The sequence below is a fragment of the Ctenopharyngodon idella genome, chromosome 22 (assembly GCF_019924925.1).
Source record: "Ctenopharyngodon idella isolate HZGC_01 chromosome 22, HZGC01, whole genome shotgun sequence".
NCBI lineage: Eukaryota > Metazoa > Chordata > Actinopteri > Cypriniformes > Xenocyprididae > Ctenopharyngodon > Ctenopharyngodon idella.
Window position 1 is genome coordinate 26,153,243 of NC_067241.1, and position 127,233 is coordinate 26,280,475.

Sequence of the window (127,233 nt, forward strand, 5' to 3'; positions counted from 1 at the left end):
ACAGAAAATAATGTTGACTTCCCCACAAGCTTGGCTTATAACACTTAAACATGTGTTTGAGTGAGACTAGACTAGACCAACCTTGTCTTTGCAAAAACTCATTTAAAGAAAGTTGATTAGTTGTATGTTGTATGATGCAGGTTAAGATCACATGACCAACGCAATACTACTCACTTGCCCCTGTTATTAGACATTTTCTCTTTATGAAAAATGTCTGCTTTCAAAAGGCGTCTATCAGTCAGGCAGGGTGCACATTCACAATGTATTTTAACCTGAATATTCCTATAAGCACCAATTATTGAATTGCTGTTAACTAGTGAGACTATAATGCCAGAAAAGATAGCTCTTAAGTAGGCTTAATTTGTTTGCTTGCTTCCAGCTTAGCTGTCGGTAACCTTCAGCTTAATGTTGTTGCGTTATGCAAGTTTAAAAAGGTCTAATTTATCGTAAATTAAAACAAGTGTCTTTGAAAGCACAATTTCTGTTTGAGTCATAATGCACCTGCGCGCGCCCTACTGGTCACAAGCCCGCGAATCGGAAGCGGGAAAAGGCAACCACTCTGCCAGCATATTGTTAATAATTTTTCAGTGGGATAATTGCACAAAATAACTATGGGGAGAAAAAAAAAAGTTGACAAATGAACCTTAAAGTCAAGCTGGACAGCCCCTTCCCTCAGAAAAACTCTCATCGAATCTGCATCAATCATGTAAGTAGAACGGCGAATTTATCTGTTTTGAATTTACCGTCCCTTAAAACGTATTTTTAAGTTTAACCGGGTCAATATCAGCATAAGCATCACTTTTTAACCATAATGACGTTGATACACGATAAAACTATAAAGTGCTTTAATTTTTCTGGGAACAATTATACGCTCCCGTGCCTAAAATCAGCAATGTTATTGTGTATGTAATTAGTGAGGCGTGATACAGGTCATATTTCCGGTTTGGAGCACGTTCTTCAGTAGACCACAAGAGGGCAGTGGAATAGAGGTAATGCAACATTTCTTGAACAAAATTAGAAATGTTTGTACCTAAAACGTTGCAGGGTAATACAGAATTCACAGTGTATCCGCTTTTTATTTAACTCAGAAGCACAAAATAGCAAACTTGACCACATGGATGGTTCTTATTTATTTCGAACACTGTACAGCAAACACACAAAACCAAGCAGTAGAAAGTAGAGAGGATAGCCATGTAAACAGAAGTCTGCAGGTGGAATCTCAGGGGAATCAATTCTTAAAGTAGTTTTCTAAGCTTCACTCGTTTTCCTCAAAGTTCAGATCTTCAGTGCAACATGTACAGCATAAACAAGGACATAGGCTTAGCAGATGGGCTGGCGAAAGAACGCTGTGGTTGATTTGGAATCCATCTATCAACCTTTGCATGGCACCTCTTTTCTTTATATTCAAGAACAGCTCTTGTGTCCTCAAAAATCTGTAACTGTACAAGTTGGAAGTATACAAATTTCCCTTCTGATATCTGCAGGTTGTGTGAAGTGTTATAATTTTCACATAGTGCACAGTCCTGAACAAATGCGTTAGTTACACAACAACTAGCCTTGACCATGTTAGCAAAGGTTATTAAGACTCTATCCTGGCATTCTTTCATCCTAATATAAAGTATGCTATGTTTTTCATTTGGCAATACACACAATTCAAAGCTCATTCATCCATTCAATACTAGAACACATACACGTCCTGTCCAGGATTTCTACTGCTTTCACAGAGGAAACGTTTGTAAAGGGAATCATGGCTCAAGGGTCACGCTTCACTGAAAACCACAGGCTCATGACATTTACACATAAAAGTTCTCATATCTAACAAATCTGAATCATTTCGACAGTGATTAAAAATCATTAGTTCATTGGCACAGCATTGTGTGAGAAGGAACAGTTTAAAAAATAAAATCACACAAGTTTCATAAACGTATAGAGCAGTAGGGAGTTTGTTAAATATCAGCTTGTTGGAAAATAATACTAAATTGTTTTCTGCAATCTTAATAAACTGATTTTTCTTCAAATGCTTCAAGTCTAAACGCACATGCACATAACACATTAAATAATTATGTAACTGTGTCAGCATGTACTGAACTCAAATTAGGTTTGGCTTCTTTGGACTTCAAATCATTTTTCACAGTTTAACAACACGTGTAGGAAAATGAAATAGAGCATTCAACAAGCAAACGTGTTACTGTTTGTATTGTGCATTTCAAAACTGTCATATGGGGATATTTTGAATCTAAAATCTAAAGTTTGACTACTACTGGTACCTTGAAAAAGTCTGTACTTAAAATTTGCATGTTTCATTTTTCTCTGTTCATGATATCTATAGCATATGTAATGACTACCGAGAGGGAAAAAACTATAAAACAATACAGCAGTAATTAACAAGAAATTTCCAGGGGGGGAATGTGTAAGTCCACTATCTTCATATTATGTCTAATATGGAAATAAATACTTTTCAGAGGACCGTCGAAAGGTTTGGCAATCATACATTAATACAGTCTGTCTCGTTTTCCTCTCTGGTTTGTAAGGACACTGAACCAGAGTTTTTAGTTAGTTGGATGTATATTAAAACATTTTAAACCCTGCTTTGCCACATGCAGATGAGGTTCAGAATAGCAACATAATGTTTGTTGATCAGAGAAGCACGACATACTGTATGTACGCTATCTAGGCTTTTCCCTACAGTTCAGTGTTTGCAAAAAGTGTTATATCTCAATGAGCCCTAGAAAAACTACTCAATAGACACTACTGTCAATCCACTAAGCTAAATCTTCTGCAATGTTCATCAAAAAGCCCTGTGCCTCATGCTTGATGTTAGCATCGGGCTGTCGATAGTACGCTTGGTTAGTTTTCACATTCGTGAAGAAAAAGCAAGAGACTACAATGGCAGCTAAATCGTCTGATCGATGTGATGCTGAGTCTGTTCTTCCCAGACGGTCCTCAGCTGAGAAGACCGCGCGCCTCTTGAACGAGCATGTCCATATTACCACAGCGAATGTAGACACAAAATAGAAATTACATGAGAAGGAATCGGTTCTGATGTCTGGGAGGCAGCATGTGTTTGTGTGCATGTGTAAATGTTAGTGTTGTTTATGTAAGTGGAAGCAAGAAGCTTAGTATAAGAGGTCTGTCGATGTTGGTGACCCACTGGCAGTCATTGAGGAACAGTTGCTTCTCGTTGAAGTCCTGAGAACTGAGGAGATCAGGACTAATGGAGAAACAAAACAAACAAATAAACAGATCATGTAATACAACTATTTATTAAAGTAGATCTACTTCTATGGCAATAAGTGATTGCTGTTTTAAGATGGAAAACCAGACTTGCAATAGATTTTTGATAACTACACGGTTTGTTTGTCAGCGCCGTCCACCTAGAGTTAACATGCGGCGCTGACTGAACTGGTTTTGACATGTCATTACACCCTTGTCAAACTGCTATACACTAGCAGGCTCAATATGACAGATAAACACTGAAGTGAAACCATAATATGCATTTTTGAAATGGATGGATTAATTGTGCATGCAGGAGCTAGCGGTGACAAATACCTTCAATTCCCCATGTGGATCTTGAGTGGAAGATTCTGTTTCCCTGACAACTACAGCCTTGGTTACCAACATGTCAGGGTGCTGTTGCTTGGCTTCTTTTATTGCCATGGCGAGCGCCTTGTGAAAAAGTAATTTATTTTTCAGGTCAAATGAAAAGAAGAGGAAACAAGCAGCCAATGTAATAGTAATATGCTTTCTGACTAATTCATCTGCACTTTAAAGTTGGTATGAAACAGAAATTGCCATTGTCCTTTCTTTTTGCTATTGTGAAATATATATGAGTGAAACGGTTTCACAAATAAGAAAAATTTAGGAGGATGCTTATTTTGTCCATCAGGAATCGATTGTTGTTTGCTAATAGCTGCGATCTCATTTGATTGACAGATTGTTTGAGGGGAAGGATCATCAGGATCATCGCCGGTGCACGTCATCAGAAGTTAATGTTTCTGATGAATGATTATGAGGGCACATTAATTTAAAAAAAAAAAGCAATGTGCACAGATAAATCATTTATAATAAAAACTGCAATACTACATAAAAAAATTATTAATTTTTCTTTTTCATGGTGACTTTAAAGGGTTAGTTCACTACAAATGAAATATGTCTTCATTTACTCACTATCATGATGTTTCAAACTAAGCTTGCTGTGGTAGTTGGTTTTACAAGTGTTACACAGTGTTCAGCCATTCACTGATTCCATTACTTGCCCACCGCTCCCACTGTCATTTTGCACTTTTATAGAAATAAAAACCATTTAGTTCAGTTGGACATAAGACACTATACTTATAAACTGAAAGCGTCTGCTCTGCTTCATACAACAAAAGCTGCAGAGTCGCAGTCAGATTTATCACGTGACAAGTAAGGAGAGATGACTGACAAGACGATGGCGGAGGATTTTGTGAGCAACAGATCCCGAAAGATCTCATATCTTGTAAAATGTGCAGTCAGTACCGACGCTCCCTATACATAGAGTACGCATGATCGCGAAAGAGAAAAAGAAAGTGAAAAGCGAGCACATATTCAAAATCGATTAAAATAAACCTTATTCAGAGCAGCACCATGACTGGTATGAAAGTGAGGCTGTGAGGGATAGACTTGCCGTGTTTTCAATGGCATTATCTGCTCGAAAAAGCTGTATAAAACTCTTAGACCCTAGATCACAGCTCATGTTGTCTGGAAATTTTTGTCTACTGAAATTTCTTTGAACCATATTTTTGCAGTGTTTCATCAGCAGAACAATCCAAAAACATATGAAATAACACTACAACCCACTGAAGAGATGCATGTCTATCCCTCACAGCCTCGCTTTCATTCCTGTTACAAAGATGGTGCTGCTGTGAATAGGGTCTATACCCCTCATATACTGTAGATAGCGGCTCTCTGATGCCCGGAAATGATAGACCTATACACACACAGCGAATTCAAAAGCGAAAGTGGAAAGCGAGCACGCACCCCCGGTGTTATTGGTAATACTGGTGTTGTCACAAGTTTATGTACCTGAGTGAAAAGTTCCTCACCGTGACACCCCTATTTCAAAAGCATGTCTTGATTTTGCAGAGTTAGACGTGTTCCTGGGTCAACATATTTTGTTGATCCTGGAACAATATTACTGTCTGAAAATTTAATCCTAACCATATGCCTACCGCTAAAAACTTACCCTACCCATAATTTTTCCCTAAAATTAGAGTCAAATGATAGGTGAATAACACTGATGTAGAAGCACCTAACCCTGATTTTAAGCCTAAACTTGACATAAACCTGTCCCTCAAATCCAATTGGTTGATTGAAATGTTGTTCCAGGATCAACAAAGATGCTGATCCAGGAACATGTTGCACTTGGTGACTTGGTGAAATCAGGTTCTGCATTTCGAACACATAAGAATTTTTTAATTCATCTTCAGAACACAGATGAAGATATTTTAATGAAACCTTAAAGAGAATTTTGGCCATCCATTGATAGATAATGTGTAACTGACAGATAAGTCAGTTTATATTTCATGCTTATTTAATTATTTTAAAATGTTTTGTTAAAGATCTTCAATTTGAAACTGCTTAGTAAAGAGCTGTTTGAATGGAGACTTTTATTATGAAAAGCTCAGAGTGACTCAGGAAGAAAGATGTCTACACCACATTGCAAGTTGAAGAGTTTTCCCACATTTCTAACTGTTTATATTCTACTCATCTGGAGTTAAAAGGACATCAGATGCAAGATTAAGTTCTCCTTTGGTAATAAACAGCCAATGAAGTAAGTTTTTCATTTATATTGTATGTGAGCAATGTGGATTGTGTTGTTGTGTGGAAAAGAACAATATCTGTACAAAGACTATAATTATTAGGGCTGGGACAATAAATTGTTGAATCGTGAATCAAGAAATGATTCTGTATCGATTCTGAGATTTTCCGAATGCATTCTGATACTGAGCTTAGTTTTTAACAGCTGATGACACTGCGTGCTTTACAAACACCCGTACTCTGCTTGCTTCCAATTCTTTACACACACCACTTGAACCTTCTATAAAATAATCATTCATGAAATTCGAAAAGGTTGAAGCGAATTGCAAGGGTGTTCGCAGTGGGCTGTTTATGTTAATCTCTGTCATGAAAGCATTCTGAGGTGCCCACATATAGCCACACTCTTCTTCGTGAGCATTTGAGCGTGTAGTTAAAAAATAGCCTGGAGCGCCATCTGCTGTTAAAAACTAAGCTCAGAATCGATTCAAGAGAGAATTGAGATGCATTCGGAAAATCTCAGAGTCGATCCACGAAATGAGATGAATCGATTTATTGTCCTAGCCCTAATACTTATGCTGTTAAAGTGAACTTAACTCTGTTTGAAAAGTTTACAAAGACAATGTTTATTTGTTTTATTTATTTATGTCCTTTATATTATTTATTTTAACTTTATTTTTTGTGTATTTAGCTCTCACGGCATCTTAAAATTGGATGGTTATCCTCATGGTGAACCAGTCAATAAATCGCCAGTCATCAGAGAGTATCACAATATCTTCCGTGCTTCTACAAAGCTCTCCAATGTCCGTTCACAGGAGAATCTCTTTGGCTGTTCACGTGAGAGCAGCTGGTCCTGGAAGTGCTGCACTGTTAATAGCAGAAAAAGAGGCTCTTCCTCTTCCCTAGACTTTCAATGGATGCACAGTATTATCTCAAGTATTATTATTAGTAAAAAAAATAACTTCACTTGTGTTAAATAAAATTCTTATAGGTTTGGTTATTCTGAGTGTGAGTAAATTACAACATTTTTGAGTGAACCCAACCCTTCTAGAGTTGATATAATCCTAAATCGATACATATATATATCTCAATAAAATGCACTGAAAAATACCCAGCCCTAGTTCCTTCTGCACCTACCTGATCTTGATCGACGTCATCATCACCGGTAATGATAATCCTCTTTTCAATTCTTGTCTCTGAGTAGCCTCCTTTCACCGTCTACAAAACAAAAAAACATTTATACGTTTTCAATCCTCCAAGAAGACCTATTCTAAACAAGAGGCTAACAGCATATTTCAGATACCTTTGTAACATGCGTTGTAGTGGCTGATGTTACATTCTCAGTTACCATTAGAGGAGAACCATCTCTACCTAATGATCCCAGGTTCACCTGTACAAGAATATAATCACATAAACACTTGTCAAAGCACGAAAACTATAATAAGGTACTGCACTGTAGGTAGTACTTTCATACATCACAAATAAGGTAGGACATCTGAAGCAAACTCTGGAACTAAAGTTGGAAATAAAAGCAACAGAGTAAAAGCAGAAACAGAAGAGGGTTTGGAAACTCAAGTTCACCAGATGAAAGAATGGACATGCTTACAGGAGAGACTCTCTCTGTCATAGAGTATGCAGCCTCTCGCATACCACTAATACCGTGGTCCTATGAGAGCAAACAGAGAAGTTACAATCCAGATGAGATCTACCACAGAGCAGGTAAGTAATAATAGAAAGTAATTACACTTACTTATGCAATTGATGATAATTGACATAATCACAGTCTCCACAGCATGTTCCTCTAACCTATCATACAGTGACATTTCTCCAGTAAAGTATGTATGATGAGCTAAAAGGTCTTTACCGGGTCTGCAATCTCCATTATGGTTGTGGTGACCTCAGAGCCATTGGGCTGCGTCTCGATCTTGACCTCGGTCTTCCTTAGAGCTTGGGAGGCAATGATTTCACTGCTCTCTCTGCTTAGAGGATGGATTGGGGGCGATTCAGAGCTCTCCCTTCTCATCGACTGGGCATTAGCTTGTTCTGTAGAGTCTTTCCTCAGGGCTTGGGCAGCTTTCACTGACCGTGGAGCTTTCTTAGGTACAAAAGGCTTGGGAAAGAAATGAAACAGATCAAGTCAAAACCTGGGAGTGATCATGAGGTTTAAGAAACACAGTGCCAGTCAAATGAATTTAGCAGCATATGGTGAGTCATGGTTCAAAAGAAAAGAATAAGAAGCAATGAAAAATATAACACAATTCTGAAATCAAAGAAACCAAACCTGAACTGACTGACTGAACTATGGAGGGCAGCATCAAATGGAATGGAATTAGCATCAATCATGAACTCAAATTCCAATGTAATTTCATGCTTTGCTTTGATGCCCTGTAAAACGCGAGAAAGAAAAAAATGGGACGTGATTGCATTCATCAGCACATTTACACATTTACTCTGACCAGTGATTGGGTGAGCCAGCCACGTTGCTAAAAGAGTAAGGATGCTTGTCTACCTCCGGTTTACGTTCCTCTGGTGGCTTCTGTTCTACAACGGGCTTTGGTTTCTCTACGGGCCTCTGAACTTCTACATGTCTCTCTTCTGGAAGGTAGATAGGATCTGCTCCCAGTATAAAGGCTGGATGGGTGGGACGGTCAGAGAAGCCAAACTCAGGTGAGAAGTCTTTCTCCCCCAGCTCAGTCATGCCTCTAGAAAATTCCTCAATACCCGATTGGAAGTCCATGAGCACAGTGAAGTCCACCTCAGCCTCCAGGCTAGATGTTGAGCTAACAGTGATACTCGAGCATTTGCGCTCAATGCCCAGGTGAGTCTCCTTCAGGTACAGAGTGTCTGGGTCAGGGTCATCTTCTGATACTGATCCCAAGCGTCTCTCCCAGGGCTCTCTCTGAAGAAGCACAAAAAGAGATCTTGGTGCAAGGAACCAGCTGTGCTACAAGAGCTAATGTTGACTGACAGGTAAAACAAGGCAACATAATGGATGTTACATCTTCTTCACATGACAAGAATGAGACAACATTGTGGTGACTGATGGTTAAAGAGTCTAGTAGGGATGCAGGGGTTAGTTCAACTCAAAAGACTAACTGAAATGTCAGAAGTGTTACATGTCTCTGAGGAAAAACTGAGACAATATGCTGATAGAAAATGTTCACCCTAGGGTAGAATACTGCACATCTGTATTTGTATTTCATATATTACTCCTCTGTAGGACATTTTTATAGACATTTTTTATGACTTCATGTTAAATTCATGCTAAGTGTGCAAGCCTAGGACTTGCTAAACAGTGCCAATGAATCAATGCATGTGGTGGGATGCATTAAATGACATTTCTGTGTAGAACTGTTGTGTAGGATGGTTTGGATCATGCAATCATGCTGTGATGATGAAAGCAAAGACAGAAGATTGTAGTGCTTATGTATACAAAAATGTGAAAGCCAAAGATTTTGCAAGATTTTTAGCAAGGAGGTAGCAGTGGATGAGTGGAAAAATGAGGCACCTGCGCTTCCTCCTGAGGCTCCGCATGAATTGCTGGAGTGGGAAGGGGCTCCTGGAATGTGAGATGAAATAATAGGAAGAGCAATGCAAAGTTAGTGCACTGAAATTTGAGATAACAGGGATGGAGCCCAGACTAGGCCCTGAACCAACAACCAGACATTTATAGAACTGATCAGATACACTGACTGACACAGATAAAAATGAGAAGTCTTAACAGTGTGAACTAGAGCGTACAGCACATTGCACCACAACAATTGAAAGTTTAAATATATTATGGCAGCTGGGTGCAATTTTGCACTAAGTGCCACTAAAGAGCCTTTTAATCAATCGGAACATTTTATCTATATTAGACATCATGATACTCAAAGAGCAGTTTTTCCTCAGGCTCTTCTAGTCCAAAGTCTTTCTACTGCCAGAACACCATTTCATCAGCACTTTTTCTTGATTTAATTTCTTTCCGTTTTAATGTTGAGTGAAATAAGGTAGCATCTGCTTTGACAACAACAGTTGTCTATGGAAACTGCAGTGTGGGCTTTTGCATAAAAAAAGAAAGAGCCCTCAAGGTTCCCTGCAGTTTGTTGCAAAATATATTGACCAATTTTTTCCCCAGCCAACTCAAAGAACAAATTCAAAATCCCTAAGAATGAAGTTGGGTATATTATCTTTTAAACAACAGCTAAAACCATTCCTTGTTAAATCAACTTTCAGAGCCCTTCTCATGAACAGTACCATGGCCATTTTTGAAAGTCTTGCAGAAGCCCTTTTGTTTGCAAAAATGGCACTTTAGCATAACAGTATGGTGCACAGGCCTTTGATTCCTTGCAACAACCATTCCCTACATGCCTGGTAAGAGGGAACCAGAGAAAGAATGTTGGAAGGAAAGACCGCACATCAGGTGGAAAGTTAGTGGAACGGAAGCCTGAAGCTTAAGCAATGGAGATTATGTGGAGGATCCTAAGTGTTTCTCAAATGCGCAAGCAGATGTTGAGCTGTGCAGAGGAAGGAGAGGAAAAGAAAGTGGCACATCCTCATCCAATCAGACAGCGGATATAGTATCTCATACTTCTATCAGCCAATAGTAAGATTAGACAAAAAAACTGACTATTCTACTCATCTCTCCTCAGAAACAGGTTTCTTATGTTTTACCTGCATGTGCGTAATGTAAAACTATAGATATGGATGTGCCGTTTCATGCGATGCTTTAGTTCCTGTGAGTGACAAGCAGATTATCAAGCAGTTGTTACCACTGGTTTCCTCTTGGAAGATTCCATGGTGGAGCTCTTGTGAAGACTGTTGCCAGAATCACTTTTGGTGATTGGTTTGGTACGTGTATCTCTTGCCCTCTGGGATTTTACAGGTGGGTATAAAGGGGGAATCTGGTCAAAGGCTGGAAATGCTGAATTGGTGGGAAAGTCAAACATAAACAATGGATCTTCAAAAAGAAACTGATCTTGTTCGATACTAAGTCTGTGGTCTGCACTGTTCTTGAGATCTCTTAATTGGGGCCTGTCTTGGACAGACTGTCGGCTATATTCTCTGACTTCCCTATTGTGACAATTACTCATCCAGTCTTGCTTGGAAAAAGTTCCAGTGCTTTCTAAAGCAGCAGAATTTCCGTGCTGAAAAAAGCCATCCAGGGCATTATCGAACCCAACTTGCTCTTCTTTAGACTTGGTCCCTTCCCATTCATCAAATGATCCTGAAATGCTCTTCTCACTTGGTTGTCCTTGCAGCTTGGCTCCTTTACTGCCTTTCAACTTCTTCGACCGCTCAGGCTTCAGTGGAACAATTCGTTTCACCTCGGACTGTGATGTGTCGCTTGCAGTAGAATCATGTCTCTGGATTGTTGAGCCTTTACCTTTAGGATCTTGTTTAGATGTTTGCTTCTGTAAAGTAGCTCTGGTGTTCTCGGATTCTTTTTCACAGGATTGTCTCTCCCATCGGCTTTCATTATATCGATCTCTCATATATTTGTCTATGGCTGCATTGGGAGAAGCCTCTCCGAAGCTTCTTTCTACATGCCTTGCTAAGTCTTGATTCATGGTCTCGTCTTCTCTATTGGTTATGTACTTTTTATCGCCCCAGAGTCTCTCTGTTGCATATTCATCGCATCCATTTGTATGAATGACATTCTCTGACAAAGATCTGTCCTGCGGGTGCCCATTATCATATGCTTTCTCCTCCAAAGAACCAGCTCCCTGGAAATGGTTGTACCTTAAAGCAGGGCTCTTAGCACGATTTCTCAGGGGCTTCTCTGGTGATAGGATGGTTTCTGTTAAGGTCCTTTTTACTACATTTTGTTTTTCTCTCGTTTCACTGTGTGTGGTGATGGATTTTTCTCTTATTCTGTCTTCTGTCTCTCTGTTGAATCCAGTGGCTAATGAAGCTACTCTAGGACTCCTGCTCTTTTCGTCTTTTTTACTGAGGGGCAGGTCTCTTTGACAACCATCTTGCTTCTCAATCAATAGGGACTCCTCTGAGGCCTATATATCAATAGAGTGAACAGTTTCAATTGCCTGTCAGTGCCAACACTCCCTCTACTGTTACTTGTATAGCGCATTACTTGTATCTTTGCAATATGAATCTGACAAAAACTTATGACGGAAGATAAGACAAGACAACAATTTTTGATCTGAGGAGGTAAAATTCATGTTATCAAACTTAATGTAAAATGTTGGATGGATGTTTTGAAGTTAAACAAAAGGGAGACATTTATGTACATAAGTACTTAAAATGCCATTTGCTTTTATTATCAAGCAATATCATTGTCTTTATAACACTAATTAAAGAAAATGGATTCATGCTGTGTTCAAATAAAACCACTCCAGCCAGATTCTATTAAAGTTCACAATTGCTGCTAGCACTTGACCAGAGGCATGACATGAAATGGTTCAACAGCATCCACTTAAAGAGAGATTAGTCACATAAAAAAGAGTGCATGAATAACAAATCAAGCATTTGGCACTAAATCTAAGACCGGTACTGACATAAATCTGAATAATCCTCATCAGGAATGTTACAGCAGTATTAGACCAAAATAACACTATTTTTTTTAGCATCTTGCTTTTTAAAAAGTCGCCCCACAATACAATCCCTTTGCAGGTTCCAATTACTCACAGATTTTTTCTCCGGAGTGCTACCGGATGAAGCTCCAGAGAGACGTTTCTCTCTGTGGACCAGTTTGCTGTTGGGCTCTCTCAGCGCTCTTTTCAGCTCATTGATGCTGGCTTGATGTTTTTGCAACACATCCTCTGGTTTATCCAGGAACTGCTATAAAACAAACAGGTCAATCGGTTGAACCACTTACCTCTAGCAATTACTTAAGTGAAGGCTTTCTGGAGACCTGCACAGCTGTTTAAAAAATGTTTATCTAACAGAGGTAAGTACATACAGTAAAAACGCAAATGCAAACATCAGGCATATGCCCATGAGAATCTTAAGTGTAGTTATGTTCTTAAAACAAATGAATTAGCTTCCCACTTTGAAATGCATGTTGAAATAATATAAAACTCTAATAAACCTATATGAAATGCCACTGAAGTGCATGAATAAAGATATCCATTTGATCACTTTAGATTTTCCTATTTTCAAGGCAACTCAAAACATTTTACTCTAACACTCTAAAACAGGGGTCTCCAACCCTGCTCCTGGAGAGCTGCCATTCTGCAGAGTTCAGCTCCAACCCTAATCACGCCTCAACCAGTTAATCATGGTGTTCAGGTTCAAGTGTGTTGGAGCAGGGTTGGAACTGAAGTCTGCAGGAAAGTAGCTCTCCAGGAGTAGGGTTGGAGACACCTGCCCTAAAATTCTGTGCATAGTAAATATTGTGATGCCAACAGATTGACAAATTGAAAGCCTGTCGTAATAGTTTGGCCCTCTTCTTTATGCCAAAAAAATAATCACTACATCTTTTCTTCAACATTTAAGACAACAAAGCAGCACATAAAACATGAAACATGCTGGTGTCGATAACAGATGTCAGATGAAGTGCCATCATGGCTCAGTTTTCTGTCATTTCCACTAGAAGACAATTACAGAAAGAAAAACTACAACACAGAGAGTGAATGCTCAGGCAGTTGATCGATGAGAAACAGTACCTCCTGTTTAGGACGTGGGGCCAAGTCCTGGTCCGACTGGGATAAAGGGGTGGTTGGGGAAGGGGTATGGTGGTGCAAGCCAAGGAACGGAGGCAGAGGCAAAGTGAGGTAGTGGAGACAGAGAGGCAGAGCATGGTTGAATTCATAAAGCAGGCAGCCAAACAGAGAGAGGAACTCTCATAAAGACGTTGATGTTAGCCATGGAAGTACAGAGAGTGAAGAGGTTGTGCCACTGCCTCAGATACAGTGTTAGAGAATCATCTCAGTCACATATCTATTGAGCAACAATGGCATCCAGTTCAGTGACACAAATCTCCTGATCTTTCTTTTCATTATTCATACATGTCTTATGAGGTACAGACTGGTATTGGAAATTATCTGTGAGCATGGATAAGCGATACACCAATGACATCCCTAATCTCTACAAAACCTCCAGCACAAATCAATACATGAACTGTTCTGCAAGTAGTCTAAGTCAACTTGCTAAGACTAGACTAATCTGGCAGTATGGCAAAACGTAAGCTCTGTTTCTGGAGAACGTCCCTGAGCTCCTCCCTACTTAAAAAAAGAGAGTGTACTGTGATACTCCGATTAATGAAAACAGATGGGGAAAATGGGACTCATTCACTAATAATTTTGTACAATTTGCACATATGTGCACAGAAAATCTTTCATGCAAAATGAAAAGCGGGCCATTCTAAAACACAGTTTTATATACACAACACTATATGTGGTTGTGTTTTGGACCTCTCATTTGTCATTATATTAATGTTAACTGGCATTAAATTGTTGCATTAACTATTGGCAAGATTTTAGAAAGGCTGCATTCTGTACAACAGTAGCCTAAAACAATGCCTAAATTGCTATTTGGTGATCAGTTACCATTGTTTTCTCTGCTAGAACTGGTGACAACAGGAAAGTAATTTCAGAGGCAGGTGATGTTATTAAAATTTGGCATAAGATTACAAAGATTTTTTTTGGAATAATGTGCTTTGTTGAATCGCACGCAATAAGACCAGGAATGTGTATTAAGAAAATACATAATCAGCAGTGATTTCAAACTTACTTTAAGCAGGGAAAACAGAACAACGACAATCAAAGTGCATTATCCATCTCAGTTCTCAGTTGACAAATAACCATTAAACCAAGATGGTCCAGCTATGAACAATGGTCTCATCTGGTTCTCAAGAAAAGCCATGAAGGCTGGAAAACTACATGGTCTGCCTTGTGGCTAACAACATAGCAATCATGTTGCTATTTTTTCGAGGCACTCTAAAGCCATGCTAGCAGTGTGTATGCAGATTTAGAGTGCAATTGAGACAATGACAGACAGACAATTAGACACACAGATAGATAAATCACGCTAAAAATACCTCTGTCTTAGAGTCTACAGGAGAGCCTGCCTCCTCCCTCTGTCCGCGAGAAGATGAAGAGAGAAGCGATAGTTAGAGGACAGCAGTGAAGGGTTAGAAGCAGGGAGAACAGTGCAGAATCTGAATTAGACTGAGGAAATTAGCAAATAGGGAGAAGAAGGTGAGTGTACAGGCAGATTTGTAGAGAGGTTGATTAAATTCAAAAGAATTGTTAACAAAATAGGCAGGCATAGAAATATGTTTAAGATTAAGTCGGGGCAGAGAAGAAAGCCATAGGTAGAAAAAGGTTTTGGGCCCTGTTTCCACCTGGTATTAAGATGCGTTTTGGTCGGTTGAATCACAAATGGACAAGGGAGATACCCGTTTACACCTGGTATTTTGATCTGTCTCTTTTGTCCACTTTCAACCACTTCTGTCCTGATTTCTTTGAGGGGAGGGTCTATGGGCAGGTAAATGTATGTTGTTTTTTTTTTTTTTCAGATCTTTCGATCTAATTGACAAAATATTGCCAATTTACAAATGAACGTGCCCAGAGATGAGGGAAAAAACATACAGAGAGCATCAGCTTTCATTTCTGCTCTGAAAGCCACAAGACCAAGCCGAACGCTGTGAGTGTGTGTTAGAAATCAGGAATGATGAGAGAACATTGTGCTTGGTAACAAACTTGGGTCTTCAGCTGACAAAGTTTAAATCCTGTCTGGCTAGCGCGCTTCCCATAATGTTTGCGTTAGGTCAGTAGGCGGAGAGTAGGCGGTCTTTAGTGCCTGTTCGAACGCATTCGACCACATGAGCGTTTCCACTACGAAAGCAATCCGGTCTAATGCGTTTTCGGCTACCTCTGGAAGTGGTCGAAAGTAGACAAGCTCAAAATGTTTTACACCCCATTTACACCTGTATTTAGCACCATCCACTTGTGATCCAATCGACCAAAACACATCTTAATACCAGATGGAAACAGGGCCTTGGAGTGGAAGGCTTTTAGTTAGAAGGGACAGCAAAGGAGAGTGTTAGTTAAAAATAATGTGATTGGAATTCTTGAAACTAGTTGTTTGAATCTGCTAGGAAGAATATTTGCATATTGCCACCCATAACGCAAAGACAGTATGAACTTAAAACCGCTTCTTTCTCAAAGAAAACTTGTATAACTTATTAGAAAAGAGAAAAACACAACTAAATGAAGAAGCTGACACTAAATACGGTTGTGTGCACAGAACCTTGAGCTCCATAGTCTTAGAGGGAGTGGAGTCGCTCTCTAGTCGCTGATCTACATCTTGTTCATGATCTTGGTCCAGGTCCTGATCCAGACTGGGCTCCAGGTAGTCCTGGTCCAGCTCATCTCTGGGAAGACTATGCACAGGCTCGCAAGAGGTGTGCTGGGAGAGTCGGTCCATAGTGTCCCCTAAAGCAGACTCTGAAAGAGATGCAAAGAAACAAAGCATGTAGGGTAAGAAACCCAAGTAGAGGTAGACATCTCACTTGTAGAAGCCTATTCCTCCATCACCCCCGTCAAATCAAGTCTCAAGTAGATAATCTGACAAATATACAGTGTGATCACAACAAAGTCACACAGAAGATCACACAGAAGTTAGTTTCAAACCAGGCAGCTTTCTGTTGATCAACGGGGTCAATTTGTGTGACGAACTTGAGCATGAGCAATATCTGCATGGGGATTGTCAGATCGTGCCATTTCCTAGTGATATAACTGGAAATTCTGCAGGGCAACGGTAAATGTGACCTCATGTTAAAGGGTTAGTTCACCCAAAAATGAAAATTCTGTCATTAATTACTCACCCTCATGTCGTTCCACAGCCGTAAGACATTCATCTTCAGAACACAAATTAAGATATTTTTCATAAAATCCGATGGCTCAGTGAGGCCTGCACTGCCAGCAAGATAATTAACACTTTCAATGCCCAGAAAGGTACTAAAGACGTATTAAAACCGTTCCTGTGACTACAGTGGTTCAACCTTAATGTTATGAAGCGACGAGAATACTTTTTGTGCATCAAAACAACAAAATAATGACTTTATTCAACAATACCTAGTGATGGGCGGTTTCAAAACACTGCTTCATGAAGCTTCACGAATCTTTTGTTTCGAATCAGTGGTTCGGAGCATGTTTCAAACTCCCCCAAACTGCTTGATCCCATGTTTCACACCCCCCAGTGGTGAACCATTGAAATTTCGATACACTTATGACGTAGCGAAGCCTCGTTTAATGAAATCACGTGACTTTGGCAGTTTGATACACGCTCTGAACCACTGATTCGAAACAAAAGATTTGTAAAGCTTCGAAGCTTCATGAAGCAGTGTTTTGAAATCGCCCATCACTAGATATTGTTGAATAACGTCATTATTTTGTTTTTTTGGCACACAAAAAGTATTCTCGTCGCCTCATAACATTAAGGTTGAACCACTGTAGTCACATGAACTGTTTTAAATATGTTTTTAGTACCTTTCTGGGCATTGAAAGTGTTAATTGTCTTACTGGCGATGCAGGCCTCACTAAGCCATCGGATTTTATGAAAAATATCTTAATTTGTGTTCTGAAGATGAATGAAGGTCTTACGGGTGTGGAACAACATGAGGGTGAGTAATTAATGACAGAATTTTCATTTTTGGGTGAACTAACCCTTTAAGATTTTAGGACAAATCTACATTAAAACTAGAAATAAAGTTTTCTCATCCTTTTTCTTTTACATGTTCATCCTTCCATTGAAGCACTAGATGTGGAGGCACTACTAGATCATCTATCTCTCAGAAAATGACTCATTTCAGATTTTGTCACATTATTACATCATAGTTATTACATCATTATGTCATAGTGCGCCTACTTCTACATCATTGCCTCTTTAGCCCCTCCCACCGATTCACGCATGTCATGAAGTAGTTAATATGAGACAGGCGCAAACACAGGATTATTCCAGTCACAAAACAATAGAGATTACAAGACATTTTGAGGTGGCAAGTTGTTAAAAAACACACTCTTTGTATTGCCATCCTTGTGATCCTAACATTAAGAAAGCATGGATGAAGTCCCAGTCAGACCGCATCAGTAAGACACTGTTTGTTTGTTCGCTTCATTTTACTGCGTACTCGTTTTTAAAGACAATTCGTTTGAAAATAAAAGATTATGCCAACTGCGTTGGATTCAACAGTAATGTCGCAACACACAAGTGTGAGTAACAGTGTTTTTACCATGTGTCACTATTGCTTTGTCATTTACAGATTGTTACCAAGTACTTAAACTTTATTTGCCACAGCCAAGACTTATAAAGTATATGTTATAAAGCAAATATTTCAACAATGCAACAAGATATTTTTCAACATCAGAAGTTTTCAAAACAATTTCACACATGTAATGGCAGGGACATTCAAAATTATGTTAATATGCAAAGCTGTTACTCAATCATAGCAATGGGCGTTTATTTCTAAGTTTTGAATGTGACATGCCCATCAAACGAGTGTTCGAAAGAGAGGGTCAAAAATTAACATGCTTTTTGATGTAAAAATCTTTAATTATAAGTGACCTAAGAGAACATTTAATTTAAAAGAAATTTAAAAAATGCAGTTCATGACCCCTTTAAGATGTTTTCTGCAATTAATGTTTGTTTTTCAATTGAGTGCTTCACTCCAACTGTTATTTTTATAATTTGTAATGAAAAGTCTGTATCAAATCTTAAAACTGCAATTAAAGATGTTTTTTTTTACTAATGGTGTCAAACTTTCAGACCCCACAGTAGTCCTTTCTAAAAACAGATTCACTTCACAAGCATTAATGTTTTTAGCAGGAGAATGTGAATGGTGGGTAAAACATTTGTAGGTTAAATGAAAGGTCAATACTAGTAGAGAGGTGCAAATTCAAGTACGATTTAGGCAATTCATGCATTTTGTAATGATCATGGTATCAGAGAAATACTTACCTCCATCTATGCTGCGGGACAGCAGGTACCTCCTACTAATTGATCGTTCAAACTGAGGAGCTGGCCTGTCAATCAAAGCACTGGCCTGGCGAGTCTGGGCTTGGGTCCGCCCACTGTAGCGGAACTTCGAGCCAATCACAAGAAAACCTTTAGGGGGAGGCTCAGGAGAGACCAACCTATAAGAGAAATACCAGAAACAATGTCAGAAGAAAACAGATGTAACATGACAGAATGAGAGTGGATTAAACATTGTGTGTCTATTAAGCCCAATGCCATCAATGAACAGAGTTGGAGTCAAGACCAAACACTACAAGGCCAATACATCCCTAGATCCAAACTTGGTCTAAGAATTTCTTAATTAAAAACTTATTTTCTTTATTTAGTGTTAACCATTTTCCATTTAAAAAAAGAAAGAAAAAAAGTCCACATTAAAAATAAAACGGAAATTAACTAAAAATTATAATTAAACAAGAAAATTCATTAAAAAGGGGAAAAGACTGTGGTCTTGTCTGAGACCATAAACCAAGCCCTAGATCCAGAACAAAAGCTTAGGTTTCAAACCTAGACCAGGGAGTTAGGTAATGAGACTTTTTGTGCTCCACAACATCGGCACAAGTCGAACCCCATCTGTGGCTTTTAGGCCGATTAAACATGTTGAATCAGACGGCATCTGCACTGTCAGTGAAGAAGAAGGAACTCTGATTTGCTGCTCAACTTTATAGTTAACCACTGCATGAGAAGAAGAATGATAGTGATAATCTTTCCTTTTTACATCATTTTCTCTGAGCATTCTGATACACAAAGAAAATAATAATGACATGGCTGTCTGGAATCAAGTGATCAACATGATTCATATTCAGAATGGTAAGTAAGAGCTTATGTATATCTACAGTCCTAGTTTCAGTTTCTCTTTTTGAATGATGAATAAAGACTACAGACCCCTGCTGGTATAGGCAATTATTTCTCTCACTGCAGGTGCACAACGTTCGTATGGAAGCTTGTTTCCACCACTGAATAAAAAAAAAAAAAAAAGGTAATTGCGACTTTTTATCTCACGATGCTGACTTTTTTTTCTCTATAAACGCAATTGTGAGTTATAAAGTACGAACTGCGAGATAAAGTCGCAATTGCGAATTATAAAGTCGCAATTGCGTGTTATTTTTTATTTTTATTTTTGCGTTACTTTTTTCTCACAATTGCGCATTTATATCTCACAATCTGACTTTATAACATGCAAAAAGTCAATCTTTTTTTCGTCAGAATTGGACTTTATATCTCGCAATTACGAGTTTCACAGTTCTGTGAAAAGAAATCAGAATTGCGAGATGTAAAAAAGAATTGTGAGATAAAAAGTCGCAATTATCTTTTAAATTGTTCTATTCTTTGCCGGAAACAAGCGTCCATATGTACATGCTAGTTGGCCGTTGACTGTAGTTTTTGCGGTATTTTTAACCCCAACATTTTTGACCCAGATGAATGCGTCGTGAGGTGACAACACAGTCGGCTTTCGTCACCACGAGTTCTTTGATGTCAGTTTGTTGTGTCATGCCCTATAGGCCAAGGTCATGTTTAAATCCATTGGTTTCTTGCCTAGTTTCCCTGGTTACCCAGTTCTTGTCACCTCGGCAGAGTGACCACCCTCCTCCTTGCTCAGGGCATAACATACCCGAGCCCCCGGGCTTGGGACCAGCATGGCGGACTTCAGCGGTCGAGGCGATCCTCTTTTCTTGGACCAATGATCCTAGATACTTGAAGAACAAGTACAAGACTTCAAGTATCTAGGATCACAGGTCCAAGAAAAGAAGATCGCCTCGACCGCTGAAGTTCTTAGCCGAATTGGCCAGTCAACAGTGGCGTTTGCCTCACTGAAGTGGTGTTTGTGGAAGAAGGCCAACATCACTACTGCGACTAAGATACGACTCTACCGAACTCTGATCATTCCTATCGTTTTATATGGATCAGAAACCTGGACTGTTCTTAAGTCGGAACTTAACAAGCTCGAGGTCTTTCAAATTAAAATGCCTCCGACAAATCCTCGGCGTCTCCCGATGCGACCGACTTCGGAACGAATGGATCCGAAAAGAGTGTGGCGACCAGTCTACAATCGAAGAGGCCACCCAGAAGCGACGTCTGCAGTGGTTTGAACATGTCTGAGTGACGACCAACTGTTGTTCCAACTTTTCTGGCGCCACCAACCTGGAAATCTCATCGCGCAGCTTCGAAGAAGACCTGGCTGAAGCTAATCGGCGACAACCTAAGAAACCAATGCATCACCCTCATGGATGCCAAGGCCTTGGCCACTGATCAATATACTTGGAGGCGTGTAGTGAACAGGGTCCGAAATCCTGCGGCACCCACAGCAGCGTACGCGCTTCGGAGGCGGCTCCGGCCTGACGCCAGCTAGGGAATTAAGTCAAGTCAGGCAAGTCATGTTTAAGTGGAGACTCCAACTCTGTCAATGATGGAACAAAGAAACAAAATAAGACCCAACACCTGATTCTCACATTAAAAAAAAAAAAAAAAAGACTGTGCCCAGTGTTGTGGCAATGGTTATAGGACAGTGAGCGCCTACCTGAAAAATGTGTGATGTTCAATGCAGACCTTCCACAAGCGCTTAGAGGCACGGTGGTTGGGCAGCTTGAAGCCAATGGTGCTCTCAAACTGCTCGTACTGGGGGTGCAGGGGAGTGTGGGCATGTGATGGGGAGGAAGTGGGGGGTGTGAAGGGAAAGCAGAGTGGTAACGTGTTACTTGACAGAAGATTTGACGAGGTGTAAAATCTGTGTGCCGCTAAAGCTCAAATCAACTGACAGGGCACAATCCTGCATGCCTTTATTTATCAAAACAGTACGTAACCAGAATTTCTAAAGAATGCTGCAGAGAAACTGCATAGGAATGAGAGTAAATATTAATATCTTAAAGCTCAAAGTCCACAGAATGGAGCCTGTTATGCTGATAAGATGCTGAACGGTGAAGCATCTTGAATAAAGGCATTGAAATATTGTCGAGCATTCATATCTGACCCTCGCACATAATGGGCAGAGCCAAAGAAATGCCATGCTTTTATGCTAGACAGATCCGAGAATCCCATTGTGAGAGGAAAATCAAAGAAAATAACCCTGTAAATGCACACTGCCGAATCCTTAACAGTTAATAAAGGCCTCTGCAACTTATTTTGCCTTCTTTCTTCCCTCTCTCCGGATTGAATTCTCTCCTAACCCCATCTCTACTCATTTTCTGCTTCTCTCTCTGTCTCTGTGCCCACTAGGCAAAAATTTTTCACAGCTCAGCCTAATGTTTTAAAACCCTCATCCTTTCCACACTCAGCAAGCTAGCAAACACTAAAGAGCAGAATCTCAAACAATGTAAGTAGTGTTTGTTGAGACATAATTAAAGGCATTTTTTAAGTGCCGTAATTAGAAATGTGCCTAAGAAATATTTTATTTCTTTTGTGCGCAGCGGTGGAAGAACACCCACATCAGTCTTCAGAGCACTGGGTAATTTGAAAGCCTGAATAGTGATTTCAAATACTCGAAAAACGTCCTATTCTTTTCTAATAAAACCACATCATGCAAATTATCCACCCATTTTCTCGCCCACAGCATTAGTCTCAGTACGGCATCCTTATCTAGCTAACGTCTGAACATGCATCTACAAGCGAAATCTAACAAGAAAAACCTGGAAAATCTCAAAAGACCTTTTTCTCTACCTCTCCAGGTCGGATTTTGATGTAGAAGTTGCTTCTCTTGTAGGATATTTTGAGGATCTTGGGCCAGGCGAATCGGTTGATACGCAGCCGGTCTCTATAGATCAAGAGGCCACTGGCACACACTCCTAGCATGATGTCAATGCCTTCAGAGTCCTTTAAAACACACGAACACACAAAAACAAATCTAGATGCTTAGGTTTTCTGTCACATTTCAGTTTCAGACTGTCAATAGGATTTCATCCTATGAGGTCTGAGCCTGTAAAATTACAAAATTGGATCACAGGTCCATTCTAATAGGGTCGTGGACCGCAGGGGAAAACATTGTTAAATCCAAATAATAAAATCCGAATAACCATATAATCATCATGCAGAGTTGGGATGCCAAAATAAATAGGATATAAAACACTAACCAAACCACTTTTTGACATCAATTTCTTCCAACTTGCAAAGGGCGTGTGTCCAATCAAAATTCAAAGTATTTTGATGCAAATTCATTTGTCACTTGGTAATAGAACCAATACTATTGCAATTTCTGGCCCAGTGTGTGTTTAATATGTTAGGCTGGTAAATCACTTTCTTTTCTCATTGTTCTTTTCAGCCCCCCTGAACGGGAACTAGAATCACTTATGCACCAAATATACAGTTATAATGTACCATGTACAACATGGACACTTCTATTCAAGTAGTACCTTTTCATAAATCACAGCATCATACCTTAGCATGATGGAGATCAACGCCATACATGGAGAGTTTCTTGGCGTTCTCCAGGAAGTTGATCTCGGCCTCTGCAGGACTCATGCCCCTGGGCACAGGTCATCATTTTGAGAGTATCATCATTAAAAAAACAGTATAAAAACATATGTTATTTAATTGCTTATGCTACTTGCTATCAGTATCTGTAATTACTAGAGCTGTAAATTTAATCTGTTAATTTAGTGTAATTTATTATTTAGTGTGTATTTTTAGTGCTGTCAAATCGATTTAATCCTGATAAATCACATCTAATATAAAAGTTTGTTTACATATATATATATATATATATGTATATATGTATATATGTGTATATGTGTGTGTGTGTGTGTGTGTGTGTGTGAGAGAATGTGTGTGAGAACATATACACACATATACTGTATATATGTATAAATGTGAGTATACACACACAGATATATATATATATATATATATATATATATTATGTATACACAAACTTTTATGTTAGATGCGATTAATTGTGATTAATCGATTTGACAGCACTAGTATATTTATTATTATCAAGTGAAAAAAATGTGGGCAATTATTCATGCCTCCTGAACCGTACAGAAATTAGTAATAGGGAGTTTGGTTACACTTTATTTTAATGTGTCTGTGTTACATATATACATTTAAGTACTGAGTAATAATAATGAAGTACATGTACTTACTATAGGGTTAGGGTTTTGTTTAGGTTAGTTGCATGTAATTATGCATAATTTATAGTTATTACTACAGCAACTACATTTAACATGTAAACAAATTTTCTAACCATCAGAGCAACTTAAATTTGGTATTTTATATTTTGTAAGCCCAGAGCTATCTTGGACAAACTGACAAAAATGACTTTCTTTGGATTGGGTCAGGATATAAAACAAAGTCTAAAGTCTATTCAATGCTTTAATCGTTTATCATAATAACGTAATGTCTTTAGGTTATCTTAATTTGGGGGACTTGCTCAGCAAACACTGATTAATGTAATTAATTGGGATTAATCCAATTAATTAATCAGCATATCATGTAATTAATATGACTTAAATTCTTAATTAATTGACAGCCCTGGTAATTACAGCTCTCTTCTCACCTGTAGGTGCGGTGCAGCTCCATCACCCTCTCCTCCAGCTCACGGGTCTGATTGGGGGCGAAGCGGAACTCGCTGATGTAGTCTGGCCCGTGTTCCTCTGGGTCATAGTCTCCCAGCTCAGCCTGAACGGCGTATGAGCCCAGTAGAGCATGAGTGACAAACGAGCAGGGCAAACGACCTGACAGTATGTCCTCCCTCAGCTGCAGACACAGGTAATACCTGTCCATACAAACACACACACAAAGATCAGATCACAAACAAAGTCATTAAATCGATTTAAATCACATTACATTTTTGTTACATAAAATAAACTTTAAAGGCACAATATGTAATTTTCACCGCTAGAGGTCGCTTATTCAAAACAAAGGCGTAGCTTGATGACGCCTTAATTTTGCGTAATCATAGGAGGTGTTATCTTCACATCTACAGCCAGGTGGAAAAGAATCCGACGGGACTTGAGCATAAATCATATTCATGGATGAGCTAATGTATTAAAGAGTTATTAACATTACTGTTGTATGAAGAAGGGTGTGGCTGAAAGTCGTTGGAGCGGAACGAGGCCGCTGGAACAATTGCTAATGAGAGACGAGCGCAACAGACGGCTCGAGAGCAGCGGGATTTTTATTATGCCACAGACGAGTGCTTCCACTTCTTCCGGTCATGTGGGGTAACGCAGCACTGTTTTATCATATTAGATACATTTGTGTGTTGAAAGTTGTTATAATGCTACTCTGAGCATTCGTTCGGCGGCTACTATGAGACACTTGTTGCACACTGCAGTCATTGTAAAACATGGTACTCGCTGTAAATCGAGAAAACGAGATTTAAACAATAAGACTAAACATGTTTAGCTATATAACATGATTAGTTTTCTGTCGATGAATGTATCCAAACAGTTGCTCACCTGTCTAATAATACACATAATATATTAAAACATCTTTGCTGTTTCCAAGTTTTCTACAAAATAAAACCAGAAATCCCAGGATAACACGGGTATGATGTCATTGATAGGCGACGCACGAATACGGTCCATGTCCTGGTTAATGTTCTCTGGATTTAGACATTCTTAGAAACATTTGGAGTCAACAAAATATATAACATTGTTCTAGTGGTTTTTGGATATTTTAATCCAAAAATCTTACATATTGTGCCTTTTCTTAATTTATTGAACTTAATACATTTATTTGGTCTAGTTGCCAAGGAAACATTTCTCATTTTCATTTAGTTTAACTTGATGTACTAAAAGAACTAAAACTAGAAATGAAATTAAAAAAAAAAATAGTAAAAACTGCATAGACAAAAAAACAACAACAACAAAACACTGTCAAAATCACACAACTAAATTACTAAAATTTTAACTAAAATGAAAATGAAAGTGGAAAAGATAATAATAATTCAAAATATTAATAGTATATTTGTTTCCTATTTGTTATATTTGGTTTTAAATGTTTCCTTGGCGCTACAGAATAACTCTTGTGAATAAAAATGTGTTTAAGTGATCATTTATTCCAAATGCTATCAAAATTTTCAATTCCGCAAGTGTTTGATAAATTAAACGACAGCGGCATGAATTGTAATCTTTATGAAATGTGAATTTTGTTTTTTGTTCTGTTTTTGTTGTTTTTAACACTACTTGTATAGTTATTTTATGTGCTGTTGAGCCAAAGACAATTTTCCACCTTGGTGGACAATAAAGATATACAATACAATACAATACATATATTATAGTATATTAGTATCTCACTGATAGGTATAAATAATTAACCATGGAAATTAAATATTAAAGAAATATTTTTAAATTTCACTGAGGACAACTTAAATTATTCTATAATATGATTATATTTATAATGATATATATTTTATATATCATTCAACATTATTATTTGTATTCAATTTTAATTTATTTTAATTTAATATTTTCTCCAGTCTCAAGTTAATGTGGGTCCATTTCCTCGAATACTATCAAAACATCACAACCAGCACAGCAACACTGGCTTAACCAATAACATAAATTTGGGGTGGGATTATCTGTTTTTGCTTACCAATACCAGACAGTGGCAGTGTTCGGCAAACCTATTTAAAGACAGTCTTTATTTTTGCACTTACGTTTGGTGTTGCTAGTGCCACAAAAATGACACATTTCAGCTTTAGCATGTTAACACTCACCGTGTGATGTCTTCAATCAGCTGAGACGGATCGGGAGGATAGAATTTGACAGCAAAGGAGAAATGCCAGGGACCCACTAAAAACAATCAGACACAAACTCACATTCATCAGACTCAGCCAACCAAGGTTACAAAGCCAATGTGTCTTGTCTTCCTACACTTACCACGGATTTGTTTCTTGATTTCTTTTGAAGGATCTAGCCAATTCTGAAAGAGAGAACAAAATTTCCTCTATCAAGCAGGGCACACTGATAAGCAAATGCCGCAGTTTCAGCATAGTCTCCTCCACGGCAGGAGCAATCACCTCATACATATTCTGTAAAACGGTCAGTGCATTAATATTCTGCAGCCACAGGAGCTCTAAAAGAGTAGATAAATGTCATCTCCGGCACACCGCACTCCAGTAAGGTCACCCAAAGCCTGGTGACACACGAAAACATTTAATGCCTACTCATCTCGGTCCAGAGGAGATGAAAAGAACTGCCTTATTCACATCTCACAGTACCAACCTTCATAAATGACCACTGATACATGTAAAATATAAAAGCAGAAGAGAAATTGTCTCAAAGTTCAACCCAAGATATTTCCACTAAAAGCCTGGTTGTTTTTATCTGCCCACCCCGCCTGCAACTGTCTTCATACTTTAACATTAATCTTCTCTATTACATTTGAAAAATGGCCACTATCTGTTCCTGGATCTGTTTCTGCCTTTACAAGTGTCTCTGACATATCATGAACTCTCTGCAGGTCTCGCTTCCCATGCTTGATACATGTGGTTTTCAAACGGAAATCATTCAAACTGCAGTGTGATCAGATTTGTTGGCCTGGGAACAATCCCTGCTGATCACAGCAGCAGGCACAAGAGCCTCAGCTGGGAAAAAGAGCTAAGTGGAACTAGACTGGGATAGCCGTAGCAGTTCAGGAATGGTCCTTATGGATAAACTAGGACTGGGGAGTTCCTCAGAGCATTTCAATCAATCTGCTCTGCTGATCCGCCACGCATGATGCAATCGCGTTACAAAGGTCACGCATGACGTACGTGAAAGTACAGATCCAGTGTCTACAAAGCGAACGTGCAAAGACTAAGTCAAACGCCCTTTACAAAAAAAGGTAAAACAACGATGTTGATGATTTTGAAGTTGGAGGAGAAAATGAGATGGAGTTTTTCGCCCTACCGCGGTACTTCAACCTATGTCAGGCGTGACCTTTCTAACGTGATTATGTAATGTGTGGCGGATCGCAGAACAGTGCAAAATGAGCATTTGTAGTTAAAAAGTATATACATTTTTATTTTTTTTTAGAAAATGACTGATCATTTCCTTAGATAAGACCCTTATTCATCGTCTGGGATCGTGTAGAGCCCTTTGAAGCTGCACTGAAACTGCAATTTGGACCTTCAACCCGTTGGTCCCCACTAAAGTCCACTATATGGAGAAAAATCCTGGAATGTTTTCCTCAGAAACCTTCATTTCTTTTCGACTGAAGAAAGAAAGACATGAACATCTTGGATGACATGGGGGTGAGTAAATTTTCAGGAAATTTTAATTCTGAAGTTAACTATTCCTGTAAGTTAAAGCAATTATATAAGAGAAATTCTGTCATGTTTGGCATAGTAATGGATATGACAGTGTTGATATGTTTGGTCTTGGCAGAATAGATCTGCTACACTGCTGCTGCTTTTGGTTATTTCTGCAGCTGCAGAGCAAGTACGGGACTTGCTACTGCCAATACATACACGACACGCTGCTGTGAGCAAGACAGACATGCTGCTGCTGCTGCTGTACAATATAGCGTACATGAATTACCCATAGCAGATCTATACAGGTGGAGCTTGGGAAGGTGGAGGGTACCTGAAAGCATGCTGCAACTGTTACAGCAAATGCTGACCAAGTATTTGAAGGTTAGCTGCTCATTGGCTACAGAGCTGGAACCAATCAACTGTCTATAGAGAATGATGTGATTGCAAGCAAAACTGAGTTAAAGACCTATCAGCCTGCGCCATCTAGAGTTTCATGACAGAACTTTGTATAAGTACAATGGGAGGATGTAACGCTGACCTTTTGGCTCTCTGTGTCACTGAAGGTTAAGCCGAAGTAGTCCTTCTCCAAGAGGTTGAGATGTTCACATACCGCATCCAGTAACACTTGTCCTTTGCAGAGCTTCTATACACAGAGGATGAAGAAGAACAGAGAAAGAGCACAAAAGAAAAGAGATTGATTTAGTGTTTGTCATTGTGGAAAATGCCCCCTTACGATTTTAATCAAAGTCGGGAACATTGCTAGTCTCTTTACTGGGGCACAATAACCTTTCCTGAGTAAATGATGATACTTGGGTTTCTGTCATGCAATGTGAAGGTTTTAAGGACACAAGTCAACATCATATTATTTAGTCAGGCTCATATTAACCAGTAAAATGCTGGTCAACCACGATGTTTGTAATAAGAGGCCAAAAGTCACCAAATATGCTGTGAATAAGAGATTTATGCTAATCATAGAATTCAAAAGGGTCCGATACGTTTTCTGGTCTGCGGCGACTCGCGCATTTGATCCGCTTTGTGCTATCGTGTCAATGGGCCAGAGCAGACTGTGCGGTTTGCGTGACACTAACGTGAAACCAGACTACATTCACCCCAATGGAAAGCATGTTTAGGGCTCGTTTACATACAACACGTTTTTGCTTTGAAAAACGTGAGATGCAGGCAGTGGAATGGGGAAAAAAAAGGTCTCGACACAGTTAACTTGGGCGGCGCATTTTTAGAACGCCGTGTCATGCGCGTGACGCTGCAAAAGACGCAAGAGGTGAGCGCAACGGTCATACACATCCGTCTAGCACATGCTTACATAGAAAAACAATGGAAAAATAGTGCACTAGAATGGACAAATGCGTTCTGTGTGAACGGCCCCTTGCACTGTCTGAATCATTCCCTATCCCCTATATAGTGCACTACGTGCCATTCACCATGTAGAAAATAGTAAATGTGTGAATAAGTGACCGATTTCAACATATTAATATACTTTAGGCTAACATATTCATACTAAAAGCCAAAAAAAACGTACATTTTGATTTCATGGGGACTTTAAAGCGTGCAGCTAAGTGTGCATTACAATTATAATTCACTACCTTACATACTGTATCTAACTGAATATAAAGAGCCAGGCAATAATATATGTGAATATACTATAAATATATTTTGAACTAATGAAATCATGAATGAATGCTTGAAAGAACATTTAAGATAGAAGACTTATGTGCTGTTTCTGCAAAATAAATAAATAAATAAACCTCAAAATTTCTCTTCAGTCATAGCTAAGCATCTGTGTGCCTTTCTGACCGCACCCAGTCATTCTGCACAAAAGAGTGGCATATGCAACACGCTTGAGACACCAGCTCTGGCTTTGCCTTTCTAAAGAAACACTGAGCACTCGCCGCCCAGGGAGGCCGTTTCCCGCGGCGACAGAGATACAGCGCAGCTGTTTCCATGGCAACAGAAATGGTGAGGTTTTATGTGTGTGAGTCTGTGCATGTGTGTGTGTGTCGCCTCCCTGGCCTCTCATGGCTGAAGCACAAGGTTTTTTTTAAGAGGGAGAGAGAAAGAGAGAGTGGGTGTGCTACCATAAAAGGCTTCTTAAGTTATCCAGGGAGCCCCACAATTACAACAGCACATTATTTTGATATGTAAAGGTAATTTCATAGTTTTTACTCTAACATAATGCAGTTGAAAGACTCAGTTTGGAGGATCCCTGGGTGCGGAAATGTACTTGGAGTTCTGAATAACATCGGTACTGTATTTGTTGCCATTGGTGATTTCAGGCAGTACTGTACTTTCACAGCTTGCTTCCAACAGCAAGGCTTGTAATGAGACATGCTCTATTGTTTTTATCTACAGTTTTCTGAGTGCAAAGATTTTTATTATTGATGATGTGACAATGAAATGTTCATTAACATGCTTTATTACTTAAGATATATTAGACTCTTGATATTATGCTTCTCTCTGTGATCAACTCAAGAATAAGCCATTGTTTCAGTGGAGACATCAGATATTTAAAGGGACAGTTCACCCATTCTCACTCATTCCTTCATCTGTGGAACAGAAAACGAGATGTCTAGCTATATTCTCAGGCTGCTTTTTTCCATACAATGCAAGTGAACGGGGGGGAAATGAAAATTCTGTCATCATTTACTCACCCTTGTGTCATTCCAAACCTGTATGACTCACTTTCTTCTGTGGCACATAAAAGGTATTTTGTATTTTGACCATTGTATGCACACACACAAAAAACATTGAGGCATTGCTTAAAACATTTTATTTTATGTTCCACAGAAGAAAAGGCATATAGGTTTGTGAGAGAATGAATTTTCATTTTTTGGTGAACTAACCTTTTAACCACAGAAATAGCATGTAGATCGATTAATTACAATCAATGGCATCTAACGTGTGTGTGTGTGTGTGTGTGTGTGTGTGTGTGTGTGTGTGTGTGTTTTGTACATATTATATATTTACAAACTTATGTTAGATGCGATTAATCGCAATTAATCGACACTATTTATTATTTTTTTTATGAAAACATGATATTTGGTTGTAAACTGTTGTAAAATTAGGCTTGATTTGTGTTGATAATATGGTTTATTAAAGTAAATGTATCCATCCAAATCACCCAAATTCTTATTTTAACTTTTATTATTATTATATTATATTATATTATATTATATATTATAGTATATTATTATTATAGTTAACTAAAACCATAGTTGAAAAATTATATATATATATATATATATATATATATATATATATATATATATATATATATATAAAGCTAGATGCCAGGGCAGCATTTCTCATTTTCTCAGCATGATGTACTAAAATGACTAAAACAAAATAAAATAAAAATTAATTAATAAAAATGTAGGTATATTAAAAAAAAATGAATAACTAAAAACACAAAATTACTAAAAGTTTAATTAAAATTAAAGTGGAAATTATAACACAAATTCATAATATTCATAATATATTGCATAATTCAAAATATGAATAATAGTAATTAATAAAATGTGACCCTGGACCGCAAAACCAGTCATAAGTCGCACGGATATATATTTGTAGCAATAGCCCATTGTATGGGTCAAAATTATTGATTTTTCTTTTATGCCAAAAATCATTAGGATATTAAGTAAAGATCATGTTCCATGAAGATATTTTGTACATTTCCTACCGTAAATATATAAAAAATTTATTTTTGGTATTGTTTTTGAGTGGATATGCATTTCTAAGGACTTCATGTGGACAACTTTAAAGGTGATTTTCTCAATATTTTGATTTTTTTGCACCCTCAGATTCCAGATTTTCAAATCTCAGGCAAATATTGTTCTATCATCAATGGAAAGCTTATTTATTCAGCTTTCATATAATGTGTAAATCTCAATTTCAAAAAATTGACCCTTATGACTGGTTTTGTGGTCCAGGGTCACATATAATAATAAAATAATAATAAATAATAATTTAATATTAATTTTAATTAAACTAATAGTATCCTCAATGATACTAAATAGATAGTGGCATAATAATAAACAGGCTTGTGAGAGTTTGAAAGCAGCCACTTGTCATAACTGACACTTGTCCTTTTGGAGTTTAGATGGGAATCAACATCCTTTTTTATTATTATTATGGAAAAGAGCAATTTGGACATTGTATTATTTTGTGTCCTATGGAAGAAAAACAGTCAAACAGGTTTGGAAAAACCTGAGGGTGAGTAAATGATAAGTTTTTAAAATCGGGGTGAACTTTAGCCAAGGGTGACAAATACCCAAGCCTAGTATACCCTCCTCTGAAATGCTGGAGTATTATTTACTCCATGGGGCCACTAACATGTCACAGTTACAGATTTCCCATCCTCCTCCCCTTCAGTGAAGCGTAGAACACTGGAAGTATAGGCAGCCTTTGACCTTTAGATTGGACAGTCTGTCTCTCTCAGCAGGTGTTGCTGCATCAGTAATGGCAAACGGATGGGACACACTACCAGAGAGCTACGAATAAGACCCCAGAGAAGAGCCATGTCTAAATACACCCTGGAAATCCATCAGCCAGCAGACCCCCGGGGCACACAGGCAGACATGGCACTGATCTCAGAGCAGTATGTGGCACTCCCTGGAGAGCTATAGTGTGGGTGGGCTTTTTACCTATCAATGAACACCCCCACCCCCATCAGCCCACACTAGCATTCATATCTCATGTGCTGTAACTCCCAGGAGCGCTGCAGTAGGGAACATGAAGCTGCAGTGAAATTCAGATGAAGGGATTGAAATCATGTGAGGTCCAGGGATAATCATTTTTTTTAAATTATAATTATAATAATTATTTTATTATAACTATTGTCAATACAGCTGGTGGTTGGTATGGGTCAAATAGTGTAGTTTCAGTTAAGTTTTTTTATGTGTATAAAATACATGAAATATTTATATATAATTAATAGTGCAGTGATTCTAATTTGCTTTTGTTTTGCTGTTAAGTTTTCAAAAGACAGGTGACTAGTTTCACACATGCTCTCTTGAGTATGAGAGTGCTAAAACTGATATACTTTCATAGCACCTCTAAATTAAAGGTAGGGTAGGCAATTTCGGATAAAAAAAAAAAAAAAAAAACAATAAATAGCAAGCTAGCTTTAAAATCATTAGATCCCACCCTCCTTTTAGAGCGCTCTCCAAAGCCACGCCTCCTTCAAAACACATGAGCGCACACAGCCACTGCTGCAGATTCATTTCAGCGTTGATAGTGTTATATTAATGTCCAAGTCTGAGGACGTGAACAGCTCTGGGTAGAACATCATGGGTTGCCATCTCTTAATTACAGTAATTAGGGATTGCATCTAATGGCGTAATAATGTAACTTCTGTTGTTGTTCACGGTCAGGGATTATTTTTTCCGGCGGAAGGAAGGCTTTTAGTTAAAGTTTACTTCATGAAAGTTGCATTGATATATATTTTTGGCTTTAATAGTTGTACTGTGTGGTAACCGTTTTATAAAAGCAATAAGGTACTCGAGGCTAGTCCTGTATCGTGAATAAGTCACGGCTGAAGGGGTTGCAGGCACGACACGAAACACCCTTCAGCCGTGACTTATTCACGATACAGCACAGCTTCTCGTACCCTATTGCTTACACATTATACATTACATTATACATTGCTTATACATTACACCACTTCTGTTATTGATTGGTATCAGGATGTGAAGAAAGTTTCAACCAGTATAACAAAAAGCGTTTATGAAAAACATTGCCTACCCTACCTTTACGTAGCAAAAATGCAGATAGATTTGGGAAATTTTATTCATTTCATTGAATCAGTTACTTCAAACTTTTTTAGAATCAGTTCAAAACACTGATCGAAAAATTTGTTTGTATATATTTAAGTAAATATAAACATCTAAAACCAAACAGTGAGATGAATGAAATGAAATGAGTTTGTTTCACTCGAATAATAATGAAAGTTCATTGTACTTAATAGAAAAAGTTGTGTGAACTCAAAATTTCATTGTAGTAAGCTGAACTTAACATGATTGAGTTGCAGCCGAATTTCTAATTCCCAACATGCTTTGCGTCAGACTGTATAAATAAATGTTGAAATTAAGTGTTATTTTGTGTGTTTTTGCACAAGATTAACATATAGGGAGACATAAGTTAGTGTTTAATGTTGTGTTATGTTTGGATTTACAGGGGGTTCTGTTTTGTAGGGTTACCATTCTGGTGAAGAGTAGAGCCTGTGGTTAGGTTGAGGATAGGTTGCAAAACTTTTAAGACTTTAATTTAAGACTCTGTTTGATTATATACATGCAAGTATATAATGACAGTCTCTTTGATAGTTATAATAACATGTGTTATTTGCTATCTAACATTTAACCAAGACCTGAATGTGATGTCTATGTAAATGAACTGTAATTAACATTATGATGAGTGGGGCGAGGCTGAGAACGATGCCGGAGACGTGATTGTTAATGAGAGACACCTGTGCGCCACACTGGCCTTGCTCCGTTTCCACTGCTCTCGGCCCCGCCCAACTTGTCACAAAAATTTTAAGTTCTACTACCTTAAAAAAAAATATAGTTTCCTCAAATGTTTTGAGTATTCTGAATTTATTGAGTTTTACAGTGTATTATTATTTTAATGCAAATGAATACTAATGATTAAATATGTTAAACTAGATTTTTACTAAATGTTGAATCTTGTCAAGTAGACTACTTCTAAATTATGATTATTGTTTCTTTTGACTGAAAATAATAATACATAATATAGATAATTGAGATGAAAGCCTGAAGAAATGTCAGAATAATTACGTATATAATATTAATAACCATACCTTTCAAAAGTAGTCAATAAGATCACACGATCCTTTATAAATCATTCTAATATGATGATTTGATGCTCAAGAACATTTCTTGTTATGATCAATGTTGAAAACAGTTGTGCTGCTTAATATTTTTGTGGAAACCGTGATACTTTTTTTCAGATTTTTTTGATCAATAGGACAGCATTTATTTGAAATTGAAATCTTTTGTAATATAAATCTCTTTACTTTCACTTTTGATCACTTTAATGCATCCTTGCTGAATAAAAGTACTACTTTCTTTCAAAAACACATATATATAACATTTTAAAACATGTAAGAATTACACAGGGAATAAACTAACTATTGTAATATTGGTACATATGAATACTAATGTATATAATATTAAACAAGGTATTTTACTATTTTGATTTGTCAAGTAGATTACTTCTAAATTCTGATTATAATTTCTTGTGATTGAAAATAATCATACTTCAAAAGAATACTTCTTAGCTAATCTATAAATTTTGACAATCATCTAAACAATCAGATGAGATATCAAATCAGGATATAGTTTCTCAGCTACACTGCCCAGCTCTACTGGAAAAATCACAAATAATCTAGCTGGTTAAGCAGTCGGCAGGGGTGTGGTTGACCTAAAGGAATACAGCACAACAGTATATGAAAAAGCTGAGAGCCCTAGAGGTCTAGCACCATGTTTCTTCAGAACAACACAAATTAGTTTTAGCGCACGCAAGCAACTGCTGTACCTCCACCCCGGTCTCATAGGCAGATCCATCTAGCAGTGTGACTTTCACAGGTACTGTCTTTGGTCTTTTGGAGGATTTCTGCGGGGATCTGGACATCCTACTTGGCGTTTTCTCCGACGAATCATCCGTATCTCTGTGCTCATCCGACATCTTTGAATCGTGATCCTGAATTCAAGTGATCAAAAAGTATAGCTTTAAAAAAAAAACAGCTTTCCTGGCTAGAAACAAAAATAGTCTGAAATGGTGTATCGTTCAAAAGCAATGCATGAAAGGATGTTTTATGAATGAATTTCAATTGATAGAAAGTTGCATGGCATTTTCAAATGTATTATAAGGCATGATATTTTAATAAATTATATATCTTAAGCTTACCATATAACCTCCGTCTGCTGTATTCTTTGTGGTTGAACTTCTCTCTGACATAGCAATCACTTGCAGTCCTAAAGTATTAAAAAAAAAAAAAAAACTCATTAAACAGACTTTCCTCACACTCAACATATTAACTTCTTTATAGGCCTGAACATACTTTAATGAACATATACATACTATATATTTGACCGTTGACAACATAGTGGTGCTACTTTCATGTTTCTCGTATCACTTTCAGTATATTGAAGAGGTTTTTATTCTTAAAGCAAGAATCTTCTGCATTCCACAAAAAGAACAAAGCCCTATGGGTTTGGAACAACATGAGATTACTGAATAATTGTCTGAATTTTCATTTTTAGGTGAACTATCCCTTTAATATGATTTGATAGAAGAAGAACAAACACATCTGTTGGTTTATCTAATGAGCCATGCTGCGGCATGTTCATGTGTGCTGCAGAGCGAATGTTTCACAGTTAGTCACCAAATGACCAGTACAGAGTCTCTTTACTGAATCAATGCCTGTAAGAGAGGACATCTGGTGACTTATAGCGCAGGAAATGTGTTCATTGACACATATTGATGAGAAACAACTAAAACATTATGTGTCTTTGCCATAAATATAATTAGCTAGCGATGATCTCATATTAATAAATTAACAAGCTGTGATACACAGTTTGAGTACGCAGATTTACTATGTTGAAATGAAGCACTTAATGAAATGAGTAAACATAAGCATTTTATTTATTGGCTATGTTATTTTTCTTTCTCTAGAATAGAAATCTTGGTAAAATAAGACAGATGGACATAGAAGCTTAAAATGTACAATCCTTTTTTAGCAAATAAACTTCTCAGTGTTTAATGGTGTTGAGGTGTCGCAGCTTGACAGTTTGATACCACTGTGAATATGCTAATCGCCTTCATTTCCATCTCATTCACTTGCACCACGCTGTGCTACTAAAAGCCCCAAACATCTCCCCCATAGAAAATCTCCAAATATCACTCAATAAAAGCATTGCAGTTGCAACAAACAAAGCTCCTCATATGGCCATGCTAATTTTCATCGTTCACTCTTTAAGTACTATCCACTAAATGTAGCCGTGATTCAGTCAGAAGACAAACAGCCAGTCCATTAAATGGCTAATCTATACATTTAACTCTGGTCGCTGACTTATGTCTTTTACCAATTAACCGATTTTAACTGAAACTCTGCAGTTTGCCTTAATGGAGGACTTAATGCTTTAATTATTTTAGCTGAACTCTTACGGCCTTGAGTGTTTAAGCTTGATGTTTTTATTCATAGAACAGAGGACAAGAAATTATAGTGAGAAGATCAGGATCAGGAAACATCATGAGTCAGATTTAAACAAACTGCCCATGTGAGCTTATTTCTATGTCCATGACAGTTCTATAGATGCTGACAAAAGAGAATATAGACTGATAAAATATGATAAAGTATCAAGAAATGTGAAGAAATCGTAAAAATGACCCTAAGTTTTGTGACTCTTGGTCCATCTCTGTTAGCTTTAAAGCCTATCTATAACAGTAGTTCCCAAACTGGGGTAGGCGTATGACTGGGGATACGTGAGGTGACAGAGGGGGTACATGAACAAAATGCAGAGTTTTGCCATTAATTTAATTCTGCACCTACTTTAAAATAACATTACCGAGCATGTACAGTATTTCTAACAGGAAAAATGCCACCTCTACTGTAAAAACAGGAAAATGGTAGTGTTGTAAAAGGTCAAATACATGACACCCAATCAAATTAAATCATCTTTTGTGGTCTAAACTGACTGCATCCACACAAGCAGCGTGCATATGATAGGTTGCGTGCAGAGTATGCTGCCTTACACTACATTACTGCTGTTCTCAACAATGTACCTTTGTAAAAGTGGGGTTTTAGCACTTACTAGCATGACGAACAAATATGTAAAACATTTTCAGCTGGTTAAACTTAGAAATTAAAGTTCACCTGCTGCCTTAAAAATGTGAGTTAACTCAACTAAACATAAGTTAACTCACCTTGAAGATAATCTTTGTTTCAACTCACAAATAGTCAAGACAATGCATTACTTTAAGTTTAAATTTTAACTTAAAGTAATGCGTTGTCTTGACTATTTTTGAGTTGAAACAAAGCTTATCTTCAAGTTGAGTTAACTCACATTTTTAAGGCAGCAGGTGAACTTACATTTCTAAGTTTAACCAGCTGAAAATGTTTTACGACACAGACTGTGTGCATAGAGATCAATAAGACTCAAACTCCCTTCGATAGAAAAACATACCCTGTGTGGGTTCTTGTTTTTAATGTTGATAATATATTAACAGTTCAACAAACAAAAAGGTAATATTAAGTGATGTACATAGATAACACAGTATTGTCAGTATTGTTTGCTCTATTTTGAAAAGAAATAATAGTTCCAATGAAAGCAGCAGCAGAGTGGTGTTTCGTTATTGAACTAATATGTGGCTTTGAACAAATCGGGAGAGTCAATGATTCAATGACCCATTCATAAATACAGCCACTTCCTTCGTTACTGAATGAATGAATAACTCGATGACTCTCTCATTAAAGGGTTCACCCCAAAATTTTTGTCATTAATTACTCACCCTCATGTTGTTCCACACACATAAGACCTTCATTCATTTTCAGAACACAAATTACGATATTTTGATGAAATCCGAGAGGTTTTTTTTTTATCCTCCATTGAAACTCAAAAAATTAGTCTCTCCCCTGTCATTCTGCTATGCTAATTTCGATGCAGCGCTTCCAGGTTCTATGTCCGAACGGCGGCTCAGTATTGGCCGACGTCTGTTCATGTGAGCAGCACAAGGCATGCGTGTGATGCTGACGCAGGAGCCGGCCAATAATGAGCCGGCATTTGGATGTAAACACGGAAAAGTAGCACTGTGCCAACTGAGTAACAGACTGACAAGGAAGAGGAAAAATTGTTGAATAAAGTCGTTATTTTTGCACACAAAAAGTATTCTCATCACTTCATAACATTAAGGCTGAACCACTGCAGTCACATTGACTATTTTAACAATGTTTTTACTACTTTTCTGGACATTGAATGCCGTTGTTTTCAATGGAGAATAAAAAAAAACTCAGATTTCATCAAAAACATCTTAATTTGTGTTCTAAAATTGAACGAAGGTCTTACGGGTGTGGAACAACATGAGGGTGAATAATAACGACAGAAATTTCATTTTTGGGTTAACTAACTCTTTAAGACAGTGATTTGCCCCCACCTACTGGCAGTTTTAGTTTAATATTTAAAAGTATCACTTCATGTGTACCATTATTTCATATTTCTCTATAGAACATTTTTATTTAAAACATTATTTCATAATATTAGCCTATTTGTGCCATTGTAATTGTATTCATGCCACCTCTGAGCAGCATTAAACTGTGTAAATGCATCTAGATGCAGCTTGTGCCACTGCAGTGCCAAGATAGCTTTTGTTTATGATTTCATTTGATTGAAATGATTGATTTAGTTTAACTTATTGCTTTTTTTATTATATCAATAATTAAATTAATGGAATTTTAAGAATTTGACATGAAACATGACATACATTTAATAGGGTTAGAAAATCTTTGCCTTTATAAAGGTAAATATTTTACCTAAAAATCAATTTAACTCCTAAAAGTTGACAAGGTTCACTTTTAGCACATTACACATTTAAAGTCTGCATGAAACGGAAGTTGCAATAGTCTTTTCTTCCCTATTATGACATATATCAGAGTGAAACGGCTTCACAAATGAGACAAAAATGTAGGACAGGAATGGATTTTGTGGGGAATTGCTTGGATGGTTGTGGTCAGGTTGTCCCGCCCTCGCGCCAGTAAACACATCATCAGAGAAGAGAAGAGATGTTGTTGCGAGAGGGAGGGAAAGTTATTTGGATTAAAGATTACAAGGGCATATGAATTTAAAACAAAAAAAATGATGTGCACGGATAAATCATTTATAATAATTACTGCAATATTTCATTTAAAAAATCATGGTGATTTCATGGTGACTTTCTCTTCTGGAAAAAGGGTCCAAACATATTGATGACTCATCCTGCACAACACAGAATTTTGTCCAATCAAATGCTCTCTAGAACATGTATGCCCCTCCCCCTAAAACCATTTGCTACCAACTATTAAAATATCAAATCATGGTTCGTTTTATATGCCCCGCACACACTTCCTGTTTCAACAGCGAATGCATTAATACAAAAGACAAAACTGCACTCATCAAGCCATTTCAAATGGGCCCTTAACACTAATGTGATGAAAAGAGCTTTTCAAAATCAGTGTTAAAAAACTTCTAGTGTTAAAACACATCATTTACTCATCATGAGATGACCCAGCTACAGAAATGTATGAAGAACCAGAATAGTCACATTTGCTCTCCCAGCTCCTTCTCTTTCAGTTAATGTGTCTTCGGATCAATATATTGATGAGGCCTGTTACTGGGCTAAGAAGGTCAGTTTATAGTCTAGAAATTAATTTATGTGCCTCCATCAATGGATAGTCGTCAATGTTACCACAAATCAATGTTTGTACAAAAATGTTTTAATGTTTGACTAAAATTATAATTATACTAAAAGTTAAAATAAAAATATGACATAATAACAAAAGAAATATAATAATTTTGACAACTATTTTAAAAAACGTGTGTATGTGTGTGTATACTTCCACAAGGCTCAACACAAACTAAAGAGTTTGAACCTTAGACATACACTGAAGGCTCATAAGCTAACAGCTTAACAAAACAAGCCTGCCTCTGCAGAGGTCTCAGTCAGCCCTGCTTGAGCTCAGAAAACAGCATACGCTTTAAAGTGACCACAGCACAACAGCCTGAAGAAAACGACTAGGAATAAATAAAATAACGTAACACACTAACACAAGAATGCAACTAAATGAAGAGGAGACACACATAATTAAATAGCACAATTCACCTAGAGCTAATGTAATCCAATGTGAGCCTTTTTTATTATAGCTATATAGTCTAAATGTTACAAGGCATTTTTTTTTTTCATTTTCAGTGCAGAAATACTAGAACAAAACATTCAGCGGAGTTCTTGACTCAGTTTTAAAGAACCTTTTATGCCAAAAAGGTTCTATATATTCATAAAATTTAATCAAAATAAAAAATTAATTAAAAATACATCCATAAATTGATCTCATGACGGGAACCCCTAAAAGGTTCTATATATGAAGCGTCAGACAGAATCCTTTAAAGGGTTAGTTCACCCCAAAAAAAATTAAATTCTGTCATTAATTACTCACTCTCGTGTCGTTCTACACCCGTAAGACCTTTGTTCATCTTCAGGACACAAATTAAGACATTTTTGATGAAATCAATGATCCGGCCTCCGCTAGACTGCACCATAATTACCACATTCAAGGCCCAGAAAGGTAGTAAAGACATTGTTAAAATAGTCAACATGACTACAGTGGTTCAACCTTATTGTTATGAAGCAACGGGAATATTATTGTGTGCAAAAACAAAAATAACGACTTTATTCAACAATCTCTTCTCTTCCATGTCGACGCATGCATTTTTTTTTTTTTTTTTTGTGCGCAAAAAGTATTCTCATCGCTTCATAACATTAAGGTTGAACCACTGTAGTCACGTGGACTATTTTAACCATGTTTTTACTACTTTTCTGGACCTTGAATGTGGTAATTTCATTGCTTTCAATGGAGGATAAAAAAACCTCTCGGATTTCCTCAAAAATATCTTAATTTGAACGAAGGTGTGAGTAATTAATGACAGAATTCATTTTCGGTGAACCAACCCTTTAATGTTCACTATAGAAGCTTTTCTTCTAAGAGTGTTAAAGAAATCATCAATTCAACTTATGAATACTTTTAAACCTTATTTATGGTTAAATAACTCCTGTAAATCATTTTCAAATCTTGGATAGATCAGCAGGCTTGATGATCTGGCTGGCATGTTATTGAAATATTATTTTTCACAAAAGTAAAAAAAAATAAAAAATAAAAAAAAAAATATGCCAATTCTAATAATAACAGTCTCAGTTCTGTTTAACTCTTTTAATCATGTTTCAATTCTTTCCACATATTTTAACTCAAAATTGTCCAAAAATGAAAATCCATATTTTATTTTTTTATTATTAATATTACAGTTACTTTTGGCACATACAAATACTACTTTTACTAAATGATGGCAGGTAGATTTGTTACAATTGCCTGGGGTTCCATCTCATAAAATGACTCTGATTCTGATTATGCATTCATTAATAAGACAAAGATAATGTATTCTTCTTCAAACATATGGGAAGCTTCTGAAGAAATACTAAGACAGGTGGATGGGAGACAGAGGTGCATTCAGAAAGACAAAGAGAGAACACTTCCTTAGAAATGCCAACCAAATTACTGCTACCTAATAAGTGAGACTTTAATTCCTCTGTATAATTACATCTTCCTTGTAAACAGATGATGGATAATGTGGCATTAGGAACCGTAGTGTTGAAAAGCTGAGATTAACATTCTACATCCAGATGCTTATATTGGGATTTAATGCTGTCGAGTTTTGAACCACACACATGGCAATTTCCACAACAAGAAACTGGGGAGATTAAAAAGACCAATAACCAAGCACTTCAGAAGACGACAGCGTGTGGATGTATATGAGTGCTAAAAACTCCCAGAGAGAAATATTCAGGAAACTGCAGCTCTTGGAAAGAGCACAAGATAAATTGCAGAACATCTGGCCCACAGTCCCTTGTTCCTAACATTCAGAAATCTACAGAACCACCTCGGCTCAAATGCTACACAAACGCCGACACATCTTGACTGTAATAGGTCTCTTTTGAGTTCATACACCTGGGACAGATCCAGGAAAAATCGACTCCCTGTAAAGCACAGCTTTAAATACTTCAGTTCAAAGAATGTAATACAATTGTGATATGCAGCCTTTTTGATGACAGGGGGTTAGCACTGATTGGACTACCATTATTCTGAGATGAATAAATGAGATGTACTTTAGCATGATTGCTAAGGAAAAGTCAATTTTTGATTGCAAAGGCAAAGGTGCAACACTCAGCCAGTGAGATCATAAGTGAGGTTCAACAAAAAAAAAAAAAAAAAAATGGTGACCATGCTTTTGCCAAGGAGGATGTGTTCCTTTCCCTAAAAATAACTAACCCCTAACAATTAAAAGAAATAACTGATGATGGTTAACAAGAGAGTTATCCAAGTCTTAAAGGGATAGTTGTATGAATTGTAAATTCTGCCAAAACAATGAAAGTCAATGAGGTCGAATGTTGTTCTAGACCCCACTGACTGATTGTATAGACAAAAACAATTGCAGCATTCTTCAAAAGTGCAGAAGAAAGAAAGTTATAAGCATTTAGGACAACATGAGGGTGAGTAAATGATGAGAAAATGTTCAATTTGGAGTGAACTTAAGCTAGTTTTGTGTAGGCAGACGACTATCGTCTGTTTCAGGTGCAGATTATTTTGGGCCAAGAACTGCCCACTTAGACAAGAATAGACTGTCTGACTGAGATGAGAAACAAAAAGTTTCGTTTTGGATTTATTGTGCTGTTTAGGAATTGGAGATCTTCTAAAATATTGCATTGCCACATTAATAGACCAGTGTGGAAGAATAATTGTGCAGCACTGTACATATATACACAGCTGTACACAGATTAAATTAGCAGAAATGTGTTAAATTTGTAATCAGATTGTACAGACTATTTCTCAGAGATTAATCAAAATATGCAATTATACTTAGTTTGCTTGTTACCTAAGTGCATCAAACGAAACTCTGAACATCTTTCAGTGATTTGATGCCACTAACCTGGCAAACTTCAGCATTTTGAGGAAGAACTATTGACTGGATTTGCTAATTGACACGTAGCACTACCTTAAATGCAATGGGGATGAAATGATACCAACCATAAAGACCCATAAAAACAGGCCAAAGTCATCACAGGTTTATGGAAAACCCTTCACTCATAATCTTGTAAACATGGGTAAACAAATACAATGTTGAAATACAATAGCTTTTCATTGAAGAATAATGGGTAAAGGATTACAAGGCAAGATAAAATGTATTGCATTGTCAGAGACGGGGCCTCTCGTTTAATGAAATAACATGCATGAGATTCGCTTCTCTAATGTCATCTGTTTCACCCCCTGATCGTTATACATGAATGACTGCTCTGGTCAATACACACCTAATCAGCAGGCTCTGGGAGATAATAAGGAATCCGACATGGGGCGGTTCTGCTTTTTTTTCTTTTCTTTTCTTTTTGTCTAGATGTTTCACCTGCAAGTTTTTTCTTGCAGATGTCAGTGTTAAAATTTACACGTAAAATTATGGATAATAAGATCAATGGCATATTATATTTGTGTTGACTTGAAAAACACAGTTTTTGACAAGCATTTCAAGATTGTACATTAAATTATTCAGCCAATACTACATGGACCATTAGTGAATCACTTTGAAACTAATGTTAGTGGAGATTTGTTTACACTTAAAGGATACTTACATAACTTACATCTCATCTTTTGAATCATATGATCAGACTTTTTTCATCCAATTTACAAAATGTCATAGCCAATCATAGGATATACAATAACTTTACAAAATAGTACGCTGAGACATGTTATAAGAATGCGGAGCAACATTCACGTCTAATATAAAATTAAAGGGATAATTCACCCCAAAAAATAAAACTTCTGTCTTTCTTTACTCAACCTCATGTTGTCCAAAATCTGTCTGACTTTCCTTCTTTTACAAAAGATGAACTAGTCATGCTGCAATCCATGGCAATCAAACACATGACCATTGCTTGTGCCATGCTCGACTGTTTGAGCTATGAAAAATCTCATTTGGACTTCCATATTTTCAAATGGGCCACTGCGATCAGTACAAACCTACTGCGACGTGTCTTCACTTGCTATTATTTTAAAGGGGACATATCATGAAAATCTGACTTTTTGCATGTTTAAGTGCTATAAACAGATACCGGGTGCATCTACCAGACCAGAAAACATGAAAAAGGACAACCCAATAACTTTGTTTTGGTAAGCCTTTCTCTGCAAGCATGTGAAAAAAACAAGCCGTTCAGATTTCACTCACCCTTGTGACGTAGGAATTGGATCTTATTATAATATTTCCACCCCCTGAATCTGTATGTTTCTACCCACAGCGCTGCCATTTTGTTTTGTAACACTGGTCCTGGAGTGCAGCTGTCCTGCACAGTTTAGCTACAATCCTGATCAAACACACTTAAATGTCGTCAGGATTACTATAAGTCTCTATTAACGAATACAAGTCTCCATAAACTCCTGGCATCTGAGCCACTAAGGACGCAGTGGTGTAATTATATTTATGAAGGGAATGTGTCCACATAAATTCAAATACCAGTATTTTACACCAGCTTTGCACACGAGAGATTTGCACAGAAGATGATTCTCAAAGATGGATCGATACCAACTGTTCATGATCCAATTTCATATATATTTCGTGATGTTTGCAAATTGTCTTTCGGAATGTGTTTCATTAGCATGTTGCTAATGTACTGTTAAATGTGGCTAAAGTTGCCATCGTTTCTTACTGTATTCACGGAGACCAGAGCCATGTCATTATTTTAATTTTTAACCCGAAAACACAGTGTGTAGCAGTGTTCAACAGTGTGTAGCTTTAGCCATATTAGCCGTGCAGCATGCTATCAAACTCATTCAGAATCGAATGTTAGCAAACATCCAGAAAAAAAAAACATGCCATACCAAAGGCATTATATATATAGAAAGACGGTGCACTTGTATTATTATGAATGAGAGAAAGTGCAACGTGCAATATGGTGGAATAAGTCATTTCAAAGATGGCCGCTGAGAGAAATTACTTGTCTTAAAGGGACTTTGGCTACACCTACGTGATCTGATATGCTGCATCACGAACAGTTTGTTATTATCCATTTTGAGACTTATATTTGCTGTGTGAGCTTCTCCTGTATTATTTATGCCTCAGTGTATTGGAATCGTGAGCTTGGGGGCAGGGAGCACGAGCTCATTTGCATTCAAATGAACACACACCAAATCAGCACATTTTTTCTCCCACGCAAAAAAAAAAAATAGTTAGTTAAAACATGGTATAATAAAAAAAATCCATGGGGTATTTTGAGCTGAAACTTTACAGACATATTCTGGGGACACCTGAGACTTATACTACATCTTGTAAAAAGCATAATAGGTCACCTTTAATCTACACATATAGTGGAGCGGAAGACTGACTTAAAAAATTACCTAAATTTCAGTCTGTTCTTCACACACACCTATTGCATGCCCTTGAGGAAAGCATGAGTCATATAGACTACATGGAAAAGAGCAGCGTGAACATTCTTCTAAACATCTCCTTTTATGTTCCACAGAAGAAAGTAGGTCAAACAGGTTTGGAACGACATGAGGGAGATGTTTTTCATTGTTCAGCCCTTCAGAAGGTATTGTGAAAATAGCAATTCTGACATTAAAAGTTAAATAATTAATTCTGTTAAGCTCTTAATGAACAGTGGTGATTAGATGCACACTTTGACCTTTGTGTAGTAGCTTTCATGGTGGGTCTGCTCTTTCATCTGAAGTGTTTCCTCCAACTAAAGCACTCACCATGATCAAAACTGCATTTAACACAGATGATGATGGATAATTAAAATGCCCAAACAGAGATCAAGCAGCCTTATCCTGTTGCACTGAGAATTAAATCTGATCAGCAACTCTAATGTTGTTCCATGTACATGTACCCATGCCTTTGTTTATCATCAAGTCAGAGGCCAGGTTTGATCGCGGATAATCCAAATGGATCACTGATGCAGTAGAAGATGACTGAGACCTCTACAATAGTAGTTAATTAAGAGTGTTTGTTTGTAAATGTGTTTGCTCATGTAGACTAACAAATGCTGCAAAATATCTCTGCAGTGTTTATGAGATTATCAAGCACAGACATTAGGCAACAAGACTGCTGCCTCTGATTTGCTAAAGTTCCCAGTTCTGCCATAATGCACATTGGGAGCGCAGTAGTGAGCTGGCACTGCCCCAGGGCCATATGGACATATGGAGAACTGAACCTGATGTAACCAGTGACAAGCCGAACACTTTTTTTTTTTTTTTTCAGTAGCATGATGCTATCAGAGCCTAACCTTCATCTGCTGAATAATAACAAACAACTCAGAAAGAAAAAGGAATACGTTGAATAGTACATATATATTGGGAAGACTTTTGTTGCATTTTCTGTGCTGATTTTGGGAAAATATGCAGAATTTTGTGGAATGAATTTTCTCTATAAAGCCTACAGTTTCATATTTGATACACAAATATCTAAGGCCTCTAAATTCGATCAAAACGTTGCTGAAAAAACTGTTATTCACAATCTACTACATGCATTCTGTCATCTGATTAATAGTTTATACATTTTTTAAAAGTTTATACATTTTTTAAAAACAAGTAAAAGCCCTTTTAGTATAATTTAAAAAAATGTCCCTCTACAGGTTGTGGTACGCATGTCTTTTTCTATGAAATCTTCAATGATTTTTATTAAGTAAACTTAAGAATAGCTTTTACATTGTTAGTAATATTTCAAAATGAACACTTACTGGACTGAAGCAACTTAGGTTTACTTGATTATCCATACATCCTTTTTTTTTTTTTTGAGAAAAATTTGAATATCAAATACGACACATACGGCTTTTGAGGAACGTTTATTTCTCAATCATTATTGTTTTGCATTATATGCAATTATAGAAGTATATGTTTTGTCCCCCAGCGTTCTGATCATAAAACTAGGCATTTAAATATCATCCTAATAAGACATATTATTGGAAGATATAGAGTGACAACTGATATTTATATGCATTTTATGTACATAGCTCTGCTATACTGTGATATTCATTGATTTATTGATTTACATTACAAGCTATCAGTATTTCATCGAACTTTTTGGCCATATAAATAACAGCAACTGCAACAAATTGCATATTTTTGCTTTTTGGGTCATTGAATTAAACTGAGGTAAGTATGAGATCCATATTCTCACCATAAGAGCCATAAAAACCTGATTTTTAGATTGTTTTAATATTTTGTCTAAAAGTTCAATAAACTGTTACATTTTTTAATTACTTTTCTGACTATAATTTAATGTGTCAGGCTTTGCAGGGTTAATATGGAAATGTGAACTGAACTACACTCATATTACTAGCTGAAAGCAAAATCAAATTAGCTAAAATATTTAATAAACATGCCTTAGTAATAACTTTTATAAAGGATGGGATTCTATGGAAATCTGTAGGGTTTTCTGATGGGTAAAGCAAAAAGATGAACTTCATAACAAAAGCAGCTGCTTTAATTACTCTCAAGGACAAGCATATACAGTACAGTATATGAATATATCAATAGACTTGATTCAGATGTCTTCAATTTATATGTCCTGATCTTCAGTCCCACATTCTAACATGATTTATTGTGCTTGCATTATTTTCATCCCATTACTTGCCATTTCATAAGCAGTCTGTCTGTCTCTCTCTATCTTAATTAAAACTAAAATTGAAAATTCTTATTTTTAAGACACTATTCAAGTACAGGACACTCGCTAAACCAAATGCTTTTATAGCAGCCGTTTTGGAGTGTAGCTCTGGATGCCGGCCTGCTTAGATAAATGCCCCCAAAGCCAGCAAAATGATGGGGAATAATTTCCTGCAAAATGACGGCTGTACTACGCCATTTGTCATCGAGTATCTTCCCCTTCATTCTCTCCCTGCAGCCTTGCTGTTGGAAAATAGATCTACACTTGGCGACCAGTTCTCCGTAGCTCCTAGCACAATCACTCATCTGTAGTGCAATCTGCTATAGGAATCCATCATTTATGGCATAACGCATGCTAGTAGAAGAAAGGCACAAGGCACAGGCTAGTAACTCAAGACAAACATGTCAACAGTACGCACAAAACGATTTTATGGAAGTGACAAAATGTGCATGAGGAAGAAGTAATGAGGGAAAGCCTCTCCATATTTTCTCATGCATGAAGGCAGGAGCTAAGGTCTAAATCTTTGCTTGCTGCCTACTGCCTAAATAGTTTGCATCCTAACAACAACGGAAATTCATTTAAAGACTACTTTTGAATGCTCTACTGTACATATGCAGGAACTTGCCATAATTGATTTTAATAAAGGAGACACAAAAAGGAATGACAGAATACTTTAAAGCATCATTTCTCTATTTTTGATTCCAAGGCTTCCCATTGTCCAACACAAATAATCGAAGGCCAACACAAAGCCATGCCTTCTTCAAAACACATGAACACACACACATTGTATCATTGCATTCAGACTGCAAACAATGTTTGGACGAACATGGTCTTGAGACTTCCACAGAAGATATATGTACATGTATATGTAATATTGATTGCTATCAGGATGTGAAGAGAGTTTCAACCGGTGTAACAAAAAGTGTTAATAAAACAAATTGCCTACCCTACCTTTAATGTAGTTTTTAAAATATAATTAGATAATAAATTAGATAATATAGAAAATATAGCAGATTGTACTACAGATTTACAAGATGATACAGTAGGCTTTATAGAGTTAAATGGATAGTCCACCCAAAAATGAACATTTACTCATCCAAAATTGTATGACTTTCTTGCATAGATAGGACATATATGCAGAAGTTTAGCAGAATGTCCAAGCTGCTTTAAGAATGTGAATGGTGAACAAAACTGTCCCTATTTTCCATATACTTTCATTTATAGATATCTCCTTTTGCAACAAAAAAAAAAGAAGAAAAGAAAAGAAAAGAAAAGAAAAGAAAAGAAAAGAAAAGAAAAGAAAAGAAAAGAAAAGAAAAGAAAGCCATACAATTTTGAAAGATCATTCGGGCGAATAAATGATGACTTATTTTCATTTTTGGGTGAATTACTCCTTTATTAAGGATAAATATCCATAGCATATTGATTGTTACTTATAATTTTCAGTATTGAGTTACATTTATAATCAACATTTCTCTCAAATCATCCACCATCTTGGATTTATTTTTTCTCTGAGCTCATTGCATTACATTTCATTATCTCCACAAAGGACAATGACACTGCCTTTGAATTTGTCTAAGAGAAGGCAACATAATTAAAGTCCCCCTGTGGTGAAAATCAAGTTTTTAATGTTGTTTATATGTATGTCTATGTGGTGTTTTTAATATGCTTTAAGACAAACTATATGCAAATTCTTAAAGTCCCCCTGTAGTCAATAATTTTATTCCTTAAAACTCATCTTTGATCACCAAAATTACATATTTAAAATTTTTATACACAGATCTATGAATAATGCTAATTAGCCCCACCTCCACTCGCTCGCACAAGCTCAGTCGAAATCCACTCGGTCAACTTACTGAGGTAAACGCTGCACAAATGTATCGACAAATGTAATGTCGGACACATAATGGTAATTAATATGATTAGCGTTTTGCTTGACTATGTTATCAAACAGCTAATAATGTGTTGCTAATGTTAACACATTCACATTCACGAGTCAGCTGCCTTCGAACAATCATCCTTAGAAATACTTTGAACAACTCAGAACAGCAGTGGAGAAAGGCATATAGTTCATCAATCATCACTTAAAGTAGGCATAACATCGTAATATGTAACACCCGCCATATTGCTAAATCTACTCGATTTTTCATATCAACAGAAAAATATACCGGGATAACCTGGTTTCTTTTGAGACTCCCTTGCACGGTCAGTTAATGATATGCTAAAGCCCATCTGCACTTTGACGCGATTGGTTACAAGGTAGTTTGTGACGTCAGAAACACCAGCGATTTCAAACCGCGGGTTTGAGACTGTCTTAGATTTACTGCAGTTTTAAAGAGAAAATACTCAGCAATGGTGTTGACTTATGAATTTGCACACGGTTTGTCTTAAAACATATATACCAGACAGACATATGAACAACATTAAAAACTTGATTTTCACCATTGCTGAGTATTTTCTCTTTAAAACTGCAGTGATCTAAAGACAGTTTCAAAAACGCGGTTTGAAATCGCTGATGTTTCTTACGTCACAAACTACCTTGTAACCAATCATGTCAACGAGCCGACAGTCTTTAGCATATAATTAACTATGACCGCTCTGAAGCAAGGGAGTCATGTAACATTAGCAACACATTATTAGCTGTTTGATAACGTAGTCAAGCAAAAGGCTAATCATATTAATTACCGTTATGTGTCCGACTTTGTAAAGAGCGATTTGCAGCGTTTACCTTAGTAAGTTGACCGAGTGGATCTCTGAGCTTGTTCGAGTGAGTGGAGGCGGGGCTAATAAGCATATTTATAAGTCCACGTATACTAAATGAACCAAGGGTGTAGAGTTACATTCAAGCTATTTTAAGGCATGAAGAAATTTTTCACAGGAAAAAAAAACATTTAAATATGTCATTTTGGTGATCAAAGATGAGTTTTAAGCGATAAAATGATTGACTACAGGGGGACTACATTTTGGAACAGCCTTTGCATCAGGAGCATATATAATGCTTTAAAATGTAGCCTACAGAGGCAGCTCACTACATTTTGAAACGGTGATGGCTGGAGTTCTTTTTGAGGGAGCTGTGTTGCCCTTTCAGAAGGCACAAAACCCTCCTTGTTCAATACAAGAAAGCGCTCCACTGTAAAAAAGAAAACACAACCAAACGTCAGCCAGGTCTTATATCAACTGAGTGAGTTTAAGAATCTGACAGCTCAGTTTTGCAAAATCTACTTACCATCTCAGAAAAATCCATTCAAACAGCAGTGCCATAATGTCATAATGCAGAACAACCTTCAAATAAACAAATACAACAACATAGGCGCTCATGTGCAAAAAAAACAAACAAAAAAAACATATCAACCTCAGATACATTTGTAGCCCCAAACCCTTGAGTCTTCAAATGGTGGCATACAGAAGAAAGTGATGACGTCACCGGTGCAATCAGTCTCTGAGAGCGGCGTACAGACAGAGAGGAGGAGCACGAAGAAAGAAAGGAAAGCAGGTTTTCTTCAGGGCCCCTAGTTAGCATGCACATCATACACGGCCCCTCTCAAATTAATTGGAGCATTCATATTAATGCTGTTTACCTCCAATCCATCAATCTGTCCTGACCGAAATTTGGCTGATGCAATGGAGCGGCGTGCAGTCCAGCACGGAAACGTCCTTGTCCTAAGAATGAGACTTTTCTGGCCATGGTTTAAAGCTAAAACCCATTCAAATTGACTGGGGGGGATGTTGCCCAAATTTCTGAAAGGCATCCTATGAAGCAACAGGAGTTAAATTGAAAGGCGGCCAAGCATGTAGGGTTCTCAGTGAGAGTGTAAAACCTCATACCAGAGAGGCCTTTTATTGCTTGGTTGCGATAAAAACGCAGTTCGGTGAAAGTGTGAACAAACATCTCTAGCCAAAGGAACATCACACCAATTTGGGGAAAGACCATCCCTGAAAAATCCTGTCAAACAGCCTTTGTTGTGTTACAACATCTGCCTTTATCCATACCGTAGATAAATACATTAACGGAAGGAGGACTGTGGACATTTCCTATTGGAGAATTCCGCAGGGAAAAAGTGAGCATCCACAGATGCAGACATCATCCTTTAAGAACGTGCCATCTCGCATCACTGAGCAGTTCAAGGGCATGCAGATAACTGCATATTGAATTAGACATAGATTCTCTTTCAATGACACGCCATAAATTCCTAATGAAATGAGACTCTCTATGGGACTCACAAACAGATAAGGATACAAATAATTTGAAAGTGAGAATTTTGTCATATAATTTAGCCATATAACAAATTACAGGCATCTGACCTGTCAGCAAATTATTTTGCTGCCCGCATCATGCTAAATATGAATATGTATTTATTACAATTTGCGCCCAAAAGAAGCGTGAATATTAGGCAGTGTGATTTTAATTTTGCGCCATTTTTGCCACTCCTGACACTTTGCAGTGTGTTCGTGGCTGTTGGTCCTATTAGCATGGAAAAGAAAAATGTTATTCAATCGTGAATGGGTTACATACAGAAAGCGACCAAAGAACACTCCTTTTATAATCACTGAAGCTGTCAATCACTTCAGTTTAGCGTGACTGAGCATTTCTTGATCACCAGGGTCTGATTCGCCAGGGTCACCGTGATTTTGCCAAGTAAGACATGTTCCTGGATCAACATATTTTGTTGATCCTGGAACAACATTCCTTTCTGAAAAATTTAGTCTTAACCCTATTCCTACCCCTGAACCTAATCCTACCCATAACTTATCCCTAAAATCAGAGGGGAAAGATAGGTGAATAACATTGATGTAGAAGCACCTAACCCTGGTTGCAAGCCTAAACTTGACATAAACGGTAAACTTGTCCCTCAAATCTGATTGGTTGATTGGAATGTTGTTCCAGGATCAACAAAGATGTTGATCCAGGAACATGTCTTACTTGGCAAAATCACGGTGACCGATTGGTCAAGTGGCACATTCTGTTGTGATTTGTCTGCCACTTACAGCACCGGTTGGAAGCGAAACTCCCTTTACCACAACAGAACTTCAGTTCCGGTCCGGAGGCTTCCGGAGCTCAGCGATTGTTCACACTGTAAAGACAGTAACGATGGCGTCTATATTTTACCATATCAATCCGACCGCAAGTCCAATGATGAAATATTGGGAGAACTAGTTATTCGACCCAAAGTGATACGCTACTCAGTTTGATGTACAATATGAGATGTCGCAACTGTAATTCCTCATCATCAGCATTAACAAGTGTATGTCCATCAAGAAACTGATGTGTATATTTCTAATTTATTGCAGTGCACATGTGGGAACTATCATTTAACTGTATCAGTAATAGTGCTAACATTAGCCGAGCACTAACGTGAATGACTGACTGACTGATCTTGCTCCATCCTTTATCATTATTTAGAGTTGTACGAATGACAGACAGTCTGTATTAATGGACTGGAGTTAGCCAGTTAGCCGGAGATCTAATATAAAACACAAAACTACGAATTTTGAACACCCGATAGAAAATATATACATCAATAATTAATCGTACTTACAGGCTGTGATTCTGAGGAGCAAGTTGGTCCAAATAAAGTTGGTACGGTCCCAACTTTAATGGATAAGCATTTAGTAAATCCCATTTAGACCTCACGGAGATTTGAGAAGCAATCGTGAAAATGTTATTCTGCTGTTGTATCGCTGTGGTAATTTTAACCACTGACTCTTCACATCCTCATCCTTTGGAAGTGTTTACTAAGAGAATTTGATTTTGCAGAGCAGAAAACAGCATCTTCTTGACATCACGAAACAACACAAAATCAGATACAGCGTTTGAGGGCGGGTCAAAATAGACGTTGTTCGCAGGCAGCCAATGAAGACAATAGGTGGGCATTAGGCAAATATGTTACCCAGTGACGTGTGGCCGTCACGGAAGTGAGATTCGAATTCCTAACAATTCGTTTAGGCTATTCAGAGTCGGGTTTTTTTTTTTGAGAGACAATAACTTTATTTATCGTGCACTTTCGGCTTCACAACTTTGCAGGTCGTTTACATTCACATACAGCTACAATACACATTGCATGAAAGGTAATATTCGAAAAAGCATAATAGGGGCACTTTAAAGGGATATATCACCCAAAAATGAAACTTCTGTCATTAATTACTCACCCTCATGTCATTCCACACCCGTAAGACCTTCGTTCATCTTCGGAATATAAATGAAGTTATTTTTGATGAAATCTGAGATATTTCTGTCCCTCCATTAGGAGCAACGCAACTACCACATTCAAGGTCCAGAAAGGTAGTAAAGACATCATTACTCATTAAAGGGTTAGTTCACCCAAAAATGAAAATTCTGTCATTTATTACTCACGCTCCTGTCGTTCCACACCCGTAAGACCTTCGTTAATCTTCGGAACGCAAATTGAGATATTTTTGTTTAAATCCGTTGGCTCCGTGAGGCCTCCATAAGGAGCAATGACATTTCCTCACTCAAGATCCATAAAGGTACTAAAAACATATTTAAATCAGTTCATGTGAGTACAGTAGTTCAATATTAATATTATAAAGTGACGAGAATATTTTTGGTGCGCCAAAAAAAAACAAAATAACGAATTATTTAGTGATGGCCGATTTCTAAACACTGCTTCAGGAAGCTTCGGAGCATAATGATTCAGCGTGTCGAATCCGCATTTTGGAGCGCAAAAATTACACGATTTCAGCAGTTTGGCGGTTTGACACGCGTTCCGAATCATGATTAGACACGCTGATTCATTACGCTCCGAATCTTCCTGAAGCAGTGTTTTGAAATCGGCCATCACTAAGTAAGTCATTATTTAGATTTTTTTTGGCGCACCAAAAAATATTCTCGTCGCTTTATAATATTAATATTGAACCACTGTACTCACATGAACTGATTTAAATATGTTTTTAGTACCTTTATGGATCTTGAGAGAGGAAATGTCATTGCTCCCTATGTAAGCCTCACGGAGCCATCGGATTTAAACAAAAATATCTTAATTTGTGTTCCGAAGATCAACGAAGGTCTTACGGGTGTAAAACGGCACGAGGGTGAATAATTAATGACAGAATTTTCATTTTTGGGTGAACTAACCCTTTATTTTAACCTCAATGCTTTGTTTGCGCAAAAAAAGAAAAAAATTTTTTTTTTACAAAATTATTATTCAAAGCATGTTCACGGACCAACGTCCGGTCTTGAGTAAACACAACATGTATGCATTGTGGTGCTCTCCCTACTGGATTGCAGGTCAATATTTTCCTAAATAAAGTGGTAAATTATGTTTTTTTTTGTGCAAACACAGCGCTCGCATCGCTTCATAAAATTGAGGTTAAACCACTATAGTCACATAGAGTACTTTAATGATGTCTATACTACTGTTCTGGACCTTGAATGTAGTAGTTGTGTAGAATGTCAATAGAGGGACAGAAAGCTCTCAGATTTCATTAAAAAATATCTTAATTTGTGTTCAGAAGATGAAACGAAAGTCTTATGGGTTTGGAACAACACAAGGGTGAGTAATTAACGACAGAATTTACATTTTTGGGTGAACCAACCCTTTAACATAAACACCTCTGATTGGATATTGCAGCCATGATCTCAATAGACATGTCTGTGATCGGCTACATTGCTCAACGCTGAAAAAAACATCTTGTAATTATTAACCTTTGACATTCCACAGAGTGCAAATGCAAATACGAATGGGAGCATTTGAAAGCAATAAGTTGGTACTCGCTAACCTACTTCCAAATTAAAAAATATATTATAAAAATGTGGCCCTTTTGGCTTCTGAAGTTGTGTATCTCTGGGCTGCAGGTTGATGCAGTTTACTTATACCAACAGGGCTGTTGAGCCAGTTATTCCTTACGCATTGTCGTCATTCCTATGTAGTCGCATCGTGCTACAGCAACCAAAATGTGTTTACTACCTCCACAACTGTCACTGTCACAAAGCTCCTTTAAAAAATTCACAGTGACACAATGACAGACTCTCAGTCTGACACATTGATTGAGGCCTGTTTTATGAACCCATCTCTAAAGACAGGAAAATGACAGAAAAAAGCTAAGCAATGTTGAGGTAAAGAGATTTTCTGCAAAGAAGGGTGCTCTTTGTAAAGTTCTGTTGCCATGGTGACACAAACATGAACTGTCTATGGAGAAAGTCACCATTTCATTTAAAAAAAAAAAAAAAAAAAAAGAATTTAGCCAGTGGGTATCCTCTTGACAACTGACATTAAAGGTTAATAAGTTGGTTCGTTTTTTTTAATTCTCAAAATGAAGTAAACCAAGCTTCAAATATTAGAATTGCTTGTAACTTGATGAGCTCATCAAGGGAATCATATAAGCAATGTGAACTAAACAACTGTGCAGCATTGCAGCTTTTTACCACAGAAGATGGTAAATTCTTATGCCAAGGAACTTAAAATAGCCACAGTGGGATGAATTTCAAAGCATTTACTATAGCTAACTCTGAAAATCTACATATAAGCCTATGATTTTGAAAGTATGAAGGGTTTGAAGTAAATAAGCTGCAATCTGAGGGCGTCTGCTTCTTAGACCGAGTGTACAATGAAAGCTCATAGATTAGTCCTTGTCAGTCCCAGCAAGGCGAAATGGCAGAAAGCCTGGAGTAACGAAATGCTCATTTACTGATTAAACTAATTTCTTAAAATGGCAGTCAATGTAGCCAACTCAATTCACGAATGATTGAGCCTTTCTTTTGGCCAGCCTTATTCACTTATCAATACATCCTTTCCACTTCCCTCGCCGACTCAACGGTCTCAGCAATGGCTGAGATGTATTGCTAGACTGTGAGATCAAATGGACTTTGTAATGAGAGTATAGCCAGACAGACTCATTAGGGTTATGCAAATTAGTTTTTTTGGTTTCAAACAAACACACCTGTCCACACTAACACATTGAGAGACAGATTTTCCATCTCTGTCTGAATAAGTCTCATAAAAAAGTGTCTTAATCAGTTTGATTCTTTAACCACGACAATATTACACTAAAACGCTTTAGTTCAAATTTAATAAATCTCTTAATTTTTTCTGAACAAAATGTGAGGTGCTTGCAAATCTCACAGTCAGGCCATTAATATGCGGATGCTAATGTGTTTGGTGTGCTTCCTGACTGAAGTCAAAAAAGCCCACCATCAAGCAGTGTTATTTTAGTAATATTCATATATTATTATGGTAACACTTTACAATAAGGACACATTTGTTAACATTAGTAAATGCATTAGCTATTACTGTGCTAGACTGGGACTTGTCACAGCACTTACATATTGTTGCCCTATTGTTGGTTTGATTGCTTCTATTGTTCTCCTCATTTGTAAGTCACTTTGGATAAAAGCGTCTGCTAAATGATTAAATGTAAATGTAAACTAGAAACGAGCAATATGTTTTTTAAAGCATTTATGAATTTTTGTTAAGGTTAGTAAAAATATAGTTGTTCATTGTTTGTTCATGTTACCTGTAACACTTTACATGAAGCCTTTATGTATAATGCATTATAAAGGTATTCATAATGCATGTTATAATGCATTATATCTTTCCATAATTGTAACCAAGATTAAAATGCATTATAATATTTGCAGATTCCTTGCTACATCTCAAATTGGTTGTTTGTCATGTGTTTTTAATGTATTATACTTTCTGTGTATAATGCATTAACATTATAAGGTGTAACATAAGTATTATATAACTGTGGTTACAATTATTCACGAGATCATACAATGCATCATAAGGTGCATTACAATGCATAATTAATGCATTAAAAATACTTTTATAATGCATTATATATAAAGGCTTTAAGTAAAGTGTTACACAATTAACATGAACTAAGATTAATAAATGCTCTACAAGTATTGTTCATTGTCAGTTTGTTAACTAATGTAGTTAACTAATGTTAATTAATGAAACCTTAATGAAACATTATTATAGCATTTATATAGTATTTATTCATATTTTTAATTAGCTTTTATTTTTATACTTTTAGTTTTCATTTTCATTTTAGTTTTAGTATTAGTAATTTTGTATTGTGCTTTTGTCATTTTTATGTTTTTTTTTTTATTTTATTTCAGTTATAGTAATTTTAGTACTTCAACTTATTTTATTTCACTTAGTTGCCAAAGCAATATTTCTAATTCTGTCATCTAATATTTATATTTTAATTTATTTTAGTTCTATTTCAACTAAAACATTTTAACAGTTGTAGTTTTAGTTAAAGGGATAGTTCACCCAAAAATGAAACTTTGATGTTTATCTGCTTACCCCCAGGGCATCTAAGATGTAGGTGACTTTGCTTCTTCAGTAGAACACAAATGATGATTTTTAACTCCAACCGTTGCGGTCTGTCAGTCGTATAATGCATGGCAATGAGAACTCCATCTATAAGAGTAGAAAAACAAGCACAGACAAATCCAAATGAAACCCTGCGGCTCGTGACAACACATTGATGTCGTAAGACATGAAACGATCGGTTTGTGCAAGAAACCAAACAGTATTTATATCATTTTTTACCTCTAATACACCACTATGTCCAATTGCCTTGAGCATCCGGTGTGTGAGGTCTGAATGCACTCTGATGCCAGACACACTCATTGACGGATACTTTCAGACCTCACACGCCGGATGCTCAAGGCAGTTGGACATAGTGGTGTATTAGAGGTAAAAAATGATATAAATACTGTTCGGTTTCTCGCACAAACCGATCGTTTCGTGTCTTAAGACATCATTGTGTTGTCACGAGCCGCAGGGTTTCATTTGGATTTGTCTGTGCATTTTTTTTTACTCTTATAGATGAAGTTCCCATTGTCATGCATTATACGACTGACAGACCGCAACGGTTGGAGTTAAAAATCATCATTTGTGTTCTACTGAAGAAACAAAGTCACCTACATCTTGGATGCCCTGGGGGTAAGCAGATAAACATCAAATTTTCATTTTTGGGTGAACTATCCCTTTAACAATAACAACACTGCCACCAGGTCTCTATGATATGATATGATATATGACATGATATGGTTCGGGTTTCCATGGAAGTCCTTTTGTGTCTAATACCTACAAAAAGTAATTGTGACAAAGTTTAAATTAACCCTTTCCCACCAGTTTTTACAAAAAAAAAAAGTTGCCATTTTATTCCAGCTTCATTCATTCTTTAAAAAAAAATAAAAAATTGAACAAAAACCAGAGAAAATCACATTTTTGTCAAAGACTTCATCTAGATCAGATTTAGAATGACAATCAAAACGTACTGAGTATATCGACTCCATCAACACCCCAAAAGCTTCACAGTCCCATACCTCTTCATAGGTTCAATATTTCATTCAGTAAAGTTTTGATTTATATGCTGTTGAATGTTTGATGATCATATTAGCTTATTTATTGTTAGCTATCTGCCTTTTCTGGTTTATGCAGATCTTTTTCTTCACGTGTTTTTGGATCTGCAGATTCTGTACTATTTCAGAAGATCTGTAACAGCGTCCCCTACCATATAACAGTGAAAACACAAATTGCCGGAAAAACCTGTCATTGGCGGAGAAGCACCGTATCATAAATGACAGAAAATCTTGTCAATGGCGGGGAAAGAGTTAAGAAATAAAGTCACACTATGGCATACACAGTCACAAATACAAAAAATAAAGTCACAATTGCACACCTTGCTTAAACCGCATGATTTGAGTATCATGTCTGTAGCACAAACGTGTAAGTTACACCCCAAAGTTTAATACTTGCGGGTACAGGGGTATATAATTCTTGCAGGTATATACAGGGGCAAAGCTTAGAACAAAGTAACAATAATAACAGTGATCGCCTTAACAAGTACCACTACTTATAGTTGGAGAAGAGGAGCGTAGCGATACAACAGCAGCAGTGATGTTGAAAGGTCTGTGACTCTAGATTCTAGGGCTGGGACAACAAATCGATTTATCTCGATTCGTGGATCGATTCTGAGATTTTCCGAATGCATCTTGATTCTCTCTTGAAGAGTTTTTAAAAACAGCAGATGGCGCTCTAGGCTAGTTTTAACCGCATGCTCAAATGCTCATGAAGAAGAGCGCTTGTGCGTTCGGCTATGTACGTGCACCTCAGAATGCTTTTATGACGCGAGATTAATGTAAACAGCACACTGCAAACACCCTTGTAATTCGCATCATCCTTTTCGAATTTTATGAATGATTATTTTGTAGAAGGTTCAAGTGGTGTGTGTATCAAGTTCAAGTACGGGTGTTTGTAAAGCAGCTGTTAAAAACTAAGCTCAGAATCGATTCGAGAGAGAATCGTGATGCATTCGGAAAATCTCAGAATCGATCCAGAATCATTTCTCGATTCGCGATTCAAGAGCCCTACTAGATTCCCATAGTAAAACATCATGGAACGTATATAAGGGTCTCCTAGGCAAGACACAAAGGCAAAGCCAGATTCGAAATTGAGAGATGTAGAACTGCTTTTAACTCCAAGGTATCAGTGCCTCCTGGAAGATATCCACATCTACCCCTTCATTTTTCCGCCTGGTGTCCATTTAGAAGATGTCAGTGAATCCAATGAATGTGAAAGGGTGTCTGATGAAGCGGCAAGAGAAAATTGCGCTGACTCACGGCAATCAGGCCGAGTCATGCTGTCAACCACAAGACCACAAAGCTTAACTGCCTTGTGAATAATTTACGTTCTTCTGTACGATCAGGGCAGAACTTCATACACACAACTGAATCATATACAGGCAAATAAGCTCCCGTGGGAGGCTGCCATCCTCCTGTGAACATCAAAACCTTCCCAACCCTGACACAAAGGCACAGGAACTCTCTTCTTGGATACACACGGCAAATGGGACGCTGTTAAACATGAATGAAGAGTGATCTGCACTCTCTGAGCCCTGCGAAGGGGGTGGAGAGGTAGAGAGGGGGTCATTTGTTCAGTTTCAGCCCTGGAGGCTATAAGAGCACACAGAGCAGAGAGGATGGATCTTGCCGGGTTACAGGGAGGAAAAAAGGCCACAAAAGAGGCTTATATTAAAGATGAGAACGTTATGTCATAGTGCAACATCCTGTTTATTCAGATGCCTCTGTCTGGTCGATTTTTGAGGGCAGCATAGCTGGATCCCCACAATGTGCAGTCAGGGTTATTATAGTTAACTAAAACTAAAATCATACAAATATTTTCATTACTTAAAATAAACATTAAAGAGTTAGTAGTTCACTCAACAATGAAATGTCTGTCATTAATTACTCACCCTCATGTCGTTCCAAATCCGTAAGACCTTTGTTCATCTTCGGCACACAAATTAAGATGTTTTTGATGAAATCTGAGAGCTCTCTGACTCCTCCATGAACAGCAATTTAATTACCACTTTCAAGGTCCAGAAAGGTATTAAAGACATCATTAAAATAGTCCACATGACTGCAGTGGTTCAACCTTAATTTTATGAAGTGACGAGAATACATTGGTGCTCAAAAAACAAAAATAACGACTTTATTCAACAATCTCTTCTCTTCCATGTCAGTCTCCTATGCAGTTGACGTAGTAAATACAGTACAGCGCTTCCGTGTTTACATCCGAATGCCAGATCAGTATTGGCTGACGCTGTTCACATGAGCAGCACGATGCATGCGTGTGAAGCTGACGCAGGAGCCGGCCAATAATGAGACGGCGTTCTGACCCGGAAGAGCTGCACTATCTATACTACGTGAACAGCGTAGGAGACTGACATGGAAGAGAAGAAATTGTTGAATAAAGTTATATTTTTGTTTCATTTTTGCACAAAAAAAGTATTCTTGTCGCTTCATAACATTAAGGTTGAACCACATGTTGACTATTTTAATGATGTCTTTACTACCTTTCTGGGCCTTGACAGTGGTAATTAAATTGCTGTCTATGGACGAGTCATATACCTCCTGGATTTCATCAAAAATATCTTAATTTGTATTCCAAAAATGAACGAAGGTCTTACGGGTGTGGAGCGACATGAGGGAGAGTAATTAATGACAGAATTTTCATTTTTGGGTGAACTAACCCTTTAACTGAAATAAAATAAAATACGATTTACTATTTCGTTCCCTCGATTTATAAGTCATGCGCACGATTTAGTAAATTGAGGGAACGAAATAGTAAATAATGCGCACGATTTAATTTGTCATGTCGGGGCTCTGTATATTTCTGCTAGTTGCCAAAGCAACATTTTTAGTTTAATTTTGTGTATCTACTAAAACTAAATAAAAAAAATAGACATTTAAAAAAAAAAAAAAAAAAAAAAAAAAAAATGACAAACTTACTAAAACTTTCAAATTAAATTAAAAAATATATATAAAAATAAAAACTAATTCAAAATATTAATATCTCAATTATATTAAAATAACATGATGCAGTTTGTCAACTCTTTGGCAGAATTAAAAAAAAACAAAATATATAATTATTTCAAAAAAAAAAATTTTTATTTAAATTATAAGTAGTTGTTTTTTTTATTTTTATGATTCTTATGATTAAAATTCTAAGCACTGTAGTCAGTACTGCAGATATTCACTTGGTGAAAAGCTAAAGCACACTTGAATTTGTTCTAGATCATCAGATTATATGTTATGCAACATTTTTTCAAGTCATAGGCCCTGTCAGAAATGTGAACTTATGGTCTTGCAATGGACCGTCTGTAAGGTCTACGAGACAGTAAGGTGTCCCATTTGTCATTTTATGATTCTGAATGGTTTTTCACAAGCGGCTTGATGCATCTTTTTGCCGGGTCCGAGCTGATGCGGACTCCACGGCGCACTGACATTCCCGACAGTTTATGCAGCATTACGTCACCAAAATGTGGTGGCTAAATGGACCACAAGGACTTAAGGATGCATTTGGGACAGGCCCATTGACTGTCTCTGCTCCAAGGCAACAAAGCAGCTATTGTACCTTCAGTTTCAGACTCAGTCTATGGGGCCATTTACATAATTTTGAACTAAAAACTGAAAACTTTTTATGTGTTTTGGCTGTTCATTTACACGACAATGGCATGTCAAGTGTAAGTTTTTGAAAACGATACCGTTATCATCTCTGTGTAAACTACAAAAACGCGAATTTGTGAAAACGGTGACGTCATGCGTACTACGTGTTCAGTCTATAGGTGCGTAGTGTTTCTTTACAAAGTGATATCGCCAACTACTGGCCTGGCAGCAGAATACAGCATTTTTAATCATTTTCACAGATCCATGTGAACGGGGATCCTTTTGACAACGTTGTCGTCTGTACGCGAAAAACGTGAAGAAAAACGTTTTTGTAGTAGCCTACATCGTTGTCATGTAAACGTGCCCTAATTGTTCAGTTGAGAGCACACATTTGGCTGGTTACCTCCAGACTACCTTTGCAACACATTCACCTTTGCTTGTACTCATGGGAAAAAAGGTTGTTAAAAAAAGGATCTTAGTTGCATTCCTACCTAATATTTTGAAAATGCAGCACAGTGCAATACATGTCAGCATACTGTCATCAGAGGAATTCATGGGACGTTATATAGGAATGCTGAGAGCATGTTGGAGGCGTGTGTAGGACGGGACGGTTGCAGTTTGCCATTAATAGCACGCTGAGCTCAATTAGTCCAAACAACGTGATACAGGAATAGCTTGCAGAATTTTTGCCACTTTGTATTGTTACAGCTTGACATGAATTAAAGATCTGTTTGGGTTTTTTTGTTGTTGTTGTTGTTTTTAGCTAAATAAATAGTGGTGCCTGCTGTTTACTATTGCTCATACTTAGAGTTCTTTTTTTTTTTAAGGAATTGAGCAAACCTCTAAAGTATTACACTTTGGCACATTACTCATCCAGCACAGTTTCAGCTAAAGAATAACACATCACATCATGCGGCTTGTTGAGGAGAGGTGTGCAATTACCATTTTTACCCTTTCACACATTTAAAATATTCTAGCTAAGCCCCCAGTGTGAGGTTGTTTTTTTTAAGATAGCCATTATTTTGGAATGTATCACCTTATTATTTCTAATCCAATGCTTCAAGCATGTCTTAGAATAGATCTGTATGAATGATGTATCTTTTTATTTATTTTTTTCCTTTTTATTCAAAATATACACAAACATGTTAACTATATTATCCTCAAACAGATGTAAATAAATGTATTTTTTCTATAAACACCTTTATAATGATTATGTTAGTTGATCTGTACTAAGTTATAACAGGCAGTGGACGTTATGATGTTAGTTTGCGCAGCAACAGAGAGAATCAGAGATGTTGGAATCAGTGTTGGGGAAAGTTACTTTTAAAAGTAATGCATTACAATATTGCGTTACTCCCTAAAAAGTAACTAATTGTGTTACTTATTTACTTTTTATGGAAAGTAATGTGTTATGTTACTTTTGCGTTACTTTTTTTAAATCCGCCTGGGCTGGGCTTGCTTGTGTGTTTTTTTAATAACAACAACAAAAAAAAAAGTATTTTTTGTAAATGTAAAGGTCCTTTCACACCAAAAGTGAAATGAATAAGCCTCAGGCTGAAGGAAATGCATATTTACACCTGTACAGAAGAGGGCGCAGCTCAAACAAACCTTTCAGCTGTGCTGTCATTCTGGATTAAAGAAGAATAAGATACAGGAGAAGGAAGTTTAACACTCTTATTTCTAAATCTAAATTAAGGTCATTTTTGCTTATTAGTATGGTTGAATTAGATCATTGAAGGTCAGCAGCAAAAACATCAGTTAATAAAGTGAGATTAAATACATAAAGTATATTTGTGTAATTTAATAAAGTTAATTATTACATGTTTGCATAAAATTCTGAGATTACATTTGGTAACACTTTATTTTACAGTGCCATAGTTACATGTTACTACATGTACTTTCTATAGTAATAAGAGTAAATTATGCATAATTACATGTAACTAACCCTAAACCATACCCTAACCCTAACTGTAACTCTATACATGTAGTTAATTAAAAGTACTCAGTACTTATTTGAGTAATTACAATGTAACTACGGCACTGTAAAATAAAGTGTAACCTTACATTTCACTGTTTCTATTCATTTTGAAGAATACTGAATGTTTTTGTTTTGATGAGTAAATGTCTAGAACTACAATAACCATCATGTTTACACAGCACACACACCACCTCTGCACTTTATTTCTCTCAACTTCGGGACAGGAGAGCTGTCAGTCAATAAATGTGAAAAAGTAACTTAGATATTAAATTGAAAAAGTAATGCGTTACTTTACTAGTTACTTGAAAAATAATCTGATTACGTAACTCAAGTTACTTGTAATGCATTACCCCGAACACTGGTTGGAATTACAACACATAATTCATCCACTTTTCTTGAAATAAATTAAAGTAAGTGGCCGGGAGAAGAATAAACTTGATAGCTACCAACACAATGTCCAACAAATTGCTTAAAAGGTGTATTATGGGTGCTTCTACAGACACCAAACTATAGGCATAAATGTTTTTTTCCAAGTACTTATGTGTATATAAATGTCTGAAATGTAAAATAATCATTGTGTGGATGAAAACATCGAATAGTTGTGATATATGACAAGAGCTGAGACATTCAAATGAGAAATCACTAAGTAGGTTTTACTTTCCCCACAACCTATGAATTGTTAAATATAACTGTGTGCAATTATAGTAATTTTCCTGACTTCCAAGTAAGCATACATCTCCAAGAGCTCTGAACACCTGCAAAACATCTAATTATTGTGTACATCTAATAGCATCTTAAAAAAAAAAAAAAAAAAAAAAATCTGCTTACTAAATTATAAACATCTTTAATACATCTGAATGTCTTTTTAACATCTAGAGTTGTATTGCAGATGAGCGAACTCTCTAAAAACACATTTCCAGATGAAAAAGCAAACAGACATCTGGGTGATGTCAAGTTTTTATAAATTTACATCACTTTTCCAATTTTAAAATTCTCTAATATTTCCAAGCTTGAAAAGCTACTAGATCCAATTGATGAAGGCCTTTGTATACTCAGCTGAGCCTCAACAAGCAAAACATAGCAAAACAATCTGGCTTGAACCACAAGGGTGCTGTATATAAACAACAAGACACACAATAATACGCCAAAAAATACATAAGTCCAGTTGTTTTCTGAAATGCGTTGGCAAATGTTCATTTCTCTTAGCGCGCTCCTTCCGCTCTATTATAGCAAACTAACACGGTGAGCACTGGAGCGTATGTACTCGCGCGCTCTCCATAAGTCTCAACAGCTTTCAGTTAATTGGCTTCTCGAGCGACACGAAGCGCGCGCGACTGCCCCCGGTGCCACACCCTCTTTTCATTAAACAGCCTTGACACCTCAGTTACATCTGAGTCACCAATAAGCAACATTTTAAATTAAAGAAAAGCTGCTATACCACCGCATTCAGACCACGAAGATAAATGTTATTCGGCGCGTGATACAATAACATATAGGGGCTGAGCAGTCATTTAATACCTCAGGCCAACGGGGAAGAAACACAGCCTAATATTTCCTTTATTAAGCTTTATGTACGTAATACATAAGGGTCAGCACTATCCTCCTCCATAAGGTGCACTGACAGGCACGCGCCGCTCATTTACACGTATTGTTCAGAATAACAACGGCATCCTTTCACTGTCTTCTCTAATAAACCCATTTTTAACGTTGATAAAATGACCACATGACTGAGAGCAGTAGCAAGCCCTTGTTAAGTCACCGGCCTGATGCACAAAATGTTAATAAGATAAAAAAAAATGTAAGCCTCGTCACAAGGACATATGGACTAAGCCCTCGCTGCAAGCGCTGTTTCAACCTGTTTATAGTGCACACTTTACGGATAGTGAGCATACACCGGATGACATCGCAACAAAGAGCCCTACCTGTCTCTCCAGGTTTGACGCGCGGATTTCCGTCCAAATGCCGACCATTTAGGGCTTGCGAATGCCGCCGCCCTGCTTCTTCTGTTCTCCGTCAAAGGATGGAGACTGTCCGAGAGGATGAATGAGCGTAGCAGCGGACAGAGGGGGAAGAGCAGCTCTCGGGTGGATGGATGAGAAGAGAGGAGAAGAGGAGAAGAGGAGGAGGAGGAGAGGAGCGTAGGGGGCGTATACGCGCTGGAATACACCAAACTCCTTCCTCACAGCTGAGGGAGCAGCGCTGAACTGAACGCGCACCGATTTCATCATCACGGATGCGCTCTGAGCCTCTATTCCGCTTTATGTACGTCCGCATTCCTGTAATTCAGTGAACCGCTTAAGAAATAGATAGCCTACATTAATGTGAGAATAAGTTGCATAACTGTAGCCTATATTGTGAGTCATGAGTCATCTCAATGGCAAAAAGTGTCCCAATCGCCCTGAATTCATCCTTTATACACTTAGAGGTCTCATAGGACATCATTACTAACTTTAACAAATTTAGAAAAATAATAATTGGGGACGTCATTTTTTGGTATGTTGCCATATAAACAGCATTGTGCGACAATGGAAAATTTAAAGGGGCTATATGTAAGAATGTTCATGTATTAATAGCTTTTTTATTGCCCATGTGCAAACAGCTTGTAATGAAACTTAAAAAACGAGAATTTCCCGCACTTCCTAGGTTGTATATTAAGCCTGCAGACTGATTTTTATGTGAAGGGGGCTCGGGACGTTTTTGCAGGGAAAATAGTGTTAGTGTGGAGTGTGCGCACGACTCAGGAGTGCAAGCACAAGCAATAAGTTGCTGGCTGCAGTTCACTTAACGGCCACCGGTGTCACTAATAACAAGGGTTTCTGAAATCTACATGGGCGTTTCTCAATACCAAGTGCGCGAAGTTCAGACTTGCGTCCTTGGTAGTTCGGACTTGGCAAGTTCGACTCAGGAGAACGAAGTCCGGTGTGGTGCTGAATTCCTACCCTTGCCAAATTATTACCCTCCTAGTATTGGTAAGTTTAGGATTAAGTGTGGGGGAGGGGTTAGGATTAGGGGTGGGGTTATGATTAGGCAATCAGATAGCGACTTCAATGAGGGGGGTAATAATTTGGCAGGGAGTCGAAATTCGGCACAACACCGGTGATTCCGCAAATGGCACAGAAGGTACTTGATAGCATCACTCAGGTCGTTCATTCATTATTTATTCACTGCATGTATTTAGCGAGTTAGCATTTAAGGACTTCCGGTTCCATCACCCTAAAGTCTATGGGTTTTTTGAATGGGTTTTTGCTAAATCGCCTGAAATAAGGTCTGTGATTAACAAAGCCTCTTAATATTTTCACGTTTTGATCTATGACATAAAACACACCAGTTATAACCCACTTGTGATTTTTAAAACCTTTATTGTGTCTTAAAAACAGCGGTTGCTAACAAGTTGCTAAAAGGGACTACTTCCTTTGGCGGGGACTTTAGACGTCATCATGACAAACAGGACATTTGGACAGCATTTCTCATAAAAAAGTGGATAAGTATTCATACACAGCACAGACCATAATCAGCAAGCATGTTTTTAAATAAAGTTGTTTTTTAAATAAAGTTTGAGGAAGCTTGGTGGTGGTGATGTTGATCCGCGACCATGGTGTGCTGTAGTCCGTTTATAGCCTACTGTTAGCTTTTTATATCTGAAGACTTTATTTAGGCTTCAAAATGTATAAATGTTGTGCTAACTTGTAAAGATTATCTTGATAGATAAAACGTGTAAGTGTCATAACCCTTTGATAAACACAGAGCTTATTTTTTGTGATTTTCCAAAAGTCTATGGGAAAAATGCATAGGCTTTCGATCGAGGGAACCCATGCGCCGCTAACTTCCAGGTTGGCCTACAAAAACAGGTCATCTCTGAGGTATTATATTGACGCTTGCTGGTTAGTGCGAGATGCATTCTGGGATACCTGGCTGTCTCAAGTCTGCACAAGTCACCTCTCGATGTGTCCTCGATAAAAGGGGCGGCATAGTGTCCCTTTAAAGCAATTCAAAGGTCATGCATGACGTAGGCGGAAGTACCGATCCAGTGTCTACAAAGCGAACATGCAAAGGCTAAGCCAAACGCCCTTTACAAAAAAAGGGTAAAACAATGATATCGGAAAATGTTGAAGTTGAAGGAGAAAATTAGACGAAGTTTTTCGCCCTACCGTGGGAAATAAATTTTAAAAAAAAATGAAAAGAAACTGTGTAATGAATAATAAAAATAAACCTTCTGTGTAACATAAAAGAAGATATTTTGAGAAAAAAATGTTTTGTTTTGTTTTTGTCCATACAATCGAAGTCAATGGTTGGCAACCAAACATTTTTGACATTTCAACATTCTTAAAAATATCTTTTATGTTCCACAGAATAAAGAAAGTCATAGGTTTTGGAAGACATGAGGATGAGCAAATGATGACAGAATTTTAATTTCCAGATGAACTATATCTTTAAGATACCACATGCATTACCGGTTTATGAAGACAAGCACATCTTTTGTAGTTTGTCTCAAACTAATATTGCAATAAACCTGGGAATTAATAACTCGGAAACACAAATTAAGAGGAAAATGCAAATGTACAACAAAAAAAAAAAAAAAAAAATACAATACATACACAATTCATCAACCATAATGTATGTTAAAATTATAAGAGGACAATTTTAAACTTAATTCAGCTCAATTCATGCTCAGTCCACATCCTCCTCCATAAATCCAAATATCTAATGGTGTAGAAAGAATCCTGACCCCACGCAAACAGATTAAAACCCCCCTGTGTGCACAACCGGTTTACTGAAAGCCCTTCTACCTACAGACTGATAGAAATCCTTTACTTCTGAATTAAGGCAACCATCTTAAATGCACTGCTGATGAAACTGAAAGCAATCATGTTATGTGAAGGCCTCCTGCCTGAATTCTTAATAAAAGTTTTGAAATGTAATCTCATACAAATACATCTGAAAAAATATTTTCTATCTGTACAAATAATTGCACTAATTTCTGGAACATTATTGCATATACAGCACTATTAAACAGTGAGGTACAATAGCCTGATAGGAAATGTGTTCTGTAGTGGGAGTTCATTTGTAATTACAGCACAGGAAATGAGTGTGCATGCTGAGAAAATTACAGTGGAGTGTACAAATGACAGTCCTTATATACACAAGTGTGTGTACAAAGCAAGCCGAACTCCTATATATACACTGCTTAACAAATTTATCAGACCACCACTCAATGTAAGGTTTGTGCCACAGCTGCCCTAAACTATCAGCATTGGTGATAACCAAAACCATTTTTTAAAGGGTTAGTTCACCCAAAAATGAAAATTCTGTCATTAATTACTCACCCTCATGTCGTTCCACACCCGTAAGACCTTCCTCCATCTTCAGAACACAAATTAAGATATTTTTGATAAAAATCCGATGGCTCAGTGAGGTGAATGTGATTTTACCAAGTACAACATGTTCCTGGATCAACATCTTTGTTGATCCTGGAACAACATTCCCATCAACCAGATTTGAGGGGAAGTTTACAGTTTATGTCAAGTTTAGGCTTACAGCCAGGGTTAGGTGCTTCTATGTCAGTGTTATTCACCTATCATTTCCCTCTGATTTTAGGGATAAATTAGGGATAGGTTTAGGGGTAGGAATAGGGTTATGACTAAATTTTCAGACAAGAATGTTGTTCCAGGATCAACAAAATATGTTGATCCAAGAACATGTCTTACTTGGCAAAATCACGGTGACCGCTCAGTGAGGCCTCCATTGCCAGCAAGACAATTAATGCTTTCAATGCCCAAAAAGCTACTAAAGGCATATTTAAAACAGTTCATGTGACTACAGTGGTTCAACCTTAATGTTAAAATTATCAAACTGAAGTCACGTGATTTCAGTAAATGAGGCTTTGTTACGTCATAAGTGTTTCGAAATTTCAATAGTTCACCACTGGGGGGGCGTGACTTTGGCAGTTTGATACATGCTCCGAACCACTGATTCGAAACAAAAGATTTGTATAGCTTCATGAAGCAGTGTTTTGAAATCGTCGTTATTTTTGTTTGTTTTTTGGCGCACAAAAAGTATTCTCGTTGCTTCATAACATTATCTAGTAACGTCTTTAGTAGCTTTCTTGGCGTTTGAAAGTGTTAATTATCTTGCTGTCAGTGCAGGCCTCACTGGGCCATCGGATTTTATCAAAAATATCTTTATTTGTGTTCTGAATATGAATGAAGGTCTTACGGGTGTGGGTGAATGAAGGTCTTACGATATGAGGGTGAGTAATTAATGACAGATTTTTCATTTTTGGGTCAACTAACCCTTTAAGTTTCTGTAATGGTTAATCCACACCAGTATGTGTAAGCTCTTTAGTCACAGTAGTGCTTCTAATGCTAAAATATTGTTATTGTTGGGATTTAAAGGGGACCTAATATGCCCTTTTTCATAAGATGTAATATAAGTCTCTGGTGTCCCCAGAAAGTGTCTGTGAAGTTTCAGCTGAAAATACCCCACAGATCATTTATTATAGCTTGTTAAATTTGCCCCTATTTAGGTGTGAGCAAAAACACACCATTTTTGTGTGTGTCCTTTTAAATCCAAATAAGCTGCTGCTCCCGGCCCCCTTTTCAGAAGAGGGTGGAGCTTTAACAGCTCGCGCTTCGGTTGCTCAACAACAACAAAGAGAATCTAACGCAGCCAAAATCAGGATTGTCAGTAACGGTGTTCAGCCTTACATTGTTCAAACCGGAGTCGGACACTGATGGAGAGACTCAGGAAGAAGTTACAACTTTTAGAATGCAACTTTTAGAATCTGAATAGTTAGTGGATAAATTTATGTAGATTTGATGTGGAGTTGATTCAACTCATCGAGCATCAAGCGTCCTTGAGCCCTGGAAAGGCGCTATATAAATAAAACTTATTATTATCGACTAGCATGTGCCGTCATGTTAATCTTTTGTGCAAAATCCGTATGGACGCCCACTATACATAGCGTACCTGTTTGCCAAACAGAGAAATACACACCAGGCTAACGTTTAATTGCTATCAAATGCTATGAATGGTCTAATATTTTTTCCAAAATATCGCTCGGACAGAAACGTTCCTTTTTTTTAGCACTCGAGCTCACCAGGGTCAACTTGCAGGCTATCCAAGCTAACGAGACTCTAAATAGTGTTCTGTGCTCGTCTGTGCAGCCAACGATAGACCAGTTACCGTGCGTTTACACCGCCAACAGCGAGAGCGTCAAAGTGACAGGAAGTCATTCATTTTCAATGTAAGCCGGCGGCGAGTTCTGGCGAGAGCGTCGTGGTGCGTCTTAGATGGTGAGAGCATCGAGGAGAGTTGAAGTCAGGTCAACTTTATGGTAATGAGCTATGACGCGGTTCAGCGGCAACCAATCAGAATGTAGAGGTCCTCACTTGAGAGGATTCCAATTGGTTGCCACAACTTGTCATTTAATTTGACCCTCCCGCCGGTGGCGGTTTGAATGCACAGTACAGTGTTGTTGGCAGGGCAGCCAAGGCGAATTTTGACGCTCTCGCCGGCAACGGTGTGAACGCACAGTTAGCATGCTTTGCTCCAATTTTTGCCATGACCTTAGAACTGCTTGCCAAAAAAAAAGGCAGCGCCATAGGTGGAAACGTGCAGATTAAGGGGTGGTAATATTATAATAAAATCCCCTTCCTACGTCACTAAGGGAGCGAAATCTGAACGGCTCGTTTTTTCACATGCTTGCAGAGAAATGCTTGTCAAAACAAAGTTACTGGTTTGTCCTCTTTCACTTTTTCTGGGTTGGTAGATGCACCTGGGACCCGATTACAGCACTTAAACACTGAAAAAGTCAGATTTTGATGATATGTCCCCTTTAATGGATTTAAAAATAGACTGCAGAAAAGTTTCATCAAAAGCAATTCTGGAACAACTAGAAACTATTTGGAAGCCAATAACGACAGAGACTGTGGAAAAGTATATAAAAACAATGCCAACAAGAATGCAAGCTGTTATTGAGGCTAATAAAGGAGGTCATAAAATAATTACATTTGTTAAGCACTAATTATATATATATATATATATATATATATATACACACATACATACATACATTTAAGTCTGAAATACATACTAAACTATCACTGGAGTGAAATGATAAACAATAAATGCCTACATAATACATCTGCCTGGTACAGCTGGAACTGTTGCTATGAATATTTCAACCAGAGGATGGCAGCATTATTTTTTTCTGACCATGTAATGGTTCATTCACAGGCCTTTGTGCTTTGTACACTGATGTGAAATACGCTACTCCCATTTGCACAGAATATGTGGGAAAAGCATTGTCGGGGACAAGAGCGATCTTTCGAGTAATTACCATCATTATGCATATTTTACTGGGAAACAACACCCTTGTTTTCAGTCCTTTGTGGTTTGGAGAGAATGTCAAGAAAAGTTCATTTGTCATGTTAGAGATAAAATCAGATAGTTGGGGAATAGAGATCGGGACTGTGAAATGTTTGTCATAACGTCCCACAACCCACCTAAACTAGGTCGCAACCAAAATATGAGCCACATGTTTTTTCTGACAGGGTTGCACACAGTAGGGAAAAATAATGCTAAATGCAAACAATAAAATCCAACTAACCATATAATTGTGATAAATATGTTTAGCAGCCTTTAAAGGGGAGGATAAAACATAACTTTTGCTGTTGATGTCAAATGCGTGCATGCAAATCTTTTTTTGATACAAATTCATCTGGCATTTTGTAGAAGCCTAGCCAAATGAGGCAAATGCCAACATGGAAAGGTTGCATGATATGCCCTCATACTCTCAAGCTATGAACAAAAGTATGCAAAGTAAAACAAAAAATACAACCCAGACTTCATTTAATATGGGTTCACTTACAGGAGAAATGGTTTGTTTTAAAGAACGAGAACATGAAATCATCAAAACAATTCACCCAAAAATGAAAATTCATTAATTATGTCGTTCCACACCTGTAAGACCTTCGTTCATCTTCAGAACACAAATTAAGATATTTTTGATGAAATCCGAAAGGTATGACTCGTCCATAGACAGCAATATTATCAACATTTTCAAGGTCCAGAAAGGTACTAAAGACATTATTAAAAAAGTCGACGTGACTGCAGTGGTTCAACCTTAATGTTATGAAGCGATGAGAATACTTTTTGTGCGCAAAAACAAAACAAAAATAACAACTTTATTCAACAATATCTTCTCTTTGTGTCATTCTCATATGCTGCTCCTGCGTCAGCATCACAAGCATGCGTCGCACTGGTCACATGAACAGTGTCGACCAATACTGAGCCGGCGTTCGGGTGTAAACATGGAAGCTCTGCAATGCATTCATTGCGCCAACTGCATAACAGACTGACAGGGAAGAGGAAAAATTGTTGCACAAAGTCGTTATTTTTGTTTTGTTTTTGCGCACAAAAAGTGTTCTTGTCACTTCATAACATTAAGGTTGAACCACTGCAGTCACGTCGACTTTTTTTTAATGATGTCTTTAGTACCTTTCTGAACCTTAAAGTGTTGATTATATTGCTGTCTATGGATGAGTCGTATACCTCTCTGATTTTATCAAAAATATCTTCATTTGTGTTCTGAAGATGAACGAAAATCTTACAGGTTTGGAACGACATGAGGGTGAGTAATTAGAAAAACAACATTGGCAATGCTCCTTTTCAGCCAGTGTCAAGTTAATAATTTTGCATATTGTTGGGCCTATGATGATATTAATACATTAAAGAAAGTGTTTAAATTTAAGAAAATTCGGATTACTTTTGCATGATGTGTTGGGCTGCCACTTGATGTCCAATGTAAAATCTAGGCCTTGATGGAAAAATTGATTTAACAACTTGCCTGATACAACAAGGCTTGTTATCTATCAAGTGGTGGTTAAAGAATTGGTTTTGGGGAGGGAGGTGTGTCTCAAATAAAGATAAAACACCTCTTCAGTTCATCTTACTCATAAGAAAATGGGTGAATTTGTCAGAGCTAACGTTAAAGGGAGGACAAATATAACAACCGGTCAAATATTGAACAGATGTGTCATTGAGTTGTTTTAATGAGATTCTAAGTTTCACTTTTTCCACCTACACATTTATCTGAGGGAGAGGGTGCATTATTATTGCTGTGTTAAAATGATATTGCAAATTTTCTCTTGAGAATAACATACTTGATAAGAGTGTTAAAAAAATATGTTCATTGAATATAACACAGAAGAAGGCAATGTTTTTCAGTCAATTAATTATTACAAGAAAACATCTTTCCTGACTCAAATCTGACAAAACTGTAACAATGACCTATTTATTTTGAGTAACATAGAAGACTTTGTATCTATGCAAATTGTTTACTTCACCTGCATGGTTTTAAAATTGTAATACTGTTTTTTGTCTCATGTTTTCTACACAAAATGTGCATGTCATGGTGAGCAAAGTTCTTGTTATCATAATCTGCTGACAACATAATATAAATATTCGTATTCATCCCATTACTCGAGACAAAAATATGAAATACAGACCTCAAAACTTGTAAATACAAATTACAAATGTGATTTCAAAATCAACAACAATAAAACAAAAGTAACAATCAAACAATACAACCATATTAATTATTCATGCGCATGCTGACAAGAGTGTGAAAAGGACTAAAATAACTGTATAAAACAACTCACCTACAGCTACACTTGAAAAATCACGTTAGGCCTATCGGAATATGAAAGCTGTTAATAAACCTTAGAACTTCAGAATTGTACGTATAAAATCAAATCAAGAAATATTTAAATATTTGGATATTTGGCAACATTGTTTACTTGACTACCAATGCATTGCATTTTATCGTGATGCTACGGAGCCCCTAAAGTGACACTTGGTATAAAGAAAAAACACGAGGAAACATTCGCACGCGTTCTTACGAACATTCGTGTACACGAGAAACGTTCCTTCGCGTGCACGCATTGAATTGGATGAGCATATGAACACGCAAATGTTTTCTTACATACATACCGTCTGATGCCTCAACTGGATACCAGGAACACTTCCCATAACATCCAATGTACTTGCTACATCGTAAGAGGAATGGCATCTATGCTTTGTTTATGCTGCGTTCACATGCTATCGGAAATTTCCTACTTCCCACTTCTAAAGCCGTGATTACGAGCTCATCGCATTCAAGTGCTTTGTTGTCGGAAAAAAACGGGAATTAATGAGGACACCAGGTTTATTCGAGCCTATTCATTAGGGAAAATCCTATTCAAGCTAAAATAATATTTGGTGTCCCATTCATTGACAATCATTCACCACACTATCTAGTCAGCTTGCTGTCAATTCTGCAGTTTCACTCAAATAAAGGCTATTTTTGCTGTGTATAAAACATTAAATAATGCTTCAAATGATTATTCATATATGTAAATATGCATTACTTTAATGACAAGACAAGGTGATGTAGCTATTGTGGAAAAAGCTAATAAAGAATAGCAGTCACATCAGCAATCATTCTCCCCTCCACCATGTTATGGCACACCCAACTTGGGAAATTGAGTATCAAAATGATCCCCGAGCCTCCCAGTGGTAAATACGACTTAAGAGGGCATTCATGTCCATTTTTTTACTAGGAAACTTGTATTAACGATAATTCCAATAGCACATGAAGGCAGCTTTAGACTGTCTCAGTATGTGCTCTTGTCTGTAGGCTACTTGTGTTCTTGTGGACTTGTGAAATGTAATCAGTCACTGCCCAAACTGTTCCAATTCAAAGCTCACATCTAGCCAATACAGTTAAAATTTCCGGATGTGTTCTTGATCCGCCCCTTTTATCGAGGATGTATCGAGAGGTGACTTGTGTGGACTTGAGACAGCCAGGTATCCCAGAATGCATCGCACACTGACCAGCAAGCGCCAATAGTAAAGGAGAAAACCCGCGTAATTTAAACATACTACGGTTATTATGTCATGATATGTAGTTTTAGGAGTTTTTCAGGTGAGAATGTACTGGTTTAAAGTTCAAATTTGTGGTTTATTGATAAAGATAGTGCCTATTTGAAAATTTTGAAGTTTTCAAAGTTGTGGGATCCAGGTGATCACCGGGCGCTCAGTGCTCATTGTACCCAGCTGAGAGCAGCCTTACCTCGGCTAATCCTTCTGACGTTTGCCGCTGGTTCTGATGCCTCTGTAGTGCTTAAAAATGAGATATAATTAATCTTTTGTATATCTAATGGGTGATCTTTGGTCTCATGAATCTTTTTTCCCTGGCAAATCATTTTGGCTGAGGGCAAAGTGAAGTTTCATAATTTTATATATTTAAGCTATTTAACTTCACCGTTGTAGTCTACTAGAGTGCTGACTTTGTATGTTTGGCTGAATTGTTTGCATTATTTCTTATTGTATAGCTTCTAGTACCTTTTACTTATTCTTTTATAATGGCTATTATTGTTCATTAAAACTGACATTTAACAAAAAGAGACAGGGTTGTGTTTTATGTTATATTTCCTTTTATTACAGTGAAGATAATCTGAGCATGCACATATTGCCTGAAACACATATTACTATGTTTAATGTTTTTAAAATGTAAACGAAAAGAGGCATGGTGTGTTTTATATTAAGTTTTGTTATAAATATTATACATGCAGTGAAGATAATCAATGAACGCTGTCTCATTCTTATCCCGAGGTTACCACAGTCAGCCAGTCAACCATATGGTGGAACTGCACATTGAGATGACCACAACAGCCCTGGATGTCAGCCGAGTCCATGACAACTAGACGAGAGACAGACCCCCTGTGAATACCTCGTCGACTCGACATCCATTGGCACAGATCCTCAATGAAGAGCCAGACAAGTCCTCTGCACAGACCCCTATGGCCAGAATCAACTCCTTCCACCAAATGCTGCTGTAATGTATCCCAATCTCAAGCAGAAAGAACTGGATAAAATATTCTTAATGATATCAATACACATCTGACTTTTGATGCAGCCTAGAATTAAACCACAGCATATTCGTTCGTCTGGCCAGAGGAGAACTGATCCCTGAATGAGCCTGGTTTCACCCATGGATTTTTTTCTCCATTTCGGTCACCGATGGAGTTTGGGTTCCTTGCTACTGCTTCCTTAATTGGGGACGCTTAAAGGATTAGTTCACTTTAGAATTAACATTTCCTAATAATTTACTCACCCCCATGTCATCCAAGATGATTCTTTCTTTAGTCGAAAAGAAATTAAGGTTTTTAGGCAGTACGGCGAAAAACTCCATCTCATTTTCTCCTCCAACTTCAAAATCATCCGACATTTGCACATTTGCTTTGTAAACACTGGATCGAACACTGTAAACACTGTAAACGTCCTACGTCACGCGTGACCTTTCCAACGTGATTACGTAATGCGTGAAGTCGTGGACGCATATTGTGCAAGGCGAGCATTTGTGGTTAAAAAGTATATTATCTATTTATTTATTTATTTATTTTAGAAAATGACCGATCGTTTCGCTAGATAAGACCCTTATTCCTTGGCTGGATCGTGTACAGCCCTGCACGGAACTGACATTTGGACCTTCAACACGTTCCTCCGCTATAGTCCGCTATATGGAAAAAAAACCTTGGAATGTTTTCCTCAAAAACCTTTATGTCTTTCTTTCTTCAGTCAAAAAGAAATTAACATCTTGGACGACATGGGGGTGAGTAAATTATCAGGAAATTTTAATTCTAAAGTGAACAAATCCTTTAAGCGTCCCCAATTAATCAAGCAGGGATACGGAGCCCCGCACATGACATGCAAGAAAAAAATTTAATCGTGCGCACGATGTACTAATTCGTTCCCTCGATTTATAAATCATGCGCATGATTTATAAATCGAGGGAACGAATTAGTAAATTGTGCTCACGATTTAGTCTACTATTTTTTTCCTGCATGTCATGTCCGGGGCTCCGTACTGTTTGCATCATTAAATCATTATTATTTTTTTTAATTATTATTTTCCTGTTTATCTCTGTAAAGCTGCTTTGAAACAATCTGTATTGTATACAGCACTAAATAAACAAAGGTCACTTGAATTGACTTGACTTGATTCAACACAGTGCGGTCATTTAATTCATTCAAAATGGGCAGTTAATTTGGAAAATCCCTCAGGTATGTGTTTCATTAACCTGGACTTGGAATGGATTACATGAGTCAGTTTTGGAGTCTCGTGGAATGTATGATCGGTCAGAGTCACCATGCAAGATCTGCGGCAGATAGGTTTGATGTATTCTAGTTGAAGGCCCAAGTATCTTCTCTCTGTGTGTACTGGCAGAGGCAATCTTGTAACTGAGCTTGTGCATCAGAGCAATTCAGTTTAAATTCTATTTAAAGGTATTATGATCTTACACAGGAGTATTCAAATATCAGATCAGTGCATAGTGTGTTTAAGAGTGTTTGATGAATTGTGTTATTCTGTTTAATGGATGTTTTAAAATGAAATGAAAATGTAATGACACTTACACCTTAAAATAATTTCATAATGGATTATAAACCAAAAGCAAATTTAGTATGTCCACAAGACACTAGTCTGTGAGCCATCTGGGAATGAAAGCTTTCAACATAATGAACTAATCAGGTCACAATAATGTCTGCCAATTTCTTGAATCTCACAATGCCTGAGTGCTCTCCAATGTCTTTGATGCAATTTGAAGTCTACGCTGAAGTATTTCTTTTTACTGAAATAAAGCAGAACTTGGTGAGTGTCCCCAGATGCCTGCTTGATTCGGTCTCAAAATGGTGAGAAAAGTGATTTTTCCAAAAACTCAGCCTGAATGCTCACAGTTTCTTGGCTGTAGTATAACACAAAGAATATACATTTCTTCAAATGGCCACCAACAACTCAATGTCATTCAGACATCTCACAGAAAATGAATATATTAGTTTTAAAGCTTCTTCAATACAGTAAGCCACTCTGTGGGAATTTCTGTTGTAACGGTGCTATAAAAACAGATTCTGTTCAGTGTGTATAACCTTGGGTCACAGGGGCTTTTCATGTGGTCATCTCTCAGTATAAGTGGTTTGTGGTTTGATTTTAATCACATATTTTGAAGGAATCATCTTAAATCAGTCAGCTGAAATCCCTAGAGTACAATGTATTCAGTAATGAAAGACAATATGATTGTACACAAAACTTCTTTCCACTCCTATTTTTTTACTCATAGTATATTTTCTTGTTCAAAGGAAACAGGAGTGCTTGTTATGTTGCCCTTTAAAATCCTCCATGAGTTGATACTGTGTGATTCAGTACACATCTGTAGTACATAAATCTCACAATTTTTAAGGAACTGTATGAGAAAGCCAAGAACACTTTGCAAACATTAATATTTTTCCAATTACACTAAATTGTACCATAGCAATCATGTAACTAACACCAGAACGTATAAGCAATAATAGAGGATTCATTTATAACAAAAATAAAGGAAAAAAGGAGTTGATGGCCATGGAAATTTTTTGGGGGGTTTTTAAAAAGCATTTCCATTGGTTTGGAAATATATATATATATATTTTTTTTATCAATTTCCCCAATACTTTCCATGAAGCAGTGTAAAGATGTATTAAAGCATATCAAATATGCATTAATCATTGCTATTGAATTTAATTCACTTCAATTTTAGTGCCTTTGAAAACACATACTGATCCAAAGCAAGTGTGTAAAAGTACCACCTTTTAAAACCCACAGCCAGAACAATAAAGAGATTTATATAGTGTAACCAGATTAATCATGATAATATTGACTTGAAATTTAATTTTCTGGACCTGTTAAGAAATCATTTTAAAATAATCTGGAGCTTATTTATGGAGACACTCAGCATCTTGAATAAGTTCCTGTTCTAAAGAATGTAGACAGTTGAATATATATACACATATACACTATATTGCCAAAAGTATTGGGACACCCCTCCAAATCCAATCACTTCCATGGCCACAGGTGTATAAAATCAAGCACCTAGGCATGCAGACTGCTTCTACAAACATTTGTGAAAGAATGGGTCGCTCTCAGGAGCTCAGTGAATTTAAGCGTGGTACCGTGATAGGTTGCCACCTGTGCAATAAGTCCATTTGTGAAATTTCCTCACTACTAAATATTCTATGGTCAACTGTTAGTGGTATCATAACAAAGTGGAATCAATTGGGAACAACAGCAACTCAGCCACAAAGTGGTAGGCCACGTAAAATCACAGAGCAGGGTCAGCGTATGCTGAGGTGCACAGTGCACAGAAATCGGCAACTTTCTACAGAGTCAATAGTTACAGACCTCCAAACTTCGTGTGGCCTTCAGATTAGCTCAAGAACAGTGGGTAGAGAGCTTCATTGAATGGGTTTCCATGGCCAAGCAGCTGCATCCAAGCCTTACATCACCAAGTGCAATGCAAAGCGTCAGATGCAGTGGTGTAAAGCAAGACGCCACTGGACTCTAGAGCAGTGGAGACGTGTTCTCTGGAGTGATGAATCACGCTTCTCTGTCTGGCAATCCGATGGACGAGTCTGGGTTTGGTGGTTGCCAGGAGAATGACTGCATTGTGCCAAGTGTAAAGTTTGGTGGAGCAGGGATTATGGTGTGGGATTGTCTTTCAGGGATTGGTCTTGGCCCCTTAGTTCCAGTGAAAGGAACTCTTAATGCTTCAGCATACCAAGACATTTTGGACAATTTCATGCTCCCAACTTTGTGGGAACAGTTTGGGGATGCCCCCTTCCTGTTCCAACATGACTGCACACCAGTGCACAAAGCAAGGTCCATAAAGACATGGATGAGCGAGTTTGGTGTGGAGGAACTTGACTGGCCTGCACAGAGTCCTGACCTCAACCCGATATAACACCTTTGGGGTGAATTAGAGCGGAGACTGCGAGCCAGGCCTTCTCGCCAACATCACTGCCTGACCTCACAAATGCGCTTCTAGAAGAATGGTCAAAAATTCCCATAAACACACTCCTAAACCTTGTGGAAAGTCTTCCCAGAAGAGTTAAAGCTGTTATAGCTGCAAAGGGTGGGCCAACTCCATATTAAACCCTATGGATTAAGAATGGGATGTCATTAAAGTTTGTGTGCACGTAAAGGCAGGCGTCCCAAAAGTTTTGGCAATGAGTAGCCGTGTGATATGGCTGTATATCAGCCCGGCGTTAGTCAATGCATTTGTCAGTTGCGTCTCGTAAGATGTTGTTTAAAGTAAAAACAGAGTCCTTGTTTCCTTGTTTCAGTCCATTTCAATATAAAAGTATTTGCGACCGACTGACTCACTCATAAAGACAGTCTTTGCCGCCATCTAATGGCATATTAATGTAACTTTCACTGAAGTCGAAATCACTAACGGACTCTCTCAATACCAAAAAATAAAGCATGTTATTTATATAAAATATTATTTAATGAACAATAATATTTAATTTAACAACAATAGCCATTATAACAGTATAAGATGTAAAATAGGAAATAAACACAAGCAAACAGTTCAGTCAGACAAAAGCAGCGCTCTAGTTAGTACATGATTTAATTTCAATGTAAATATAAAGTTATGAAACTTAATATAGCCCTTAAGCCAAATCTATTAGCTCTGGAACAAGTAATAAATTAATTAGACCAAAGAATGTCCGTTTGATATACCCAAAAGGAATTATACCTCATGTTTAAACACTATCTAAGAGCCAGCGGCAAATTCCCGAAGGATTGGCCGAGATGAAGCTGTTCACATGAGTGCTGAATGGCCACTGATGGCCTGGAGCTCACATCTCCGAAAGCGACTAAACAAATTTTCAAATAAGCTCTATGTTTACATATAAATCGCATATCTGAGGTCTAAACAACTATGTTCTCGCCTAAAAACTCTTAAAACGACATTCCATTACAAAATAACAGTAGTATCAGTTCCCGTGGCGATACTGGTAGAATATCGCATAACTGGAAAGACTTCTCAGCCAATCAGATTCGAGAACCGGAATAAGCTATTATTGTATATATACATATTATTGTATATATTTTATGTATATAGATAGATAGATGGATAGAGAAGATTAAAATGTTAGTTTTTCACAAGTTGTTTCTCCAAACTAAATTATATTTTATAGACTCTCTACACTAAAACTTCAACTTCTGTAAACTATTCAGAATGAGGAGGCTGCAGATTTTCATTTAATAAAAATGCCTGATCTTTTTCAACACACACTAAAATGAGCTTTATTTTGCCCAGCAACCATTTGTTTTCAGTAATATTTTTATGTATCAGCCATTCAGCTGAAATTTTTGTCCTGGTGGAATTATAGTTTTCAGAAGGGGTTCTTTTACTAGTCTGTATTTATTTCAAGTCCTGCCATGGTTAGGTCATGAAAGTGATTAAACTAGAGATTTTCTGTACGGTTTCACAGCTGGGTCTGGGCAAAGCTTCAAATGTGTGTTGTTTTACTTGGCTGTACAATCAAACTGTGTTTGCTTTGTGCATATATGTTTGAATACTGATGTTACATATATATTTTTGTTTCATGTACTTAGTGGCTTTTGAGGTAGAGCTTCTTAAATACTCGAACCCCCAGGCATTGCATTCATTAATGCCTTCAGGAGTTTGGCTCCCAAAAATGTTTTTCATCCAAATAACTGAAAGTGCTTATGAAAACCTTGTTTGTTGTTATATAAGCACATTTGGAAATGATATCCACAGAGAATATAGCAATTTATAAAATATATCTGATATATCTAAATTAATGCACAGTCAGCCTAGGGCCAATTCAAAGTATTTCTGAATTACAGCAACTGATATAAAAAGTCCTTATTTCCCTCTGTCCACAAAAACGAGATTCTTGCAAGTGAATTGTTTCTTCCCCCCCCCCCCCCCCCCCCCATATAATTGGTGTGGAATTCCTCTTTCTCCACTGCAGCTAACCAGGGTGTTGGATGGGAAAACTTCCTGATGTTTGTGGGTTTGATTTAGGGTTAGCAATAGACAGGTCCCATGCCCAAACATGGCTTCTGCCAAGACCCTTATGAAATTCAGATAAGTAAATATGTCATTTTGCATTAAAATATTAATTTATCAGTTAGGAATAGAACATTAGATACAAGATTGTAAAGTTGTATAACTCTGGGTACCGTAAGGGTTATGTTCAGTTTAGCAGTCGTTCTGTTGTTGTGCTTCTGTTTTCTTGTATTCCCTTCCAGTTTAGTCATTGATTATTCCCTTGTTAGTTACTGATTAGTTTCACCTGTGCATCATCTAGTTTCCTTTGTTTCAATGTTCCCACAGGCAGTGTTGCCAATTTAGCGATTTTGTCACTAGATTTAGGCCCCGTCCACACGGAGATGAGTTTAGCTGTGTATGCAAAAATTTTGTATCGTATAGGCGTTTCGTCTACACGGATCCGGCGTTTTCAGAAGGTGAAACCGTTATTTTTTTAAACCGGGTCCCAGAGTGGATAAATCTGAAAATGACGCCCTTGCGTTTTCATGTGTACAGCCAATCCGTATATTTTGTGAAACGATGATGTCATCACCCCATGTGTCGACCCTAGCGAACAACAATAGCGAACTACATGCTTGTGTTCGTGCTGCAGAAGCTACCGAGCATATTAGCTGTACTAAAATAAAGCTTTATTTCTAAGCTTTACTAAAGTTTGTATACAGCACGCAAGATTTATGCTCCAAGTCTTATTCTCCACTTTTAGTGTATCCCTGTGGCAGAGTTACAGCGCCACATACTGGTCTGGCATGTATACTACATCGTTTTGAGTCGGTTTCAGTGGTTTCGTGTGTACGCAGATATTTCTTGAGACAAGGGGAAAAAAAGATCGGGTAGGGAAAGCTCTGACTTCGTGCGGATGTAGCATAAGTGACTTCCCCGCCCCTTTTGAGACTTTTGGAAAAAAGTCTCAATCTAGTGACAAATCTAGCAAATCTAAACATCTAAACGGGACAAATCTAAAAGTCTCAATCTAGGGACAAATCTAGCAACATCTTTGACAAACCTTATCTAGATTCTTATTTTGCCCACTGATCTATATTCATATTTAAATAGCTCAATTAATTTGCCATTATGATGCCAGTTTTAGCTACTTTCAATTGAAAGCAGTTGGCAACACTGCCCACAGGTACATTTTTTTTAATGAGACCAAGTTGATTTCTTCTCTTCCCTGTCATTCTCCTACGCTGTTTACGTTGTAGAGAAACTGCAGCGCTTCCGTGTTCTACGTCAGAATGCCGACTGATTATAGGCCGACGCTGTTCACGTGAGCAGCACGATGCATGCGCGTGAGCCAGCGTTCAGATGTACAACCTGGAAGCGCTGCAGTTTCTCTACAACGTAAACAGTGAGAATGACAGGGAAGAGAAGAAAATGTTGAATAAAGTTGTTATTTTGTTTTTGCACACAAAAACTATATTTATGTCACTTCATAACATTAAGATTGAACCACTTTAGTCACATAGACTATTTTAATGATGTCTTTACTACCTTTCCGGGCCTTGAAAAGTGCAATGACGTTGCTGCATACAGATTTCATCAAAAATATCTTAATTTGTGTTCCGAAGATGAACGAAGGTCTTACAGGTTTGGAACGACATAAGGGTGAGTACTTAAAGTGATAGTTCACCCAAAAAATGAAAATTCTGTCATCATTTACTCTCCCACAAGTTGTTCCAAACCTGTATAAATTTCTTGGTTATAAACATTCTTTATTAATTAATGCTAGTTAACAAAAAAAAAAAAAAAAAAAAATATTTTGTTCACAGTGAATTAACTAATGTTAACCAATACAACCTTGGTAGGCCGATTAGTAAATGTTGAGCTTATCATTACCTTCAGATTAATATACTGTAGAAATATTTGTTCATGTTAACTAATGTAGTTAACTCATGTTAACAAATGAAACCTTGAAATTGTCACTTTTTTTATTGCAACTCATAAGTTTTTTAATTGGAATATTGTCAGATACATCATCATACTGTAAAGAAAATTGAATTCCTGGATTTTCTGTTTACTAAAACATTCCAAATCCCTTTGAAATGCCCGAGTGCTACATTATAACTAATATAACTAAAAGGTGAATGTCACTGTGCACACACGATTATTGCAGTATTTAGAATGCATCTGTTTTTTTTTTTGTTTTTTGTTTTTTGAGGGGTATTTTGCAGTTTTGAGGCAGACCAGAAACCATATGCTTGGTTTTCAAAAACGGCCAAACTTCATGTCTTCCAGCTCTGAAGGTAAAATAAATAATGGACTAGGTACGTCAACATGAGCGAATTCCTCAACGGTGAGAAAGATTAACTGCTAAAATTCCTCAAGTGGAAAGAGACAAGTGTGTAAACGGCCTATTGTATCATAGGCCATCTATACACAAGTGAAGGGACTATGAAGGGACCTAATTGCGCTTCTTTTAATGTCATGCTGACATGAGCTGTCATGTTTCAGAGCATTAGTCGCTCTTCTGAAACTATACACGTGTGTGCGAGCGCGCGGTCACCGGTGGGTGGTGTCAGCACGCGCTATATATATGGGTACATTTGATCTGAACATTTTTAAAAAAGGGTTTTCTGAGATGATAATGAAGATGATGCTCAGAATTGCTCTCGGCACTGAAATGGAATTGTTTTGGAAGACATTTTTTATATAGAAACTTGGATAACCGCGCCTGACAACTTTTTACAACTAACCATTGGTCGCGCGCACAATAAGGACGCTGGTAAAATGGCAAAACTGTTTGCTGATGCCCTTTTGTTAATTGTGAGCTTGTTAAACATTTTCACCGTTGGTAAGTGCTACTAGACTGAACCGCTGTTCTCTGTCGAAGTTTTACTTGAGTAAAGTATGTTAAAACACTTTATTTTGTTATTTTACCTGCAAGTTTTAGTTTTAACCTTCATATTTTTGTCTTCATCACTGGCTGTTATGGTTAATTAGTGTGAATATCTTGCATTGTGATATTATTGTCATGAAAATTAAGCACTCTTGCTTTAAAATTCTAATAAAAACTGTTCCTCAATAATTTAATGCAACAACAATAAGAACAGAACTAGTATGGAAAACATGGTAATACTTTAAAATAAGGTTACATTTATTAACAGTAGTTAAATATATTAGCCTAGTTAACATGAAATAAGAATGAAAAATACTTCTAAAGCATTTATTAATCTTAGTCAATGTTAATTTCAACATTTACTACTACATTATCAAAATTGTAAGTTGTATCTGTTAATGAACATGAACAATGAACAGTTGTATTTTTTTTAACTAAGGTAAACAAAGATTATAATACTGTAACAAATGTATTGCTCATTGTTAGTTGATGTCAGTTATTGTATTAACTAATGTTAATGCTAATTTTTGCACTATAGTAGTATTTTAATAATAGTAGGTTATTTAAATAATACAATTTTATTACAGTATGTTGTCGGTAATGAGAAACGCTATTGAGAATAATGGGAATTAGAAAAAAAAAAGTCACAAAAAATCATAGTCCTACAATAGGCTAAATTTTATATATATATATATATATATATATATATATATATATATATATACAGTATATGCTGTTATTGTTCTGTACAGTAATAATGATAATGATGTATTATTGTTCAAATTAAAGGTGCATCATTGCCCCGGACAGGAGACCTGCACTCATCTCCAGTCTTCTGTGATGATCCGAACAGTGTTTTACATCAGCAGACAGAAGCAGAGCTCATTTCAGCATCACACACCCACACAAGATCCAAGCGCTGCACTTGCTACTCTTTTAAGGACAGGGAATGTGTTTATTACTGTCACTTGGGCATCATCTGGATCAACACCCCACAGTGAGTACATTTCCAGTACAGGCTATATAATACAGAAGATCATTTGCAGTTGATGATTGATTTGTCTACCTATTTTGATGATCAATTGCTCGATTTTTTTTTTTTTTTTTTTTTTTTTTTTTTAAATTTAGCCCAGTAGTCTCTTTCAAACAAAAAGGAAATTAGATGTATGGGTAACACTTTAGGATACTGTTCTGTCATCGATGAATAAATACACAGGAACAACTGAGTAAGAACATAATATATACATTCGAGTAACTGCTATTAACTAACAAGAAACTGTGCTTAACGAAACTCTGAATGTAGTATTGTTGAGGTGGCCTCAACAAAATGAACCCCTGGGAAAGTAATAAACTCAATGCCTGAGATTAGGGCAAAGATTCTCAGTCATGCTGTAGAACCCATTTTGAAAGTCTTTTGTTCAGGCCTGTAGCTTGTTGAATGATCAACCCAGTTACCTTTATATTCAGGACAGGAACACTACTTAAAAGTAATAGTTGGATATGGTCGTTCTCCCTTTTTATTTTTCAATTTATTGGACCAATACATTTTTTCCCACCCACACTGAGTTGTTGTAATTCAGCTTTACAAGGGGTCTGAGGACAAAAAAATGAATACAGTACAACCCCTGAAATGATATTTCATTAAGCTGCTAAAATGTAGGTTTTGGTTTTTATTTTTTTTATTTTTTTGCAAATTGTATTAACTATATATTTACTAAATAGGTCTGTATTATATTATATTATATTATATTATATTATATTATATTATATTATATTATATTATATTATTTAATCATGACTTAAATGAAGTTTAGTATTTTGATAGATATTTATTTAAGCCTGTCTGACCAGACTGGAGGAGTGTCATTGATGTGACTCTGTTTCCATGGTGATGGCTACTGTCCATGGTGCTGATTGAATAAAAGAACAGTATTCTCAAATATTAGAGTCTGAATAATATTACATTTTGACAGCCAACACAAACTGTATATTTAATTCAAAATAAACCCAGTTTCTGTGCCCACTTGGCTGTATAGTAGCCAGAATACCAAAATATCTAAAATGATTAATAAAGGAGTCATACACAACACTTACACTTACACTCTATTTAATATCATCTCATAGCCAGCAAAAACATGATTAAAATATATGTGTAACATGTATTTCCATGTCTGTTTAGTTTCATTGTGTTTTGGTTCTGTTTTTTCTGTTCCTGTTTGACTGTGTTCCTTGTCATTGTAAGTTGACCTAGTTTCCTAATGTGTGCCAGTTTTTTCCTTTAGTTACTAATTGACCCTTCGCCGGGAGTTTGATTGACAAGCGATCTAACCAATCATAACGCCAAATCCGCCATTTTGTCCGACAAAGCAGTCAGGAGTTAGAAGATTAACCTCGGTGGACTTGAACTTGAAAAATGGTGTGTACTGATGTCTTTCCGCGTTTGAAACAACATTTCTTCTCATGTTCATTCATGTTTATTTGATTTACACTGAACGCGACAAACCGAACGTCAAAACACTTGGACTACGTCACAAATTAAATGGGGTATCCGTTCACTGTTGGGAATTTGTTGTCACGTCGGGCCACGCCGCATCCATTGTAGACAATATCACGGAATATAATGAGTACTATTGTCTTTTGACATGTCGCGTTGCATTTTGTCTTGCATTAACTTTACATGTTAGGTTAGTGTCTATCACGTTTTCTGATTTAGATATATATTCTAGATATATAACCCTTCCTTGGACTTACCTCTGCCTGGAGCAGGAGCAACGAAACCTTGAGGATCACACCAAGAATTTTTTTTTGACCTGGCATGCCTTACAAACTTTCCAGACTGCTCGCTGTGCATGTTTTTTTTAGGACCAACCTGAACAGCACACAAAGGCACGCCTGCCTGGTGTTGGATTTCACCGCATTTGTGGAGTGGGTGCTGGTGAACTGCAGATCACCATTCACCATCTGTCCAGCTGAGGAGGACATCACCAACTCCACTCTAGACCCAGAGCCCAGCCAGCCACCTCCCCCACTCTGCACAGAGCAAACGCCTGAGCCCACCACAGATGGGGAGCCCAAGTCTGCCGCGATGTACGAGCCAGATAAAAGGACTGAGCCAGCCCGAGCCCCAGAGTGAGCCTGACCAGATGTGTGATTCGTGAATCGCATTGTCCATCCTTGTGGGGCTGCTAGTAGTGTACGAGGGCATGGGGGAAAGTCCCGCCCACACTCCTGCAGCTAAGAGCTGAACTGCAGCTGGCCTCTGCATTGTTTGAAGAAATGGTCTCCTGTGTCTCCTCTGGTCCTGCCCAGCTCTAAGTCTCCAGTGTCTCCGTTGGTCCCATCCAGGTCTAAGTCTCCTGTTTCTCCAGAGTTCCCACCCAGTCTCCCTCTCCTGCCAGTCAGTCTGTCAGCCCTTCCTCCACTGGTTCCTGTCAGCTCCTCAGTTCCTCCATTGTTAACTCTAATATGGTGCGTGGATGCACCTCTGATCTTTCGATCACCAGCTCCAGCTATCGAGTCCATCACTCCATCTCGGCTCGTCGACCTGTCGGCTCCACCTGAGACCATTGTCCTTACAGCTCCACCGGGCTCCTTCGTACCTCCGGCTCCGCCTTGGTCTTCAGTCCCAACGGCTCTGCCTCAGTCCTCTGGCACCCTGGCTCCACTTTGGATGCTTGTCACTGCAGCTCTGCCTCGGTCTACAGAGCCATCAATGTCGCATGGACTCATCGGCTCTTCGTCTTTGCTTTGGGCTCCACTTCCATCAGCTTCATCTTAGTTAGTTGTCCCCCTGGTGTTATCAGCCAAGTCTCCACCATGGCTCCTCTCTCCCTCGACTCCACCATGGGCCATTTTCCTGGCTGCTCTCTGGGTCCTCACCTGGCTACTCCTGCTCCTGGCTACTCCCACCGTCATCACCACCCTGGTCTCTCCCTCTGTCATCTCCCCCAGTTTCCTGCACTTTGCTTGCTCTGTGTGCTCCTCCCCCTGCCTTCCTTCCTCAGTTGGACTTTTAATTTAGTTTCATTGTGTTTTGGTTCTGTTTTTCCTGTTCCTGTTTGCCTGTGTTACCTGTCATTATAAGTTGACCTAGGGTGCGTCTCAATCAGCTCACATGAGCCAACTTACCACACATAATAACATGCGATATATGTTTTTAAAAATACAAACCATTATTTAATTATATTTCAGCATAAACATACATCACTAGACATGTTAATGAACATAAGCTAACATTTATAATTTATTTACTGCTGAAATGTTGCATGTATATACAACAAGCAAAGTATTTATCATAATGTACTTTAAATAACATTTAAAGCAAATCGTAACAATATGTTTAATATAGATATATATTTCATGCATTCAGTGGTGTGCTAGTACATATATGACAGCTTGCAGTCATGAATGAGTTATCGCTATTTAGCCAAATACAAGAGGAATCTCCACAGGACTTTTAGTAGAGTGATTCAGACTGACGTTGAGCTATTTGAGGCTCATCACTCACCATGGATATTGACAGGCAATCCTTGAGGAATCTGCTTGGACCCCTGGCTCCACACTGAAACCAAATGGTCAACATGAGAACAAACACTTCTGATGTGAGATGAGAGGCATGCATTCTGAAAGAGAGTACTAAAGAGAATGGCTGGAGATCAGAGAGAAGCTCATATAAAGTGCATGGAAGTTTTCCCAGATGAGACTGCAGAAAGGTTTTTGGCCGCTGTTCCAACTCATCATCTCCATCACTAGAGGCAGTCTCTTAAGTTTTATCTCCAACAATGTGATTTCAGCGTTGTTTTGAATGTAACAGGTTTCTTTCCTTTTAGTTTCTTTTAGTGCTTGTACAAAACTAAAAACATAGCATACAAAGTATCAGAAGTTAAAGGTATTTTTCTCCTGTATGACTTTCTTGCCTCTGTGAACGGTAAAGAAAAAGATTGTTTTGTGTTTTTTGTCCATACAATGGAAGTCAGTCAAACATTTTTGGTTACCAAAATACTTTTTAAAAAATCATCTTTTGTGTTCTGCAGTAGAAAGAGAGTCATACAGGTTTGAAACGGCATGAGGGTGAGTAAATGATGACAGAATCTGCATTTTGGTGAGCTGTCCCTTTAAAATACTGTAAAATACACTACCGTCCAAAAGTTTGGGGTTCAAAAGTGAGATTTTATTTTATTTTAAAGAAATTAATACATTTATTCAGCAAGGATGCATGAAATTGATCAGAAGTGATAGTAAAGAAATGATTCATTTTACAAAAGTTGTTCTTTTCAACTTTATATTCATCAAGTAATTCAAAAATGTATCACGGTTTCCATAAAAATATTAGGCAGCACAACTGTTTCCAACAGTGATGATAATAATAAATGTTTATTGAGCTGCAAATCATAATATTAGAATGATTTCTGAAGGATCATGTGACACTGAAGACTGGAGTAATGATGCTGAAAATTTAGCTTTGCCATCACAGGAATAAATTACATTTTAAAATATATTAACATAGAAAACATTTATTTAAAAATATAAATGACTGTTTTTACTGTATTTTTGATCACAACCTTGAACTTTTAATGCTGTGTTCTCTTGAAACTGGTTTGGTCAAAGCACCATTCGTGTTTTTGCTAGTTTATCGCAGGCTGTATTTGAAATCCATGGAAATATTGGTGTAATTACAGTCGCTATACCTGGCTGGACAGTGTTCATCTGTGTCTTAAGCCAGGGTGGATGAGTTCAGCCCAACATGTGCCATGTGTGGCGTGATTTAAATTTTAATAATCTGTTTGGCGTGATTCTGGCTCGACTTTTATGGCTTTGTTCTCTGTAACATTTATACACTATCAAAACTACATTTTAGCATGATTTACCAGCCCACCCGTTGTCTCAAAAGCAATGCCATGCCTCTTCAGCTTCATTCCAACTTAGTGAGACTATTCTGAATATTTGTTGTCAAAGTATCACAAATTTTTAATTAAACAAAGAAAAAAGTTTTCATTTTGTGTTTAAGCAAAAAAGAAGGAAATTAGCTAAAGGGAAATTAAAACACATTTCATGTGCAACATACTGAACAGAAAGATCATGTACACACTGGAAAGCATTATACAACAATGTGCTAAAGAATAAATCATTCCAGAGATACTCTTAAAGTCGGGATGGTTGGTATAGTGATTTCCATAGCAACGTTTGGTAACACTTTATTTCAATAGTCCACTTTAGACATTCTACTAACTATAAGTAACTTTGCAAGTACATGTCAACAGTCATTAGAGTATTAGTAGACTGTTTAATATCTGTTAACACTTTATTTTGATGGTCCCTCAAAAGGCATTCTACTGACTATAAGTAATTACATGACAACTTATTCTATTAACCCGAACCCTAACATCAAACCCTAACCTAACAGTCTACTACAGTCATCGAATACTCATCGAGTCATCGAGTCATCGAGAGTTAGTTGACATGTAGTTGGAAAGTTACTTTTAGTTAGCAGAATGTCGAAATAAAGTGTAACCCAACGTTTTACTGGCAGTAAACAATTTAATATCATTTAAGTTGAAATGACTTGCACAGCCTATTTGATTATACTTAAAAATTTTACTTAAGAACTTAAGTTTTTAAGTTGAAATAGGTGGACATTATTTATAGTGTGCAAAGAAACAGCAAATTGTTGTTAATGTGTAATTGTTTGATGAAAACATTTGGTCGTATGAAATGAAATGATGAAATATGTTGTGAATGTCCAAAATAATAGTTTTGTGTCTGTTCTGTTCTCGTGTCTGCAGGCGCACAGTTCCGTATGGCATCTCAAGTTACCGCAGCCCTCAGCGATTGAGGCGCTCCAGTGGGACAGAAGGGCTGCTGCTTCATCGCTGCACATGTGCAGACCGCAATGATGCCCAGTGCTACAACTTTTGTGATACAAGGTACATAAAACTAATACATAAGCAAATTATCTCTATTTATTTATTGTATTTATTTAATTCATTATCTTTCCTAGTCCTAAAAAGTCTACATACACTACTGGTCAAAAGTCAAAAGAATATTTTTTTATAAAAAAAGTTTATTAAGCTCACCAAGTTTTTATTTGAACAGCAATACAGTAAAACAGTAATACTGTCAAATATTAAAATAACTGTTTTCTACTGTAATATATTTTAAAATGTACTTTATTCCTGTGATGGTAAAGCTGAATTTTCAGCATCATTACTCCAGTCTTCAGTGTCACATGATCCTTCAAATATTTTTTTGTGGAAAACGTGATACACTACCATTCTAAAGTTTGTAAGTAAGATTAAAATAATAATAATAATAATAATCATTTTATTTAGCAAGGATGCATTAAATTGATAAAAAAAAATTAAAAAAAAAAGTGACAGTAAAGACATTCATAACAAATAAGATGCAAAAACGACTCATTCTATACTTCTGGTGTTAAGCAGATAAATACAATGGCATTGAGCACTCACATTTACACATCAGTGATGCTTTACATAGAGTTTTTCTTTTTTTAAACACAGTTGCAGAAAAAAATCAAATAGAGGGTGAATGCATAATCACTCATTTAAATAAATTGCAAAAAAAATAAATGGATAAATTCTCACATTCTAAAGAAAATCGTAGCTGATTCTGAATTTCTGATTCCATCATTATTCAGTGTGTGATACTTTGTGGTTCTGTTTTGAATTATAAAGAACACAGAATGTGCCAGACAGAAGACTGAGAGGACATTCACCTGCATAAAACCGCTGGCTTCTTGTCACATCTCGACCCTCTGAGATCAGGACTAATGATCAGCATCAAACCGGACACCTAACTAGGCACAGGTTTTGGTTTTTACAGATGTGGAGCAAAAACCTACCCCGCATTCCTCGCCATGTTATATTTCCTGGAACGCCCTTGACTCATCTGGTCCACGGTAACAAGTGAATTCTTTAGAAAACTCTTTGCAGATTTCGGAATCATGTCTGTGTGGCACCAACATCTTTGCTTCAAGGGTTATATCCACTTGTTTCAGTGTGACTTTACACTGACTTTACATCTAATGCAAATATTCAGTGGACATCCTTGAATTTGGGAGCCTTGCAGTATTGGAAGCAAATCTGTAAAACACACTCTGGATAATATCCACTTTGTGGGCAGATTTTCAGAGAGCACACAGATGGATTAATGGGTGAAGATGGAGATGAAGCGTGTTTTGAATTTTTTACGTGTACTGAGGCTCCTTCACTTTGCCCGATAGCGGAAAATTAAACGCTTAACATTGTTATTGTGGATGAACTGTTAGGAACTCTAAGTCTCCTGAGAGAAAGATTGGCTGATTAACGCCACAATTTTTTAAATCTCCAGATAATATCCTTTACATTTTTGCTCAAGCAAAATGTATCCGGCAAAATGTATCCAGTCTCCACAACAACATATGACATTTTATATTTGTCAGATGTCTTTCAGCTCCAATGTTATTATTCATGCATGAAAGAATGGGTCCACTGAGACAAATACTGAAAGCTGAATATTATACGAAATTGTCTAATAATCAAATACTATACCAAATACTATACTAAACTATGACCTGGGAGTTTAATTTATTTATTTTTATGTACCTAAATGCTTTATTCACCAAATCATTTAAGGAGCATTCAACACCTTTTAATGGCTTATTGCCAATAATAATTTGTTTATAGTTTCACTACTACTTAATTTGCACTGGTATTATTTGTATTTGTAAAAGCTTTTAATTATAATATTTAATTATAAAATTATAATCATTTTAGACTGATATTAATGACAATCTTGATTGATTATGATTTATTGAATTTTTAAACTTGCCTGTATCATACAAAGAGCGTCCTTAACCAGTGCAAGTTCCTTTAGTGAGTTGTCCTTCAATAATACAGCAAAGAGGAGTGATAAATTGGCAACTCATTGGAAAAGCAGTTGTAAAACGCAGGGGCGTAGCCATCATTTCAAAAGCGAGGGGGACAGAATTGATAGATTTTTTCCCTCATCTCTTGCTTTTAATTTGAAATCAATTTGCTTTTAATAAGAAATCAAATACACTGCTGAACAATAACCAATATTTAATATTTTTTTCCCTATATTTTATGACAATTTTATGATGGTTTATGTACTACAAACACTTGTGCATTAAGTCCTCGTGGATTTTATACAATGTAAAAAAAGATCATAGAATAAGGCAGAAAATACAGTACCAATCAAACGTTTGGAAACATTACAATTGTAATTGTACAACTGAAATATGTCTCTTCTGCTCAAAGAGGCTGGATTTATTTAATAAAAAAAATGCATTAAAAACAGCAATATTGTGAAATAGTATTACAATTTAAAATTGCTATATTCTATATGAATATATTGTAAAATGTACAATATATGTGACCAAGCTGAATTTTCAGCATCATTACTCCAGTCTTCAGTGTCACATGACCCTTCAGAAACCATTCTAATATGCTGATTTGCTGCTCAAGAAACATTTCTGATTATTATCATTGCTGAAAACAGTTGTGCTGCTTCATATTTTTGTGGAAACCATGATAGCATTCAACATTTTTGGTAAGATTACAACAAAAGAGAGAAATACTTTTATTCATATCTTTTATTATATTATCAAGGATGCATTCAATTTATCAAAAGTGACAGTGGCAATAAATGCAAATAAATTCTGTTCATTGAACTTTCTATTCATCAAAGAATCCAGAAAAATTAAATGTATAACAACAATTTTAAGCTATTGTTTTCAACACATAATATTCAGAAATGTTTCTTGATCATCAAATTATATTAGAATGATTTCTGAAGGATCATGTGACACTGAAAACTGGAGTAATGATGCTGAAAATTCAGCTTTGATCACAGGAATAAATTACACTTTAATATATTCACATAGAAAACAGCTATTTTAATTTGTAATAATATTTCACAATGTTACTGCTTTTAATGTATTTTTTTATTATTAAATGCAGCCTTGACGAGCATAAGAGATTTATGACTTATGCTGAGATATTAAAAAGGTTGTCAATTAGCACTGCATTATTCATATACTTTACTGTAAATAAATACCTTGAGATGGCTTGAAAAACACACAAACCATATCTTGTCGCAATGGTGTGTTCATTGTCTTCACGTTTGATCAGTCAGTACGTTTCTGCATTTTATTCAGCTGCTGCTAAAGTGAATAGCTGAATTACTTCTACGAAAGCATTTTGGACTTTCTGCGAGAGAGCGCCCTCCGGCTTCCAGTATGAATGAAACATATATTACATGAGAGTGAGCGCTCCATAATCATTTTAGTTAAGAATAAAACGACAAGTCATGCATAGACTACCTTGTCTCCTTGAATTTAAATCAATATTTATTCATTTATTGGCCTCTATGTGAACACACTTACCCGAAAAAAGTGCGGGGAACGAATTTACTTTTTATTAAAAGTGCGGGGGACACATCCCCCCCCATCCCCCGCATATTCTACGGCCATGGTAAAACGATATGTAAACCATAAGAGTTTTACCAGTGCTTGCAATATATGATTTTGCTACTTTGTTACACAACCTTTTGGAAAAAAAATGTAAATTATTTTAAATTACATCATATTTATAAACTATGGAATGTTGTTTCTACCACGGAATAGAAAATAGAAAAAGGTAATTGCAACTTTTTATCTCACAATTTCGACTTTTTTCTTGCTATTGCGAGTTTATCTCACAATTCTGACTTGTGAGATATAAACTTGCAATAGCGAGTTATAAAGTCCAAATTGTGAGAGATAAACTTTTGTGAGGAAAAAGAAATGTTAGATGAAAGTTTTTAATTGTGAATTTATATCTCACAATTCTGACTTTTTTCTCACAATTCCAAGTTTATATTTCACAATTCTGAGAAAAAAGCCCCAACTGTGAGATATAAACTCATAATTCTAAGAAAAAAAGTCAGAATTGTGAGATAAGTTGCAGTTACCTTTTTATTTTTTTATTGCGTGGCAGAAACAAGCTACAATAAATTGTATTTCTGCAAACTATTTTCAAACTAATAGTGTTTGCAGAAACATAAATGAAAATATTATGTAGACATAAATGTTCTAAAATACAAGCAAGATACAGTTTCTGTCTGCCTTTCTTATGCCAGTCTAAAGCAGTTTTACATGGGATGGCATGATACGATAGCATAAATGACTCAGACTGTATGGTTGTTTTATTTTCACATGATTCAACAGAAAGTACACACATCTTTTCCTTCCTTTTTTCTTATTTTCACATGATGCCATTTTTTTATTTAACAGGTTGTGTATAGTATTTGATGATCATTTATTCTATAAAATGTATTATATATATGCCATTTTTAATTTAAACATATATTTATTTGCAGTCTGTTTCAGCACTGGCTTGTTCATCAGATTTTGTTTTGATATTAACTGGTACACAGCAAAATCCCCAGAGTTACACCTGCTTAAATCTCTCAATAATTACAACTAACTTCAGCCACACCCTTAGAGGAAATGAACTGAAGATAAAAGATAATAAATAAATCTCTCAAGATCTGATTAAACAACTCCACAAACAGCATTATCAAATTCACTTATTATTAACCTGATTGACTTCAGATCTGCTCAGAGTACATTTGGTCCCTCTCTATACAGTGTAAAAAGTAACACTGAAGCAGAGTTAATGTTAATGAGATAATTAAGTGATTAAGTGATGATTGAGTATTAGTGATGAACACCTGCTGTTAACAAGCAGATTCACTGAGAAAAGAGAAACACAATAATTACAACTAAATTCAGCCACACCCTTAGAGGAAATGAACTGAAGATAAAAGACATTAAATATCTCAAGATCTGATTAAACAACTCCACAAACAGCATTATCAAATTCACTTATTATTAACCTGATTGACTTCATTTCTGTCACATGTCTACAGAAGCTCTTATTGAGAATTAACAGAGTTTTAGATGTTGATGTTTTATTGGTCAAAAAATGATGCTACCATCATGGTGGTCAGTGTTTGGGCTCTTGACTCTTTTATATTTTTGAAATAATTTGTTTTAAGCAGTTGCAATAGTGTTTCACAGCAAACACTTGTGCATTACTGAATTAAACGATTGAATGAGCAGATCAGCTTACATTTTCTGCTTGTAAGACATTTAAATGAACATCACAAAGTGATCTCTTTCTTTGTCTTCGGTTTATTGACTGAGATTCAGCTATTACAGAAATGCAAAAAAAAGAAAGAAAGAAAAAAAGAAAAATGCATTAATGCTAAAGATGAACAACTGTTACCGCTCAGGCTTAGACATGAACACTTATCTTACAAACCTCAACAGTGGTGATAATAATTATTTATACTGCAGTGCATGATGGGAGTTTTGTACTATGGTGATACCCAGCATGCATTGCAGTGTGAAGCATTTTGTTGATTGTCAGATTCATATGCTGATTCTTGATGAGAGTGTGTCTAAATAACAGAGTAATTCAAACTTTTTATGCACTACATGATTTTAAAATCATTCATGATAACTCTGCTGTAACACTTTGTTCTCATGATTTAATTTAACAGGGTTGGTAATGCAAAACCTAAATGTATAAATGACAAAACATATTAGTTATCGCAACCAGGCCAGCTCACAATGCTTAACAAAATATACAAAAGCAGCTAATATCTGCTCAATGTAAAGCATTGACCTCACTGCTTTAGAAAGTCATGCATTGTTGCAGAGAAAAATCAAATATAGTATGTCAAGGGTCAAGAGCCCAACTAAAGCAAACACTGGTCTCCATGATGGTGGCATCGTTTTTCCCTTTTGTTTTCTTGCCCAATAAAACATCAACATCTTAACCTCTGTTAATTCTAAATAAAAACTTCTGTGACAGAAATAAAGTCAATCTGGTTAGTAATAAGTGAAGCTGGTAATGCTGTCTGTGGAATTGTTTAATCAGATCTTCTTCATAGATTGTCTTTCACTTTCATTTAATTTCATCGAAGGCTGTGGCTAAAGTCAGTTGTAGTTCTTGTGTTTTTCTTTTCTTTAGTGATTCTGCTTGTTAACAGCAGGTGTTCATCACTAATACTCAATCATCAATTAATGAATTGCTTAATTATCTCATTAACTTTAACTCTGCTTCACTAGAGAGGGACCAAATGTACTCTGAGCAGAGTTGATTTAACTCTGGGGATTTTGCTGTGATAATTTCACTGCCACTCTTCAATGTTTTTCTTGTGCCCGTTTATAAAGACTTTTGTACATAGTTAAGACAATTGGGCTTTCTGATCTTAAGCTTTCTCAGTATGTCCAGTCTGTCCCTCTGTTTGTCTTGAAACTTGAGTTATAACAAAGAATGTGCTGATGGTATTCTGAAATTCAATGACATTCCATTCATGAACAGAAACTGTTAGATGTGGCATCTTGCATAACATTTTTTCTTTGTCTTTGAATATTACATAGTTATGTGAGGCCAGCTATGAAGTGCTGTTGTGGCTTTAATAAGTTAAAGGGAAATTCTGGGTTAAATTAAAATACTGACAGCCTCTGTGACATTCTTACATGTCTCTCAGTTTCATTAATGATCACTTTTTTTCAACAACAACCAAAAAATTATATATAAATAAATAAATATATATATATATATATATATATATATATATATATATATATATAGTAATGCATTACTTTTAAGTTTACAACAAAATATCTGAGTTGTTTTTCAAATGAATAACAAGTTACTTTGTTTTCCCATGTAGGCCTATTGACTGACAGCTCTCCTGTCCCCATGTTGAGAAATTGGGAGTAAGTACAGAGGCGTTGTGTCTCTGTGTGAACATGACAGTTATTGTAGTTCTAGACTAAATGTGAGCATTTACTCATCTCACTTGCACAAAAACAGATTCAGTATTCCTAAAAATGATTCAAAACTGTGAAATACAAACTCAGAATATTACGAAAACCTGCAATAATTAAATATGTTAATTTACACATTAAATTACATTTAATCTCACTTTATTAACCAATGTCTTACCTGTTGTACTTTGATTATCCATTCGAACCATACTAAAAAGCAAAAATGACTTTAGATAAACATCACATTTGTTTAATTTTTTTAGTTTTTATTGTCAAAGTAAGAGTGTTGAAATTTCTTGTCCTTCATCCTGTTCTTCTTTAATCCAGAATGGCAGCACAGCTGAAAGATTTGTTTGAGCTGTGCCCTCTACTGTACAGGTGTGAATTTGCCTTTTTTTAAAAAAAATAAAAAAATAAAAAAAATAAAAAAATAAATAAAAATAAGCAAGCCTAGCTCAGGTGAGAAAAAAGTAATTTAACACATTACTTTCCATAAAAAAGTAACTAAGCAAAGCAGTGAAAAAGTAACTTTTTTGGGGAGAAAAAAAAAAGGTAAAAAAGTAACTTTGTTACTTTTAAAAGTAACTTTGGTAACACTTTATTTTAATTTTATTTTAATTTCCTTGTTACATATGTTACATGTATTTACTATAGTAATAACCATAAGTTAGGCGTAATTACATGCAACTAACCCTAAACCAAACCCTAATCCTACCCTGACCCTATAGTAAGTACATATACTTAATTAAAATTACTCAGTACTTATATGTATAATTACATGGTAATAGGGACACATTAAAATAAAGTGTAACCGTAACTTTCCTCAACACTGCTTACAATGGAAGTCTATACCTAAACAATGATTGTCAACGTTATGATTCAAAGAATATATTGTATATTTAAAAAATTAATAGAGTTAAATTTCCGCTTTTTAACCCTGACCCCGTTGATTTCATGGGTTTTGTTGGAATTAGCAATAGAGCTATAAATACAGAATATGTACATGTTTGTCCAAAAATTTGGGGGTTTTATAATGTTTGTGTTTTTGCAAGAAGTCTCAACAAGGCTGCATTTATTTGATCAAAAATACAGGAAAAACTGTAATATTGTGAAATATTATTACAATTTAAAATAACTTTTTACTATTGTAATAAATTTTAAAATGTAATTTATTCCTGTGATGTCAAATCTGAATTTTCAGCATCATTACTCCAGTCTTCAGTGTCACATGATCCTTCAGAAATCATTCTAATATGATGAGTTGATGCTCAAGAAACATGTCTTACTATTATCAATGTTGAAAACAGTGGTGCTGCTCTATAATTTTGTGGAAACAACAATAAATTTTATTTGAAATTGCATTTATTTGAAACAGAAATCTTTTGTAAAATTATAAAAGTCTTTACTGTCACTTTTGATCAATTTAAAGCATCCTTGCTGAATAAAAATATTAATTTCTTAAAAAAAAAAGAAAAATCATATACTGCTCCCAAATCTTTAAATGGTTTTGTTTAAATATTTCCTACAAGCCTCTAGAAGAAAGCCATTCCTATTATTTTGTAATATGTCTTGCAACTTTATATGTTTTTTTTAATAGATTAATCAGTAAAGCTGGTCTATATCACAATAACACAACTGTTCTGAAATACTGGATCAACAGTGGATCCAGTTCTAATATCATAACTGAGAAAACATTTTATACCTGTAATCCTTTTACACCTTTTGCATACTCATCAACTAACATAGTTAACGACTATGGTAATGTTTCACTTATATGGACTTGACTTTAATATATTGATTATTTCAGCAGAGCTCAATCACAGTCCTTTTTCAGGTGCCTATATCTAATACAGTCCCAGCATGCCTCTTGTTTTCATCCATGCTCCAGTGCACAAGTGGAGCTTTTAAAAAACAAGGGCAAGGTAATTGCTTTTAGGCATAAAGGGAATTTTTGATCCCCTTGTGGCAATCTTTCACAGACAATTAAGCATGTTGTCTTGATGATCGACAGCCTCTGCGGCAAGAACTATCAAATTCATTCCAGAAGCAGCTGACTGGAGCATTTTTATAACAAGTCTCTGGTTCTCAGATGTATGATGCAAGCTTTTTTATGATAGATAATCTTTGTTTAAAGGGACATTCGACAACTAAATACAATATATGATGGTGAGGTGTATTAGAAGGAGAAATTATAGATCCATGATCTATACACAATGCAGTGTTAATGGTGTGACGTACTGCTCTGATTACAGATTTAACTTTTAGTGAAATCTCTGATCATTTAACTTCAGTATGTGATGTATTTCTGTGTGAAATAGGGTATTCAAGGGGGGAAATGTAGGAAGGGGCATGATTTAATGCATCAGGAATGGATTGTTACATACCACAATGGAGCCAAGTGATTGGAGCAAGATACATTTTTATGATAGATCATGAAAACAACTTTTATAGGAATACTGTGTGCTGATGAATTGTTCACAATGATCATGTTTAAGCAGGGTTGTGCACCATTCAGAATTGATTTGAGAATAGCAAACGGGATGGAAAACTGCACTTCAAATGTGAATTAATAAGAATTCAAATGAATAAAAAATAATATGAAAGCAAGCTTCGTCAAGACAAATGTTGAACATTTGATCGAACAAAACAAAGTTATATATATATTGGGGTTTTGGTTCTGTACTTTTTTTTTTTTTTTTTCCTTTTTTTTTGTGTGTGTGTGTGTGTGCTTTTGAAAGTGTTTCAAGTCTCTTATTCTCACCAAGATTGCATTTATTTATGTAAAAAATACAGTAATATTGTGAAATACTATTACAATATGTCTATTTAAATATAATTTAAGATGTAATTTATTCCTGTTATGGCAAAGCTGAATTTTCAGCATCATTACTGCAGTCTTCAGTGTCACATGCAGTGTTGGGGGTAATGCATTACAAGTAATCCGAGTTACGTAATCAGATTACTTTTTTCAAGTAACTAGTAAAGTAACACATTACTTCAGTATTCCTCAAAATTAATAAAAACAGTAAAATTCAAATTCAGAATATTATGTAAACCTGCAATAATTAAATGTTAAATTACACAAATATACTTTATGTATTTAATCTCACTTTATTAACCAATGTCTTTGCTTCTGACCTTCAATGATCCAATTCAACCATACTAATAAGCAAAAATGGCTTTAGATAAACATCACTTTTGTGTTTAAATTTATTTATTTTTATTGCTGAAGTAAGAGTGTTGAACTTTTTTCTTCTGTGTCCTGTTCTTCTGCAGTCCAGAATGGAGGCACAGCTGAAAGGTTTGTTTGAGTTGCGCCCTCTACTGTACAGGCATGAATTGCATTTCTTTTTGCATTTGCACTTTTGGGGCCCTATTTTAATGATCTACAGTAAGCGCATGGTCTAAAGCGCATGGCGCAAGTGCACTTAGGGCGGTCAGAATCCACTTTTGCTAGTTTAACGACGGGGAAAATGGTTGGCACGTCCGGCGCATGGTCTAAAAGGGTTGTCCCTAGTCTCTTAATGAGTAATGGATGTGTTTTGGGTATGACGTGCAATAAACCAAGTCTCATCTCTCATTCTCTTTAAAAGCCAGTTGCACTCGCACCATTGTGCATTCGCTGTTAACATGGTGGAATTTGCAAGCGGAAAAACTGAACGCTTCTCTAGCGAGGAAACCGATCTGCTCGTGTGCCATCTACGGGACAAGCCGGATTCCACCAAAGCATTTTTTTTATCTTTATGCACACAATAATAATGTTTTACATTGTAATCCTTTTATTTTTAATATAACTATTAATGTAACTATTTCAGTTGCCTCAAAATAGCAACACGGCAACAATGCGCCTGAACACACCTTGTTTTCAGACCAGCACACCCATGGGCGCACAAATGGGTGCAAATGCATTTGTTATTTAAACAACATGGCATAGGATGTGAAACACTTGCGTCGCGCCTGGCACTGCATTGCACCAGGTGTATGATAGGGCCCATTGTGTGAAAGGGCCTTTACATTTGCCAAAAATAGAACTTTGTTGTTGATGTTGTTAGTAAAAAAACAAACCAGCAAGCCCAGCCCAGGTGAGAAAAAGTTAGGCATTACTTTCAATAAAAAGTAACTAACACAGTTTGTTACTTTTTTTTAAGGAGTAATGCAGTATTGTAACTCGTTACTTTTAAAAGTAACTTTCCCCAACACTGCATGATCCTTCAGAAATCATTCTAATATGCTGATTTGGTGCTCAAGGAACATTCCTTATTATTATCAAAGTTAAAAACAGTTGTGCTACTTAATATTTTTGCATCGTTACACATGTGATACAATGTTTTTCAAGATTTTTTTGATGAATAGAAAGTTCAAAAGAACAGCATTTATTTGAAACAGAAATCTTTCGTAACATTATAAATGTCATTTTTGATCAGTTGAATGCATCCTTGAGTAAAAGTATTCATTTCTTTAAAATAAAAATCTTGCTGACCCAAAACTTTTGAATGGTATAAATAGAGTTGTGAGATGTGGCCAATTCAAATTCAAACTCATGAATCAAAAGTGAGCCAATTGTTCAATTACAAAATAACCCTATATTAAGAACTCAACAAAAATATCTTCTTTGAATTTTTTTGGTTTCCATTTTGGGAAACACTGTGCATATGTTAACTCTTAAATGTTAATGTATAATCCACAGTCAAGTCATGTTTGCTTGTGATGTCTTCATGTGCCAAAAGAGTCCATTGTCTGATTGCCAAATTAATCTTTTGAAGGTCAGCTGTGCATTATTCTAAAAATCAAACAATGAATAGTTTGAATATTTTTATATAAAATTCAACTTTCACACTCACAAGACCCGTTGAAAGGTTTTTGCTTATCGGTTCATTTTGATTATTAGTTGGCAAGTGTTTGGACGGCTGTCTCAAGGAGAGAGGCTGGCTCCAAACCTGAAGATGTCTATTCCAACCACCAAGGCAGAGAGTCAAACTGCATTAAGCTTGGTTAGAGGGTTTTGGCCACACATACCAGAGTCTGGAGTCATGTCCCAGCATTTGATAACACTAGTAGTAATGGAAAAATCACTCACAGGCTTTCATAGGAGCATTTGGAGGTTGATTCAATATTCCTATAAGCTGAAAATTGTTCCTTTCTCAGCTCTAGAGGACATGCAGGTTGTTTTTCCTCACATTTTCCCTGACCAGAGCACCAGAACCACAACCTCAAACCTGGACAGGACAGCATGAGAAGTTCATCCCTGCTGGGATCTTTCCCTACTTGGGGCTGAGCTGTCAGGATAAAGACTGCACGCCATATCCTGGCCATAACGCTACCGTCCCACTCAGAGGCAATTACCCTCCACACCAACATTCCACTTTGAATCCAACAATGCTTAGGGAAGCTCTGGGATGAGGACTCTGGACCAGCGCCACAGAACAAGGAGGTTTTTCACCATACTTTGTGTTTGCTTCTCATATCTCCCAAGGAGAGATGAAGGATAAAAACGTACTAGCCCAGGCAGTTGGCATGGTTGGAGTCATACAGGTAATCCTTTCTCTATGTGTAAAGGATTCTACTGATCCATGGACATCCAAGTACATCCCCTAAGCTTTGCTTTGCTTTGAAGAGATGGCAGATTGGTTTTTTTATAGATAATTGTCCATTTGGAGAGCGTTTTGATGTAAGATTTTATGAACTGAGAGGTCGATTCACACAGCTGCAGTACATTATCAGCCTACTGTGGTCAACATATCTTGCCTTGGTCAACTCACTTAACAATCATTTGCGAACTCACATAAAGTCAGTGCCCACCAAAGTCAAGCGTCGTTTGACCAAAAACTCCCAAACCAAACACAAATAATGGCCCTTGGATGTTGTACAGAGGTCAGGGCCCTTTAGGGGGCCTCAGCGAACTTCCATGGCTGAAAAAAGGCTTACAATTAATTCAAGTTATTAGATTAAAAATTTTATTATGTTTTTTTAATAGGAAAAGAGAAAGGGTTAGCCTAACAGCAGTATGAATGGATGGCAATATCTATGGACTTTTACGGTAAGCTAACCTAGCTAGTTATTTTTATTGTTGACTTTTTATTTAATTTTAATATCCGAATGTTAGTGAGAAGAAGAAAATAATAATAATAATATCAGTTTACATATGCAATGGACATAGGTTATGCTCATCTTTGGTAGCTCATTTGAAGGCATCTTGAGTACACATAAAAAAAGACCTGCACCGGAAACGTTTTATAGAATACGGAAGTTTACATACTGTCTTGGAAAATAAGGGTTTTGGAGTAAAAACAAGGCTTGAGAATCACTAATATAACTCCTGCCTTTATTCTGCAAGACATGTTTATTTGTGTGAGATATTTAGAAAAATCACGCTGGTTGAAAAGCAAGTGTTGTCAGATTACGTTTGCTTTTGGACAAATTTTTGTGTAATAAGCTTCTGTGTACGTGAAGATTTTGTTTCCTTGTGGATAATTTTATTTAAATTTATGCTGCCACCTAGTGTACATTCATGTTGTTTACACCAAGGAGCTCTAAAAAGACAAAAGCAAATATTTCCAACATCATAAAACTTCATTCCTTTGTTTTTTTGCGTGTATGTATTGTTATTTCATGAGTCAATCAATTAACAGGATATAAGAAAAAATATATATTATGTGTGGTATTTGAGAGTAGAGTATGTATTTATTTATTTATGTTTTTTTGTTTAGTTTTGGTTTTTTTTTAGTTTGTTAGTTATTTTTATTTGGATAAAAAAAAATCTTATTCCCAAAAGCAAATCAAGATCCGTAATATATGGAGCATATCTGCGAGCAGAGTGTTAGGAGGTTTGCTCTCAGAACGTCACTGCGGGATGCGGCGAGGCGATTGGTCAGCGGTGGTTGCTATGACAACATATAGACTACAATTCTAGTCTCACGCTGTTAATGTTCCGCTGTTGTCAGATGGTTAGTTTTGGACATGTCCAAGAATAAGGTAAGCCGGTGAGTTTTGACACAAACATACAACTGAATTACGTGAAATGGTGTGCTATACAAGAGCCATTCCTACATACCGTCATTAAAATTAGCTTTGCATTACAAAATTGTGACGCTCCAGCTTTAATAAGGTTTGCTGTAACAAACTTAATTTACCTTAAACAGCAGACAGCTGGACATAAAGGTGCCTACAATTCCCAAAGGAAAAAGGAAGGGTAAGTCTGTGAGCTTTTGTTTTCTAATACAATGACATTCATTCATTTAAATGTCTAGATAGGCCTACTTTACACCACCGCAATACAGTTTGGGGCAGTAGGATTTTATTATTTACCTTTATTTTAAGGTGACGTAGTTACACATTACTACATGTACTTACTAGTAATAACAGTAAATTATGCATAATTACAATTAACTAACTAAACCAAACCCTAACCCTAACTGTAACTCTATAGTAAGGACATGTAGTTAATTAATATTACTAAATAATACTTATTTAAGTAAGTACAATGTAACTACGTCGCCATAAAATAAAGTGTAACCGAAAAGGATACTTTTATTCAGCACGTTTCATTAAACTGATAAAAAAGTGACAGTGAAGACATTTATAATGTTACAAAAGATTTATATCGCAAATAAATGCCGTTCTTTTGAACATTCTGTTCATCAAATAATCCAGAATAAATGTAACGCGGTTTCAAAATATGAAGCAGCACAACTGATTTCAACATTGATAATAATCAGAAATGTTTCTTGAGCATGTGACATAGAAGACTGGAGTAATGATGCTGACAATTCAGCTTTGCATCAGTAAATTACATTTTAAAACAAATTCAAACAAAACAATTATTTCAAAAACATTTAAAAATCTTACTAACCCCAAACTTTTGAATAGTGGAGATGCTTGTACAAACTTCATTTTTTATTTTTTATTTTTTTTTTATAAAAAAAAGCATTTTAAATTATGTCTGAAGTTCAGACTGTTGTCTGTATATGGGTCATTGACGAATAAGGTTTTTAAAAGTGTAAAAAAAATTAAAAAAATAAAATAATGGAGATATAATTAATTTTGAAGTTTTATTAAGTGTTGACAATAAGATTATTGGTTTTTATAATCAATTAACACTGCTTTTGTCATTTTTTACAAGATGGACAAAATTTGTCACCAAAAAAAGTCATTCGGTTTAACCAAATATTTTACTGTTTTACTGAATAACACATTTGGTTATACCGAATGACGATATTTTCAAACAATGCTGACAGGCTGATACCTAGCTAGCTAGCAAAAGTACAAGCAAACATTTTATATTTAGTAAAAGTTTTTAAAATTGCAGCGTTTTCCATGTTTTATAGCGGTTGTACCAAATGACCTGATGTTTCGGGAAATGCGTATGAGCAAGTGAAAACATGAATTTTTCAAATAGTTAAGAGAAAGTTGGTTACTTTTCTTCATGACTATGTGGTCCTTTGCAGGTGTCTGAATGATGGCACATCCTGTCACATGATACTAACCGCATGACTTGATCCAAAATGGTCCCTTTGTGTTGTTACTCTGAATGACATCAATGAAATTCATTTTTCTGGACATTCTTTCTCATAACAAAGCAACTACTTCTACACATAATTTCAATACCGTTTTGCACTATGTTGACATATGATGCTATAAAATCATGCCAGAATAAAAAATATACACATTTATTACATTTTAAGATATTTTAATCACAAATGAAATGGTTGTATTGGCCTTTGTACGGTTAAACCGAATGACCTTTTGACACTTCAAAATCTTTAAAATACCTTTATATGTAGCAAAATATAATTAAAACCTTTTGGATTCAATAAAAGAGATCTAGCTGTACTACCTTACATACTTTGGATGTCATATCTTTGTTTTTTATTATTATTATTATTAAGGCCTTTGGACAAAAAAATGACCCGTCACGTCATTGACCTATATACATATGTATGAATAAAAGGTCATTTACAGGGTGGTTCATTTTTTTTAGGGAGGGAAGGAGTTGTATAAAGTACAGATGTGGCCTGACCAACACCATACAGGATGTCCTAAACCAGAGACCAGGTTGGGTAGAAGTGAAAGAGTAAGTGCTGTGCTTTTACTGTGTGTGTTTTCAAACCCTACTGTATCTTCTTTTCGTCATGCATTCATGTCTCTCTATACAGTGATGGCGAGTGGGACTTTAACTGGTGTGATGTTGGGTGGTTGAGAGAGAACTTCGATCACTCATACATGGAGGAACACGTGCGGATATGTCACTTCCGCAACCACTACGAGGTCAAAATTATACAAATTACATTGTATAATACATTGTATAAAATGCAGCATATTGTGTAGATTACAGTTTGAATGAAGGTGAACGGAAAATAATCATGAATAATTTATATTTTTCAGCTGACCCGTAAGAACCTGATGGTGAAAAACCTGAAGAGGTATAGAAAAACTTTAGAGCGGGAGGCTGGGCGTTTAGAGGCGGCCAAATGTGACTTCTTCCCATGTACGTTTGTGCTGCCCAGTGAGTATCACATCTTTGTGGAAGAGTTTAAGAGAAGCCCAGGGAGCACCTGGATCATGAAGCCTGTGAGTGTTTATAACAGTACGATACTGCCAAACTGATCATCAACAGGTCATCCATTGTTACAATAACTTCCCAACACAGGTGGCACGATCACAAGGAAAAGGAATTTTTCTGTTTCGAAAACTCAAAGATATCATAGATTGGAGGAAGGTAATGCAACTTTGACAACACTGAATCTTAAATCTTTACATTTTCCCAAACATGTAAATTCTGTCATTAGTTACTCACCCTCATTTTGTGTAACGGTGCTGCTGTTGTTTTTAGGATGGGACCCGCTCTGAAGAACAGAAAGATGAGGCTCAAGTTGAGAGCTATGTCGCTCAGCGCTACATTGAGAATCCCTACCTCATAGCTGGTACATCTAATACTGTTTTAAGGCCAATTCACACTGCACCGACAGATGCTGACAGATGACACTTGGTCAGGTTTTGTCGGATCAGTGTGTTACCTCCGACAGAGCTTGTTTTCAAAAACTGAGCACTGAATCAGCGCTTGTTGAGTCGTGGAATGTCTGAGAAGTGACGTACTTTAATCTGGTGATTGTTCGAGTTTGTCAGGCATCTGTCGGAGCAGTGTGAATTGGCCTTTAGCTTAATATTTGATTTAGTTTAACCTTTATTATTATTGCTGAACATGTTTTACCTCTACCACCAGGGAGGAAATTTGACTTGAGAGTCTATGTTCTTGTAACATCAGTAAGTGAGCTTTTTTTTTAAATTGTTTTTCATAAATATGCAGTGTTATTTTTTCCATTGATAAAGTACTTTCTCCTGCTGCAGTGGGAAAACTGTTTGAAAAAGTCATTATATTTGCAATTTCATGGAAATTAACGGCATGTTGGAATGAGATTCCGACTTGTAAAAAGCGATCATGTCCTTACAACTTTTCTCTGAGCTCCATCTTGTACCACCTGAGAGTTGCAACATAATGTGAAAACTCTCAAAATGGAAGCGGCTTCAGCGGTAAAATGTAGTTAAAGCTGCAGTCCGTATATTTTTTTGGTTAAAAATGATCCAAAATCAATTTTTGAGCAAGTACATAACCAGCCAGTGTTCAAAACTATCTCCTTACGTTAGCCTGATTCACAACGCTAAGCTTGTAATAATGTTTTCTAATTCGGGTGGTACTGGTGGGTTACCACGGGAAATTCAAGCATGCCGTCATTTGTCTTTGCGTCATTACGTCACGTCTGTTTACATAAAGAATGAGTCAAAGCTAGTAGGCTATATCATGTGAGGCGGATCACTTATAGCCTTTTCTCATAGCAGCAATAATTAAATTTATCATTTTAATGGTGGATTGTAATCCAGAAAGGTCCAAATGACAATCATCAGCGACAACTGGAGATTCACCCATAGTCAAAAGCAAAAGCCTTCAAACTGCAGAGTGGCTACGGAAATTGAAATCTACAGGTAACGCTAATACATTAACAATTAACATTAGAGAACAAAGTAAAACAATAATAATAATTTGCACGGTTTGACGTAATCCGAGCTAGGTGATCGTTAGATTTAATCACCATTTGCAGTGCGATTTATTGTGATGCTTTTTTTCTCAGTTGGTCAGAACAAAAGTGGCAGACATGTTACTTACTTGTTCAGATGACATTCTCTGGTGAAAATTCTTACTTTGGTCATACTTCCAAGATTACAATTTGTAATTCCAAAGAACAGTATCCATACCGATGTGGTGACTGACAGCAAACATTAGATTCATCTGCGCTGAGGAGCCGGGCTGATGCACAACCCACATAAAGATAATAATCCCTCAATAATTGCAATTGCAGGTTTCAAACAGAGATGGCGACAAAGAGGCAAAACTTACGGACAGCAGCTTTAAGCAGTTATTTTGTAATATTTCAGTTTAATAACTCCTGTTAATGACTATTGTTAATGTTTTATTAATACAAGAATAATCTGAAAATAAATAAAAGACAGTTTCATGTGGCTAACAGAATCAAATAACTACAGTGTAAAAAAAAGATTTTTCGAGGTTTAAATAAATTCAATGTGTTACGTGCCATTTCTTTGTAATTGTTCATGAAATTTACAAGCAGTTTCTGAGTGAAATTTGTTTCTACACCAATTTTGTACCTAATGTTCCTAAACTATACGCTTGTAAGTGCATTATTAATGCATTATTATAATATAATGTATTTGCATAACAATTGTTACTTCTTGCATTGAGGTTTTTGATTGTTGATTATTCAGATTACACAGATTCATTTTGCCATATAAACTATATAATTCCGAGTCCGAGAACGTGAGCAGCTCCAAGTAGCACGTTGCACTTTTAAAACTAGACAGGCAGTATAATGATCATTTTGTTTTTGGCAGTATATTCCATTGAAGGCCTGGCTGTATCGTGATGGTTTTGCTCGATTTTCCAACACCAGGTTCTCTCTCAACAGCATAGACGATCAGTGTATCCTTTGCATATATTTCTGAACTACACACACTATTTATATATTACGCCCCATAGTACAGGACAGACACGGAATTCGCTTGTTTATCCCCTTTAACCTTGATGTACACAGACGTTCATCTCACCAATGTTGCAGTGCAAAAAACAGCTCCTGATTATGATCCTGAGAAAGTATGTTGGAAGTGTACTATTATGTTCATTAAAATCTACGTCATTAAAAAGCAGTAATCTCTGACTTTCACTCTCTCTCAGGGTTGTAAGTGGCAAATGCAACAGCTACGCTGTTATCTGACTGCTAAGCATGGTTTCGAGACAGTGCAGACTCTGTTTAAAGAAGTTGACAACATATTTATTCGCAGCCTGCTTAGTGTTCAGAAGACCATCATCAATGACAAACACTGTTTTGAGTTGTACGGATATGATATACTTCTGGACCAGGATTTAAAGCCGTGAGAATGCTTTATTTTTTATTGCTTGCTTTGTTGGGAGAGCATTTCATGTTGCTTATCAAAACTGTATGAATATAGAAATACCTTGCAAAAAAAAAAAAATGACAGCACAGCTTGCCATCATGCAGGTGGCTAATTGAAGTGAACGCTTCACCCTCCCTCACAGCCAGCAGTCAGGAGGACTATGACTTAAAATACAGACTGCTGGAGGACACCTTGCACATTGTAGACATGGAGGGCCGGTACGATTTGACAAAATGATATGAAATTACATGCAAGAGAGTGGAGGATTGTTTAAGTTGACATTGTTGTCCAAAACATTCTGTTGTGCTTAGTCTGACAGGCAAGGAGAAGAGGGTTGGCGGATTTGACCTAATGTGGAACGATGGACCTGTCTACACGGATGTTGGTCTAGAGGCTCTGGGTTGTTCATGCCTCGTGGCAAATACACACCTTGGTTAGTGTCTTGTACTGCCTAATTGGAGATCTGGGCCTATAGTGCATTCAATGAGCCTGTTCTACACCCGTAAGATCTTCGTTCATCTTCGGAACACAAACTAAGATATTTTTAATGAAAATCAAAAATGAAAAACAAAAATACTGAATTGAAACAAGATTCGAAGCAGTGTTTTGAAATCTGCCATCACTAGATATTGTTGAAAAGTTTTGTTTTTTTGGCGCACAAAAATTATTCTCGTCCCTTTATAATATTAAGGTTGAACCACTGTAGTCACATGAACTGTTTTAAATATGTTTTGAGTACCTTTCTGGATCTTGATAAGTTCGGTGGCATTGCTGTCTATGGAGGCCTCACTTAGCCATCGGATTTCATCAAAAATATCTTAATTTGTGTTCTGAAGATGAACGAAGGTCTTACGGGTGTGGAACAACATGAGGGTGAGTAATTAATAAAAGAATTTTCATTTTTGGGTGAACTAATCCCTTAAAAAGATGTCATTGGTAACAGGGTTGCAAAGAGATTACTGCTACTTTTCATGCTGCTTGCTGTTACACATCTAAGTTTTCTCTCTTATGAAGATGGGATTTGCACCTTTATTGCCTAAAAAATAATGAAAAACCTCTTTGTGGAAAGTGTCACATCACATATAGCATTTAGTAATGTCTCCTGATGTAAGTACAAATGCTTTTTGCTCTCTTTGTATTTACACAGGCTGTGTGAATGATCGCCAGAAACAGCTTCAACATCTTCTAAAGCCTTTCCCAGGACAGAAGAGAACATGACAACTTGCAAATGACATCTACTGTAATCAGTGTGAAAAACTGCATGACATCCCACTAATACCCACAATGCTTATAATATTTACCTAAGGTTTCAGATGAGTGTCAATATGAGTATTTAAGTACCTAGAAGATATAGCAAAGTCACTGAAAATTTTCATTCGCATGCTGAAAATTGGTCTGTCATTGTTTACTGATTTATAATGAAATTATAATAACTGTATAAATTTCTGGATTCAAATAAATACTGTAGACAGAGGCTCTGATGATGTAATGAAAACTGTTTATTTTGTATCTCATAAAAATAGCTGCATTCAACTCTACCAAAAAGTCCCAGCAAAATAAAAGCACAATCTGACAATGATAGGACAAAAGTAGATTTTTGCATGTGTTTTTTTGCCTGATAAGAGAACTTCACATTACATAACATCCAAAATGAAATGGTGCTACATATAATACACCAAGTATAGAAATGTGGTACCACGTACTGTATGGCCTCAACCTGTACCAACTTTCAAGGTCATATGCATTACACATATAAAACTCCAAAACTACTACCATCATTGTTCCTTAAAAAAATAAACAAAACATGCTATATTTAGAGACATGAAGTTCAATGTAATCACCTGAAAAGTTCTCAACATAGATAACCTTGTTGACCATATTAATCGTTCCATCCTCATCAACACAAACCGCACCACAAAACCACCATCGGCAATCCTAACATCACAATTCAACTACATTTAACTTACTGAGAAGCTAAGTAATGTCTTCCAAAACATTCAAAGATAATGCAATGCATTACACAAAACATTCTTATTTAACTTAATAAATGTCAAACCATTGTAATAAACAGATAAATTATTTAATAAATAACAAAAAAAGAAGTCCTTGTAAATAGCACTTTACAAAAATACAGTCATTACAAAACATTCATTGTTCATCTCAAAAATATACATTCTTTGACCAATAGTGCTTACTAGACAAAACACCACACACTGACATTCTCTGCCATACCTCCCTCAAATAAGAGATATGTACATGCACACTAGATTGAAGTAAGTTTATTTTATTTTATAGAGGATTTGTGCGTACAGTAAGTAAAGATAACCTGCTTTTAAGTACTTAAGCAGATAAAATAAATATATCTTATTGAAGAAATGCACTTTGAAATCTACTAAAATGATGAAAAGGCATGATTTCTAAAGAGAAGGATACAATTATTAAGGTACGGTCACATTTACCGTTGTTCAGCAAATTTGGCAAAATTCAAACATTTCAATAGAAATCCATCAATTGGGAATTTCGTCTGAAGGTAAACAGGTTCAAGTTGCTGTTGACCAACAGAAAGCTCCTTGGTTTGACTTCGCTTCATACATCGCTACACTATTGCCAATAGACAATGGTCCTTTTTCTCACCAAACTTTGCCAAAATTTTGCTAATCTGACCGCACCTTTATCCTTTTTACATATAACTACACTTAACTGCAGTGATATTAGAATCATTTAATTAGCTCTTCTTTACAGTACGCAAAATGGAAATGTTTTGAGGCAACTGAAAATAGGCATGAAAGGAGCACTAACTACTTGGCGTACTGAGCATTTTTCACCTTGCCAGTAGTCTTGGTAGCCGTTGTCACTTTCACATCGCAGCTGTCGGCGACCATTCTTTTAGTGCCAGATCTTAATCGTACTTCACCTGTTTCGGCTCTTGGACAATCCTTAACCATTTTTTTCCCTGGACCACCACCTTCGCGCTTTATAGCGGCAGGAACTCGCCTATCAACCCCTTCACGTTTCGCTCCAGGTGGATCTTTCTGTCTCTCTGCCTCATTTGACCTTCCAGTCTTACCTTTTCTGACCGAAGAATGGGATTTGACATTCGGGTTAAGTTCATGAGATGCCCTGCGCACGTTGCCCATGGCCTGCATGTGGTTCTGCTGAGCCTTTGCTGCTTGAGGACTGACCAGGTGCTGGTTTTTCGATGTGGTGCGGTTTTCGGAGGTGGAGGCCCGGCTTTCGCTGCTGCTTCTCTTTTGGGTGTTGGCTGGAGGGGGTTTGCGCTCTAAAAGGGGGCTGAGACGGGAATGGCGCTGGTAGGCATATGAAGAGCAAGTGCCGTTGCAGAGTGGGTAACGGATATGGCAGTGAGGGCAAACTGGGCGAGAAAGCTGGGTGGATGATGGGCTGCCCATAGAAGAGAAGAAGCCCCGCTGACCCTGCCGAAAGCTTTTTGGGGAGCTGAGGCGTGTTGGAGGAGCAGTGTGAGGCCTGGTCCGGTTGCTGTTTGCTAGGACACTGGTGGCATTACCTCTTGTTCGGATGATGGGCACGATGTGCTGCCCACTCTCAGCCTGAATGGTTTGAATCTGGTGCCACTCCAGTTGGAGGAGGCGCTCCAGATACTTCTCTAGCATCCCTACAGGTTTTGGCCGGGGGGCCCTCTTACCCTCCGTGTTGAGGAAAATGGCAAGCTGCCTCAGGCTCCAGGTATTGAATGGAGGTGGCAGGAAGTCTGGGTAATTGTAGCTGATGTCATCATTCTCCACTGTCCTGGGTCCAGGTATGTGGGGATGCAGGTCCATGGTGTTGAACACCTCTGCTCTGAGGTTAAGCTGAGGAGGAGTGCAGGGAGAAGGCAGCACAGGGAGCCTCTCGGAGTCAGACAGGTCACTGGCGCTGTCCGTGTCGTCCTCCTTGTGCTCCAAAAGGCGGAGTGACTCCAGATCAGGGACTTGCTTCTGCAGGGTGAGCTGCTGCAGCACTGGCTGAGGAGCCAAGGGCAGCGAGAGAGCACGACGGCTCTTCTCCAAGGCCACGTGGCTCTGTACCATCTCTCTACAGCACTGAGACTCCAGCTGAATTTTCTGCCTTTCCTGTCCACGCTCGGGACATGAGAGTTTGGGATGTGGAGGCCTCAGGTCTGATTCTCCCTGTGTGCTACAGCAATAGTTCAAGTGAGATATTTTATCACAGCTGGGTTGACAATACTGATTTTTCAGCTTTAATCAATCTTCATTTCAGTGAAATGATAACGATTCGTAAATCCCAAGATCATTTATGCCCGGTTCAGACTACATGATTTTAGCCCGATTTTGCCACAATCTGCTTGACGTGGGGTGTTGTGGGGATTCGTAAACGACGATGTGGATCGGGACGCAAGATTCGCTCATGTAGTGTGTCATAGTGGACGACAACCAATGCCGTGTCTGCGATGCTTCACGCCGTCACGACAGAAAGACTAGCATGTTTGATTTTTTTTCAGTCGTCCATGATAAGTTCCGTCACATGCGTGACGCTGGCCAATAGAAGCACAGAAGCGCCGTCCTATATGCTTTCAAACATGCAGAAATGAAAGAGAGACAATGATATAGTTTCTGCTAAGTGGAATTTTACAATGGGGTAAAATGTTTGTGGAGCTATGGCAAAAATACTATGGCTTTTCTGACGACAAGACAGAGCAAAACAGGCTGCTAGCCATAGTTTGTTTATGCTCGAGGCACCTTCTGTCAGTCGATAGTCCCATCTTCTTGATGACAGTACGCACGTGGTTAAAGACGGCACGCGATGAATGGTCGGGTAGCAACATGTAGTACTACATGTTTCTTGTCCACGTCATGACAAGATTTTAGGAGTCAAAATCGTATAAATTGACACAGTAGCTGTGTTTCCATTACCCTTCAAATTGCGCAAATTGTAATTGCGAATTGAACGAATTGAATTATGCTCAATGGAAACACGTGAATTTCAACATGAGGTTGTTTTTCAGGCAATTCGAAAAAGGAATATTTCGCAAAACTGCAATGGAAACAGTTTTTTCGCATTTACAGGTCACCTGACGTACAGTCACATCATCATTCTTTAAAGATAGCGCGGTATGTTTGTAAAGAAGACGAGACGGGGTGCTTTTCTTTTCTTATTTATGCATCTCTTTCCGCACGCCTCAGCTTCACCCCATAGATGCAATGGGAGGATGCAAGAAAAGAAAACGAGGATGGGGTAATCGAAGGAAATCTTATTTGTATACTGGAATATTCTTGATCCCTCAAGCGTCAGTTTAAAGCGTCATAAGCTGTGCTCGAGCCACGAGGGATTTTTGTTATTGAAGTTTGACATCTAATACTAATAGTATTAATCTATTAACAATTAATAATTAACATAATAGAAAATAATAGTATTAGATGTCAATGCACCTGTGCATCCTCACTCATAGCTCCTCAGGAAGCTTTCTCACTCCTCGTTCCACACCTCCTCGCGGTGCATTTATAGAATTGAAATGGCATTTATAGAATTAAAATGGCCTTCGAGATTTTCTTTGATCAGTTTCCAGGACACATGCTGGAGGATGGAGGAGCGAAAAAATGAGGAAGCATCCATTGGAGTATTGAAAAGCACCCAGGGAAGCATTAATGGGGGAGAAGGGCTTCCAGAAGACGTGGCAAATATTACGCTCCAAATAAAGCTCTCAGAAAGAAGTATCTTTTAGAAAATGACTTATCGCGAGAGGAAAATTATTAATCGCGAGAGTTTTAGTCGCATAACATCGGTTAAGGAAAACACCGTAATTTCGCGATAGTTTTTTATCGACATTTAGAAGAAAAAAAAATTACAAAAATGTTGCGGTAATCTGTAATGGAAACACGGCTGGTGACTATTGTAACCAACAAAAATATTGTTTAGTCTGAACTGGCATTAGTCTGTTCTGTTTTCTGTTTTTTATAATCATAATTTCATTCGGATTTGCATGTGTATGAATGGAAGTCAATGGAACGAAAAGTGCAGTGTGATCTCCCTATTACTGAGAGTGATAACACCCTGACCGTTGCAAGATGGTGGACACAGCGACGTGTCTAGAGCGGTGGAATGAGGCATCTATGTATACATATCTATGGTCTCAACTGCCAAAAGACATCAAAAACAGCTTGAAAACAATATGTCACGTAATTTTACATTTACCTAAAGCCCAGGATACACTGCACGACTTTAGCAATCCTATAAGATCATTACTTTATCACACTGTGTGATCTATTAAACTCGGGCACGACATGCATGTAGACTGTACGATGATGACACCTATTGACTCGTAGGCTACGATGCAAGTTTCTATAGAAGAATAAAACATCATCAGCATGCACTAGTGGGTAACAAAAATACCATGTTGAATCACACTTTGGCAGTTGTAGATTTTATGTGTGCTGAAAATAAAAAGGAAGTAGTGAAAGAATAAGGGAAAAGAGCTTGAGATAAGCCGTTTTAAGTTTTAGTGCCATGTCGCATTGATTTCATGTCGCATTTTTATTGGCTGGTCAGTAGACGTAGGTCGTAGCAGCAAACACACTGTGCGTTGATCATGCTGAATTTCTGACACTGTCAGAAAATGATCGTAGGCTATCTTTGGTCGCAAGACCAGGAAAACGGTCAACTTTGAACCTCTCTCACTCTACGACATAGGACCACCGATTAAGAGCCACGATCACAGAAATCGCCACGATTGTTTCACGATGGCAATCTTTCGTCTGGGACAGCCAAAAATCGTGCATTGTATCCCGGGCTTAAGGCAGAGGTCTTCAAAACTGCTCCTGAGAACCCATTGTCCTGCAGAGTTTAGCTCCAACCCTAATTAAACACACCTGAACCAGCTAATCAAGCTCTTCTGGATCGCCTGAAAATCATAGGCAGGTGTGGAAATAAATTTTGCAGGACAGTGGGTCCCCAGGACTAGGGTTGAAGGCCTCTGACCTAAGGAAAGCCATTCAAAGACCATAACATTTTTTTAGCTAGAAAAAGTAACCCTAGAAAGGCGCATTGTGCTAAATATATGCACTATATTATATGTTCATTATATTTTTACTTAACCTGTTAGAGATGTATTTAATGCATGTTTGAATAAATCTGTCATGAAAACAAGTTATGACAACCACAGTTTAAATGTTTATATTTCAGTAGAAACATAAGTTCAGAACTGCTTTGTGTGCATGTTTGTAATTATTTTTAGGTGTTGATTATTATACCTAAAAATAAAATAGCAATTAAATGTAATAGTTTGGACTCTGTTGTTAATTTTAACCTTTTATATTATAGTAATGTACCAACTGAGTGTTTCCTACATAGTTGTTTTCTTTTTTTTTTTTTTTTAAGAGATTGATATAGAACCAAATGAATCAACATCGAATCAAATTAAATAGAGATTAAAATCAAATCAAGAGTTTGTTAATCAATCTAATCGATTTGTGAAATCTGTGTCAATACCCAGCCCTAATGGAACACTTGATTCTGATTGGTTAATCAGAGCATTCTGCAGTGAAATATTAATATATCCCTCTGTTTTACTTTATTGCTACTCATTGTTATGTAGCTATATATTAAATTCCATATGTTAAGCAACACTCACCCACGCAACTTGCAAGTCCCACAAGTCGGACTCTTAGCTTTCTTTGGTTTAATGCCATTTTGGACCTGGAAAAAATCATGAAAACATATTCAAATTGCTGCCAAAGACGTTTGATGCATCTTATTGTTGCATACGAAACTTACAGTTTCAGCTTTAGGCAGAGGATCCTTCTCTTGGCCTGGATGCAAGGACACTGTTTTTTTGAGAGGTTTCTTATTCTGGTTCACGTGTGCTCCTCTCTTATTATTGCTGATAATAAAGCACATATTCTTAGTGACATTTTTTGTTATTTCTGTTTGATTTTAATAAATTGCTCTAATCAAAGTTACCTGGTAACAATCCCAGTGTTTTCTGCATTTTTCATTCTAACCTTCTCCTTGTCTGGCACCTTCTTCAGTGTCGCAGACGCAGTTCGTTCCTGCAGGATGGGTCCCATCGCATTAACACTATGAAGTGTACAGGCGCAGTTTCAAAGCTCTCAGCTGTGCCTCAAAATGTCCCATTTGTGAGCGCGTACACGCACTGTGCGACTGAAGAGCACCATTGCAGATATGTTGCGAAACAACAGCGTCACAGTTTAGATATTTTCCAGTTTGCCAAGAATTAGAGCAATCCATTAAACAGGGTCGAACAAACTATTTTTTAACGATAACGTTCAAAAAGGGCAATAATCACCTTTTCATATTGATTATGAAATCCCTATCATCTTCCAATGAGCGAAACGCTTTGAAATCGCCGTTACTGTGCATCACAACAGCAGCTCGATCAGACTTGTTTACCTGCTGCTGCTTTGTATGTTCAAGCATCGCTGTCGTCGTGATCCTCCTCCGACTGGCATGATGGGAATTGAAGTTTATAACTGAAATGCGAGAAGCATGTTAATTTCACCGCTGCTCGTAACGGTTACTCATAAAATACTGCAAAAACCAAAATATGCGTAGGTGTATGTATCAAGAGGCTGCTATTATGGTTGTGTAAGTTCGCAAGGATCACTGTTTTATTAAAATGACTAGCAGTGTTGCCAGATCAAAGGAAAACACCCTGGTCTGAAAAAGAAAATACCCAATAAATAAATAAATAGTGACGCCTGTTTATTTCTGACTGGGTCTGAAAACATTAAAACCATAGCTCGAATTCACCATTAAATTTACAATTCTTATTTTTATGTAATATTGCGGTATTTATTATGCTCTCTTTAATTGAAGCACCACAAATTGTCTATTACAGGGACTAATGAATAGACAAGTTTGTTTTAATGTGCAAAGTATTGAAAATGTGTAAATAAAGCTCTGTAAAAAAATGTATTTTTACAACACTAGAGTTAAATAAGGTAGGCCTAATCAATAAAATCAAAGTTCTACACAAACATGAACACTTGGGCTAAATGCAGAAAATACATAATGTAGGTCTAAGTAGACAAGTGGTCAAATGCAAAGACTGCAATTCTGGATTAGGATTCGTTCAATTCTGAATTTCCTCATAATTTACTCACCCTCATGTCATCCAAGATGTCTTTCTTTCTCCAGTCGAAAAGAAATTAAGGTTTTTGAGGGAAACATTCCAGGATTTTTCTCCATATATTGGACTTCAACAGTTACCAAAGGGTTTAAGGTACAAATTTTTGTTTCAGTGCAGTTTCAAAAGGGCTCTACACGATCCCAGACGAGGAATAAGGGTCTTATCTAGCGAAACAATCGGTCATTTTCTAAAAAAAATCAAAATGTATATGCTTTATAGGCACAAATGATCGAATCACAAGTGCTTCCACCAGAAAGCGATTCCGTATTCTTCAAAAAGCTTATGCTAAATGTCCTACGCCTTCCCGCATTCAACTTACGGAAAAAACGGAACTGGCGCCGCGTTCGTTCCGTAAGTAGAATAAGGAAGATGTAGGACATTAAGCTTTTTGAAGAATACGGAATCGCGTTCTGGTGGAAGCACTTGTGATGCAATCATTTGTGCCTATAAAGCATATACATTTTGATTTTTTTTAGAAAATGACCTATCATTTCGCTAGATAAGACCCTTATTCCTCGTCTGGTATCGTTTAAAGCCCTTTGAAGCTGCACTGAAACTGTAATTCTGACCTTCAACCGTTTGGAGGCCATTGAAGTCCACTATAAGGAGAATAACCCTGGAATGTTTTCATCAAAAACCTTAATTTCTTTTCGACTGAAGAAAGAAGGACATGGACATCTTAGATGACATGGGGGTGAGTAAATTATCAGGAAATTTTTATTTGAAAGTGAACTAATCCTTTAAGCACCTGCAAGCCAAAACAACAACCTGCGACTGTCTGTAAGGCAGCGATAAAACAAGCCAAAATCAGCTTATGACAGGCGGACATGGCAACCCTGACACAAACAGCATTTCCCGAGTACAACTGACACAGTAGCCACGCCCCTGCGTTTGACATCACTCTCATACCAGCTTTGCGCAGTTTGCACGAAATGCTTCGTATGTGAGTTAAATCACGTAGTATACTTCACCTTCGCACATAATCATGGTTCACATTATGAACGCTTGGTTTATGAAACTAGCATCGGAGGATTTTCAGATGCGTCGTAAACCCAAACACGTCGGATTTTACTGGTGAGATAATGAAACTTGAACTTCTTCCTTTTTTTAAAAAAAAATTCGTACAGAGGCACAGTCACTGACTGTATACGTTTGCACTAACACTGTACCATTTTAAAAGATATTAAATGTGTCTTGGATAAAAGTGAATAGTATCCAGCTGAGATTGAAGTAGTTAGTGAGCCTGCCATGTTTACACAGCTGCACAGTATTACCTATGGCAGACATACAAATTGCTTCCTAAAACTTACTAGAACACTTAATAAATTATTAAATATATAATAGGTAAATATATACATCATTATTTATAACCTAGAATGTTTCTCTTTTTCAGGCCTTTTTAAGTTATCTGTGCAAGGTGCACTGGAAGGGAACGATTTCTAATAAACATGGCCTGGTCTTTGGGATGTTGCCATAAAGATACACCCCTCGAAGAGATGAATGCTGACCTATTTTTTACCACGGTATCAGATGGCTCAAAAGAAAGTTCCACACCGATGTTGCAGGACATGACCCGCTCAAAAACGGACAGCGGGAGGAAGCCAGTTAAAATTCGGCCACCTAGCCCGAGAACCACTCCAAGGCAAACTGCAGGCCGCAGCCTGTCTTGTGAACCCCCAACCAAATCCATCATCCAGAGGCGGACTCAGTCCCTTCCATCTCCATCAGAGAGAAGAAAGCTTAGTCGCAGAGCCAGCGTCCGATTTGTGGACTCTTTGGGGTTGGACCTGGAAAATGTCAAGGTTTTTAAAAGCGGCGAGGACCCGTTTGTCCCAGAGCATGTTCTCTTCCGACTGTTAATGAATGCAGAGCTAGCCTCGAGTAAGAGGATGGAGATATCCTTACCATATTTGAAACCCATGTTCTCTGTCCAGCCGGGCGAATGTTCAAACTTCATGGATCGTCTGTGTTGCCAACAAGTATGCCTGGAGCGGGTTTTGTGCTACGAGCCTGGCATTATAGGGATTGTTCAAGTTGTAAATTTGGCTTTTGAGAAGGAAGTGAGTGTTCGCTATTCCTTTACAAACTGGAAGAGTTGCTCAGAAACCAAAGCTTACTGGGTTTCAAGCAAATTTATTTCAAACGGGCCCTGCTGTGACACTTTTCGATTTCATCTTCCCGTTCCTCCATTTATCCTTCACCCTGGGGCTGTGCTGGAGTTTGCGATTTGTTATAAAGTAATGGGCACTCAGTTTTGGGATAACAATGGTGGGCAGAATTACAAATTGACCTGTCAGAGTTACAACCTGCCTGTGCCGAAGGAATGTGAAGACAGCATGATACACTTTATCTGAGGACACTGAAAGTTAGATGAAACTTTTTTTAGAGCACTATTTTCACTTTTTCACTTTACTTGCACCCCACCAGCATTTTCACTGCGTGATATATATTGCTAAGCATCTGGAGGTCTTGCCATTGCACATTTCCTTTGTGAATAATAATTTGAAGCCATGTGAAATATGAGATTTTTAACTGTGATTTGTGACTGTTTAACTGGACTGTAGCACTGAAAGTATTACTGTATGTTGACTTTAATAATGTAATATAGATTCAAAAAGTGCCTTTACTGTATTTTCTACATTTCAGATGTGCACATATTTGTGTGAGGATTTTATTGTCACTATGTGGTACAATTTCAAAATACTTGAGTATATTGTAAACACAGATGTTGATGAAATAAATAAGGATGTGTTTAATGGAAATGGGGAATACCGCTTGTTTTAAAGAAATTGTTACAAAACTATCCAGCTGTTCTTCGCTGTCCTTCAAACCTTCCAATAAAGCCATATGTAGACACAAAAATGAAGTTTTTAAGTGTTTTTTTTTTTTTTTAATTGTAAGTTCAGTTTGTTGCTGCCATGATTCAGTTCATAACAACAAAGTCATTTACAAAATATATATATATTTTTTTTTTCAGGAAAACCAATGTAATATATTTTTGTTCAATAATACTTTTTAAATATTATTTAAAATTTTGAGGGTATTTTATGATACTATGCAATATTTATAAAATTTTTATTAGTTATTTTTCCCCATTGAAAATAATACACTTTTTTCTAATATATTTATTAGGGCCCGAGCACTGATGGTGTGAGGACCCTATTGTAATTGCTCTGTCAATTCTTCTTCTCTGAAATGTACTTTATGTACTTCCGTAATGTACTTAAAGTGCTCTATTTTCGCACACTAATTTTGTACTTAAGAAGTACTAAAGAATTTTTTGTATATTAAGATAATCTTAAGAACATCTAAGTGTACTCAACTGTGCTATTTTGAGACACCATGAATATGAACTAAAATGTGCTTTTAACATAGGCCTACTATCTCTGTATTAAAATGTATTTAGTTACCATTTGTAGTACACTTATGGGTTCAAGTGTACTACAAGTGGTAACTAAATACATATTCATGGTGTCTCAAAATAGCACAGTTGAGATAATTTTAAATTATTATAAGAAGTATATAAAGTACAAAATTAGTGTGTAAAAATAGAACACTTTAAGTACATTATGAAAGTATACTTTTTTCACCTGGGAATGCATGTGTCCGTGGGTGGGGCTGTGTGGGTGTGGGAATGTGGCCTGGTGTGGCTACAGTACCAGGGCTGAATTTTTGTCCCAGTCCGCCCCTGCCTGTGGGCAACAGGAAATGGCATGCTTTACACTGTAGTTCACTCCCAGGAAGACATTTAAAAATGCCATGAAGTACCAAACATACTAGAAACACGTTAAATCATGCAACACTTGGCTAAGTGCTAAAATATGCGATTAATGCCACGAAAAAGGAGGTTGTTGTAACTCAGGCATACAATGTCCGATCTGCTCCAAACTTCACATGTTTGATAAGAGTCCTGACCTGAAGACATCTACATGGCAATATTCAGTTATAGTCAAAGCACCACCTGTTGGCAGCAGAAAGTGTGGCACGTCGAAATGACTTTGCCATAATTCTCCTGTATTTACACGCTTAAATACTTTTTGCCCACTGTTCACTGTTTTCTTAAGGCCTCCGAGTGGCAGTGGCCTCGGGTGCGAGGGCCCTTTCATCGCTGCTGCTGCTTGCAGCTTTAATTTTAAATTGTTTTTCAATTAAAGCAGTATTCCATATATATATACACACACATATATATATATATATATATATATATATGTGTGTGTGTGTGTGTGTGTGTGTGTATGAATATGGGGGTGGGGGGTGGATGTGTCAGTTTTGCACTCTTGACATTTTAGAGTGTCACCCCTTAATTTCTTTGCACTTTTTTTTTTGCAAAAAAAGTGTTTGTACCACCAAAAGATTCTCTGAGTTTTCGTATTTTTTTCGTATTTTCGACCCTTTAACATATCCGAATCATGTCCATGATTTTTGTGTGTTCACATAGCTGGTGAGACAAAAGTCACCAAGTGTCATCCCTTTCCGATGAAGCAAAAAATTAAAAATTTCAAAACGTAAATTTTTTTTCAGTCATTTTTGACCGAAGATGGCAGCAGGGTTAAAAAAAAAAAATATGTTTATTAAATCCAAGTCATAAAAATATTCCCAGTACGTTTTATTTGTAATAATTCTGCCATTTGACATTTAAAGTACTTTAATTTAAAAAAAAAAAAAAATTAACTTGACCATTAAATGTCTGTACGCTCGGTGAATTTTGAATCGAGAAACGTTTCAATCGATTCATTGAAAAGATCCGAC

At 36.9% G+C, this 127,233-nt stretch overlaps 4 protein-coding genes across 23 annotated transcripts; 2 read left to right on the plus strand and 2 right to left on the minus strand.

Annotated features, from left to right (window-relative positions):
• Positions 1-1,111: 1,111 nt before the first annotated feature.
• On the minus strand, positions 1,112-67,558 carry si:dkey-178k16.1 (band 4.1-like protein 1). Of its 15 annotated transcripts, none has more exons than XM_051880311.1 (24): positions 67,208-67,545; positions 35,843-35,910; positions 35,471-35,635; positions 28,443-28,547; positions 26,550-26,592; positions 26,387-26,462; positions 24,221-24,439; positions 23,101-23,188; positions 22,375-22,539; positions 21,251-21,348; positions 18,679-18,854; positions 15,970-16,166; positions 14,756-14,794; positions 13,383-13,418; positions 12,403-12,552; positions 10,530-11,768; positions 9,287-9,337; positions 8,288-8,677; positions 7,643-7,888; positions 7,385-7,444; positions 7,082-7,168; positions 6,916-6,996; positions 3,550-3,666; positions 1,112-3,211 (listed from the first exon to the last, which is right to left on the minus strand). In XM_051880311.1, exons 2-24 carry the CDS (start codon positions 35,891-35,893, stop codon positions 3,206-3,208), a joined length of 3,885 nt encoding a protein of 1,294 aa, XP_051736271.1. In that variant the 5' UTR covers positions 35,894-35,910; positions 67,208-67,545; the 3' UTR covers positions 1,112-3,205. The 15 variants fall into 15 exon arrangements, 12 of the variants coding, with proteins under 12 accessions (XP_051736271.1, XP_051736272.1, XP_051736270.1 ...); XM_051880312.1 differs by having other exon boundaries at positions 12,403-12,555; positions 22,387-22,539; positions 67,208-67,544; XM_051880310.1 differs by having other exon boundaries at positions 12,403-12,555; positions 67,208-67,544.
• A 38,364-nt stretch (positions 67,559-105,922) lies between these two features.
• Positions 105,923-115,214, plus strand: ttll9 (tubulin tyrosine ligase-like family, member 9). 4 transcript variants are annotated; one of them, XM_051880266.1, is made up of 15 exons: positions 105,923-106,430; positions 106,873-106,935; positions 108,038-108,087; positions 109,876-109,968; positions 110,051-110,162; positions 110,280-110,465; positions 110,545-110,613; positions 110,728-110,818; positions 111,118-111,158; positions 112,800-112,887; positions 113,000-113,058; positions 113,140-113,336; positions 113,465-113,578; positions 113,672-113,793; positions 114,508-115,214. In XM_051880266.1, the coding sequence occupies exons 2-15, from the start codon at positions 106,903-106,905 to the stop codon at positions 114,576-114,578; spliced, it is 1,326 nt and encodes a 441-aa protein (XP_051736226.1). In that variant the 5' UTR covers positions 105,923-106,430; positions 106,873-106,902; the 3' UTR covers positions 114,579-115,214. The 4 variants fall into 4 exon arrangements, with proteins under 4 accessions (XP_051736226.1, XP_051736224.1, XP_051736223.1 ...); XM_051880264.1 differs by lacking the exon at positions 106,873-106,935 and having other exon boundaries at positions 108,041-108,087; XM_051880263.1 differs by lacking the exon at positions 106,873-106,935 and having other exon boundaries at positions 105,926-106,430.
• fam217ba (family with sequence similarity 217 member Ba) lies at positions 114,837-121,965 on the minus strand. Of its 3 annotated transcripts, XM_051880262.1 has the most exons (5): positions 121,642-121,785; positions 121,296-121,496; positions 121,110-121,215; positions 120,967-121,031; positions 114,837-117,515 (listed from the first exon to the last, which is right to left on the minus strand). In XM_051880262.1, exons 2-5 carry the CDS (start codon positions 121,400-121,402, stop codon positions 116,159-116,161), a joined length of 1,635 nt encoding a protein of 544 aa, XP_051736222.1. In that variant the 5' UTR covers positions 121,403-121,496; positions 121,642-121,785; the 3' UTR covers positions 114,837-116,158. The 3 variants fall into 3 exon arrangements, with proteins under 3 accessions (XP_051736222.1, XP_051736220.1, XP_051736221.1); XM_051880260.1 differs by lacking the exon at positions 121,296-121,496 and having other exon boundaries at positions 121,642-121,965; XM_051880261.1 differs by having other exon boundaries at positions 121,296-121,963.
• Positions 121,966-123,333: 1,368 nt separating this feature from the next.
• ppp1r3da (protein phosphatase 1, regulatory subunit 3Da) lies at positions 123,334-125,346 on the plus strand. The gene is made up of 2 exons (XM_051880801.1): positions 123,334-123,558; positions 123,878-125,346. The coding sequence occupies exon 2, from the start codon at positions 123,933-123,935 to the stop codon at positions 124,836-124,838; it is 906 nt and encodes a 301-aa protein (XP_051736761.1). The 5' UTR covers positions 123,334-123,558; positions 123,878-123,932; the 3' UTR covers positions 124,839-125,346.
• The last annotated feature ends 1,887 nt before the right edge of the window (positions 125,347-127,233 follow it).

Bases quoted from the DNA above. Each gene is read 5' to 3' on its own strand.
- si:dkey-178k16.1 (XM_051880310.1), bottom strand. From the start codon at position 35,893: ATGTCAGAGAGAAGTTCAACCACAAAGAATACAGCAGACGGAGGTTAT. The intron at 26,463-26,549 runs GTAAGTGTAGGA...GATTGTTTTTAG, and splicing joins AATCAAGAAACAAATCCGTG to TGGGTCCCTGGCATTTCTCC. The intron at 16,167-18,678 runs GTAAGTATTTCT...CATCTCTTTCAG, and splicing joins GTCCCGCAGCATAGATGGAG to AGTCTGCTTTAGGGGACACT.
- ppp1r3da (XM_051880801.1), top strand. From the start codon at position 123,933: ATGGCCTGGTCTTTGGGATGTTGCCATAAAGATACACCCCTCGAAGAG.
- ttll9 (XM_051880263.1), top strand. From the start codon at position 106,377: ATGAAGGATAAAAACGTACTAGCCCAGGCAGTTGGCATGGTTGGAGTC. The intron at 108,088-109,875 runs GTAAGTCTGTGA...CATTTTTTTTAG, and splicing joins TCCCAAAGGAAAAAGGAAGG to GGAGGGAAGGAGTTGTATAA. The intron at 111,159-112,799 runs GTAAGTGAGCTT...TGTTTTTGGCAG, and splicing joins TCTATGTTCTTGTAACATCA to TATATTCCATTGAAGGCCTG.
- fam217ba (XM_051880260.1), bottom strand. From the start codon at position 121,772: ATGCTTGAACATACAAAGCAGCAGCAGGTAAACAAGTCTGATCGAGCT. The intron at 121,216-121,641 runs GTGATTATTGCC...CTTTATTATCAG, and splicing joins TTCATAATCAATATGAAAAG to CAATAATAAGAGAGGAGCAC. The intron at 121,032-121,109 runs GTAAGTTTCGTA...GATTTTTTCCAG, and splicing joins CTCTGCCTAAAGCTGAAACT to GTCCAAAATGGCATTAAACC.